This window comes from Manis javanica, chromosome 15, assembly GCF_040802235.1.
Source record: "Manis javanica isolate MJ-LG chromosome 15, MJ_LKY, whole genome shotgun sequence".
Taxonomy (NCBI): Eukaryota; Metazoa; Chordata; class Mammalia; order Pholidota; family Manidae; genus Manis; species Manis javanica.
Genome location: NC_133170.1, coordinates 16,461,740 through 16,605,918, shown reverse-complemented (window position 1 = coordinate 16,605,918; position 144,179 = coordinate 16,461,740). Strand labels below are relative to the sequence as shown.

At 34.6% G+C, this 144,179-nt stretch overlaps 1 long non-coding RNA gene across 1 annotated transcript; it reads right to left on the bottom strand.

Moving 5' to 3' along the window:
• Positions 1–36,986: 36,986 nt before the first annotated feature.
• On the bottom strand, positions 36,987–125,109 carry LOC140846497 (uncharacterized). The gene is made up of 4 exons (XR_012125634.1): positions 125,033–125,109; positions 116,146–116,185; positions 39,315–39,495; positions 36,987–37,202 (listed from the first exon to the last, which is right to left on the bottom strand). It is a non-coding gene; the product is annotated as an uncharacterized lncRNA (long non-coding RNA).
• Between the last annotated feature and the right edge of the window lie 19,070 nt (positions 125,110–144,179).

Genomic DNA, 144,179 nt, shown 5'->3' with positions numbered 1-144,179 from the left:
GTGATTCCTAGGAAACAAAAGAAGAAAACAATTCAAAGCTAACCATTCCTATAGAACAAAGTAAAAACTGGAGTTCAAAATGCAGTAAATAAATATTAAATTATTTCAGTTATATGGATAATATCATAGATGAAATAAAGAAAGTGGAAAAGGAGTAAACTGTAAAACACATGAATAGAAAAATAGGTATTTATAGAGAAAAATAGTCATTTTGATCACTAAATGGAACAATAGGCTGGAAACAAAATGTAGTATTTTTGTAATTCTTGGTGCAAATAATTTGCTTGATAAACTAGATGAAGTTCAATGAAATATTACCCCTGAATTTTTATTTCTCATGAAGTTATTATATGGCATTATTTTAATTCATATTTAGAATATTATGAACCTAAAGATTAAATTACATACTGTATTGAAACACTCTCTACATTGAACATTTCTACATAATTTTCAAAGGAATTTTACCAATATCTCATTTAATCTGCCGAACAATCTAAGGTAGGCAGAAATTTGAATTACCCATTTGAGATACCAAAATTGAACTTGAGCAAGCTGACTTTGATTACCATCCTGTTCATTTAACCTGTTGACAGTTTTCTTTCTTTTATATCACATCATGGTATTTATTACAAGAAAGTGTCTTAATACAAAAATTGGCATCCCCCCAATGGTAAAATCAACTCAGTCCAGTATACCTTAATCACAAGAAGGGTCCATCTTGTGATGACACTGTCATCCTTCCTGGCACCCAATTTCAAATCTGATTATAGATAGATAGATGACGTAGATGATCGATAGATAGATAGATAGATAGATACAGAAATATCTTAAAGCAGCTGAACTCATTGATTTTAAATGAACTGTCTGACAAAAAGACTTCGAGAAAAATCAGAAAGATGAAATAGTAATTTGGAATCACAATTAAATGTAACTGAATAACTAATACTATTAGTATCAGGATGTAAGACATTCTAATTAATAGCATAAAGGGATTCTTAAAGAAAGTTATAAAACAGGAATAAAGAGAAAAGATATCAAAAAGAGAAAATGTTCAACAGTGTAAGAAAATCCTCCCAAAAATTAAATAGGGGAGAAAACTGGACCACAATGTGTACATAATTTAAGATAATGCAAGGATGACAGGGAAGGGTCATACAGCCAAGGTCCATTTAGGGCATATAAAAGATTTTGGTTCATATCCATTTTATTTAAGCATAATTTATGTTCAGTTTATATGCATCTGTTTAAAATAAACTATTTCAAGTATTTTGACAAATGTGAGTAACACTTGCACATCAAAGATTTTGAAATTAATTCTACAAGAGCAATGGGAACACATTAGGTTTGCCAATTTAATGTTAGTGGAGGTCTCTAAGAAATAAATCAGTGAAGTTTGAGAATAAGTAGGCTATAACTCCCAGGAGTGTCTTCTAGAACCCTTTTTAGTTAGTGTGCTTAATTGTGACATATAGCCTGAAAAAACAAATCCTGGAAATGATAGCTGGCATATTTTTGCCAAAGTTTCCAAATTTCAACCCTGCATGCATTCAAAACTATGTGGTACATGTCAGTGATCAAATCCATATTTTTTGTCACTTCATTTTAGAATATCTTGAATATTGATCAGCTGGTCCACTAAAATTTTGGAGTATAATTCTCTCTTACATTCTAAAATGTAGCTTTAAAGTTAAGTGTGCATGACTCTCAGTTACGGACATAAGAAAGAACACTGAATTAAGTCAAAGAATCTATGTATTAGCCTCTAAAAGAAAAACACTCATGTTTCTTCTATCGACTGGAGGGGAGGAAAGATTCTCTTGACCCTCTTGGGACCAAGAGTCCCTGGTTGGGTCTGAAAATTAAACTGACAAAAACAGAGTAACAAGAGAAAAACAAACAAATTTTATTCAAGTTTAACATGTTCATGGTAGTCTTAATTAAAGAATAAAGACCTGAAAAAGTGACCAGAACAAGAATCTCTTATGCCTTTTAGGCAAAGAAATAATAAATATGTAAAGAATTGACAGGACAAAGGGGTTTGGGTTACAGAACATAAATAGTGAAGAACTAGGAAGATAAAGATTGGTTTAATAAGGTTTGTTGGAACTGACTTCTTGGTCACAAATTTCCCATCACTGGCGATAGGAATGTCTTCCTCTTCTTGGCACAGGGAGATTGGCTTCCATGTAGGAATTTTATGACCTGTTTCAGGGAAGAATACAAGGGCAGAATGGTTCGAGTGACCTTCTTGCTTCTGCCAGTTTTTTATAAAGTAAAAATTATTATATATGCAGAAAAGAGATTATGAAAGAAAATCTGGTTACATGATTGATGTTACGTATTTTAAAATAAGAAAATGATTTAGTCTTTCTTGAGTCATATTTTCATTCTGTATTCCTTCATTTTCATGAACATGTCAATATATTACATATTTTCTCTTTGAAAAACATATGTTTTACCTCATATCCCTATTGAGGTATCACTCCTTGTCTTTTCTCATTATCTGCAAATTTCTTTAGAGAGTTATGTCTATACACTGTTTCCACTTTGTCTGTTCTCAATTTCTCTTGAATCCAAGTAAATTGGGACTATTTCTCCAAAACTTAAGGACATCACTGATCTCTATGTTATGACATAATGACAATTGTCATGTTTGTTCTCTCAGTAGCATTTGAAGCAATGGATCACTTCTCCCTTTAAATAGTTTCTTTGTCTGGCTTCTGGATGCCATACATTTTTGTTTTTCTTCCTACTTCACTTTTTCTTCCTTATTTGACTGTGTTTTCCTTCATTTGCAAATTCCAGATATTGTAATGTCCTAAGTTCTTTCCTGAGATGCGTCATTCTTTTCTCTAACTATACTATTTTCTGATTGACCTGACATGATGTTTTTTTTTTTATTGCCATCCATATAATAATGACTTCTAAGGTATCTCTAACTCTGAACCATAACTTGTAAACCATCACACTATTTGACTTCTCCAATTGGATGTATAATAGCCAACTGAAACAGTGAGTCCAAAACTGAATTTATGACATCATCCTACATTTGTTTCAATAACCCCTATTCTATTAAATAGCATCATAGTTCACTCAGGCCAAAAAACTGAGCTATAATTGACTACTTAATTTTTATCTCACACCTTATACCTTATCTAATAACTTCTTAGCAGCACCTTATAGCGATGAAGGCAATGTGAAATGGTTCCACTACTGAGAAGTAGTTTGATAGTTCCTCAGAGTTAAATATAGGATTGCCATATAATACAGATATTCCACTGCTAAGGATATGTCGAAAGTGACTGAAAACAGACAAATACATTTGTGTATGTGCATGTTCATAGCAGTACTCTTCAACCAAAAGGTAGAAACAGCTCCAATGTATATCAATAGATGACCAGATAAACACACGGCAGTATGGAATATATAATAAATATATAATTAGTATATAATAAATATATAATAAAATATTACTCAGCCATTAGCTACTAATATATGCTACAACATAGACAAACTTCAAAATCATCGTGCTAAGTGAAAGTGGTCAGATACAAAGGTTACCTATTGTATTATTCCATTTATGTGAAGTAGCCATAGAAATGGATAGGGTATGCATAGTTAAATCCATAGAAACAGAATGAAGATCAGTGGATGCCAGGGTCCCCAGAATGGGGGGAGAATTGGGAGCTCCTGCTTAATGAGAACAGGGTTTCCTTTAGGGGTGATGGAAATGTTTTGGGATTAGATACAGGGGGTAGTTCCATAGCACTGTGAATGTACTAAATGCCACTGAATTGTTAACTTTAAAATGGTTAAGTTTACATTTTGTCAATTTCATTCAAAATTTAAAAATTGAAAGGTAGTAAAATATATCTTTAATTATCTACTTCACAACAACTCCAAAATTATCAATCTAGGTCAAGCCACTATGCTATTTTACTTAGAATACCACAATACCCCAATTGCTTCTTTCACTTTCACGCTTGTTTAACTACTGTGTGTGAGTTATCCTTTTCAAATGTAAACCTATTTATGACATCCCACCAACATTCTTCCACAAACAACTTTTCAATATGTGTAACATAAAATTTAAAGTCCTAGCCATGGTCTCTAAGATCAGATATCATCTGTTATTTGCCCATTTCACTTTCTCCCTTGACCTTGTTTGATCAGGTACACTGGTTTCCTTGGGATTCATACCAAGCCAACTCCTGCTCAGGACCTTAGTCCTCCTGTTTTCTCTCCCTGGTAGCCTCTTGTCACAGATATCTGCATCTACTTTCACTGTATTTAGATCTCTTTCAGTTGCTATCCCTCAGAAAGGAGTATTAATTAGCATCTTTCCTTGCTGTCTCTTTTTATTCTATTGTTTGTGTCATAGTAATTATCTCATCTGCTATTATATATTTGTTTATTCATTTATTTTAATCTCCTTTAAATTTTAAGGTCTTAAGTGTGCAGGTTCTGTCTGATAGTCATTGCTTTTTTTATATTTGTATCCTCAATGTATGAAAGAGTGCTTAGAGCATAGAAATTATTTCACCAATATTTGTAGAGTTGTTAAATCAATCTGTATATCTGTGAAAAAAATGTAAGCTATAAACATAACAAAATCTAGAAAGAAAAGCATTGTTTTTATTTAAAAAAGTCCCAAACTAGACCTGCACTACTTTGCTGTCTCAACCAATCTATCTGAACTTCAAACTCTTAAAATAAAAATAAAAATCGTATATTTTCCTTTTCAGCTCTTGAGTTAAATGTTTCCTAGGAAGTTTTAATAAGTTTCATCCTTTAGTAATGGTCAGTCCATTTTAGAGTAAGAAACTGATTCCATCACCTCTCTAGGTTTTTTGGATCTATGTATTACTGCCGTGTTAGTTTTTTTATTATGTTTCATTAATTTCTTTTTTTTAAAGAGCTTACATTTAGGAGGTCAAAAACAAGTCGATATAATTATGAAATAGTTAAACAGTAAATAGTAAAATTCTTGAAGAATTTTAGCAAAATTTCAAAATACATTATAAGGAGGAAAAAATAAAAATAAATGTGAGTTACTCTTTCCTCATTGTTCTTGTGGAGTCTCCTCCTGTGACAAATGTTAGGTCCACCTAATTTGATCATGGAGATACTCACTCAACTCCACGCTACTTTTTCTGGTAGAAGGAAATAACTAAGGAGGTTATCAGGGCCATGGAAACGCTTATGATCTACCAGTTCTTACATGTCCATGGAGACTCAGTTCAGCAGCTCCTCAACACTTGAAGGAAAAAGGGACTCATCTGAAAATCTTACAGAAGAAGAAATCTTTTGTGGAATTTGCTGCAGTTCCTCATTTCACTCCAGACCATAGTGCATGGGGCTGGGTGGGACTGTAATAAGGTACATTGCTCTCTGATGGAAACTTTCATAAAGAAAAAAAGTTACTGGAGAAAGCCAGTGGATTGTGTGCATCTGCTCTAGTTGGCAGTTGAGGTCTCATCTGGTTTTCAGTGACTGCAGAATGAAGGGCAGCAGGGGAGCAGGCCACAAACCTGAGGTCCCTCTGCTCCCTTCCAGAAAGTGAAGAAAGAGCATCAAAGGGAATGAGAGTGACTGATTATCCAAAAGATAAGCATGGTATATGCTTGCTTTGGGTCACAGCCATGGTTTGTATTTTAAAGTAAAAACTTCCTGATATAACATTTATGAACACCTTAGTCCTTGGCCATACATTGAGAAGTGAAAAATATGTGTGTGTGTGTTAGTAGCAATTGTCAACTATGGATTGACTTAAATTATCTTTTATGATCTGAGGTGTAATGACCACATCTTTATTTGCTACTTCCCAGCTCTGCTTATGTTTCCCCTTCACTACGTTTGCAAGTTTTTTCTTCTTAATTGTACATGGTAAATGCATAATAACTCTGTAATTTAAAGCAGCTATTTGCATTACCTGAAGAATAGAATGCCAGGGGATTTTTAATTTAAAGAACAGTATGTTATTATTGGTAAATTAGCAGTTCCAATCCTTTCTGGGTGTTTATTAGGTAAACATGTTACAAATAATAAATAGCATTAATTAAGTCATGGAGTTTGCATAAAATAGCTAAGAGTTTTAATTCCCTATATGGTCAAATATGATGAAATACTTTTCAAATTGCTCAAGGTACAGCTCCTTAGATTCACTAAGGTTATGTCTATTAAACCACAAGTTTGAGTTCTCATTCAAAATGATTTTTTCTAGCTTAAAATTTGCACAGTGTAAATAAAAAGCTTCCAAATGATTTTGGCTGTTTTAACACAGTAAATACTTCCTTTGCTCATGAAAAGGGAACTACAAGAAAAAATCTTCAATCTTACCAACCCAAATTCTCACCCTGTCTCCTTCTAATCACTGCCTCACTGCTTTTTCACTTCTAAAATATTTCGCAACTGTCATCTAAACATAGCTATCAGCTGCATAGTTCCACTACTTTGGGCTCAGTGTTCCAAATTCACGTTCTTATCTTTACATTTTTCTGGGGCAAATATCAGTATGTATTTCCAGACAGAGTCCCCTGTGACTTTGTTATAGGTAGAAGAGATTTATTTTATTTTATTTTCTTAGCATAATCACAAGTAAAACGACAGGATGTAGAAATTTGCCAAAATGCCAATTCTATGCCTTTGTTTCTGAACATGACTTTTTTATGTCACATGTGAGTTATGACTGATAAAATATTTAATAATCTACTTAATAAAGGCTTTAACATAGCCCTTCAATTACGTTAGCATATGTAAATGTTTCAGTCAAGAAATATTTATTTACATGGCAACAAAATTCTGGTTTAGTAAACAATAAGGACATTCAAAGAAAAATAGTATCTTTTAGATTTGATATAATGTTAAATCAGATTATTCTGGCAAGATTGGCATTTCAGATTTTATTGTGACCCAGTACAAGGACAACAGAAACGTTAAATTCCACATCCATGCTGCTCCTGACTAGCTAGTTGGAGCCAGAGTCATTTAACCTAGATGTATCATTTTCCCATAACTTGCAAACTGCACTGCATACATGGATACTTACTCCAGTTAAACCAGAGAATTGGAAGGGAGTGCAAATGAGCTTGCTTTTGTAATTGCATTCTCTCCTGTGATCATTAAATGTGTTTTATCTTTAACATGCTAAATTGCTACAATACCGCAAGGGAGTACTAACTCTAGAATTAACTGGTTATAGCTGAAAAATACTACAGATTTGTACCTTAAGGCTCCTTGCAAGATTCTGTCTTCACTGTTATTTTCCAAGAGATACTGCAAACTTTTGTCTGAAGAAATCCTGAGATGTCACTTCACCTCTTGCCTAGACTATGAGCCAATGTTCTGTACATGGAAATTTTGATTGTTATTATCAAACAATATGTAACCAAGGTTTCCTTACCTCTAATTTGAAGTTCCATAACCAAAGTAAGACATGGAAAACATTGAGATGATCCAGAAAAAAAAAAAGAAAAAAAAAGAAAAATTAAAAATAGAAGACATGCGTGATGATGAACACTAAAGGGAGAAATTTAAACACTCTCCTATATTTAATGAACATGATCTGGATGGTAATGATCAACAGGTTGATTTTCACAGAGTATAAAAGTTAATTAAACTAAACTATGATAAATAAGAGTTTAGGGCTATAAAAGTCACAATTTATGGGATGGTGAAGACTAACCCATATTCCCAAGTTCATTTCATGAGCACAGTAGCGATCTTTATATTTTCAGTGAGTAGCGCAAATGGCTGTAGCAACATAGTTGTTTGAATAATATCTGTTGACTACAGGTATGAAAGAAAACATTGAAATAGATTATTAGTAGTAGTCTGATTGCTTTCCAGATGAAGAGATTCCTCTTTCTGCAGTAAATAGCTGTGCTCACTTTATTCTGGAAACAACTGTACTGTGAATTCACTTGATCAACAGTAAGACCACTTTAAAGCAGGACAAGAAAGCAATCATTCTGGATGGGCTGATGACAGGAACCACTTGACTTCTTGGGATCCTGAAATGCTGTGCCTGGCTTTTGTTTCCTTAATGTTTAGGCACAGAATGAGACCTCTGGATCTGATGCAATCCCAGAATTCTCCAGCTACCTCTGCTGGTCTTCCTGAACCAATAGCTCCTAGCTTTTCATATCCCATTTTGGCCAGATTTGATTTTTATGATCATTTTGAGAGTTGGCCTTAAATTCTTGATGACAGTCATTCTAAAATGGAATAATGTAATATGTATGGATCATTCCACATAAATTATGAAAAAATTAAGTATCGATTTTTTTAATAAATTCAAATGTATTAATATGCCTTCATCTATAAGATGATATAATTGACTGAGTGGTAAAAAGGAGGCTGAGTCCACAAACATTTATATATAACCTAAAGATTATTCATTGAAAGACATGATACTTTCTCCATCATGTGGAAATGTTTTGAACTGCTACTTTAGGAATTAAGGGTATTAGATGTGGAGGTCAGTTTATTATTGCCTCTTATACCCATACTACACTTTTACATTGTTATGTGTGTTAGTTTCCTATTGCCCTATAACAAATTATTACACATTTAGTGGCTTAAAACAACACACATTTATTATCTTGCAATAACGGGTCTCAAGGAACTAAAATCAAGGTGTCTATAGAGCTATATTCCTTTTGAAGGCTTTAGAAGAGTATCTGTGGTTTTCCCTTTCAGATTCTAGAGGAATCTCTAGAATTCCTCAATTTATGGCCCCCTTCCATCTTCAAAACCAGCAATGTTGGATTGAATCTTCATATCACATCACATCACTCTAAGCTTGCGTGTTCCTATCATATCTGACTGCAACTCTTTTGCCTAACTCTCCTACTTTTAAAGGAAACTTGGGATTATTTTGGGACCCCCCCCCACATAATCCAGGATAATGCCCTTATTTTAAAGTCAGTTGATTAGCAGCCTTAATTCAATCTTCAATCTTAATCCCCTCTAGCCTTGGAACATAACATATGCACAGGTTGTGGGGATTTGGATGCGAACATCTTTGGGACAGGAGGACGGTACAAGGCTGTCTGGCATGCTCTGCTTTAAATTGCAATTAACCATGTTTCTAAGTTCCCCTTGCCTACTATTTCAATCTTTTTCAACTACAAGGTGGCAAAGAGAGAATGTTAGAGAAGGGGGAATCAGATATTCCTTTGCTTGGGCAATATATCCAGCAGCTGCTGTTCCTTCTCCCAGATGAGTATTCTTAGCAATTCTATTACCTTTGTTTAAAGATTATCTGCATCATAGGGTGGGGGGGACACGATAATATGGGTGAATGTAGTAACCACATTGTTTTTTCATGTGAAACCTTCATAAGAGAGTGTCTCAATAATACCTTAATTTAAAAAAACTTATCTGCATCAAATTTCACCTAATAAAAATTCTAAATTGTTTCTGTTTTCCTGACTGTCCCTTGATTTATGGAGTTCTTGGTACCTGTGTGGTCCTGGGAGACAGACCTCAAAGAAGGGAGAGTGGAAATGGGTTGCTTACCTGTTAGAGAATGAATGTGGTGATAACATTCTTACAAACAGAAAATAGGATAACAATTATCAATGGCCTGCAGTGTCATGATCACTACATATATCCATCACTGAAGGAAAAGCTTTGGAGAATTAAGCAGCTGGTATATTTTTTTCAAGTGTGTTGCTAATGATGACAAAAAGGTAACAGGATTCTTTGCCATCTTACTGGGATAGAGGTTTAGCAAAAGTACATGATAAGTTCAGGGCCTCGAACTTGACATTCAAGGAAAGAATAGTGAATCAGAGTGCTTATTCATGGATAGAGTGAGCAAGCTGCAAGTTGAATTATAACCTGACCAAGTCACTTATATTAAAATTAGGGCATTAATTGGATGGGAAGGGGCCCTAAGATTTGGGATGGCCAACTTTGGCCTTACTTAGATCAATAGGAGAACATTGAATTCCCAAGCCTCCAAAGTTTGGAAAGTAGCTCCAACACACTGAACAGAAATCAACTTCAATGATAGCCCACATTCAATCAGGTCAGAATTTCCCTGAATTATGTGGAGAAAGGATGTGAATGATTAAGAAGATAGGAAAGGTATTTTTATGTTTTACCCTTCTTTCCCTTGCACTACTACCTGCTGCTGACTCTGCACCCAGGGGGCCTAGAGGACGCTTTCTCACAAATGCCTTGAGAAATGCATTAATTTCACACCAGCAGTTTACAAAAGTATTTCTTATATGTTATGGGGAAAAAAATACAGAGTCTGGTTAACAGAAGCCTGACTTGGACAGCTTCAATGGGAAGTCATTACCTGTCACTTATTTTCTAGGGTTAAACCAATTCATACTTGTGTGGAGGGACAGTTCTCCATAGGTCTCTCATTTTTTTGTTGTGTCTCTTTGGTGAACAGAGGTATAGATTGCTTTTGTCTTGCACTATCTTTTATAAGGATGTTTATATAACAAAAAACTGTGGGAGACCTCCTTCTGTGGCAGAGGACAGATTTGTTTCCTGTTCAGGGTAATAAAAATGAAGTCTTATTTTGGGGCAAAGGCCAGGAAGGTTTGTTTGCAACCCATTATAGAAAGTTGGGGTTTCTTAGGTGTGGTTTTCTTTAGCTGAGATGCTAATCCACTGCCTGTGCAATATCTATCTGGGTCAATCTGCATGACTCAGTGGGAACTGTGGGCAAGAAGAGCCAGTGCAAACATAAAGCTCATTATCAGCTGGGCTTTGAGTAATAAAATCTTTTGTCTCTGACCCAGAAGTCTCTCATATTCTGCAAGCATTCCTGAAACTGTGGCAGGTTAGCTTGAACCTGAAGTTCTTTGGTTGAAATGGAGACTCAGTCCCCTTAATGAGAGGGGTATATATGTTATAGACTGCAAGCAGTTATTTAGAGACCAAGGGTTTATGGCCATGAAGTGATAAATGGAGTTTTGGCCCAAGTGGGTCTCACAGTGATTCCAGTGGGTTCTCAAACTAGCCTATATTTATTTTTGCTGCCCATGAATGTGTCACGGGAATAGGCATAGAAATGCAGAATCTCCCCATTGGATTGCTGATCTGGCAGTCAGGCTATGGATGACAAGAAAAATTAAGGGTAAGCTCCTAGCATAGAATCTCATTATCAAACTGCAAACTAAACACACCACAATCCTAAGAGAATTTCAGAAATTAGTACCACTAAAGACTTGAAAGACACAGGAGTGCTGACTCCTATCACATCATCGTTTAAGCTGTTTCAGAGGTACAAAAGCCAAGATCTTTGACAATGATTAAAGACAATGATAACATAAATGTAAATCAGAAGGTGATTGATTGGTTGATTAAAGGAAATGCAGTTCTCCATTTAACGAATACTTTTAAAAGCCAGTTATTAAGTAGGACCAGAAGAAGTTTGCATTCCAGTGATAGGGTCGACATTGCAACTTATTCAGTGTTTTACCAGAATTCCTGCTCTCTGACATAATGCTATTTGGATGTTTCCAACTGCGATTCCATTATTAGCTAAATTGTCTCTACAAAAAGATATGTTGAAGTCCTAACCCCACCCCCATCCTCCGACCCCCCACCCCCATGCCTCAGCATGTGACTGTTTGGAAATATGCTCTTAGTTGATGTAATCAGTTAAGATGAGGTCATACTGGAGTTGAGTGTGCCCCTCATTCAGTATGACTGGTGGGCTTGTAAGAGGATGGCCATGTGAAGACGCAGACCTATGTGAAGACAGAAGCTGAGACTGGAGTACCGACAAGCCAAGGAATGTCAAGGTTTGGGGCCATCCCCAGAAGCTGGGAGAGTGGCACAGAACAGATGCATCTTCAAAGCCTCCAGAATTGTGAAAGAACAGATTCCTGTTGTTTTAGGCCCCCCAGTTTGTGGTAGTCTGCTATGGCAGCCTAGAAATCTGAAACATCTCCCAGAACTTCACAATGATTTACTATTTTGATGAGATCGTGCTGGTCAGCCATGGTGAGCAGGAAAAAGCAAGTATACTAGTTGATTTAATAAGACATTTCTGTGAAATAATTTGTCAATAAAGTCTAAAAAATTCAGAGATGATCACACTGATGAGGTTTCTGGTCTTAGCTGGAATAAGGTAGGCTTTGAAAGTTGACTGATACTGAAAATGTTGCAAAGGAAAACAGAATTTACCCAGGAATTGGAGAATATGTGAATAATGGCAACAAAGAAGAGTTCGCCTTTTATTTATAAGGGTGTATTTTTTAAGATTAGAGTCATATTCTTATATTAGTAATATTTCTCCAACTACATAAATAGTCTGTACACCTCTACGATATTGATGCTGGGGTTCTTGTTTAAGGAGTCGAAGAATGAACTTAGCAAACACCCAACGTAAGAGAGCCTGGGCAGAGGGCTTTTATTTAGAAATAAAGTGAGAGGAAAGAGCTCCTGGCTCACGCCAGGAGGGGACAAGAGAGCCTGAGTGGTGCACTGTCTAGGGGATTTATAGGCAGTTGAGGACTTTTGGGAACTGAGGGCTTAGGGTGTGGATGTGTACCACCTGCCCTGCCCTCAAGGTGGGCTGGGTTGTTGTCTGTTTGCTAGGGCTGTTTACAGTGAAGTCGCGGGTTATGCTGAGATACCCTTGCAGAACACTCAAACATTCCAGGCCAAGTTGCTCCTGGCCTTTGATCTTTAACAGATCTCAGTGAAGATGTCTATATTCCTAGTCTAGTATCTTTACCCTAGAGAATTAGTGTGACCTTGACTTTGCATAATGCTGAACACAGAGTTTTGATAGGGACTTTACATTGTTACATTGATTTGACTGTAAATATCCTGCCTTGCTTTTTCCAGAGGCCCTCACCCTACTTTGACTACACCCATGGTCCCCTGTCTCAATATGAATCTACCTTCCTCTTGGGTAAAAAACAGTATTTAATACATGCTTGCTATTTATAGATTCAACAAGTATTTAAATATCTCCAGGTTTTATAATAGACATATAAGTAATTATTGATGGATTATTTTATACCATCAGAGTTTAAGGATATTGAGGTTGAAATCTTATAAAAGGATTGCAAAACATATGTAAGAGAGCATAGTATTTCTATGAAGGAACTGACTGAAGGCCTAAGGAAAACATTGAAAATTACTGTCAAGTCTAAACATTCTTTTGAGAAGAATTTGTAGGTAGAATGGTATAGTGTTGGGCTCAGAGCTAAACAGAGAGTATTTATCCTAGCAGTTTCCTGGCCTCTTTAGCCTGAAAGCAGCATTTTAAAATCCTCTGTAGGATAAAAGGTCACTGTTTCTCAGACTCTCCAGTAGGAAAAGAGAAAGCAAGCTCCAAAGAAAGGTTGACCTCTGACCCTGAAAGCAGAACCGTACTGATTAGGAACAGAAGTTGTTTGTTTCAAGGGAAGAAAGAAGTTGATGCTTCTTTTTTGTATCCTCGTTGTATCTTTCCTGGAGCAAACTGAGACTACATTTTAGGCAATCTGTAACTCTGTGATTCTATTATTTAAATTCCAATTATAAAGGTAGAATAGATTAGATAGGGGAATGTCATTCCCTGCCCTAGGCTGCCTTAGAAATCCCTGTTATAGGTAGAATTGGAACACAAGCCCCCCTCACAGTATTAAGAATCATACTCCTATCTGTCATGTTCTTTAACTTAACACAGCTCTTTTTTATTATAAATAATACATATATTTTAAAGGGTAAAAGCTATTAGTATATAACCTCATTTTCCATGTCTTATAAGCCAGACCTCTCCCCAGAGTCTCATAAGTGATGAGAATAGTTCTTCAAATCATGATACTATGAATTTAATATCACCTAAAAGAAGGATCCTTCATGCTACAAGCAGGTGCTCCAGTGTGAATATGTGGCTGTCCCATATTGAGGAGCCATATATTTCACAGTTAGGCTCTACACACAGAAATAAACAGCCATATGGCAAACAAACTTACTTTTTACTGCTTCATTTTATTTGTTTCAAAATAGTGCAATGCCACAAATCCAGAATATTAACAACGCTCCATCTGGAGAAATGCAAGTTTTGGAGTCCCAAATCAGCACGTTAGTATTCCCACAAACTTCAGAACTTCAATTGACAACAAACTTGGAACAGGCTTTATGTCAGCCCAGTATGTCTTCCTAATGTTAAGCTTGTGGCTCAGTTTAAAATGTGTATAAAATGGGAAAGTTCATAATTCTGGAAATATTTTAAAAAGGTGGTCTCCTTGCCTACAGTTCAAATAGACTGTGATGCAATGTTTATTAATAAATTGCTTTATAAATTCAGTTAGCTTTACTTACCACTATTTTTCAAATGAGGGAAAGGGATGTACAGAGATTTCTTGGGGTATATCTGATCTGCATTTTGAATCTTTAGCTGTTAAGATTAGAAATGAGTACCTGATGCTTCTTTGTTAGTTCAAAAAAATATTCATATTTATTTATATTTTTTAGGCAGAATATAACAGATAAAACACAAGCTGAGTTCTGATGTCAAGGAACTTTACTATATATCCATAAATATCTCTAATAGATTGCAAAGAACCTGAAGTTTCTTAGGTATATGATTTATTTGATGAGAAGTTAAAGGCCCTAATTGGAAGTGATGTCTTTTTGACCATTAGGTAGCTGTAGGATTTGGATACTGGAATCAGGAAAATCATTAACAACCACATGAAATTCAAGGTCTATGAAAAGCCTGAGCTGATTGTTGGTTTATTTTGTTTTTGGTTCCGATCTTTGTTTTAGTTTGCCTTATAAATAACCATATTCAAGATATTTAATTATAAGGTATTATTGTAACATGCATACAGTGTAATGGACATTTGTAAAGTGAATGTACGTAAAACAATCACTTAGCATACGTTAAAAAAAATAGAAAGTTGGCGTGGAACTGGAACCCTTTGGGTGCTACTTTGTGATCATGATCCCTTTCCCCCAACATCAGAAGGAAAAATTAAACTTACCATTATTTTCATGTTCCTTGTTTTTTTCTTAAGGTTTTAGCACTTACAGTCCCATCACTGAATGAGTTTAGTTCAAGGATCAGCAAATATTCTCTGTAAAGGCCACATCGCGGTCCTCAGGGGTCTCCATCTCAACCCCTCAACTCTGCCACTGTGGCACAAACAAAGCCATAGAGAACACGGAAAAGCATGAGCATATCTATGTTCCAATAAATCAATTTACAAAAACAGATAATGGGCCCAATTTGACCCATAGGCCATAGTTGCTGACTGCTGGCTTGGTTTTCCCTGCTTTTGAGTTTTATGTAAAAGAATCATAGCTTATGATTTTGGATTTTTACATTTTTGTTTTTCCTCACTCAACACTAAATTTGTAAAATACATATGCTAACGCTGTAGTTCTGTAGTTTGTTCATTTTCATTGTGGATCACTATTCTCTTAGATGAATACTCCATAGTGTTGGTTTTTTTGGTAGAATCATAAAAATGGATTCACATTTGGAGTCATTGAATTTCTGGTAAAAAAAAGCATTTGCTTTTTCATGCTGCTGTTGATGAACGTTTGAATTGTTTAAAGTTTTTGGATACAACAATACTCCTATAAATATTCTAGCATATGGATCCAGGTACACATGTGAATGACCTTTACCAGCATGTATAGCTGTTTATAATTATTGAGCCATAGGACAGGAATGACTTTACGTCAACTAGGTAAAGCCAATCTGTTTTCCAAAGTGGCAGGATTGACTGTCACTATCACCAAAATGGTGTGTCCGTCTCAGTTGTTCTCTAGCCTCATACATAAATTTTAATAGATTTTCCGCTTGAATTTCAAAACAAGCTTTCATGATATGTCTTTTTCTTTATCCCATGACTCTCAGCCATTTTGTGTTTTCCATTTTAGATTTATCCCTTGTCAGCAGTGTATAGTTGGTGTGGTTTTTCCCAAAATAACATTCCTTGTCAGTAACTGAAACATTTAGTCCTTTTGCAACTGAATGTAATCATTAGTGAAATTTTGGTTTAAACAACTGTCCTATGTTGGGCTATTTCCCAATGTTCTTTCTTTCATCCCTGTACCTCTTTTTTCTTTCTTTTCTTCTGAATAAATATTTCTTAATCACTGCCTATTTTTAATCCACTACCTATTTGGAATCCAACTATTTTCTCTTTTGCTTTCAATGATCTCATACTGTTGTTTTCCAGTGAAATGTTGTTAGAAATTCCCTGAGATCTAGTATGAAATGTGCTCTTTGCTACAGAAAATTTGCATTTACTTTTCTCAAGAGCGAAAGTCCCTACCAGATGCAGACTATCTCAAACCAAGGCTGTAGCTTTGAGTAGCTGTCTGACCCAAGCTATGCAAATCTATGGAAGGGCCATAGAGTCTCTGCTTGTTTGTTTGTTTTTATTTCAGTTGCTCCACTGAGCTTCTAGTAAAATTAGCTAGCGGTTCTGAAACTCAGAGAAGGTGGGGAGTGTTTAATTCTTGTTTATCTTTAACTGAGAGTGGTCATGTTATGTCTAACTTATTGTGAAGAGGGTTTTCTAAAATGCCGCATTACTGTCTCCATTTGAACCTGATGTCACATACTCAGATTTGAACTATGGAAAAATGCCAAGACAAAAGATACTTTATTTCTTGAATATTTTTCTCATCTTTCTAGGTTTAATTAACTTCAGATTTTGGCCTAGCATCTCTTTATTATCAGTTCAATCATTCAATGCTATTGAATTTTTAAAATTTTATCTAGAATTTTTCTTTTACCTTTTCCATTGGCACTTTGATCCAAATAATCCAGTCCACTATTACAGGGGAAAAAAAAGTCAACATATCTAAGTTTTAGTAGGTTTAGAATAACCATGAAAAACATTTTTGGAAAGAAAAGTATATATTTATGGTATGTATATAACATATAAATAAGCATATATTTATCATATATATACACACACATATGTACAGATATATACATTTATAAAAATGCACATATATACTACATATATGCTTTTTATTGAAAAGCATGTGTTTTACATATGCATTTTATTTTTTAATGAAATACATATATTTATTATATATGTGTGTGTGTATATATATATATATATATATAAAATATATAAAAATTTAAGAGTAGTACAATGGACTCTTCACTTACTAAAAAGAAAACAGTAAGGGAAAGCTCTATGGGTTTCCATGAGTCCAAGGACATAAATAAATAAATAAATAAATAAATAAATAAGGAAAACACACTTGCAAGTAATGGACTACAATGAAATAGCTACTTCTTTATTTATAAGGAAAAATGACATAAAATAAAGGCATGAAATTGTACTTGGAACTGCTCGGGCATGTTAGAAGGTAATACCCAGATGCAGTCTCAATGTTCCTCAGAATTTTCCCTTGTTGGAAACATGAAACTAAAAAAAAAAAATCCCCACTGAGAAGAGGTCTCAACTGATCTTTGGTAAGACTAGGACAAATACATAGAGAGCAAGTAATAGGTGATATTTGTAAAGCAGTGAGTCAAAATTTGGAATGTTGTCAGATACCAACACCAAGGTATGAAGAAATGAAATGGATTCACAGAAACATCACCAGCATTTTCAGCAAATAAGAAAGGATTGTGTGGTCTTCACAAAAACCACTCTAAAAGTTTAAAGTACAGAATACACCTATACATATTGTCACAAACCATCTCACAGCAGAACAGTATTAGAACATTTTGGAAATGATAAAAGTGTCATTAAGTTCAAGAGAAGAAGGTAAGCTATAATTAATACCCATTCTAACTTTAATAAATCATTTCCTCTTTTCACTAGTTATACATTTACTTTTCCTTGAAATTAAAAAGTGAGATATTTTCACTTAACTAGAATCAGAAAATGTGTAGATCTTGTCCAATAATGAATTTTTTTAAATGGGGAGAAGAACTTGTTAAATTACTATAATTTCATATTAAAATTCAGTGGTAAATCTCAGGTGGCAGATTGATAGGCCAGAGAAAAATAACAGAAGTTGTATCTTGGAGGCTGATTATAAATTAAATATGCACTGAGCTTAATACAATTAAAGTTAACATATATTTTTGATAGTCAGCTAAGGGGTAGGCACCTAGTGTTGCAAAAAAGTACCGCACATCAGTGACTATCACATGATCCCGAACATTAACTTTTTAGGTTGGGGTATTGGGGTTAACTTGATTTCTATAAAGAATGTAAGAAAGTGACTGACCCTACTTAAGATGGCAGGAAACTTCTTACATAAGAGATAGTTGCCTGAACAAGTTCTAAAGGAAAAGAGATCTGTTGCACTTAAGGGACAAAGCAGGGATGTTCCAGACTGAGTGCATGGCATTTTAAAAGAAAGATGTGCAGTAGTCTGCTGAATCCAGGGCCCCCAAGGACATTTAGTTTGAATGTTATATGACCTGTGAGGAAGGGAATGTTGCTAAATGAGCCTGGACAGTTAGATAAAGGCAGATACTGGAAATGAGTCTCCTATGCCAAAGGTATTTAGCACTTACTCTGCATTTAATAGGGATCCATTTTTGTATGTTAAGTGGGAAGTAATACAATTAAAACTTCATTGAGAACGTTACCTCAGGTAGTTAGAGGTCTTTGAAACTGCAGTCATAAAAGCCTCTTAAAGGTTGTCAAAGAAACTACAGAGGAGAAAAGAGAACATAGACAATCAACTTTCAAGGCTGAAATCGTGTAGAATCACAGATCTGTCCTTAAAACATCTACTAATTGTTCTCTCACTTAAATGGAGACGTTTACAAAAGAGGTTGGATAACTGGTCACCAGACCAGTGAAGGCAAACGCAACAGCAGCCTGGAACTATAAAATAATATCATGACTGATGAAACGCAGCGGGAAAACTGACAACTGACAATTTATTGGTTAAGATAAACCTAAGTTGAAGAATAATAGGATATCTTGTAGAATAACAAAGCTGGGAAAAGGAAAGGGATGTGCTAAACCTCAGGAACACACAGAACATGCACCCAAGCTTTACTAAGGCTCATGTTCTCTAGACCTCTTTTTTTTTCTGCACAGTGGTATCTCCCTACACATGGTTGAGAAAAAAAATTGCCATTAACATCTCCCATCATTATGTCTTGCAACTTTGATACCCGGGAGAAGAGCTGCCTCAACTCACTGAGCCCCACTCTTAAAATTTAGGGAGGCAACTGGCCAGGGTATAAGTATAGGAGCCCAGAAGAACATTTGCTACATTGATGAAGGGAGTCTAAGAAAAAAATGAGAACACTAAGACTTTGAGGGGTTACATAAATAGCTTATTCAGTATTACAAGATTGAACCGCAGATGTTAAACAAGATCTTAAACCACGTAATAGAAGGAATGAATTAAAGACCACGTAATAGAAGGAGTGAATTAAAGACATAGGCATTTTGTCAGTCTGAGGTTATTTTTACCAGATGATTTTTTATAATATTTGACTCTTGGTTCAATATTATACATACCCTAGGTAGATAATCTTACCGAAGTCTTAAAAAACTGAAAAGAGGGAACATTCAGTAATTAGCTCTGGGATTTGAAAGACTTTGGAATATAACACAAGAGTTTAATGAAACTGACATATTTTTAAAATAATAGATAAGAGACATAAATTTAATGGTTCCGATTTACTCAGTGGAAAAATAAGAATTTCCCTAACACAAAAATGAGTGAAGATTTCCTGAAATAAAAAGCCAAATGGAGATACTCATTTGCTCTCCTTTGCTCCACCCACTTGGCTCCTCCCACTACCATCACGTGCATACACGATTTTGAAAGACACAGAGACGTGTACAAGTACAGGGAATCTGCGTTCACCCTCTAGGTTAAGGAAAGGAACTATTAAACATGTCTTTGAAATGAATTTCAGACAAATGCACCACAGACAGGGCTAAAGAGGGAAATCCATTACAGGTTCACAAATCAATGTTCCTCTTTTTAGAAAGAGATCACATTTACCTAACCCTTGCTCATTCTCTGGGTTCAAAGAGCTGGTGAACTGTGTTAGGACTGGGTAGTATGTGTCAAAGTTTCTTTGTCAGAATGAAAGCAGAAAAAGTAAAAAGTAAGAAATTGGATATTCAAATGAATGAAGACAGCCATGAAAACATCCAAAACTATAAAAATCAGTGTTGAATAAAGAACAAAAAAAAAATGAATCAATTTTATTAATGGAAGAATGACTCAGCATTAGGATGTAAACTTCACCCTTTGAATATGTCACATAAGTAATTGCCACAATCACCTTCCTAGACAAGAAAAGTTATTTCAGTAAACATGTTCTTCCTAAGAAAATGTTAGTAGAGATAAAAATTATTTAAGTAAATACACATACACATAAAAACAGATGCACACAGGTACTCAGTGTGTACAGTAGGCGGTTTAGAGGCAATATATGGCTGTGTATATTATCTGCAGACAATTGGTAATTCTCAGTTGCAAGTATATATTGCAAAATAAGTAACAGAGAAACAAAACCATAATGTCTATAGAAGAACTGTCTATAAAGTAAGGTAAAATTTTCTCAATTTTGAAGATATAGAAGTTAAACTCCTCTTGAAAAATCATGTACTGAATGATGGAGACAAAAAATTTGGAAAAATTTATACTTATCCTTAGAAGAAAGCAAAATAGCATGCCCTATGGATAACAGGATCAGTAAACCAGGAAAGTAGAATTATTAGCTGAAAAGAAAGCAACAGTTTAAAATGTTAAAACTTAGTTAAGAAATAAATGAAAATTTGTTTGGCTCTTGCCACTGTTACATTTCTTCTGGCTTCTTATAGACAGGAATTACCACCTATAGTTACTATATTATCAGTGCCTTTACTCTGATTCTTTTCCTGGTCATTTTCATCTGCTGTCTTTGGATGGGATCTCAAATTTATCCTTATATTACCCATCCCATTAATACCACAAAGCTTTACATTTTCTTTTTACAACTCCTAATGTAGATTTCAGTTCTGCTATTTAATCTTTACTTTTTTTGCAATCTTGCTCTATCTTATCCAAATCTCCTCTTATCCTACACAATTGTCTAATTGGTTTTATAAATTATGTTGCTGTAGCAGAGTCTATGTCTTCCTACACACTTCTAGGTGTCAATTCTGTGAAATTTTCTCCCAGATCCTGTAGCAGATATTTTTCAAAGAAATATTCTTCTCATTCTTCTATATGCCGATAATAGCAGCAAAGCTTCACAAAGCCTGTGTTTTCATTTGTTGATGGGAAAATTCTTTTCTAGTCAACACACATGATACATGATTTGCCTTCTTGTCTGTTGATCTTCTGTGTGGATCTTACGTTCTTCTTAGATCATCCTCTGGCGGGTGGGTTGATGTGCAAAGATCCCAGACCACTTCTAGTCCTGTAGAAGACTCGCAAGTAGAACAACTCTACTCTAACAAGGGTCTTCTTTTTTCAATTCTCTATGTCTGTTTCTGCTCTAAAGTGGTAGGATTGAATATATGAAAAGCTAAAACTTACTCTAGGGGACATATCTTTCTCTTTGTTCCATTGAACCTATGTCTGTCTAGGATACATCATGTAATAGTACCACTTCTTTCAAAGACTGTTTTTACAATTTGCAGTCTCTGTCCGAAAACAGAAAAAAATGGTAGCATGTGGCAGTATTCTGATGCCTCTTACACTGACATGATAATGACATAGAATAGACATTTTAGATATTCATAGAAAACTTTGAATTGCAGTTAATTTATTTGATTTCCCCTCCAAATTATATGTATAAGGCAACTCCAGATATACTAAATCAGAACTGTTGGCAAGCGGAAGGAGAACTGAAAAGAATATATATTTTTTTCTTCTCTGAGCAGTATTGATCCAGCTTTGGATGAAGAGCTACATGACTGAGAGTTATTTAGTTTTCCAGTTGATAAAGGCCCTGACTCTCTGAAAAAAACAATGCAGAAACAATGAGATATACACTTTTCCCCCATTCTCTGAAAAAAAAAAATGGGAGGAAAGACAATGGGAGATGTACACTTTTTTTTACAAAGGATTTCTTGTTCCATGAAAAGACAAGAAATCATGGCCTGTCAGGGTCAACGAGGGGTGCCTAACTACATCTTGATGCTGTATTGTCTGTAAATCATAGTATGAAATATGATTGTGAGCTTCTCCCCTTTTCTTTTTTGATTCATAAAATGTTTTAATAAAAATGTGGAAGACTGTATCAGGGCTTCTAGATAGGCAACATTTCAAACCAGAATGCCTGAAAGTTATTTTTAATGGCACTTAGAACTATGTAGTAGTTGTTTGGAAAATTCACTTGAAACAATGTATATCTTGATTTATGTAACAAAAAGGAACTTACGTCCCTTTAAATATTATTTCACTTTCCCCAAATAGCACAGTTATATGAGCTCAAGCCTCTTTGAATTATTTTGGTAGTCATCTATGTTTTGTTGATATTTTTCACCTAAGTGGTGATGTGCCACTTGCTTTAATGTTACATTACAAGGTAATAATCTCAAGATTTGTTCTTTCTTTATTTCTAACTGAAACATTAAAAAGTATTGGCTGTGTTGCAAGCTATTTGATGATCCAACATACACCTGAGGGTGTCCCACTTTATATTTTGAAGTTGCAAAGCACAAATGCTAACCGGAATGGAAAATTCCTTTCATTTCCTGCCAAAGTGTAGGTTCTATTTTTGCCAGAGCAGAAGAAAAGCACATTATGCAGGGTATGCTCTCTGGTTGTTAGTTCTCCTGCCAGTTTCACTTCAGCGCCACAGAGCTGTGACAGCAGACGGACCCCCCCAAGTTAGTACTCGGCATCAAAAGGTGTTTAGAGGACTGTTTTAGGAAGTGCAATTCCTTAAGGAGAAATTATAAAGAAGGGAAAAAGGAAAGTAACCTATTAAATCGTGCAACTGAACAACTTTTTGAATCAATAAACACATTATTTTGTTTGTTTTTGTTCTTTAATGTGTGCGCTTCTGATAGTGGATTTGGGATAAAAAGATTACTTTGAGTCTGCTTCTCATATCCAACAGTCCATTCTCAGACCTCCTCTCTTCAGCGTTTGGCACGGTTGAATACTCTTCCTACCAAAAGACTTCCTTCACATTTATATTGACTACACATGAAGGATTTTTTCCTTCCTACCTCACTGGTTGCTGCTTGTCAGTATCCTTTCTGAAAAACTTTCTTACCTTCATAGGTTCTAAGTTTAGAATGACCTAGGGCTCAGTCTTTAGACCTCTTTGTTTCTCTAGGTGCTCTCATTTAGACCTATGATATTAAAGCCCATTTGTATGCTGAAGATTCCAAAATTTATGTTTTTAGTTCAAGCATCTTCTAAGAAACTACAGAGTTGAATTTTAAAAAAATCATGCTCACTTGAAGACCTATTCAATATTTCAAAAGTATGAGTCCAACATTTCTATTTTGTATAACCAGATTAACGTCTGTGTTCTCAATAAATGGCACCATAGATCCACGTCCACCCATGAAGAAATAAACCCTGTGAGACTTACTTTCTCTTCGTAAACAACTAGAAAACGTGACAAATTATATAGGTAACTGTTTTCAGATACTGATGCAGAGAATCCTTTCACAATGTAGATATGTATCTAATCATCACACGGTGCACTTTAATTTTATTTGTCAGTTATAAGTCAATGAGGCTGAAACAAGGAGCTCTAGTATAGCAGTGTGCAGAAGCCAGCACCAAAAACGGCCTTCAATAGTTCTTTCCTTTCTGTGCTCACACTCTTGAGTATTTGCCTCTCACACTGAATAGGACTGACCTAGGCAAGCAGTGTAGTTCTATAGAAATTACGGTGTGAGAATTCTAAGGGTAGGTCAAGGAGAAACTGTGACTGCTACCTTGCTTTCTTTTGGAAAACTTTTTTTGGGAGAGTCATAAAAGGGCATAAAGATATTGAAGGCTCCTATGTGGTGAGACTGAAATCTCCTGCTAACAGCCATATGGATGACCCAAGCTGGAATCAGATGCCCCAGGTGAGCTTCCAGATAATGTAGCCGTAAACAACATAGGACTATAACCTCATGAGATGCCCTGATGTAAAGCCATCCAGAAGGGCTATTTGTATATCACTTATCTCTCATCTGAGTCCTTTTGGCTTCAACCAATGTCCAATTGTTTGATTCCTGACCCACCAAAAATATGTGTGACATAATAAATGCTTCTTGTTTTAAGCTGCTACACTTGGGGGTGATATCTTTCTCAGAAGTAAATAATAATGTAAATATAGAGACCCAGATGTGGAGAGCTGCTGCAACAATAACTATGATGGAGAGGAGTTTAAAATCGGACACTGGTTGAAGCCAAAAGGACTCAGATGAGAGGTAAGTGATATATTAATGGACTTTGAAGGGGTTTCCGATGGGGACTTAAAAGAAAGTGACAAAAATGTTTTTAGAAACTAGAGGAGTGAGAAAGCTGATTATTTGGCTGAAGAAAGTTTAGCCACACTGTCATCTGCAATAATGTGTAAAATAGAAAATGTGCCTAATTACCTATATGATCAACCTAAGGAAACTTCCAGCAAAACTGTTGATGATGCCATCAGGTCTCTCATTGCTGCTTATGATGAAATATGAAGTTGGATGTATATCCTAAGCCATTTACCAGTACCTGCACAAGCTTGATCAGGTGCCATTCTGCTAATCTCTATTCTTAAATCCACTGTCTTGTTCTTTGCCACTTTTCAAACATATAACATGGAAAACTCCATAATCTCCAAGGGGCATTATGATTGGTACACATAATGTAGGGGGGTCACGGAGAAGACACTATAGCACAGAGAAGACACACAGTGACTCTAAAGCATCCCACTACACTGATGGACAGTGACTGTAACGGGGTGTGTAGTGGGGACTTGACAATATGGGTGAATATAGTAACCACAATATTGCTCATGTGAAACCTTCATAATATGTATATCAATGATACCTTAATAAATAAATAAATAAATGAATGAATGAATGAATAAATAAATAAATAAACTCCACAATCTCCATACCACATATATTGGTACCATTTTCCAAACAATTTTCTCTGCTTATTTGTCTTGTTTCTGAACTGTCCAGATCCTTGGTAGCTCAATCAGTTTTCACCTACTATATCAGAATTTGTCTTCAGAGTTTTCTCATAGTATGTGACTTCATGAGAAAGAGATGGATTGATAAGAAAATAAGAACGTTTTAGACTTGTTGCCTTGAAAATCTGCCAAAGTAGGACAGAAGTTGTTCTCTTTCTGAGTTGCCTGCAAACTGAAATTTCTGAGCCCATGGGCAAAGAGAAGGGGAGCTGTAGAAAGCCCCCCAGGCTTTCAAGAGGGCACAGCATGAGTGGGTATGGAGTCATGTTTTCCATCCTGTTGAGTTGACCTTGGATTGGCATTTCCTGAAATGTCGGAAAAAGTTTGGTTGATTATATTACAGGAGGATCTGTCAAAGAAATCAGAAGTGTTTAGCCTACAGACAAGAAGACCTAAGAAGAGGGAGAGCCATGACAATTATTCCAAACATTTTAAGGGAGATCATTTGCTAAGAGGGTACAATTTGGCCTATTTGTCTGTAAAACAAAACTAGAGTCAATCTTTAAAAAATACAAGGGGGACACCTTTCTACTCAATGCAGAACAGAACAGTGTAATAGAACGATTCATTTACGGAATGGCTAGCCTAATGAGGTCATGAGTTCTTCATCACTGTTAGAGAAGAGATTCATGGATTCAGGAGAAATCTGGACCAAATGATCTGTAATTTCTCTCTCATCCTGAGATGTTGTGCTTTGCTCTTCCTAATATGTTTTTCTTTGAGAAAGAAAAACAAAGATTTCAGTGTCGTAGGAACTAAAAAATCAAAATGGTGAATTTTCAAAATATTCTTAACACAGCTTATATTAAAGGCAATTGAATACCTGGAGTGTTATTTTTTTCTGTGTAAATTGAGAATATGCAAGTGAAATGATGTTGAATATTAATTCAGCTTAATTTCATTTTTCTTTTATATTTTGGAAAAAATAAAAATACTATCCACATAAGTTAGTTCATAAGAGTTTATATCCATTATTAGCCTAAGAAATATTTAACAATGGTTATGATACAGGCACCAAAATATCAGAAGAAAAACCATTGGTAATGATTGATTCAGCTGCCCAGTATCTACCTGAAAATCAAATGTGTTCATATTTATTTATTTATTCACTGGAAAAAATACTGTTACTTACTGATTATGAAAAAATAAGTTTAATCCTATCCTCAGGACCTCACAGGCTAGATGACAGAGCTAAACTTTTAAAAGAGTAAATTCAAAAGAGGTAAGGAAATAAAATCAAAATAAAGAACAATATGGTGCTTTAGGGTGAAAATACTTTTTCCCTGGCACTTGGCAGAGGGAACTCTATTAACTGCTTTCCTTACAGCCTCATTCAGTTCAATCTTGCAAAGTACCCTTCTTTCAGGATCTGTCTATATAACAGCATGTTTTCTGCTTTATTTCTTGAGAAATATATGGTGATCACACATAGGCTATAAAAGATTTCAGTATCAGGAAGTATATTTACTGGCAGAAAAATGCAAGTGTCTAATATTACCTAAAATTGCTATTTTTATCTTTTGTTGTTTTTTTCAACCTGCCTTCTCCATACACAGATTTCTTTTCTTTTTCAGCTTTATAAAAGTATAATTGCTATGTAACTGTTGGGGATTGTTCAAGCATCTAGATGCTCTAAGTCTTTGCCACATGGTCCCCTCCACAGGCACTTCACAACAAGCCTGCTTCTTCAAGGCTAGCAGGAGAATGTCTCGCACTTTGCTCAGATGGATTCTTATTAATGTAACAACTAAGGGAGCCGTGGTCCCATCACATTTACCATATAATTTAACCTAATCAAAGTAAAGACGTGCTCATCACATTCACAGGTATTACCTATACCCAAGGGGAGATGAAACAGGACATTTATAGCAGTGAGGGGGAGTCTTAGGGAATAGCTTATAATCCCACCTTCCATACCCCCTCATTTCCTACATGGGTTTCATATTAGAATTTTCAAAGAATATTTTTTTTCTATTAAATATCTAACTTACTTTGGCCAACAGTCATCATACTATAAGGGTACTTGATGCTTTCGATGCCTAAGAGAGAAAAAAAAGAAAATTTTAAAGATACTATGTCAGTGATTTTTGTGTCTGTGAGGAAATTTTTCCAATTAATATTGAAACCCTACATTATCTAAGAACTAAATATCAGAAACATTATGAACTGCTAAGATACTTGCCGATGATTTATACATACATGCTCATGTATACTATTTAGAAATGGAAGGGGAAAAGTCTTACAGGAATGTTCTGGAAAAGATCTTTCTATTGGAACTTAAAAAATTTGTATATATGTGACCCAACAGGGGGAGCCATAACCTTTCAGTTAATGAGTTCTTGTAATGCATGCATATCTGATACCATATATTGCATATCAATCAAAATAAAAACAATGGATACTTATATGCAATACTTGCTTTTACTAACAGTTCTGTTTACTGCATTGCATTTGCTAACCAAAATTTGTGTTGACTCAAATGTTCTAACTTGTATTTATTTTCCCTTCCTGTTCAGAAAAATTAGAAATGTAATCTTAGCTTTGTTTAGGACAAGTTTTCAAATTTAGTCATTAAATAAATTATATTTTCTTAAAAAGTTTGTTTGAATTTGCTTTCATTCTTGTGCTGATATAGTAAGCTTTCCACTAAATATATACATGCTCTGAATTTTTATCTCAGCAGATACTCAGAAATAATTTAAAATTAATGCTCTTTGAACTTCTGAAAAAATATCAAAATCATAGAAAGTTAAAATTAGACACAAACAACTACTGAAGTGTCTGTTTTAACACTTGGAACCTGTACACACCAGGCAAGGAATACAAGGACAAAAATTACTGCATTAAAAAAAAGGCAAAAGCTAATAAATCACCATCTTATCAAAGAAGGAAATGATAAACAACAAGTTCAGGTAGATGTATGTGAGTAATATATTAAGACGTATTTGTAATTATTGGAAAGTCATATAGCCCAGAATTCAGACCACTTGTTATCACTACATGATGCTAGATACAGGCTTCCTACTTCCTGTGTGCCTCCTATACTACCTCATAAATTATATTTATTGAGTATTAAAGATGATGGTGACTGCATAAAATCATTATATTTATTACTTCATTTAATCCTCACAACATTAGTACAAGTCTCCATTGCACTCATGAAGAAACAAGGGCACAGTATTTAAGATATGCTGAGAGGAAATGAGATCATATAAGATGCTCAATTAAATCAGAAACAGCAAAGCATGAGAAGAAACATAGAAAAAGAACAACAGAAAACAGTAGCATCAAAAAAATAAAGACTTAGGTTTAAACCTATCAAAATATGTACAGACCTATATAATGAAAACTACAAAATTCTGATGAAAGAAATCACAGCCTATCTAAATAGAGAGATAATCCCTGTACTTGTATTGGAAGACTCAATATTGTCAAAATGTCACCTCTCAAATCTATCTGTATACTCAGTAAAATTATAATCAAAATTCTAGCACATCATTTTATGCATATCCACAAATTGATTTCAAAGTTTGCCTGGAAAAATAAAAGACCCAGAATAGCCAACATAATCCCAAAGAAGAAAAATAATTTCAAAGAAATGATGCTTCCTGATACCAAGAATTACTAGAAAGTTAATCAAGATAACACTGGATGGCAAAAGAATAGAAAAGTACCTTAACAGAACAAAAGAGAAAACCCAGCAATAGACCTACACAAATACAAACCCCTGATCTTTGAAAAAGAAGCAACTGGAATTGAATACAGAAAAACTAGTCTTTCAACAAATTACGCTGGAACAACTGGACACCTAAAAAGAAATAAGAATGTATCTAGTCAGAGACTTAATACTTCTCACAAAAATTAAATGGATCATAGTCCAAAAAGTAAAATGTATGAGAAGATAACATAGGAGAAAATCTAGGTCACCTTGGGTTTAGACAGGAGCTTGATACATCTGAGACGAATTGATAATGTGGATTCAGTAAAAAACAAAAACAAACACAAAGCGCTTCAGCTCTGTGAAAGTCACTGCTAAGAGAATGAAAAAATAAGCCATAGACTGGAAGACAGTATTAGCAAGGCCTATATATGATAAAGGACTTGTATCTAAAATACACAAAGAACTCTTAAACTCAACAATCAGAAAACAAGCAACCCAATTGAAAAATGGGAAAAAGATCTGAATAGACCCCCTCATCAAAGAAGATACATAATTGCAAATAAACATGGAAAAAGATGCTGAACATACATTATTAGGGAATTTCAAACTAATACAATGAGATAACATCACACCTTTATTAGGATGGTGGAACTCCAAAACACTGACAAGACCAAATGCTGGTGAGGAAGTGGAACAACTGGGACTTTAATTCATTACTGATGGTAATGCAAAATATCACAACCTGTTTGGAAAACAATGTTCCAGTTCTTACAAAACTAAACACAGCTTATTCTATCATCCCAAAATCTTTTTCTGGATATTTATGCAAAAGGTTTGAAAACTTACACCCACAAAACTCTTACCCATAAATTTTTAGAAAACTTTATTACATACGTTAAGCCAGGTGGAAAAAGACAAGTACCAAATGATTTCGCTCATCTGTGGAGTATAAGAACAAAGCAAAAACTGAAGGAACAAAACAGTAGCAGACTCACAGAACCCAAGAATGGACTAGCGGTTACCAAAAGGAAAATGGGTGAGGAGGGTGGGTGGGAGGGGAGGGATAAGGGGGTTAAGGGTATTATGAGTAGCACACATAATAAACAGTGGCTGATGTTCAAGAAAATGAAGGGTGCAGGGAAAGAGTAGGTAAAATGCAGGAAAGTTACAGAGCTGAAATTATTCTGTGAGATACTGTGGTGATGGATACATAACATTATGCATTTGCCAAATCTGAAGAACTGTATAACACAAAAAATGAACCTTAATATAAACCACTGACTTTAGTTAATAATAATGTATCAATGTTAGCTCGCTACTTGTAACAATGTATCACTCTAATGCAAGATATTAATGATAAGGGAAACTATAGGGAGTGGGAACTCATTGCAGTAATTGCTCAATTTTTCTTTAATCCTAGAATAGCTCTGAAAGATCACCTTTCATGTTTTTTAGAAAAGATGTTATAGTTTATTCCCCATCCTCAAAAGGTTTTGTTTAAGAAAACATCTTAAAGATCAAGCTAACATAGGCAGAATAACTTATTTATGCACAGAGGTTCACTTGTAGCAATAAACTTTTTAATTTGCTTTACCTCAGTCATTTTCCTTCAAAAGGCAATTGTAATTTAAATATTTAAGGGGAAAATTTCATCTGTGAAAATCTTCCCAATTAGAGAAGAGGAAAAAGAAACTGTCAAGTAGCCAATATTATAAGAAGCCTAGCCAACCCATCTCTCTCTCCCTTCAAAGTGTTTGATCATTTAATCTTCTACATAGCATTGGAAAGTAAATGAAGTCAATAAAAATTCTAATTTTAAATTCAATGTAAAAGACCTAAAATATAAAAATCCTTATCAATTCATTAAAATATTTTTATTTTGGTGTAAGTAATGGTATCTGAACATGTTCATTTATGAAATGCCTTTATTATTTTCTCATTGTTATTGGTAGTCACAATATATTATTTTTATGACATTTTATTTTATTGAGATGAAAACACCGCTTAACTTTTTAAAATGCTTTTTCTTAGTTCCTTCAATAATCTGTATTATCTTTTGCACACTGTACTGTAAAAGTCTTCTGCGACAGTATGTTCATAATAGGGTAATTATTAGGCATGGCCCACAATATCATGATATGGATGTGTGAGAAATGAGAATGAATTAAAGCAAGAAAACAGTTACATATTCTGAATTTGATTGTGAATTCAGTTGTTTTCTAATGGGAATTTCTACAGAAGATATAATTCAACCTAGAAAAGATTGAGCTAATGAATGCCAGAGAAACAAATTAAACTTCTGCCAGACTTTGATGGTTTCTAAATTTGTTTAATTTCTGAGGAGAGAGATCCAGATGACATTGTGAACTGTTAAATAGAGATGTCAACTTAATATTCAACAGTAGTTAAACAAGATGTTTATATGAATTATGAAGAGTATAAAGTATATGAAACATATGAAAATAAAATTATATAAAGAGAACAACCAATAGTAATGTTTTAGCAATTGTGTTTGTTGTTAGGTATTTCACCGACTCTACATTCCTTAAATAAATATTGAGAACCTACTTATATAATTGGGGGAAATTATTAGGAATATTCCATAGAAAAGGCAATTTTTGCAGCTTCATTTGAATAGGGAGCAGCAGATGCCAGTGAATGGTATTAAAAACATTCAGGAAAAAGGAACAACCCCAGGAAAACCATGTAGATTTAAAACAACTTTGTATTTGGAAGACAGCATGTAGTGCAATAGAGTATCCCCAAAGCAGACATACTCAGATAACCGAATTCTCAAATGTCATGGAAGAGAGGATTTGGAATTATATAATGATTGTGGGTAAAATTGCAATATTTCCAGAATCTGGCTTTAGTGCATCTCCATACACTAGGTGTTTCCAAGGGGTGAAGAGAAGTAGTCAGTCCATCTCCAGTATCAATAGGTAGTCACTAGGGCCAGCAAGGGCTTCTCTGGACTGGAGAGGTTGGGTGGGGGTCTCTTCTTCTGCAGCCAGATCGCGAGAGACACAGGAGAGCAGAAGTGGAGAGCTTGTAAGAAATAAACAGATTTATTCCACTTTATTTCTCCCTTTGACTGATTTCGGTTTCAAAGGTATTTTGCCCCAGGATTTTCCCCCAGAGTTACAATGAGATGAATAAAAATAACACATTGTAAGAGCTTATTGTAGCCCAGGTGCTGGGCTAAGCATATCCCATAGCCTCATGAGAACTCTATGCAGTAGGTACTATTAGTTTCCTTACACAAGTGAGAAAACCAAAAAATAGAAATGGCTATTTGCCCAATGTCCAGAACAATTGAACATAACTAGTATGGCAGCATATTTAACTCTTAAGCATTATATATAAATGAAAATAGATATCAAAAGACAACTAGTCTCATGCACTGAGAAAACTCATTGTGCATCATCTATAAACAGAGCCCTGCTTTATTAGCCTGAAGGAAAAACACCTGTGATTGGTAGTAAATTCCTTGCCAAGGAAGCATACTTGCTCTTCACTACTGTATATTTGCTTTTATGTTAATTTTTCCTACATCTTTTCAGTAATGTGATGCATTTTATCTAAAAAATTACCATTAGGTTTTCAGCTATTCTTTCCTAATTTCTGTATTTAAGGCTGTATATTTCCCTCTAAGCTCACTTTAGCTACATCCCATGAGTTTTCCTACCATTCAGCTCAAATTGCTTTCCATTATTTATTGTATTTTTAAATCAATGACTTATATGGAAAAGTTTTTCACATCTGGCTATGATTTATAACATTTGTAAGTTTTTTCAAAACTGATTTCTGGTTGCATTTTTATTGTAACTGATCAAAAATGATACTTTGCATGGTATCAATTCTTTAAAATTTGTTCAGATTTCTGCTATGGTTAAGAAATGATCTTTTTTGAAAATGATCTATACACTCTATAATTATATACTCTATATTTTGGCTTCCAGTATTCTAAACTTAACAATTATGCCATGTTTGCTAGTCATGTTATTCAAATCTTCCATATGTTTACTGACTTTTCTATATAGATTGATTAATTACTGATACAGTAAACTTTTTCACTACAATTCTGGATTTCTTCAATTAAATTAAAACTGTATTATTATTATTATTATTGTTGTTGTTGTTATAAAATATCTTTGTTCGGTGCTAATAAATCCTTTAACTTAAATTTCCCTTTCTTTCAATTTCTTGATTTTTTTTTATTAGGACTGTATTTTAAGAGCAGTTATAGGTTCATAGAAAAATTTAAGAGCAGGTACAGGGTTTTTCCATATACTCCCTGTCCGCACACATCCGTACTCTTCCCCATTACCAACATTCCCCACCAGAGTGGCACATTTACTACAGTTGACGAACCTGTACATTAAAATCACTTAAAGTCCAAAACTACTTTAAGGTTCACTGCTGATGTTGCAAATTCTCTGGGTTTGAATATTTTCTTTCACTTTAACAGAGTTAATGCAATGATGTTTTGCACCATACAGTTCTTTGTTCTTTTACCTTATGTTTCTAAATATGTTTCTAAATCCTTATGTTTACCTGTGTCTATGTAAACAGCATATAGTACAATTTTGTTTATTGTTTTGAAAGCATTATCTTTTAAGTAGGGAATTTAATCAAGTTCCACATAATACAACTACTGATATATTTGTGTTTAAATACGATCTTATTGTAGTTTCCTATTAGTCTCATATTATTCTATTTCTCTCCATTTCTGTCTTCCTTGTAGTGATTATTTTTAATATTCCAGAGGGACATTAGTCTTCAAGTGTGATGGATACAGCAACAAAGTTGCGCCCAGAGATTGTAAATAGACACAATATGTTGGAAGAAATTAAATATATAATAAAGTCAATCAAAGCAATACGAAAGGCAATAGAAAAAGCAAGGTGAGAGAGAAACGGATATTCCTGACAAACGATAAAGTTAGAATACTTCTTCCCTTTGCAAAAACAAATCTGCTACTCGGAATGGTGTAAACACTGCTTAATGATTTCAGACTTACAGAATCGATCGAGGGAAAGTGCATATTTAATTTTGCTTACAGAACAGAGGTAAGTATTATCAACCTTAAAACCTTGACATTAATGAAAAACTAGAGGGGACAAGAGGTGAGAAGATGAAGTGGAAATTCAAAAGGCAATTTTTTTGATAAGGAATAATATTTAGAGCAGTTATTTTGAAACATCATACACCCAAAAAAGTAATTATACCATTAACCTGGGCTTAATGGATGAGGTCACCCATGGCTGGGGCTTTTCTGTGGATTTTCTGGCTACCCCAGGCCTGACCTGGAAGCCCAAGAGCTGATAGGGTTAATATCTCAGCAAACCTACAACTACTCTTGCGCACCCATTGGGAAGTTCTACTTAAAGGTACAGGTGTAACAAGAAGAGGCATTTGAAATGGTTATATATTTCACATGTGGGGCACAAGAGAATGGGAGGGTGATTTGATTGTAACCCTCATTATCATAATAGGAAATAAAAGCCTGGCATAAAAATAGTATAAGAATATTATTTAAATTCTAAATATGGATATAGATAAAGTGAAAATACCAAAGGACTAAAAACCAAAAACAAATGTTTTTACTTTGGAGTAGCATAATGAAGATGATAAAGGATAAGCAGAGACCTATAATTTCCATTAAAAATCCTTTTATGTCCTTCTAGATTTTATAGTCCTGTATGCAGCAAACATTATGTATGACTAAACAAGGATCTGTTAGATAAAAGAGCATTTACCAGGGATATGACTATACGATAAAGTAAAAAAGAATAACAAGAGCTGTAAAAAAGTATAAATAAAATGTGGAGAAAGAGAATACTTAGAAATTGCCCAAAATATAATCACTGAAGTAAAAACATAAGATGTTAAGGATAACTTTACATTCACATTTTCCTGGGAACTAGGAGAAAATACTGTAGAAAGGGTATAAAAATTACACACTGAAAATTGACTTGACTTCATTTCTTGGAGCAGAGCAAAACTCCTAAACTCTAGACGTTGGAAGAACACCAATCCCTGGCTGCCCTCGGTCCAAGTTCACAGCTTACTCGAGGCAGTACTGACAGCAAAGGAAGTCCCCAAGCCCTGATCTGACCATTCTTCCCAAGCAAAAGAGTCTCTCAAAAGGCAGGTAACCACAGCCCTCATCATGTTACAAACTCATTAACAATGACGTAAGAAAACCTTCCCTGTAGGGGAGATCTATGTTCGAAGGAATGTAGAAAATAACAGCGGCATAATAAAGAAGAAAGATATTGAATAGGTCATAAAAATAGAGGTGTTAACAGACAATAAAGTACAAGTTTTGATATTTGCCCCTGAATTCAGTTTCTTTCTTTATCCTTGCACATCACAGGCTTGAATTATTGCCAACACACTTACATCTCCTACAAGAAATACTGACAAAAAGGTCTATCTCATTCAACAGTTTGCTACGAAGGATAAATGCTGTTTCACTTCTTTACTTCTTTTATTTTTCATCTTAAATCATCCCCGTTCTATTAACCATTGTTAACATGAGGTTTTTAACAAATTTGGTTTGACTAGACTGACCTCTCCTGATAATTATTGATTAGGTTAAAAAATTAGTCCATGTTTCTGGTATAAAAGGTAATAATAAAAAGAAGGGGATTCATTAAATTTAATCTTTTCTCCCTAATTGTCGCTTTGAATTTATTTTCATTTCCCATGAGATAAACTGTAATAGGTTAGGATTAATCGTTCTAAAAAGTATTGTTACTAAATATGATTGATAACACATTCAACTTTCAACTAAAGTCATGATACTTGAGACTTGAGGAGCTTTATATTTCAGGCTGAAATTGTAACTAAAGATTGAGGGTTGACTTATATTTTACTATTGGTTAGGGGCCAAAAAAGTAAGATATGCACATATCTGAAAAAGAATACAAAACATCACTGTTCTCTCAACACTGATTTTAAAAGGAAGGCTTATATCTTGCTATCATTACTATGCACATGGATAAATGTATGTCCAAATGGTAAATACATATATAAATATGCTTTAAATATATTTTCTAAATTGTGATAATACTGAAAAGAGTTCACCTACTCTGTGTTTATAGTAACCCTATGATCAGCTCCAATTAGAGATGTTACACCTAATTTATTGCAAGCAACAAGTTTCACACATGATCAAAGTTTGGCAGTGTCTTTTCACTCTCATCTCATCAGGCATGTGTCCAGAGACTACAACTCCCATATGCACCTGTGCAGCCTAGATGAAAAGTATTGTGGGATGACAAGTCTTAAAGTCTCATTAACAGTACAGACAGAGGCAAAGGGTGAAAAACTTAGTGCCCGTGTAAGAGCTTGCAAGTAGTTGTGCACTTACAAATGTTGTACTTCTGTCTCTTGTCTTTATAGTGTTGTTGGTTTCTGGTATTTTAGGAAGTGTCCAGGGTATTTTAATTGAAGATTAAAGCAATATAAATAATGCCCTGCATGACAGCTGATATAATTTACAGAGTCTTCGGATTCAATTGCATCTGTTTAAAAATAACTTTTCTAATTTTAAAGATAATGTACTACTACAGACAATTTAGAAATTATAATAGTAAACACATAACACTTTTCACATGCCAGATATTGTAGTAATGTTGCCCAGAAGCTGTGTCTGGGGAGGTCTGTCCCTGTGCATTAGGTGAAATCTCAACCTGGATAGGGGAGGCTTCTTGACTCTGAAGGAGAAAGAATTCTTGAGCAGGTCAGAAAAGTGTAGATAAGGGAGGAATTTATTAAAGCAAGAGTAGCAGGGAATGGTAGCTGCCTTGCAGGTGGCTGAGAACAAGAAAAGTGCAGAAGGAAAGAGGGAAAGTTCACTGAACTTCTACTCAGCCAAGGGCAGATCCCTTGCCAACTCCTGAAGCCAGGGTCACCTGGTGTCCTGTGTCTGTTTGAATCTGCATGGAGTAGGGACTAGCCCTTACCACCCCAGGATATGGGGGAGCTAAGGAACATGGGATGAAGTGAGATTACGTTCTGAGTACTTCCCAAAGAAAGGAGATTTTCAGGCAGTCTACTGGAACAAGACTGTGCAGCTGCAGTCCCATCTGGGTCACCCAGGTGACAGAAACTTGCAGGCCCAATCAGAGCTCTCAGCAGCACCTCCCTACTTATCAGGAGTAAAGCGGAGATAGAGTGAAGACTTGGAAATAGAATGAAATAGCAAAGAGACAAAACACAATCATTTGAACAGTGAGAAAGCTTTATTTAAGAAAATGCACTTAAAGGATAGTGTGGGCCGTCTCAGAGAGGAGGTGTACTGAAAGGCTGGGGATTCTGTCTTTTAAGGTTTTCAAGAGTGAGGCAAAGGGCAGTGAGGTGACAGGGGCGGGGTGAGGATGTAGGCTTGACATGTGGTCTCATGATGTCCGTCTCTAGTGAAGGACACTATGGCCTCACCCACAGTCAGTCTTCCTGGTAATTCTGTAGGACAAACAACACAAGAAATTTACGGATCCTGTTCCTCTCCAAGATAGTGGTTACCTTCAAGCACTGATAACATATTAGTGAAGACTGCTTGCCCTGCCTTAAGACAGGGTGGGTAATTGTCTGATCACTAAAGAATATGTTGGGAGTCTTACCTCTTAACTCCATGATTTTTTAAATGGAAAGTTAGCCTTAAGATGGGGTCCCCCCTGTTCTTACTACACTGTTTATATCTTGGTATTTTTCATCATAAGCAGGAAAGTAAATTATGATGCTTGTCCCACGTCTCTGCTCTATGTTGGTTAGACCCTGAAATATATTACCTCACTTAATCTGCAAAAAGTATCTATTAGGTTTTATATTATTAACCAATTTTATGCCTATATGAATCTGGTTTGTATATTAAGAATTCTGCATTCCATTAATTATTTAACATATCCATGTTTACTAAGTTAGAACTTTTGTTCATTAGAAAGATAAACCAATCTTAAAACTCCTGAATCCAAAAAAATGTCATTTTCTTAAATAAAAACTAAAAAGCTTCCATGCTAGAAAAAAAATCGATGGATGAAAAATCATCATGAATTAATCAGCACTATATCTGAAAAAGTATAGAGGCGATGTGAGTTACTCCAGGCAAAGTTAGAAGTTTCCTAACCAAATAGATAAAAAAAGAAAAATTTCCCTGTTGCCTAATATAGGGATTTTGCTCATCTAATTATTTTTAAAAGCTTTATGTAGTTCTATTTTAAGAAGGTTTCCAGGTTTTTTAACAGTGATACCAGAAAAATAGAATACAATAAACTAACACATAACTATACTTTTATGTTTTAATCTGGGGCAGAGATAGAGGACATGATTTTATTCTTATTTAAATGCAGCCTATGATGAGCCATTTATTTAGTTTTTCTAAAATATTTTCTATAGGTTTCAATTCAGATTGAAAACAATTGATTATAATTCAAATGATAAATGTGGATGCAAGAGTATGGAAAAAAACAATGCCAACTTAAAAACAACTATTTATTAAAAATCAAAGTTTTTTCCCCCAATTTCTAAGGTTGCCAGGCAAAATTTTAGAAGTTGTTTTTTCTATAAAAGTTATGATAATCTAACCTTTTGGCCTTTCATTCTAATCACAGTCGGAATGGTTCTTGGACTAAGTCCTCCTTTTCTCCATAAAGCGTATGAATCTTCAGTATAATAGCCAGTGGCAGTATTGCCCTTCCTAATGGAACAATTTTCTCAAAGAAACCACCAACTGGGAAAGATGTAGCCATTAAAACTCCCACGTTTTCCAATTAGTATTCCATCTGAGAAAGTATTTTCCACCTTCTCCAGGTCTATAAATTAATATGGAGCAAAGAAACAAAAGTTGGTGCCCAGAGTATGAATGATCAGCTAAAACTGAGTACAGAAAAGAAAAAGGAGGTCAAAGGTTATATGTAAACAACGCTTAGGTACAAATTTACATGTGCTCACGGGTTAGAAGTAAACATAATTATGCATCGCAAGATGGAAAAAATACCTTGCTTTGAGAAACTATTTTCCAAAGTTGAGCTCAGTAGTCTTTACACCAAATTCATTAAATTTAACACTGCGCTAAAATATTTCTATTTCTCTTCCTCTATTATTTCCTGCCTTTTATTATTTTCTTGCTTCATTCTCATGTTGTTTCTTCCTCTTCTCCCTTTTTTCTCTCCTGCTTCTTTATTTTTTCTCTTCCATCAGTCTTTTCTTCCTCCTTTTACCTGCCTCTCTCTTAACCTGATACTGTATCTCCAAGCAGGGCAGCAATATGAATGCCCCTTCCAAGAAATAGAAGTGTGAGAATATGCTTTTCAGACACAAAGAATGTAAAACAAGTAATTTTTACACATACACATGAACATACATCTATTCGTTTACTCATGTCACTAAGCAATTACAGCAGACTATTTGTGAGAGAAAAAATTAAATACTAGGATATTGCTTTTACTGGCAAAATAAAATGTAATCATGAATAGTGTAGTCACAAGTGCTAATGGGAGGGTGTTATCTTCTCACTTTGACTTTCAGGCATAAGGTAGAATTCTTCCTTTAGAAGTCAGTCGTGTCCAAATGACTTACTTTGGTCTACAAAATGTGAGTGGAAGTGACATGTGTCACTTTTAAACAAAAGCCTGAAAACACAGGAATGATTCTCCCCATGCTCTTCCCCCTGCTGTGATGATAGAAGCATGTTTCCAGATGGAACAGCTGTCAGTCTGGAAGTGCAGTGTCTGCAATGAGCACAAACCTCCTTGTTAACCTGAAATGGACATAGAGTGAAGAGTGAGAACATTTATTTTGTTAAGCTTCTGATCTTTCTTTTTTTTGAGTCGTTTTCTGTTACACAAACCAGATCTACTTTTAAAATATTTCTAAAGCTAAAAATCCAAGTACGGTAGCAAAACCCAGAGGTGTTCTGGAAGGAATAATTCCAAACAACACATGACAGTTTTAGATATGACCAGCAATCATATTCCATTTGACTGTATTAACTATTCCTTATTCAAGTTTCGGTCAGTGTCATCTCCAGGAATCCTTGTTGGAACCAAGAGAATCTGTTATATGTGTTTAAGCTCAGTGCCCATATACTCATATTAAGGCCATTTATTTTACTTTATTTAAAAAGAAAACAAAAAGCAAGCAAAACAGTTCATCTACACTTGCCACCCTTTATCTCAGCCCCTGGCAACACTTAACCCTTAACGTATTCGGTTGACATCATCTCCTTTTGACTCTGTTGCTTTCATTTCACTTTAGGCCTACATCAAATCAAGGACTATGGTTTAATTATGTTTGTATTTCCACAAGAAAGTATATAGCCCTGACTTAGTAAACACTCATAAAATTCAATTGAAGGTCACTGTAACATTTGCAATAAATGAAAGTAGTTTCTTCGACTGAAACATAAATTGTGCTAAAATTTTTCAGCTGTATTTTTTTCACTCAAACTCAAGGAATTTCAATCAGATTTTCTCCAGAAATTTAATCAAATCTCTGTATGGTACTTAATTAACTTATGACAAGACTGATGGGTGTGTTGAAGGGAATAATGTATAAAGACCTTTATAGGATTAAATATAAATTAAAATAAAAAAGGAAATAGAGTTAATCTGCGGAAATAAGTTCAAGAGGTAATTTCAGTTTCCTGTTAGACATAAGAACCACTGTTATTTCCATGTTTATATAGACATGTTCTGTATAGTAAGTTTATTACACATCCATTTTATACAGAACATTTTCATAGTTGTATTTTCTATGACACAAATTCTTTTCAAACTACAGAATTAAATCATTGTTAATATGGCAAAAGTAAACTAGACAACACAGTAAACATTTCTAAAAGTCATATAGATATCACAGCTTCCTGGAATGTATGTACAGATTATGAACACTTTTCTCTATACAATTAACTTTATTCAGTTCTCAAGCACTTATATAGAGAAACTTGAGAGAGCTGAGTTGCTAGCAATTAAAAAATAAAAATTCAATTGTTAATTTTAATTGTTAATTTAATTGTTAATATTTCAATGCCAACATTTTCATAAACAGGTTCAAAATATATACATATGTACACATACATATGTATATATATATATACAAAATATATGTACACATAAATATATACATACATATAAAAATATTAAACTCCTGAAACTAATAAGCAATTACAGCTATATTTGCAGGACACAAGAGTAATGTATGAAAGTCAATTTCTTTTCTAAACACCAAATGTGAAAAGTTTTAAATTAAAAACACAATATCATTTATTTATGTTAGCACACCCCCAAAATGAAATACTTTGGTATAAATCTATTAAAAATAAAATGTGTACAAGGACTATATGAGGAAACTATAAAGCTCTGATTAATAAAATCAAAGAACTAGGTAAGTGGAGAGATATTCCATATTCAGGGATAGGAAGATTCAATACTGTCGAGATGTCAATTGTTCCAAATATGAGCTATAGATTTCAATGCAGTTCCGATCAGAATATCAGCAAGTTATTTGTGAACATTGACAAACAGGCATCATAATGTATGTGGAAAGACAAACGATTCAGAATTGATTATATAATAATGAAGGAGGACACCAAAGTTGTAAGACTGACATCACCCGGCTTTAAGACTTATTGTAAAACTACAGTAATCAAGACAGCATTGCAAAAGAATAGACAAATTGATCAATGGAACAAAACAGAGAGCCCAGAAATAGATCCACATAAGTATATACAGTCAGTTGATCTTTGACAAAAGAATAAAGTCAATACAATGCAGCAAAAAATGGTCTTTTCAACAAATGATGCTACAACTGGACATCCAAGTGCAAAAAATATTAATAATAATCTAGACAGAGACCTTAAACCGTTCATAAATAGCAACTCAAAATGTAAATACAAAGCTATAAACTCCTAACTAAAAACACAGGAAAAAAACCTAGATAGCCTTGTGTGTGGTGATTACTGTTAGATATAACACCAAAAGCATGATCTATGAAGGAACCAATTGATAAGCTGTATTTCATTAAGATTAAAAAACTCTGTTCTGCCAAATACAATGTCAAAGGAATGAGAAGTCAAAATGCAGACTGGAGAAGATATTTGCAAAGGACACATCTGATAAAGGATTATTATGCAAACTATGCAAAGAAATTTTAAAACAACAATAAAACACAAACAACCTGATTTAAAAATGAGCCCAAAATCTTAACACTTTACTGAAGAAGATTTACAGATGGCAAATAATCATATGAAAAGATGTTTCACATCATATGTCATCAGGAAAATTTAAATTAAAACAATGAGATATTACTACACACTCATTACAATGACGAGAACTCAGAACACAGACAACACTAACTGCTTACAGGATGTGGAGCAAAAGGAACTCTCATTCATTGTAGTGGGAATGAAAAACATTACAGATACTTTGGAAGTCAGCTTAGCAGTTTCTTACAAAACTAAATATACTCTTATCATATGATTCAGCAATTGTATCCCTTGGTATTTACCCAAAGGAGTTGAAAACTGTTGTACACACAGAAACCTGCATACAAATGTTTATAGCAGCTTTATTCATAATTGTCAAAATTTGGAAGCCACCAAGATGTCCTTCAGTAAGTGAATAAATAAATAAACTGTTACATTTAAACAATAAAATATTACTCAGCATCAAAAATAAATGAGCTATCAAGCTATGAAGCTGCATGGAGGAAAGTTAAATGCATATCAAGTGAAAGAAATTCAATCTGAAAATGCTACATACTGTATGATTCCAGGTATATGAAATTCCAGAAAAGGTAAAACTACAGAGACAATAAAAATGCCAGTGATTGCCAAGGATGGCATGAGGGGATGACTAAACAGATCACAGAGGATATTTAGGGTAATGAAAGTTCTCTGTATGATAAAAAAAAATGGTGGATTATATAATGCTATTCATTTGTCCAACCCATAGACTGGACAACACTAAGTTGAGCCCTAAGGCCTATGAACTTTGGGTGATTATGATATGTCAGTACAGGTTCATCCTTGGTAAAAAGAAATGTACCACTCTGGTGGGTGATGATGAGAATGGGGAAAGCTATAGATGTATAGGGACAGAGGATAAATGGGAAATCTCTGTACCTTCCTCTCAATTTTGTAAATCTAAAACTTCTCTTGAAAAAATAACATCTTAGAAAATATACATCAGAACTTATTGACCCTGTCTCAGTATTTAGAGTTATACCTAATTATAAAATATGTTGCCTATGGAATCTACATAGGAATTAGTGAAATTTTAATTTTCCTTTGTGTAGAAGTCCACAGAAATAAAAGGATACGTACCTTTTCCCAAGCAACTTAATAATGTTAAAGAAAATTAAGACAGTGGTTTGTAACACTAAGTAAAATCACTTTCCTTCTCCTACTACTAATAATTGCACTAAGTTGAGTTACACATTAGCTTACATAAAACATTAATTTTTACTATCACTATCACAGCTGCACTATTAGAACTAATAACTGAATTTAGCAAAGTTGCAGCAAAATTTCCTTTACAATTACATCAAAAAGAATAAAACACCTAGGAATAAACCTAACTAAGGAGGTGAAAGGCCTATATTATAAAAGCTACCAGACACTGATAAGAGAAATTAAAGAAGACAAAAATAAATGTAAATCAGTTCCATGGATAGGAAGAACTAATATTGTCAAATTGTCCATCCTGCTCAAAGAAATTTACAAATTCAATGCAATCCCATTAAAAAATACAAATGACATTTTTCAATGAACTAGAACAAATAATCCTGAAATTCATATGGGACCACAAAAGACACTGAATAGCCAAAGCAATCCTGAGAAGGAACAAAGCTGGAGGTATGCTCCCTGACTAAAGCTATACTACAAAGCTGCAGTAATCAAAACAGTATGGTACTGGAACAAGAACAGTCACATAGAAAAATCAAACAGAATAGAGAACCTAGATATAAACCTAGGTCAATAGTAAAGCAGCCATGAATATACAATGGGGAAAAGAAAGTCTCTTCAATAAATGGTGTTGGGAAACCGGAGAGCTGCATGTAGGAGAATGAAACTAGATTAATATCTAACCTCATACACAAAAGTAAACTTGAAATGGATTAAGGACCTACATATAAGACATGAAGTCATAAAACTCCTAGAAGAAAACACAGTCAAAATTCTCTTGAACATAAGGATGAGCAATTTTTTTCTGGACACATCTGCCCTGGCAGGAGAAACAAAATAAAAAATGAACAAGAAGAACTACATCAAACTAAAAGCTTCTGGACCACAAAGGACATCATCACCAGAACAAAAAGGCAGCCTACAGTATGGGGGGATATAGTCATAAGTGATTTACCTGATAAGGGGTTAAAATTCAAAATATATAAAGAACTCATATGAATTAACACCAAAAAGCAACTAACTGAATACTTGCTTTTTTTTTTTCCTCAGGGAAGAGAACCTGAAAAAACATTTTTCTGAAGAAGAAACACAGAAGGCCAAAAGGCATGTGAAAAGTGCTACACAATGCTAATCATCAGAGAAACACAAATCAAAACCACAATGAGCTATCACCTCCCAACAGTTAGAATGGCCACTCTCCAAAAGACAAGAAATAACAAATGTTGGCTACAATGTGGAGCAAACGGAACCCTCCTACACTGTTGGTGGGAATGTAAATTCGTGCAGCCACCATGGAAAATGGTATGGAGGTTCCCTCAAAACTAAAAACAGAAATACAATATAATCCAGTAATTCCACTTATAGGAATTTATCTAAAGAAAAAATATCCATGACTTGAAAAGGATACATCCACCCCTATTTTATTGCTGCATTATTTACAATAACCAAAATATGGAAGCAACCAATATGTCCATTAATAGATGAAAGAATAAAGAAGAAGTGGTACATATACACAGTGGAATATTATTCCATCATAAAAAAAAGAAATCCTGCCCTTTGCAACAACATAGATGAACCTAGAGAGTATTATTCTCAGTGAAATAAAACAGGTGGAAAAAGATAAATACCATATGACTTCACTTTTTGTGGAATCCAAAAACAAAACAAAACATATCAAAACAAAATGAACAAAAAGCAGTAGACTCACAATGAGAAATGACTGGAAGTTACCATGGGGGAAGGGCTGGATGGGTGAGTGGAGAGGGGAAGGGGAATAAAGGGTCACAAAAATATCAATCATAATGTAAGTCGGTCACAGGAATGGTAGTACAGTATGGAGAATATAGCCAATGGTTCTGTAACATCTTTCTATGTTGACAGATAGTAACTGCATTAGTCCGGGTGAGGATTTAATAATGTGTATAACTGTTGAACCACTGTGTTGTATACTTGAGGCCAATATACTATTGTTTAACTACATGTCAGTTAGAAATATGTGGTAATCAATATCATAAAATAATGAATTTTTCTTCACAAGAACCATAAGTAAAATTAAATGACTATTCCTCCACTGTGTTTTGGGGCTTATAGATTAAGCATAAAATTATAAACTGCTGAAGAAATATCCTAAGAAAATTACTGGCTTAATTTCCATTTATCTAGTTTAATATATGTCTTCACAAAAGAAACATAGTGTAATAAATTCTTAAATTCCCAGCCTGACGTGTAACTCTGGTTTGGTTTCTGTGATTCTACTTTACTGAATGGAATTATATTTTTTATTATTTTTTTTATTGATTTGTACACCTAACATGTAATATTATAATTCAGTATATAATCCAGTATTTGGCAATTATATACCTTATGAAATACTCACCATGTTAAGAGTAGTTACCATCTGTCACCATATGAAGTTATTAAAATGTTATTGGCTATTTTTCCTATACTGTACTTTTCATACCCATGACTTATTTTATAACTAGAAGTTTGTACCTTTTAATTTCCTTCACCTAGGAATTATACTTTTTAATGTCTTGTAGCTATTATGCAATTAAATCAATCAAATTAGCTTTTTACTCACAGTGCTTTTTCCCTACTTTTGTATTTCAACTGCTTTCACTTTTTTCTATTTGCCATAACATAACATAAAACATTCAGGTCCTGAAATAATTTGCACTTGAAAGATAACTCAACTTGATTTAAAATAATTCACAGAAAACATACTAAGATCATTTGTCTCTAGACCAAGTTTTAAATGATTTCATTTTCACAAAAAAATAATAAAATAAAGAACACAAAATCCTATAAAATGTGTGTTGGGGCTGACCACCAAAATGGAACAGACTGAGCAACAATTTTGATTCCATTAACAAGTAAATGCTCCATTTTTCATTAATGAAATATTTCATGTAATAGAGTAACACAAAAGAGTAATCTTTATCATTAAAATAGGTTTTACAGTGTCATTTAAATCTTTGGTGTCTTGCCTGGAAATGAGTATGTTTCATGATTATTTCAACTAAATGAGGTTGTCAGTTGTTGAATGTTGAATCACTTCCAGCCACTTAATATTAAACAAAAAAGAATAGTCTACTCAATATTACAGTCACCTTTCAATTACTAATTCAAATTCTTCACATCTTTGGGGAAAAAACTATGGATTTGTTCATAGGGTATTGCAATATATTGCTAAACTTACTGTGCTATTTTAACAATTTCTATTGAATTTGCTTGAATAGCAATAAATAAAGAATAGTGAATAACAATGCCCTTATGAATAGATTCAGTATGGGTATGCAATTCTTGGTGTTACTTTTCTGGAGCAAAAATGTTTCCTTTGCTACTTGTTTATGTTTAGTGGTTTACTGTCTATTTGACTGTATTTATATTCTGTTAGTTTTACATTTCTTCCAAAAAAAACTTATGCATGGTTTCGATTGAAAAAAGTCATCCTATTTTTCTAATATTTCCATCATCTATCATTTTATTGTCTATTGAATATTCTGCAATTATGAATTTTCTTGAAATAAAGGATTCAACTGTACATGGTATATGAAAGGCCATATTAGCTCTGTCAGTGAAGAGCTGTACAGGGAATCATTATCCCACTGAGACTGCAAGGAGAAGGTTGGAAACCAGGCAGATTTTGGCAAAAATAATTTTAGAATAAATCCTCACAGAACTTGTCAATGTCTACTTTTCAACTTTCCAAATATCCTCAAGAGCTCTTCTGCTACACTTCTGCCAGTCGTAGTGCTGTGTCATTTGAAGCAAATACAGTTCAGTAAGTTTTTTTTGTTGTGTTTTGTTTTGTTTTTTTGTTTTTGCTTAGTGCATTGGGAGGATGTCGTTAACATCTTGAAGGACAAGCATGGAAAAACTAGATGTGATATTATTTTGGTTTTAAGCTACATTTTCAGAATAAATCTTGAGGAGACAAAAGAGCATGCTTATGTTAACAGTCAAGTCACAATGATGAGGAGACACACTTCAAGATAAATAATCCTTAAAGGAAAGCAGGAAAACTAGGATATCAACAAAGTTTTAATAACTTTTAATCTCCATGTACAGACACCTACGTAGCTATGAAAAGTACTCAAAAATATCTAGTTCCCTATAGAAAACAAAAATTGATCTGTGTAGATACATTACAATTTGAGTCAAATTCAAATAGCTGTTTATGTAAATTGACAAGAAAACTCATGTTTTTATACTGAAGAGCAAACAATCAAAAGAAACGGAAACATTCCTGAAAAGAAATTAAGTGGATGAGCATTGGTCTTTCAATCAAAGCTTAATTAAGACAGCACATTATAAGGGTTGTAATAAAACAAATCAGATAACGGAAAAGAGACACAAAGCAGATCCATAAACATATAAAGTTTGATTTATGGCAGAGCTTTCCTAACATTTCAGTGTGGGATAGATAATGAGTAACACCAATATCTGGTGCTGAAACAATCATTGACACCATGGATTTTGTCTTCAATTTATACCAAATACTAAAAACAATCCACATAAGTTAAAAAAACAAACATGTGGCTTAAATTCAAAACCCTTTAGAAGATAATATAAAATAATGTTATTTCTGACTATCATTAAATTTTCAGGTAAATTTTAAAAATTTCAAATTTCACTGGTTTGAAATTAAGCTTTCTATTAATTGAAATATACTGTAAAGTAAAATAAAAATCACAGACTAAAAGGTTATTAATGTAATTTGTAAATTAAAAGGAATTAATATCCAGAATATAGACAGAACTCCCTCAAATGAATAAAAAAGGCAAACAACCCAATAGAAATAGAGAGTAAACCACAGGAATAGTTTCTTTATGATAGATACAACACAACTAATAGCCATTATTAAAATTAAAGTGTCAATGAAATATAATTTGCATCAGTTGGATTGATAAATATTTTTATTTAAATGTTTAATAACATCATGTTGGTGAAATCATGAAGCTTCAAACTTTCACCTGCTGCTGGCTGAAGTTTGAATTTGTAACTCATGTTGGTAAACAATTAGGTTTTTTTCCAGTACAAGCTAAGGATATATATATATCCTATTCTAGGATATATATTCTAAGATTGAATAGATTCTAGGATATATATATCCTAGAAAGTCTTCCATACTCTAAGAAAGTGTTTATATTTGTGTACAAGAAATAGCCCAGGAAAATTATTTGCTACAAAAAAAAAAATAGCAGCCTAATATCCCTTAACAGGAGAATGGATAAAAAAATGATAGGGAAATTATTTTATGGAACACTACAGCAGTAAAGTTGAATGAATTGCATTGTAGATGTATCTATTTCAGTCCAAACAGGAAAGAGAAATTATGCAGTGTGTTAACAGTGGGCATTAATAAAAATAATAATCAACTTACTAATAATGATAATAACAGGGGCTAGGAAGAAACAAAGGGGACTCTAAAGAATACAAGAATAGCAGCTACAAGCAGCAGACAGTAATTCTCAGGCTGAGACTGCGTGCCCAAGAAAAGAAAGATCCTCTACACACACACACCACCCTGAAGGAAGAACCAGTAAGTGGAGCCATGCTAAATGACAATCATAAAATTGGTGCAAAAATTATGGATACTAGGTGAGCTTTAAAAAAATCAAATTTATTTTATTGATATTAAAATTTTCTCATGTGAAAATAGAATCAAAATATACTATAGACTCATTTTATTAGAATACAGATAAGTAATTATGTAGCAAAAACCCAGAGAAAGTATAAGGTACATCTGTTTTCCTCTTGGGTAAGTGATGGTAAAAGGCTAAAACTGGAGAACAAAATAAGACCAACTAAAGCAGAAAACTAGATACTGTGAAAATACTAACTTTATTAAAAATTTTGAACAGGAAAAAAGGTTTCAATTGAATGGAAAATATATATTCTTAAATCTGTGACTATTAAGAAATTGTTCAATCTTTATTAGAATTAGCTCAGTGTATAAATATAAATAGTATCTTATACTGATCCCATGTGCTTATATCAGAAATTCATATTTAAATTATTAAAATAAGTCTTAGAATATTATAATGGATAGGAAAACAAAACCTTTTAACTTCTAATTTTACAATCTTTATCAATACATAGTACAAAAACATGTCTGTCCTTATATTGCATAGACTTGAACTAGATGTTAAAGAGAATCACTACTTCATTGATCAGTAAAGGAAATTAATTTAGCATATAACTTTTCCTTTGCATATAGACTGTGTCTCAAGAACAAAAAGTTGATGGAAAAAACTGTTCATGGAAAAAATTCAGCTACTAAATTAAAATTAAATAATCATTTTGCAATCCCAAAAATAACAGATCTAGCTAATATCTATCTATGCAAAAAATTTAAACCAGTGCTTGATTTTATTATTACAAAAGTGAAACAGATATTGTGCTTCCTGATGTAGTACAATTTGAAAGTACAGAATACCATTTTTCAAAAATTTGTACCAAAATATAGAACCTGAATTTAATCAGGAATCTAGATTCAACTTACAGGTTAAGAGAACTATAGGCCAGAGAAACACATTAGAAGACACCAGGAAGATGGAGAATCTGGGACAAATGGTTTGATTTTTTAAAAAGATGGATGAAATTATATACACGGTGGAATAAGGGTCTTCCATATTAAAAGAGTTTGAGAGATATATACACAAAATGCAATCTGGACCTTAACAGAATTTAAGTTCCAGCAAATCAAATGTAAAGAAAAAAATAGAGGTGAAAAATACAAGCATAGACTGCATTACTGATAAAAATGGGATAACTGATAATATACTTAAAGATTCAAAAGTTTGTTAGGATAATGTTTAGCATATTAAAGAAAAGGGTCTTCATCATTTAGAGATATGTTTGAAAGGATTTAAAGTGAAATTACTTGAAACTTGGGTTTCTAATTAAAGTCACAGAAAGAAAAGCTGCAGTATAGATGAGACTTGATGGGCCACATGCTAAGAATTATGGAGCTGAGTAGTGAGTGCATGGGTCTATATGAAATGATTCTACTTTGATTTATGTGTGGGTTTCTCCATAAAATTTAGTTATTAAGATCTTGCAACATTTTAGCCAGCAAGTGATGATAACTGGAAATAATTACTATAATATCAAGTATTAATCATTGGCAATGTGTAAAATACCAATAATATTCTGCTAAATATAAAAAAGAATTAAAAGTATCTGATTTATTGTTTTGATGATGCATATGTCCAGATCAATTCTTCACAGCATAGTCTGTGCATTGTTATAGCTGGGTCTTATAAATGCAGAAATAGAGAATTAGTATATCCTCAGAAGAAAACAGAATTACAGGGATTTTTCAACTAATTTTTAGTTGTTCCACACAGTATGAGGATCCTTCAGTTGTTACAAATAGAATATAAAGTGGCAATGAAGCCAGAATAATTTGTATAATGACCTTTCCTCAGAAAAGGTATTCTTTGATGACAATGGTGAGATCAAAGAATTTAAGTATATTTTAAAGTTTCCTGCAAAAACGAAAATCAGCAGCAATGAGTTTTTACCCTTTACTTACATATCCTGGTATTCACAGATACATGACATTTGTATGCAAAGTAGATACTATATACAACAATGTTCTATTAAAAATGAAATAATATACTCTATATTCACACAGTTGAACACATGCTCATGTGCACATGTAGGGGTATATATGTATGTGTTTGTGTATCTTTGCTTGTAAACATAGTTTGCCATGCAAATAGATCAAGGTCACTTCTTTTAATCTCAAATAAAGAAGAATATAAACTAAACATCATTTCTTTCTCATAAACTTTCAGAAATTCCAGCATTCTTCTAAATTGTTTCTCCTATGACTGATTGGCTATAATTTATTCCAAAAAGTAATAATAACTACTTTACAAAAGCATACCAGTAACTTCTCTGAGAACATCTCATAACACAATCTTCATGATCAGCCAGATACATGACTCATATACACTTTTGTTAAATAATAACAATAGTCAGACAATTTTTGTTGATCTTTATAGGCAAATGCTTGTAGATATTCTGGCAATCTGAAACAGTATAGCCGGTATTTTGTCCAGTTTCATAGCTGTTTACAATGGAAGGAAGATTATACTAGCAATTACTCTATTAAGAACAGAAGGCAACTCTGATTATTATTTTTGTGATAGGTAATATATTTGATAAAAAGTATTTTTCAAAAAATGTCTTCCCTAAACTTATTTAAGGTTGTTTTTTTTTTCACATTTCACCTCTCTACATTCTCCCCCCTTCACTTATAACGATTAAATCCACTGATTTTTTTTAACTTTTCTTTTTTGGCAGCATTTTCAGAAATGCATTGTATATTATAATGTGAGATCAATCTAAGTGTTTCGTGTGACTTGTTTCTGTTTTGGTTTTGTTTTGTTTTGTTTTTTGATTAAGATGAAAACTTCCAATTTAATATAGTGATAATGGCAATTCCATGAGTTTATTTTAACCCAAAGTATTTAATTTAAAAATCTACAATAATATTAGTAGAGCAAAATGTATAGGATCTTTAGATTAAAATCTGTATTTTAAAATCACTTTGATTAATTTTTCAGTTTGCACCTTAATAGGACTCAAACTGAAGGAACGAATTAATTTCACTTACTTGGATCTACTAATGGCGAAACATTATTTTACTCTTCATAGTGTAACTTCAAGACTGCCCATCCTTTTGATTCATAAAGTATAGAAAATAAATGATGGGGAATATTTATTGCATATTTTAAAGTAGTCACCGATGCCACCTATGCTATTTTCTCCTTTGAATACTGAGTCCCTTTTAATTACTTGTATTATATGCCAAAAGATTCTGGGTATGATTCTTGTACAGCCCAAACAAAATGAAGTTATTTCCTGAAACTACACTGCTTTGTTTACTTGGCCCTGATTGCCCTTAACAATTGCTTCCAACATTGGATAATGTACTTGAGTGGTTTATTTTTTTCTGCCAACACTTTAGTAACTATGCATTTGTACATTTTCATAACGCCTTTTTTTCAAATGACATTATGTGTTTGCACATAAATTCTTCTCTTTTCCCTTGTCATGTCTGTTAATCTTTTTGCCGTTGTTGCTGCATTTGGCACTGCAAGTTCAATTTAACTTATGAAAATCAAGCTGTCTATTCTGCTTCATTCATCATCATCAACCAAAATCATTCTGAAATCAAAATTTGTTTTCTATTATCTTGTTATTTTTTGGTGATGATATATGGAAGAGAAAGTAGACAGTGGCAGAGAATAGGATTGAACTGTAGTTTATAGCAAACATCTGCCTTTGCAAACATCTGCCTTACATACTTTGGGGGATTTGTGCAGACTCTTATCTATAAACATCAAAATTCAGAAAGAAGCTTTCTCTGTTACATGTTCTATAGACGCAGAACTCAGTATGTGGGTCATCGAAAGAAAATTCAATTGTCAAATCACATAGATTAGTCATATTACATGCAACTCCAAAAATAAAAAACTTAAACACCAAGTATGAACTAACTGAGTTATTTAAATTGAATTTAGAAATTTCTGTCTTTGTATTTTGAAGTAACAGATCATAGCATATTTTTGAAAATTTTAGAGCGACAATTGAAAAAAGAGTGGTTCAATTTTGTTAGTAACTGAGGAGAGGTGTTAACTTGACGCACTTTTCTCATACAAACAAGCAGGAGAGCATTCTTAAACATTAAGATCCAATAATGAATGCAAAGTAGATAATATATTCTCCTCTGTGACTATATAAATACATAGTTAATACTTGTCTTCCTTAGACTTATAAGGTTGTTAATGGAAATTACTCAGAATCATTATCCTTTGAGCATGCCTTTTCTCCTCCAGATTAGAATGTAATAATTTGAACTATTATACATTATGTCAGTCATATGAATGCCAGATTTTCAAGCAAGCATATCAAGCCTAAGTGTTATAATTAATTCATTAGCTGGGAAGGCTTATGAAGGTTATTTAATTTGACATTAATTTATTTAGTTCCTTCAGTCTTTAAAATTCTTTAAAATCACCTGACAAAAAATTGAAAATACCTATTTTTGGAAGTAATATATCAATTAAATGATAACAATTATAAGTAAAAAAAAATACATATGGATAACCTGAAATGAAGTAATAGCTGGAAAAGCTTCTTATAGTTTTAATTTTGATGACAGTTCATACTTGTTATCATTTTGACTGCTGAGTTTTTCTGAATATTATTGTTCTACCATATATGTACAGGGACAGTAAGTACCATGTACTATCCATGTAGATAGCCTCCAAGTTATGATTCACTAATTCTACTATTTGAATGACATCTCAATTGGGCAAGTTCTTTTATTCAAATGTAAAAGTCCAAACACTTTATATGGAGGTCTCCTTAGAGGTCCTAGAGTCCAACTTCTGACATTATACAGAAGAAGTCCTTAAAAAATCCCAGAGATAAGGTCAATCACGTGGAAGCTCTCACGAAGAAAGAAAGCCTTTTCCCTATAAGGAATGTATTCTGGTTTGGGGAGTTCTTACTCATACTACCTATGCATCTAGATTTTGGAGTGGACTCAGAAAAAAAATGTAATCCTGTAATCACAAGTCTTAACATATCTGGGAATATTCAACATGTCCTACAGAATATATCAAATGAAATACATCAAATGAAAAAATCCTATTTCCTTCAAGTGCTCTTTCGTAAACATGGTTTTCAGACCCCTATGTATCATGCTTTGTCATTTCCTATTATATGATATTTGTTTTTTAATATAGCTATTAGAATATACTACTTCCAGAAATATGTACACTTTTTAATATGTGAGTAGACCTATACCTAACTTAACTTTTTAAAAAATACATATTTTCTTTAACTCAATTTCAGAATGCATTTTTGCCAACTATATTATAAAAGGCACAAAATTATTTTATTCATTTATCCATTTGGTAAATACCTTAGAGTACATACTACCTCTACTTCTACTTCTGATTAAAGACTGTGTTAAATGCTAGGAAGATACAGACAAGATAGGGATTTTAATATAGCTGGTAAAAACTGATTAATTCATACAAAGTTCAAGAAAATACAAACAGTATGCAACTGGATCACAGAGGAAGATTATTTAATATATACTGAGAATCAAAGATTTCCTGGGAGGTAGGTGCCTTGTAAGCTACATCTTGAAGAATAAGTAGGAGGTAAGTGGAGCAAAAGGCACAAGGATACAAAATAACATGATTTTTTGGAAAAGTTAAAGTTTATAACGTATACTGAAGCATTAAGCTAAGCCAAATAAAAACCAATGCTTAGACAAAAAGCCCTCCACAGTTCTAAATTAAGCTAAGTTAATTGACTTACTTTGAACCCTCCACATACATATCAACACACAATCCCATGCCTAGTCGAACTACCAATCAACTGTATGAGATAGAAACCCACCTTAATTATAAAGACAGAGATTAAAAGTAAAGAGATGAAGAAAGATATACCATCCTAACACTACTCAAAAGAATACTAGAGTAACTATATTAATTTGATAGAAAGCTGAATTCAGGTCAAGGAAAATAATAGAGGATGGAGAGGGATCATTGCGTATTAATTAATGAGTCAATTCCTGAAGACGACACAGCAATCCTTAATTTATATTCATCTAACAAAAGGGTGTCAAATATATCTGACAAAAACTGGTAGACCGCAATGAGAAATAGATAAACCTAGTATTATAGTTGGAGACCTCAACACTTCCCTATTGGAAATGGACAACTCTACTAGGAAGAAATGAGCAAGGATATGGGTGAACTGAATAGCACATCAATCAACTGGATCCAACTGACATTTATAGAATACTTCATCTGAGCAAATGCCCATTCTTCTCAAGCTCACATCGAACATTCACCAAGAATGACCATATTCAGGACTATAAAATACACCATAATAAATTTTAAAAAATAGAAATCATGCAGTAAATGATCTCAGAATACAACAGAATTAAACTAGAAATTAGTAACAGGTAGCTAACTGGCTGATAAATCTCAAACTTCTTGAGATTAAACAACATATTTCTAAGTAACACATGGATCAAAGAAGAAATTTCAAAGGAAGTTCAGAAATATTTTAGACTAACTGAAAATGAAAATATAATTTATCAAATTTGTATGATGCAACAAAAGTTACACTTGGAGGGACATTTATAGCATTGAATATATCAGAAAAATAAGAAATTTGATATCAGTAAGATATCAACTCTGTAATCTAAGTCTTTACAAACTAGAAAAAGAAAAGCAAATTAATTTCAATGTAAGCAAAAGAAAATAAATTTTAATAATTAGAGCAGAGGCTAATAAAATTGATAACAGGAAATCATTAGCAAAAACAAGCAAAATCAAAAGGTGGTTCTTGGACAAAATCAATAAAATTGGTGAAGCTCTAACTACTCTCCCTGTAAAATAAGGTAGAATACAAATTGCTATTGTAAATAAAAGAGGGCTCTAACTACTGATCCCATTGACAAGAAAAGGATAATAAAGACATATTATGAGCAACCTTATGCTCACAAATTTGGTAATTTACATGAAATAGACCAATTCCTTGAAAATGCAATTGACTGAAGTTCAAACAAGGAGAAATAGTTATCTGAATAGGCCTATGTCTATTAAATAAATTAAACCAGTAACTAATAACCTTTCATAAAAAAATGCATGAGTCACAGATAATTTCACTGGTTAATTCTACCAAACATTTGACAAACAATGAATTATCTAAAATCTCTTCTGGATAAAAGAAGCAGAGAGAACACCTCTTAATTCATTTTATGTGGCCAGTATTACCAGAACCAAATAAAAACATTATAAGAGAGGATAAGGATAGATTAATTTCACCTATGAATATAGATGCAAAAACACTTAAGAGAATATTACTGAATTGAATCCACCAATGTATGAAAACAATTATATGCAACAAGTAAGTTGGATACATTCAAGGCATGTAAAGCTGGTTCAATATTTAAAAATCAATTAATGTAATCTATCCCATTAACCAGCTAACAAGAAAAAAATTATATGATTATATCAATAGATGCAAAAAGACATTTGACCAAAGCTAATAATACCATTTCATAGTAAAATCTCTCAGAAAATTAGGAATAAAGTGGGACTTTCACAAATTAACAAAACATCTGCAAAAACAAGTGAATATTACACTTAATGATAAGAAATTAGATGGTTTCTACCTGAATCCACTATTTACTGTAAATCTACAGTAATTAAGACAGTGTGGTGTTGGAAATAGAAGAGACAAGTTGATCAGTGAAACAGAATAGAGAACCTAGAAGCAGACCCACACAACATAGTCAATCAATCTTTGATAATTCAATTTTCAACAAATGGTGCTCAAACAGTTGGGCATCAATGTGCAAAAAAAAAAAAATGAATTTAGACATTAGATACTTTTTACAAAGAAAACCCTCAAAATTGATCATAGATCTAAATATATAACAAACTATAAAACTTCTGGAAGATAACATACTATTTAGCTGAGCTTGGGTTTAGTGATGGGTTTTTAGGATACACTTTAAAAAGTACAATGCATGAAAGAAAAAATTAATAAGTTGGACTCATGACAATTTAAAAAACCTGCTACTCTGGAAAAGTTACTGTAAAAAGGCTGGAAAGACAAGACATAGATTGGAAGACAGTATTAGCAAAATACATAATATGTGGTAAATCTAAAGCATACCAAAAACAACACAAAGAAAGTAAACCACCCAATTAAAAAATGGGCAAAAGATCTGAACAGACTCCTCATCAAAGGAGATAAACAGATAGCAAATAAGCATATGAAAAGATGCTTAACATCTGTCATTAACAAATTGAAAATTGAAACAAGAAGATCCCTCTACATACCTATTAGAATGCCCCAAATCCAAAACATTGAGGATATCAAACGCTGGCAAAGAACTGGAGCTACAAGAACTCATGCTTTGCTAGCAGGAATGCAAAACTGTACAGCCTTTATGAAAGACAGTTTGGCAGTTTCTTATAAAGCTAAACATTGGCTTATCATATGACTCGGCAATCCTGCTCCTTGGTATTTACCCAAATGATTGAAAATGTTTGTCGGCACAAAAACCTGCACACGAATGTTTGAAATAGCTTTATGCACAATTGTGCCAAATTGGAAGCAATCAAGATGTCCTTCAATAGGTGAATGGATAAACAAACTGTGAAACATCCATACAATGGAATATTATTCAGAAACAAAAAGAAATGAACAACAAGTCATTTAAAAACATGCAGAAACTTAAATGCATATTGCTAAATCAAAGAAGCTAGTCTGAAAAGACTGCACACTACAGACTCCAATTACATAACATTCCAGACCATGCAAAGTAAAGACAGAGTTAAAAGAGCAGTGGTTGCCAGTGGTTTGAAGAGAGGGAGAGAGAGAGATGAATAGGTGGAGCACAGATGTTTACTTAGGATGGTGAAATTTTTCTATGTGATACTGTAATGGTACATACCTGACATGCATTCTACAAAACTCACAGAACTGTACAATACAAAGAATGAACATTAATATAGACTTCAGTTAAAATGTATTGATATCAGTTTATTCATCATAACAAATATGCCACATTAATGCAGAATGTTAATTTTAGGAAAAGATAATGTCTGAGGAGGGATGTAGAGAGTATATAGGAACTTTCTGTACTTTTTGTTCAATTTTTTCTATGAAGCTGAAAAATGCTCTAAAGCAGTCTATTAAAATACATAAAGTTATGAAATGTCAAGTGCATAAGAGTATTTATAAATATGTAAACTTAAAAATGTATGTGTGTGCTTATGTGGACATGTACATACATTTAAGATTTTTTGCATGTCTCCGTGATTATAAGATAAATAAAGAAAAAATGTTTGCCTAACACAACTGCTGGCTAATCTTCTTCATATATTTGGATTTTACTTATTTTTGTGTCTGTAGCAATTGTACACACACACATACTTTATAGTTGTACCTAGACACATATGTTCTGTAACATTATGCTCTATATTAAATAAAATATGTCTATACTTAATATAATGTATATACACAAATATAAAGTGTTTGGAATATGCATGTGTACATGTACATATGTGTGTATGTCATTATATATGGGGCAATTTAAAAAATTTTCCCTAAGCATATGGGACCTGTACTGATTATTTGATCCTAATTGTCTATTTGTTTTAACTATATTAATACTGTACAAGGTTACAGTGGATGCACCTTCTCTTATTAGTAAGGCAAATGTATTCTCTTTTCCACTATTTCATTTTTTTTTCTACTGTTATTTTTGTCATTTTCTGTTGTTTGGATCTTCTCTGTTATCTTTCATGTAAAACTGATGGACTTTTAAAAATACAACTGTCAAATACTTTTTGGAATTCTATGTGAAATTAAATTTTATATTTATATATGGATTTTAATAAAATTGGCACTTTATGATAAATATACCTGTCCTATGGAATGTATGTTTTTCCATGAGGAAATGTATGTTTTTCCATTTTTCATCTTTTGTGTACTTTCTTCAATATGATGTTTTATTTTTTTAATGGGTCTTGCTTTCACTGTTCCATTTATTTCTGAGTAGTTCAGCTTTGTGTTAAAACCTTTGTGGATAGAATTTTTTTACACTTCAATATTTTTGTTAATACTGAAAAAGTTACTGGCTTTGAATATTTTCTTGTATTCAACAAGATTAAACAATTTCACTATTAATTAAATTCTAATGTCATATAAAGCTAGAGCTTTGTTCTTTTTGATGAATTATTATTTAATCGAAAAAGATTTTTCTATTCTAGTACTTGTGGTTTTTAAATGTTTTTTTTAATTTACTTGCTTGAGTTTCCAAAATAATGTTATATAATAATAGTGATAGCGAGTAACCTTATCTTGTACTAGATATTAATAGATAGGGCTTTAAAATGTTTACCATTTAAACAAAATTTGTTTTGTTTTCATCTGTATGGCTTTTCATGTTTAATTACTCCTCATCTCTGCCTTTGGGGTTTTTATTAGGAATGGGTGCTGAATTTTATCTTATTTCCCTTTGACATTCATTATTTTATGTCTCAAGTAGTAAATGTTGACAGATCTTGTGATTGTTAGTTTCAACATTAAATGGGGAACTTTTCATTTTTTTCTATGGTGTAACATAATGGTTAAGGATAATGATGAACTGTTAGTTAAAGGTGAAAGATAACTAAAATAAATGCTGTGCACTGGTGACTTTTAAAAAGGCAGATCTTTAGTCAGCTTTGAGTCACAGATGTGTCATAAGATAATGTGAATGAGAGAGTGAGTTTCACTTCACCGGGTCTCAAGGGGATGCTATCTTAGGGGGAGAACTAGTTTGCAATTGTGTTAAGAATGTACATAGGCCATTTAAAGAAAAGCTGGTGTTATGGTAAAGCCTCTTTGGTATGAGTAATTCTGAGGGCACAGTGGGAAAAACTGTGGTTTGAAGCTGTCCAAAGGAGCTTCTGTTTGAGATACGTTACAAATGAAGTTCTTTGCCTTTCCATTACGTTTAAGTACAAGAAACAGACACAAAAGCACACATTCATGGAAACGCAGCCCTGTGATTCACAACAACCATCCTGCCTTTACCACTAAGGCCAGGAAAGCTGGTGCAATTTAGGTAGAGAGGATCCTCACAATGTAATCTGCTCATCAGTGTTGAGCATTCAAGAAAGGGTGTACATACTTGGGGTTCCCTAAGACGCCTGGTGAGTGGAAAGACGGGGCTTCTGCAATATGGTCTCAGCAATGACAACATGAGCAGAGAGACTGCTTCTGGCTCACCTGACTGCCCAAGAGGAAGGGTAATGTTTCTACTCCCTGATGCTCACTGAATGCCGCTGCTATTTCAACTATTCAACACAAGGTATGTCACAGCCAATCCAACACACTTAAAATTCAAACCTAAACAAACTGGGTCTTACAAGCAGAGTACTGCTGACTATTTTAAAGTAGTTTTACTGCAAAACACTGGTGGTGAGTTACCGTGTAGATCCAAAGTTTTCTCTATTACGCCTTGAGTGGTGGAAAGAAGTTTAAGTTGGGTCAGGGAAAGGAATTTCAAAGAATTATGCAAATAACAGCCTAGGTAACGATAGATGAGGGAATGATCTTTTATACTGGATGGTGACATATGATGGGTTTTTAACTGGTCGTAAGATTAGAAAGATAGTTCACCCCAGAAGTTTCTTATGTGTAGGAGTTCCTTAATCTCTAGATGCAGAGGATAGCGAATGCAGAAGTCTGATCTGTTTTTGACCCAACTCTGAGAGATGGCATGAATTGGACCTAGAAATAAAGCTGACTCATGACAGTGGAAAGAGAAAACAAAGTGACAAAGGCATGAAACACTGAGGAAATTAACTAAACACAGTGACCATAAGTATATATATATACAACTGGCACCAGTATTTAAAACACCTGATTGTGTTCTCAAAATACCCCAATACTCATAATTAATGATTGGTCCCCCTCATTAAGTGCTTATATAACATTTGGTAAAAAAGTTTCTTTTCCCCGTACAAGGAAAAATTTGAAGCATTTCAAAAAATTTTCTTATCCGCAATTATAATTGCATTAAGTTCTATGCAGACCTTGACCTTTATTGTTCCCTTTTAATATAATATTGCATTTTCTACTCTGAAAAACACTAACCTGAGTCTGTAGCCAAGATGACAGCATGAGTAGAGCAGCGGAAATCTCCTCCCAAAACTATATATATCTATGAAAATATAACAGAGACAACTCTTCCTAGAATAGAGACCAGAGGACACAGGACAACATTCAGACCACATCCACACCTGTGAGAACCCAGGGCCTCGAGAAGGGGGTAAGATAAAAGCCCCGGCCCAGCAGGACCCGAGTGCCCCACCCCCCAGCTGCAAGTGGGAGGAGAGGAGTCAGCAGGGAGGGAGAAGGAGCCCAGGACTGCTGAACAACCAGCCCCAGCCATCCGGACTAGAGCACAGACAGAGTGCATGCGTGGGGTCCTGGATACTAGGAAAACAGGGCAGAAAGACCGGTGAGCGGGTTCCGGAGGCCGGCGCAGGAGAACAAAGACAAGCGAGTGGCCATTTTTTTTTCTTTTTTTGCAAGTGCTTTTTGGAAGTCTTAAAGGGACAGGGACCCCAAAACTAGGGAAACAGGGCAGCAAGACCAGTGAGTAGGTGCCTGAGGACGGTGCCTGAGGACAAAGAAAAGCAAGCGGTTTTTTTTAAATTAATTAATTAATTAATTAATTAATTAATTAATTATTTTGTTGTTGTTTTGTTTTGGCGAGAGCTTTTTGGAAGTCTTAAAGGGGCAGGGCGGGACACTTAGTCCAGAGGTAGGGAATCTGGGGATCTCTGGGCACTCTAACCCCCTGGGCAGCAGGGAGCACGGAGGCCCCTTACCGAGATAAATAGCCTCCTGGCCGCTCCCCCTCCAACATGGCTCCATGATTTTGGAGGACCAGCCCAAGCCAGGCCACACCCAAAGCTACAGCAGAGATAAACTCCATAGCACCCAGGCAGGAAGCAGAAGCCCTGTCTGTACGCAGCTGCCCAGCACAAGCCACTAGAGGTCACCCTCCTCCCAGGAGATGAAGGCCACAACCAACAAGAAGGGTAGTTCTTTCAGACGTCACTCGTTCCAGCTCTGCAAACTATTTCTATCACCATGAAAAGGCAAAATTACAGTCAAACCAAGATCAAAGAGGCCACACCAGAGAAGGAGACAGACCTAACCAGTCTTCCTGAAAAAGAATTCAAAATGAAAAATCATAAACATGCTGACGGAGATGCAGAGAAATATGCAAGAGCAATGGAATGAAGTCTGGAGGGAGATCACAGATGCCAGGAAGGAGATTACAGAAGTGAAACAAACTCTGGAAGGATTTATAAGCAGAATGGATAAGATGCAAGAGGCCATTGATGGAATAGAAAAGAACAGGAACGCATAGAAGCTGACATAGAGAGAGAGATAAAAGGATCTCCAGGAATGAACAATATTAAGAGAACTGTGTGACCAATCCAAAAGGAACAATATCCACATTATAGGGGTACCAGAAGAATAATAGAGAGGAAAAGGGATAGAAAGTGTCTTTGAAGAACTAATAGCTGAAAACTTCCCCAAATTGGGGGAGGAAATAATCGAACAGACCACGGAAATACACAGAACCACCAAGAAAAAGGATCCAAGGAGGACAACACCAAGACACATAATAATTAAAATGGCAAAGATAAAGGACAAGGAAAGAGTTCCAAAGGCAGCTGGAGAGAAAAAGGTCACCTATAAAGGAAAACCCATCAGGCTATCATCAGACTTCTCGACAGAAACCCTACAGGCCAGAAGAGAATGGCATGATATATTTAATGCAATGAAACAGAAGGGCCTTGAAACAAGGATACTGTATCCAGCACGACTATCATTTAAATATGATGGTGGGATTAAACAATTCACAGACAAGCAAAAGCTGAGGGAATTTGCTTCCCACAAACCACCTCTAAAGGGCATCTCACAGGGACTGCTCTAGATGGGAGCACTCCTAAAAAGAGCACAGAACAAAACACACAACATATGAAGAATGGAGGAGAAGGAATAAGAAGGGAGAGAAGAAAAGAATCTCCAGACAGTGTATATAACAGCTCAATAAGCGAGCTAAGTTAGGCAGTAAGATAGTAAAGAGGATAACCTTGAACCTTTGGTAACCACGAATTTAAAGCCTGCAATGGCAATAAGTACATATCTCTCAATAGTCACCCTATATGTAAATGGACTTAATGCACCAATCAAAAGACACAGAGTAATAGAATGGATAAAAATGCAAGACCCATCTATATGCTGCTTACAAGAAACTCACCTCAAACCCAAAGACATGCACAGACTAAAAGTCAAGGGATGGAAAAACATATTTCAGGCAAACAACAGTGAGAAGAAAGCAGGCATTGCAGTACTAATATCAGACAAAATAAACTTCAAAACAAAGAAATTAACAAGAGATAAAGAAGGACACTACATAATGATAAAGGGCTTAGTCCAACAAGAGGATATAACCATTCTAAATATATATGCACCTAACACAGGAGCACCAGCATATATGAAACAAAGACTAACAGAACTAAAGGGGGAAATAGACTGCAATGCATTCATTTTAGGAGACTTCAACACACTACACACCCCAAAGGATAGATCCACCGGGCAGAAAATAAGTAAGGACACGGAGGCACTGAACAACACAGTAGAACAGATGGACCTAATGGACATCTATAGAACTCTACATCCAAAAGCAACAGGATATACATTCTTCTCAAGTGCACATGGAACATTCTCCAGAATGGACCACATACTAGCCCACAAAAAGAGCCTCAGTATATTCCAAAATATTGAAATTCTACCAACCAATTCTTCAGACCACAAAGGTATAAAACTAGAAAAAAAATTCTACAAAGAAAACAAAAAGGCTCACAAACACATGGAGGCTTAACAACATGCTCCTAAATAATCAACGGATCAACGAACAAATTAAAATGGAGATCAAGGAATATATAGAAACAAATGACAACAACAACACTAAGCCCCAACTTCTGTGGGACGCAGCGAAAGCAGTCTTATGAGGAAAGTATATAGTGATCCAGGCACACTTGAAGAAGGAAGAACAATCCCAAATGAATAGTCTAACATCACAATTATCAAAACTGGAAAAAGAAGAACAAATGAGGCCTAAAGTCAGCAGAAGGAGGGACATAACAAAGATCAGAGAAGAAATAAACAAAATTGAGAAAAATAAAACAATAGCAAAAATCAATGAAACCAAGAGATGGTTCTTTGAGAAAATAAACAAAATAGATAAGCCTCTAGCAAAACTTATTAAGAGAAAAAGAGAATCAACACAAATAAAGAGAATCAGAAATGAGAACGGAAAAATCACGACAGACTCCACAGAAATACAAAGAATTATTAAAGACTACTATGAAGACCTATATGCCAACAAGCTGGAAAACCTAGAAGAAATGGACAACATCATAGAAAAATACAACCTTCCAAGACTGACCAAGGAAGAAACACAAAAGTTAAGCAAACCAATTACGAGCAAAGAAATTGAAACGGTAATCAAAAAAATGCCCAAGAACAAAACCCCCAGGTCAGACAGATTTACCTCAGAAATTTATCAGACACACAGAGGAGACATAATACCCATTCTCCTTAAAGTTTTCCAAAAAATAGAAGAGGAGGGAATACTCCCAAACTCATTCTATTAAGCCACAATCACCCTAATACCAAAACCAGGCAAAGACCCCACTAAAATAGAAAACTACAGACCAATATCCCTGATGAATGTAGATGCAAAAATACTCAATAAAATATTAGCAAACCGAATTCAAAGGTATATCAAAAGGATCATACACCATGACGAAATGGGATTCATCCCAGAGATGCAAGGATGGTACAACATTCGAAAATCCATCAACAACATCCACCACATCAACAAGAAGAGAGACAAAAACCACATGATCATCTCCATAGATGCTGAAAAAGCATTTGACAAAACTCAACATCCATTCATGATAAAAACTCTCAGCAAAATGGGAATAGAGGGCAAGTACCTCAACATAATAAAGGTCATACATGATAAACCCACAGCCAACATTATACTGAACAGCGAGAAGCTGAAAGCTTTTCCTCTGAGATTGGGAACTAGACAGGGATGTCCACTCTCCCCACTGTTATTTAATGTAGTACTGGAGGTCCTAGCCATGGAAATCAGACAAAACAAAGAAATACAAGGAATCCAGATTGGTAAAGAAGAAGTTAAACTGTCACTATTTGCAGATGACATGATATTGTACATAAAAAACCCTAAAGACGCCACTCCAAAACTACTAGAGCTGATATTGGAATACAGCAAAGTGGCAGGATAAAAAATTAACACAGAGAAATCTGTAGCTTTCCTATACACTAACAATAAACCAATAGAAAGAGAAATCAGGAAAACAATTCCATTCACAATTGCATCAAAAAGAATAAAATACCTAGGAATAACCCTAACCAAAGAAGTGAAAGACCTGTACCCTGAAAACTACAAGTCACTCTTAAGAGAAATTAAAGGGGACACTAACAAATGGAAACTCATCCCATGCTCGTATCTAGGAAGAATCAATATTGTCAAAATGGCCATCCTGCCCAAAGCAATATACAGATTTGATACAATCCCTATCAAACTACCAACAGCATTCTTCAACGAACTGGAACAAGTAGTTCAAAAATTCATATGGAAACACCAAAGACCCCGAATAGCCGAAGCAATCCGGAGAAAGAAGAATAAAGTAGGAGGGATCTCACTCCCCACCTTCAAGCTCTACTACAAAGCCATAGTAATCAAGACAATTTGGTACTGGCACAAGAACAGAGCCACAGACGAGTGGAACAGATTAGAGACTCCAGACATTAACCCAAACATATATGGTCAATTAATATTTGATAAAGGAGCCATGGACATACAATGGCGAAACGACAGTCTCTTCAACAGATGGTGCTGGCAAAACTGGACAGTTACATGTACGAGAATGAAACTGGACCATTGTCTAACCCCATACACAAAAGTAAATTCAAAATGGATCAAAGACCTGAATATAAGTCATGAAACCATAAAACTCTTAGAAAAAAACATAGGCAAAAACCTTTTAGACATAAACATGAGTGACCTCTTCTTGAACATATCTTCCCGGGCACAGAAAACAACAGCAAAAATGAACAAGTGGGACTATATTAAGTTGAAAAGCTTCTGTACAGCAAAATACACCATCAAGAGAACAAAAAGGAACCCTACAGTATGGGAGAATATATTTGTAAATGACAGATCCGATAAAGGCTTGACATCCAAAATATATAAAGAGCTCACATGCCTCAACAAACAAAAAACAAATAATCCAATTAAAAAATGGGCAGAGGAACTGAACAGTTCTCTAAAAAAGAAATACAGATGGCCAACACACACATGAAAAGATGCTCCGTATCACTAATTATCAGAGAAATGCAAATTAAAACTACAATGAGGTATCACCTCACACCAGTAATGATGGCTCCCATCCAAAAGACAAACAACAACAAATGTTGGCGAGGCTATGGAAAAAGGGGAACCCTCCTACACTGCTGGTGGGAATGTAAATTTATTCAACCACTGTGGAAAGCAGTATGAGGTTCCTCAAAATGCTCAAAATAAACTTACCATTTGACCCAAGAATTCCACTCCTAGGTATTTACCCTAAGAACGCAGCACTCAAGTTTGAAAAACACAGATGCACCCCTATGTTTATTGCAGCACTATTTAAAATAGCCAAGAATTGGAAGGATCCTAATGTCCATCAGTAGATGAGTGGATAAAGAAAAAGTGGTACATATACACAATGGAATATTACTCAGCCATAAGAAGAAAACAAATCCTACCATTTGCAGCAATATGGATGGAGCTAGAGGGTATTATGCTCAGTGAAATAAGCCAAACGGAGAAAGAGAAATACCAAATGATTTCACTCATCTGTGGAGTATAAGAAAGGAGGAAAAACTGAAGATACAAAACAGCAGCAGAATCACAGAACCCAAGAATGGACTAACAGGTACCAAAGGGAAAGGGTCAATTAATATTTGATAAAGGAGCCTTGAAGAAGGAAGAACAATCCCAAATGAATAGTCATTTGGGAGGATGGGTAGGTAGGGAGGGATAAGGGGGGGGGAGACAAAGGGGGGTATTAAGATTAGCATGCATAATGGGGGGATGGGAGAAAGGGGAGGGCTGTACAACACAGAGAAGACAAGTAGTGATTCTACAGCATTTTGCTATGCTGATGGACAGTGACTGTAAAGGGGTTTATAGGGGGGACCTAGTATAGGGGAGAGCCTAGTAAACATAATATTATTTATGTAATTGTAGATTAATGATAAAAAAAAAAAAGAAAGGAAAGGGGGATTTTTCCCTGATAGGATAAAACTAACTGTAAATCAATGATTAATACATGCTTTAAATATCCATAATTTGGATCATTAAAGGGTGTCAGATGATCAGCTATGGAAGTACATTTTTCTGATAATATTCCTTTCTCTTAAAAAAAAAAAAGCAGTTCCTGTGTGGTGACCTCCAGTAAGTCCTTCACAATGGTATAAAGGGCATATCAAAGTGTGGGCCAAAGGTCTGTTTGTGTTTATACAGAGGAAAGCCTAATTTGGCTACCCAGAAAATGAACTAAGATACGATATGAAGAAGAAGTTCCAACATCAACATACTCTGGAAGAGTCATTCCAGAAGATGATCATAAAAAAACTTCAATGAAGATCCTGGCACTGTTGCAGTTGTAGCTGCATCCATCCCACTGGTTCCTGGACTTGCCATTGGAATGAAGAAGGAGATATCTAAGCTGGCCTGTGCATACAGTAAAACAACAAATTTGACTGGATCTATACTGTTGGAACTCAACCAAGAATTAGGAGAAGTGCAAGTTGTATTGCTCCAAAATCTTATGACTACAGACTATCTACGGTTAAAAGAACATACGGGATGTGAACTCAACCAAGAATTAAGAGAAGTGCAAGTTGCAGTGCTCCAAGTCTTGAGACTACAGACTATCTACTGTTAAAAGAACACATGGGATGTGAACAGTTCCCAGGAATGGGTTGTTTTAATTTGCCTGATTTTTCTCAAACTATTCAAATTCAGTAAGACAATATCCATCATATCATAGATAAGTTTTCACAAATGCCCAGGGTGCCTAACTAGTTTTCTTGGTTTCACTGGAGATGGTTGGTAATTGTAGGTCTGCTTTGGTTATGTAACTGTATTCCTATTATGTTAATGTGTGTGCACAATTTAATTAGTAGTTTAAAACCTATACATGCTTAAGTTACTCTACAAGAAGATATGTCAAAGAAATAATCAATCTTCCCATGTTTTCTTCCATCTGCTACTTCTATAGCTTTTCTTCTTCCTTCCTAATTACAACCCTTAAATAGAATTCATGCCTCATATCAAATTTACCGAGTATCATAATTCTTCTAAGTGGTAAAGATACCTCAAGACAAATGTTGGGCATAAAAGCCACAGGGCATAAATCTTCAAACAAGTAAAAAGCTAACCTTTTCAAACAATATTGCTTCTCTCTCACTTACCAACTTTACATTTCCCTGTATGGCCCCGGAAGATCACTGGTTAGCCAGAGACGGGTAAGATTCCTCAAGGGAGGAACAACCTAAGACAGGCGCAGTCGCAGGGGGGCCATCAGGTGAGAAATTGGGGATCAACGGAGGTGAGGCTCAGAACCTCACCCCCCCCTGTTTTGAGAGAAATCTTCTGCATCCGTGGATGTTTTGTTGCCCTTGTCTAGCTCGGATTAATACTTAGTCTATAGGCACACACCTGATCATCTACATTTGCTCTTGTACAGCACTAAACTAAGTTTTCTACCTTTATTTTGCATCTACCTATCACTTCAACATTTTATTAAAAATAAAAATAGTAATAATAATAATAATAAGGGAGAAATGTGGGATTCATATATAAATCAAGTATAAAAATCAAACGAATATTCATATTTGACCTGATTGTTTATAGTTCATAATGAGTGATCAAAAGCGAAAGTTTCTGTGATGACTGCCCTTGTACTGTTCACCATGTAAGAACTTATTCACTATGTAAGAATTTGATCACCATGTAAGTACTTGTTTGTTATGCTTCAGAAGATTGGAGACTGATGAGAATTAGGCTTGGGGTTGATTAATGATTGTGCATTGAGTCACCTATACAGAATTTCATTGTTGTTAACAACCATTTGATCAATAAATATGAGAGATGCCCTCTCAAAAAAAAAATAATAAAAAAATAAAATAAATAAAATAAAATAAATAAATAAAAAGAAAAAAGAAAAAAAGAAAACACTAACCTCCAAAGCTTTCTGTATATAAACAGTCTTGAAATATTTCAAGAATGTTTTTATTTTGCTTTACATGTCCATTCTAAACTATGAAGGTAGACATTAAAAGTGTGATGTTATATTAAATATGTGAACCTGATTGTCAGAAAGAGTTAAGTTTTAATAACAATTATACAACTTACTAGTTTAATGACATTTACAAAGTTACCCCTTTGAATCTTGCTGTCCCTTTTGTCCCTTTATATAACTGTTCCACAAATCACTCACTTCGAGTATGTCATCTACTTCCCTCTGGAAACATGACTTTTTCCCTATATGATCATAATAAATTTTAAAAACCTATAAAATTTAATACTTGTCCCTGTGATTCCTAGAAAAGTACTAAATATTATTTTTCTATCCATTATACCTGTGAGTTAGATTTAGGAAAAGCATATCGTAGAAGCCACAGATTTACGTACTGTTGCACATTAACATTGCATGTAATGATTCCTGAGCCCAGGGATGTGATGTTGTTTGGAACGTATATCCTTGGTGGCTTTCATCAGAGATTCAAAAGTTGTTTGTTTCTTCCTGATTATGCTATGCATGTTGTATAGATTATTTACCCCAAGGGTGAACTGCAAGCATTAAAAAACCCATCTTGAAATTTCACTGAATTATTAAATTATAGTTGAATTATTGTGATAGCTGAACATGACTAAATTATTAACTAATAACTAAGAGATGAATGGCTATTTTATTGGCTTAGCCATTGACTGTGAGATCAAGTGATATTTTTAATGTAAAGTCTGTAATTTAAAAGAAAAGGCTTATTTCATGATAATTTAAAAACTTTTATGTTATTGCAGCTCTTTCTCCACTTCTTGGGTTATTTCACTATTCGAATGCTTTAAATTCTATGTCTAAGCTTATCACTCTAATGGACTCTAGATCAGTGTAGCCAACTGTCTGTTCAGTATTTCTACCTGATTGACAGGTAGGCACCTCAGACTTTGAATATCACAGTAAAACTCTTTATATTACCTCTAAAACATGCTCTTCCTATAAGAACTTCACCGTTACACACACACACACACACACACACACACACACACACACACACACACACACACACACACACACACACAGAGAGAGAGAGAGAGAGATCCACTTCCCTCTATTTTCAGAATCCCCAAAGAATAAAGCCTCTTCTCACTACCTTCCTTGCAACATAGACCTGGGTCATTCTTTCCTTCCTAGACTTTTCCCTGCAGCTTCCTAACTGGCCGCTCTGCTCCCACCGCAGCCGCCTTCTGTCGGCTCCAAGCACAGCGATCACAGCCATGGTCCTGATGTCTGAATCAGAGCAGGACACTTTTTGCTCCAGGCCCTCTAGGAGCTTCCCACTTGCCTCTGAGTAGATGCAGGTTTCAGATAATGTTCTCTCCTGTGAGCCTTCTGGCCTTGTCTCCTGTGATTCCACTCCTTGCTCGCTCACCTCCACCTCACGTCTTTTTTTGATGTTGCTGAACCTACCAGGCACGCTTCCGCACAGACCCTTTTCACATCCTCGTCCTGTGGTCGGGCTCTTCTCCGCACGTCGTCAGGGCCTCACGGCTGATCGCTGCCCCCCTTCAGACCGTTGTTCATCATTTCAATGCGCCCTTTATTGACCAACCTTTTAAAAAATTGCACATGCCATCCTATTACTGTACTTATTCCTTTTTATGTTCATTTTTCATAATCTTTATCACATCATCTTCCATACTGTATACTTGGCTAACACTACTTTTTAAAAAGCTGTCTGTTTCTCCCTGTAAGATACCTTCAGACTATAAGATCCATGCAGGAATTATTGTTATATTACTATGACATTCCCAATATCTAGAAGAATGCTTGGCACTTTCCACAACTCAATAAATAACACTCACTTTATTGAGTGAATAAAGAATATGGAACAACAGCTGCAAAAATCTTAAATACAAACACTGACCTCAGATTCTCATGCTTAATTCCAAGCCATTTGATTTCTGCTTCCCAGTCTACTCTCTGTAAACTAACTTAATCCCACTATATGCAATAACATCTCTTTAATGTTTTGCTAACAATCTTTTTATTTTTAGGCTGATAAGATTATCATACCTACAAGTTCATTGCCACTAATTAGTAGAAAAATGCTTGACCCACTTATTGGGAAAAGTTAGATCTACCACTAATTCTGATAATAAAATATACATATTTGGTTCCTGTTTTCATCAGGGGGGTGTTACATCTGTCTACAAGAATGAGGATATGCCTATACTTGATGGTTTTTACTACTTCAAAACCACAATCAGATAACTTGGAATAGTAAGGTAAAACTCATCTAGAAAATAGCTTTTCCAGCTCTCCAATAAAGATTGAAATTACAAAATCACATTAAGTTGTTTTTAGTTTTCATAGAGGTTCAGAAAATTATCTTATTCAACATTTATACAGTGTGTGAATTATGTATCTTAAGTTTTTCTTTTCACCTGTCATTATTTTAAAGAAAATATGTAGAATAATAACCAAATATGGCTTATCACCAGTTGTTGGTATGTTGACTTATTTACAGGATTAAGTTCTTTACCATTGTTAGTTTGTTGAATTTCATTAGTTTTTACAATTTGTGTCTGGGATCCCAATGTCCCTATAATTTTAAACATTTGTTTTAAAATGCATACCAAGACATTTCAAGTACATATAAATTAAGGACATACTTCACGATGAAAAAATAGCATCTAGGCACATAACATTAGCACACAGTGGACATCATAAGGTCAAGATCAATGAATATGCATGTTCTCCATAGAAAAAAATATCGAAATAATGCAGAAATAGCTTGCTGCACATCTGGGTAAGGAAGAGAATTAAATGAGTACTGGTAAAATTCTTATAAATCACCCAAGTCAATCTTCTTTTGTCATGTGGGAGGAAAATAAAGCTTAGATAGAAAAAGTGATTTAGTTTATTGAAAGCAAGACTCCAATGTTAATATTACTAAACCAAGATAATTTACACATAAAGTAACTCAGAAAGCATTTAGGTAGTTAACTATACAAAGGCACAAATTGGCAATCTAACAGAATTCTGAAAAGGGCTTGTTTCAGCTTGAGTGTGACATGATGCTGTACTTCAAGATACAGTATATATACATATACATACTTTAAAGTGCCTGTTATATGGTCCTGTGTCCCTGATAACCAGGCTATCTAGGTCTAGAAGCCAAGCATCGGAGGGAGGAATGACCACCTTCACAATCCTTCCTTGTGTTTCATGTAGAGAATATGTGCTTCCCACTCCATACATATTCAAGATCTATGTGATTAAAATGTTTTGGCTCTTGGGGAATAAGGACACTTCTATGACACTAGAAGGTTATGAAGTTGGGCTGCTGTTTGGGTTCTCCGCAGAGGCTAATGGGAAAGGAAAGGAGGCAGGTATATGGGCAGAGGTAACTGATCTTTATTGTCATGAGACTATCAGGTTGTTGCTGCCTCACGTTCAGGGAGCAGGTTGTCTTGCACTCAGGGAACTGCCTGGGATGCCTCTTGGAGCTCCTGCCTGGGTGATGGCCTTGAAAGAGCAATGGAAGCAACTAAATCCAGACCACAATGTGGTACCAGGAGCTCAGTGCCTTCAGGAATGAAGGCCTAACTTAACCCTTTTATCCAACAACAAAATTACAGCTGGGGAACTAACTGCAATAGAAGAGATCTTAAACATTTTCCAGTAACACTCCAATTTAGTATTTTATTTCTTTATTTAGAAATTATAACTAATCATTTCCCTAAAGAGCCAGCGTTAGGAGGGAATGCAGTTAATGTGGGCCATGAGCACATCTGAACTGTACAAAGGGTGCACTGTAGCAGACAATATCAACAGCAAGTGCGTTTTTCCTGTGTGCTCAGATTTAATGGTTTCTTATAGCAAAACCTTCAACAAATTGCCTGAGGGCGATCTATGACTGCCTGAACATATTCTGCATATGCCTGCAGAGAGAAGGAGCTGCCATAAATGAGTTGACAAACTTCCAGTCTTCTCACAGCTAATGTGAAACAATTCAGGAATTTTTTCATAGCTGCCCAGATGATCTCATGGCCGTTGAGCCCTAGGTTAACTGCACTAGTAACCTGCTCTTAGTGCATCCTGCATTGACTCCCCTTCCATGTTCTGTTTCTCAATTTCTTTTCTGGTGCCGTCTGGGATCACTTACCTCTTAAACTACTACTTTCAATCAAATCCTTGTCTTAGTGTCTGCAATTGAAAAATTCATCCTAAGATCTATCTATTTTATGTCAGATCAATAAGATCCAAAGATTGTGAGGGAAACTGACAATATCTGAAGGAAGAATATGGTGAGCAGAAGATACAGAAAAAAATATGAGGACATTTCTTGCATGTTTTTGAAATAATGTGGTGGCCATGGACTCTGAGGTACAGTAAGACAGAGAATAGTCAGACATGAAATAAAAGGGGAGGAGGACAGTGATAGGGCTGGGGGAGGCTGTGTAGAATAAGTCTCATAGTCACTGTAACACCTTTGCTTTTTACTCAGAAAGGGAAGGGATTCCACAGGAGGGTTTTGGATGATTGGTTTTTAAAGTTTTTTTTTTTCTTTTTTCAGTGTTTGTGTGAAGAATGGGCTCTACTGGGTCAAAGGCAAAACAGGAAGAAAATTACTAAGCAAATTCAGGAGAGAAATCATGGTAGTTTCACCAAAGCGGTAACAGTGATGGTGTTGATAAGTGTTTAGGTTTTGGACATATTCTGAAGGTAGAGTCAATTGAATTTGATTGAGGATTACACATAATGTAGGATAGAGAGGAATCAAGGATAACTGATATTTTAAATCAAGATGGAGGATATAGGGAGAGGACCAGGTTTTGTAAAAAGAGGATTTGGAGTTCTATCTTGGATGTTAAATTAGAGATCCTCATTAGACATCCAAGAGGAGACATCCAGTGGACAGCTGTAGGCAAGTCTGGAGTTTCAGAGAAAGGTCTGGGCTGGAAATATTAATTTGAAGGTATTAGTAAAACAGTCATCAGAACACATTATCTGTGTTATTTCTGAGTGTCACATTTAAATAATACAATGTTTATAAAGGTTAGGATTTGAGTTTAAATATTCCTTGATCCATTTTATAGCCTCCCCTCACTCAACACTGATTTTTTATTGGGGTGCCAAGGAGATAAATAAAGGATAAAGTCAATCGCTTCTGAATTGATACAAATCACTCATATCATCAAAATAAGCAAAAGATGTCAAAGTTTATCAGAAGGCTCATCATTTGTAGTTAAAAAGAATAAACAGTAAAGTATGGGACAACTGGACATGGCATGATGTATAGTTCCAAAGTATATGTTATCTGAATTAATGAGAACATTGCCAAAGAAAAGCCCAAACAATACTAGTAACACCTTCTGCATACCAACAAATAAACTGATTATGTTATTCTGCCAAATGCAAGTGCACAGTCATGTTGTATTTGGACAAGCACCATGGTTTCAAGTGTTTATGAAGGGAGGCTCTCACAGTGTAAATAAATTACATGGAGAGACAGTGCATCATGAGGGAGTGGAGAGTTTGTTATATAAGAACCAGTTATGAATCTCAGTAATTTAATCATCTAAGAAATTCTTCTCCATCTCCTCATTGGACATGTTTCATCTAGTGTTAAGTAAAGCTGATCTAAACGCATGAAAAGTGACCCGAGCTGTAGGTCATCCCAACATGCAAGAAACAGCTTTTCCAGGGGCATGCGGCTTTGCTGGCTGCTGCCCACCCCAGCACAGGACTCTGACGCCTGACCTGGGTGACGGAGGCTACTCCTGACCACTTGGCAGCTCTGAAGTCCAAGGACTGAATCATGGGAGACTCCTAACTTTGGAATAACTTTATGTTCTATTTACATCATTGCAGAAGAAACATAATGAGAGGCTAAGAGAATGGCGTCAAGCCTCAGTCCAAAGAGTTGTTCCACAGACACCTTACATGGGCACATAGTGGGCCTACTGTGTGACTCTGATACTGATTCTGGCTCCTTAAGGGTCTGGAAGCAGGATACACATCCTGCAAGGGGAGAGGGGTTATCTGGGAATGATTATTCAGATACTGCTTTTTCTTTCTCTGCATATACCATTTTCATGAAGAGAATTGCAGAATCAGGATGGAAGATTTTGTTAATGATCATTAGCAAAATGATCATTTTCAGGCTCCCAGGCTTTTAGGCATATTCTCAATGTTATCTTCTAGCTCCATTTCTTTTCTATTTTTGCATCACAGTGAATCCATGGTGGCTATGTTCTCTGTGTCCTACTAATAACCAGGTTTTCTCCTAAATCTTTCTGTGGTTTACCACCTAGCAAGACAAGGTTATTCTAATACATAAGTTTGGGGAGTAATTGTTAATGTAAAGTAATACATGCATCTCATGCAACTCCGAATGTCTCACTGGGCAGCGATTTTCCCAATTTTCAGTAGGAGGGATACCATGAGACCTGCCATCAACCCTGGGACAGGCAAAGTGAAAAATGGTAACGAATATGTCAGTACAAACTATCCCCCCTATCAAGTAAACAGCATAGGCATTGATTCAGAAGTGTCAAGAAAAATCATGTTTTTCATTTCATTAGAATTTTATTTGTGATGCCAAACCTAAACAAATTAATAAAAAATTACTTTTATATTATATAGAGAGCTTAACTGAGGTTTTAGCACTCACTGAGAAAAAGGTGCCCACTTATCATTTTCATTGATTCTTCTTGACATTTAGGAAAAAGGTCTTAATATTTTAATATGAGGAGGTAAGTAATCTCTAACACAGATTTATAGCCACAAACTTTAAGAAACCACCAGAAAATCCAATTTATAAAAATCTTAACCTTAAATACAGTGAATGGCCATGTTTCAAGGCCACTCTGATACATTCCCAGATCTGAAAAATAAAGTTGTCATAAACTCTGCTGAATTCCCTACTCCTTGAAGTATAATATCCTGCATTTGGTTATTCAGGTTCAAAGATGAATTCCTATAACCACTTTTTTGGAAACAGGATAATGCTCAAAGCTGCTACCTCAGGTCACTTGAACAGTAATGTTTATTTATGTGTCATCCTATTTTATTTTAATTATATTTCTCCCCCAGAAAAGAATTTATACCATATTGCTTAGCAAGCAATACATTCTTTCTGCAAGAATAGACCAATATATTTTGTGTTCTGTTAGATGTATGTTGTACATATCTGCCTACCTTCACATCTGGCTGCATCATTAAATTAATTGGTCAAAAAGCTTGTATTGCTATTTAGTTGTTTATGTATTGCCATGTCTAGAAATTCCCATCTACCACTAAGCAATTCATAATTTAGTACTCAACCTATTTTGCCATTTGTAGATGCACTGGTGTTTTTTATTATTACATATTTATTGTAAGTGCCCCCTGCCAATATTCTGTGGAACACTTATGGAAAACTTCAAAAAGAATAATAACAAATGTATTTTCATTGTAGAAATATGGAAAACAGCCTGTAAGAGGATTTGTTTGTTTGTCTGATTTGTATGTATATTTTAAAAGCCACAATCCTACCACCATAAAAACTTTGGTATGTTTTTTTCATTTTTTTTCTTATTTACATTCTTTACATTATGTTAACTGTATTCCAGGAGGTACATACAGAAGTGGCACCTCTGATACTATGATTACCTCACTGGATATGTATCTTCTCCCTTTTACTTTGAGGAAGACAGGTGTTAGCATTGCTCCACTCATAGGTCCATGACACAAATTGAGCTAATTTAGGTACTTTCCCTGGGAAGCGCCCTTTCCTCGGTGGATACAGACATATTTTTCTATGAATCCCCTCTGTGTGTAAAATTGGATCCATAGAATGACAGAGTGAAACCAATATTCAAAGAGAAGGCAAGGTAAAAGATGGAAAAAATTGGAAGCTCTGGGGTTCTTGGTCATAATCTTTGAGTTCCCTCATGCTGCTTTGGATCTGCCCTTCTTAGAGGTTTGGTTGGTTGTTTTGTGTGTGTTTTCTTTAGTTCTGTGAACAGTTCTAAAGTTTACCGATCATATCATCAGCTAGTTGATTTGAATCTCTACTTCTATCCAAATGAGCTTTGACCAATAAACATACCACATACACAAATAACATTCTGCTTTTGATCCAAGTACCAACTATGCCCAATCATTCTTAGTTTCTAAGTTTAATTGATACCAGGTATGTTCAGGACTGAACTATTGGTGTAAACATTATAAGTACTTCTTTTCTTATTAAAATAATGACTGTATAATATTACATAAACAGGTTGCATCACAGTTTAATTAATCCTTTACATGTTGTGGGACAATTGTTACCAATCAGAAATGATGATGAAATAGACATTTGTTTATATTTTAATTTCTGTATTTTAGATTAGTATAGTAAGAGAGATTTCCCAAAGCTGGGATTAATGTGTCAAACGTGGATAAACATTTTAATGATTTTGAGTTCCTACTGACAAATTGCTTTCCAAAATGGATAAACTGACTTATTTTCTAACCAGAGCTATTTTCACCATTAAGTAGTATCATTTTTTCAATATTTCTAACTTAGAAAGTAAAAATAATAACTCATTGATGTTCTAATTTATGTTTATTTGATTGTAGTGAGGTTAAACATCTTTATATATGTTACTGTTTAATACACTTGTATAAGATTATTTGTATAAAATCAAATACATCGTTAACGAGATAAACTACTCATGTCTCAATTTGTGTGAATAATACAAATAAATAGTTACCTAGAGCTTTAAGGCTTGGATGTTAAAAATGCCAAACTTATTTCTTTTGTTAACTGTACTAAAATTTTGGACCTATGTTTAAACATTGGTGACAGAAAACGATCATGCATGTTTTCTAAGCCTACTACCTATAGGGGAGTTTCTTGAGTGAAAAATGCACTGTTAAAATATTCTCTGATAAAGGTAGATGAACCATAGTGATTATTTAGTCAAGAGTGAACAGAACACACATATTTCAGAGCTCTCTCCATTATCATTGGTATCTTAGTACTAAGAAAAGTGTCACTTACAGTAGCAGGTTTTAAAAAAATAGCTCTCCAAACAGCAACGTGACTTTTGACACTTTCAGGCTGATTAAGAACTGAAGTCACAGTGGGCAGCCATAAGAGTCTAAACACACTGAGCAATGGGTCTCTCCATTGGTGGGAGGAAATTAGCGGCTAAAGCCCTTAAAACCATGGATCAATGGTGGTGATGTGCTACAGGGAATCTATGAACAAACGTCTTTCTTTTCTATCTCACAGGGGGCATCCGTGGAGAGTGATTCTTGAAGTCAATAGAGACCATTGTGAAAGTAATGTGGATGTGTGGATTTAAGCTGACCTGAGATATAGCTAAAGGGAAAATAAAATATGTGGCTAAGTCTGCCATAATTGCTTCCTACATCTTTGCTCAAAAAAAAGTCTTCTCAAACAAAAAGAAAACATCAAAAGGAAATCCACAAATATGCAAAATCATATTTTTTATTTTTGAAATGATCAGTTGCAAAATAATTTCATTTCAGGGATAATAGAGAAGACATATGCTTTCTCTTTTGACTTGAAGGAAAATGACAGACTCCACTGTGGTGTAATTGCCAGAGTCTGCATGACAATATATTAGAATGCCAAAAGCCTGGATGCAAATATGCAGCTGAATTCAAGTTCAAATTGGCTACATTAACATTTTTTTCCAGGTTGGAACTTACATTTTGCTTTGCAGGTTGGCCTTGGAATTTTCCTATCTACCCTTCTCTTGAGTTCTTCCCCTGTACCCACTACATTTTTCAGGACAAGAGGAATAACACAGAATTAGTATTGAGTTGAAAACAATTTAGGAGGTAGTGCTGAAAACACTAAGATGAAAGATGAAACCTTCACTGAATTGTTCCTGACCACTCTGCCTAGCTCCTGTAAGCCTATATATCTATGAGTCAACTATGACGTTTTAAAAATATATGCTCTCTGAATGATAAATACTCATCTGTCAGTTTTGAATCTTATCTTCTGACTTCCAGTAATTGTATTCCCTCCTACCACCCTTTCTTTCCCTCCTAATTCTTCATAAACACTGATATACTGCTTTTAGTTAAATCACTAACCAGTGATGACTTGATTGTGATGGTGTAAATTTTGTCCCCAGAGAAGCCAAAGGGCATAATTGACTTACATTTCTTTATGGTGCAACTTTATGTTTCTCCTTGAAACCATCATTATCTTTCTGTCTCTCCTGAATTAATTGCCCAATTATTCATCATCAACCTTTTGAAAAGGTCTAAACTATTTATTCTATTTTTGCACTCCAAGATTTTCCCTTTAAAAATTCAATGTTCTCTTGCTTCAAACTAAACTGATTTTTCTCTAGGTCTACTTAATGCTCTCATTCCAGGCTTATTTTTGTTCCTATACTAGGTTTGATCAACAATGTGTCCCTCATTATTAGTTTACCCTCTTATTTCACAAGAGTGTACCCTTAAATTATTTGCTAAGAAAAGATGGGTAGGAGTTCAATTTTCTGAGTTCTTTCATTACTGGCAATATCTCTGTAATTAGATCTAGTTTTTTAATCTACTCGACAGTCTCCATCTTTTAGTTGATGTATTTAAGCCAGGCATATTTAATGTGATTATTGATATATTTGGATTGATATATACCATATTTGTCAATGTTTTCTACTTATTGCATGTGTTTTCATTTTCCTTTTGTACTGAGGTAAAATTCATATAAGAAATTAACCATTAACTATTTTAAAGTATGCAGAAAGTAAATTCTACAAAGACAAATTTATTTATCTATTTATTTTTTATTTACAACAGATATAATCACAAGACTAGAAAACTACTTGGTATGCACTAAATGCATAGTATTTTGTTAAATGAATGGAGATGAGTGTCCCTGATCTGGGCAAGTAAAGGGAAAGCTGTAAATGATAAGAACAGAAAGACAGATGGGGCTATTGATATTTATACCTTGAAGTCGGGTAACGAATGTGAAGTTTATTCCAAGTACAAGAAACCCCGAGAGGCTTAACACAAGTAAGTGACATGACCTAATTTCTGGTGTTTTTGAAAAATACTCATCAGGCTTTTATATAAGAGGGTAAAAAACAGAAAGCACAAAAATGCATTAGGAGGTTACATGGTAGCTTAGCTGAGAGACGAAAGTGACTTGAATTGATATGACAGAAATTTGTGAATTCAGGAAATATTTCAGAAATGGGCTCAATAAACTTCAATGTTGATGGGGCAGGAAAGAGACAATACTAAGACAGTAAATATTAAATATAAATGGGATAATTTCATTACTAAAACTCCTTAAGAAATCATATTAACATCAAAATGATAGCAGCAAATCCGTAAAGTAACCAAAACAAAACTAAAACAATGAAGACAAACACACAAAAGCTATCAATGAATCAACAAAGACTAAAATATGGGTAAATAAATCCAAGAACTGATTCTCAAGTAAAAAAAACTTAAACAACTCAATAAAGAAAAAAGTTAAGTCACAGAAAGACAAATTTGGGAATGAAATAACAAGAAGGGAAATTAAAACAATTAGGAGAAAACAATTTATAAAATGTAAATTCAAATCCATTTGAACACTTTAACTAAATTGATTAAATATTTAACTCAGAAGTGAGAAAAATATCTGAATAGTTTAATTGTCAAAAGTAGGTAAAAACTCACATTCATTGTAAACTTTTAGTTAGTATTATAATACAATCCACATTAAACATCCAGATCACTTTTAACTTAAGAAATATTGAAGAATATCACAAAAGCAATACTTATAGCTATTGTCAGCAACAAATGACAAATAATTAAATTCATGGAGAACACATTTACTACCAACAGTGCAGAAGCTCAGTGTTTCTTTTTCTGTGTAAGGATCTGTATGCCTGACAGAAATGTCTATAAACGACACTTTGGAATGAAAAACTTAGAAAATGTTATTATAGTAGTGGAAATCAAAGATGTCGAAAATACTTGAATATGGTGTTGACATTTGTTTAGAAATCTTTTCTCTTATAGCTTTTTTAATTAAAGATTACAATAGTCTCCATGCCTACATAGTCTAAATTATTCTATTCATTCAAAAAATTATGACAGTGTTATCTCCAGAAGGGTCACACAGGTACACGGCAACACACAACAAAATATTTTTTATTAATTAAGTAACTTGGTTAAAACATTTTTATAGTTTCTCACTGGATATCATACTATTACTTGAAAAGTAGTTGTATTTTCTTGGGGAATCTAAGAAGGTATACAAACTGTCCTATATTTTAATTTTGTATTTGTCTTTGAACTTCTATTTAAATGATTATCAATTTTGTCTTGGAAATGCCAGCAATTTCCTCACTTTAATAAATGTTTTTCACTTTTTTTTAGGATTAGCATTTATCTCTGCCTGTCTGTCTGTCTGTATCTGCTTAACCCACATATAAAGAGACTTCATCTTCATATACTCCTGAACCATTTTTAGAGGTTTCAGTACAATTGGTAGGGGGGATACTTACATTTTACTGCTCCATGATTTCTTAGAATGCTTTTATGCTTTGGGAGTATGTAAATAACACATGATGCCAAACACAAATTTTAAGAAATGTGTTCTTTTTGTAGTAGTTAGGCAATCATTTTCATAACCCTGTGCTTCAGTCTCCTCTGCGATGTGGGGTAATTGTACCCACTTTTTAAGTTTGCTATGAGAATCAATACATTCATATATGTCAAGTATTCTTGACCTCTGATAAATAAGCTAAGTGTTAACCAAATATTTTTCCTCAGGTAACCAATGTCTTAGTGTCTATCAGAAAAATATGAAAAAGATATTCTTCAAGAAAAATTTAAAACTAATTGATTGCTGAACTGAACTGAACATTTAAGTGAAATTTAGATCATCACCTTTATACTCTACCAATATCTCATGAATTTGCTTAATGTTTCATTACATCCTTCAGTCATGTGAATTGCTACTATCTCTTGTTTTCATCATAAATAGTCCTTAGTTACTCAGATATCATATTTAAACATTTATCTGACACTTACAGCAACTTCAAAGGCTCACAATAGTTAGTCTCAACCAAGATACAGACTCTGAAATTCAAGGTATTTCATAAAGCTCTGACCCACTTGTCTTTCCATTCAGTTTCCTCACAAGGCAAACTGAGCTACTTGCTCCTGTCCATTCATATATCAATTTATGGGTTTCCTGTGCCTCAAATAAACAGTCTTTACTCTTAAATTGGTAGGCTGGACATTCTCATGAAAATTCTAACTCCAAACTCCATGCAGTTAAGTCCTGATCTCAAGTATATCCAGTATTTTGCCACCAATAAACTGCATGCACATGGGAGATAAATAGGTTCTTTTCAACCATGCACCAGACTTGCCGTCTGTAGAAAGGCTTCACTAAAAATGCCCCAACTAGCACATGATATGGCTGAAAGTTTATGATTGTAAAGTTTTCACACAAGCCCTGTTCCCATGTCACCTTGGAAAAAAATCTCATCTTGGGTGAAATAATGAGATGGTAATGAAGAAAGCTCCTGTATAATAAGCCAAAAACAAAGCAAATATAGGGCTACCCACAGCCAGAATATGAGTGACAGAAGAATGAGTAAATAGCCACACCATCATTAGATGTCATGGGAAAGGATTTTACTTACAGTTATATAAACATTTAGTATCAAGTCTGGAATTTGAATCCTAGAAACTTTTTCAAACCAAATTTTAATATTATCATTTGGTGGTTCAAGTTCCAGAAAAGATGGAATAAACAGATGCTTTCCTTTCTTCCTTAATGAAAACAACTATAAAACTCATACAGAATGCTTAGCTCGGCTGTTTGAGGACTCTGCAAACAAAACAGCAACAGGCTATTTGGAGAAGTACACCAGAACCCGAGGTACCACCAAATACGTGCTGAATTTACCATTATTTTTCTTCCCCTGGCATCTCGCAGCCTGAAGTCAATCAAGCTAAAAACCCAAAATTAAGTGATATGGAGCAAAGAGATACAGAAGGATTCTAGGAGGAAAAAAATGTCATTGTTGCTTGATCCTTTCTGTCCTTTCATCTGTACCCTGGCTCCCCAGAAATCCCACACTGGCAACAGGAGTTTATAGAAACCAGTTAAAAAGGATGGAAACTTCCTTTCCAGCCACTGAAACTAGTGTTTTTAATTACAGTACAGAACCCTTTTGCTTTCCTTTTCTCTCTCTCTACCTCTCTTGCTCTGTTTCAAAGAAGTGGGCAGTGTCTTGTGATACACCAAAAAGGGAAACCTTTGCAAAGAAAAAAAATACTTGTAAATAGTAGAGAAAGAAGAGCTTGGGAAAGCAACCCCATGAAGTTAATTATGAATTCTTAGGCTCACTACCAATTTGGGAACCTATGACTCTGACAGAAATTAGCATATCGACAGCTTTGAGAACTGAACTAATAAGCATATTTCTATCTCCACCCAGGTCTGGGTTGATCCACAAATGAGCAGCTACAAATAGCACTTCAAAACTTGGAAAGCTGGACTGACCTTACAGTATCATCTCAAAGAATGTGGGGTGGAATTTTTAGCCAAAATCTAATAAGGTCAACTCCTTGCTACAATAAAAATATCAGTATTATCTGCAGGATCTAAACAAGTCTCAGCTTCTCATAATGCAATATGGAAAATGTCCAGTATACAATTTTAAGTTAGTTCAAAGTATCAAGCATGTGACAAATAGTCAAAGGAGGCCAGTGACAAAATGACATAGATATTGGAGTTACGTGACAAAGATGTAACAGTGGCTATTATAAAATTCCTTGAAAGAATAATTGCAAGCATTTTTGAGACATTAAAAGTAGAAAGTATCAGCAATTAAGATAACTAGATCTTTCATCAAAACAGTGGAGCCCAAAAAGGAAGCCCCATTTTTAAGGAATTACAAATCGAGAATTCTGTATCCAGTGGAAATACCCTTCAGGAATGAAAGGGAACTCAAGATATTCTCAGAGAAAAGAAAACTAAGAAAATCCATAGCCAGGATACTTGCTTTAAATGAAAAAACAAAAAAATGCTAAAGGAAGCTCTTCAAAAAGAAGGGAAATAATACCAGAGAAACATGAAACATCAGGAGTAAAGGAGTAACAGAAATGATAAATGTGTAGAAGAAAAGACTTTTCTTCTCATGTTGAGTTCTTTAAATTTTATGTGATGACTGAAAACAAAAACTACATTGTCACATGGACTTTTCAGTGCATGTAGGTGTACTATATGACAAACAGCATTAACAGGAGAATAAAGGGACTATATGGTAGTAAGATTTCTACATTCAAATTGAAGTAGGGAAATATTGTTTCTAAATAGCTTTTCATAAGGAAACTATGTATTTTACAATCTCTTGAGTAACCATTAAATCATATATCAAGAGTTTGTTAAAACCAAAGTGATAAATTAACAATGAAATATTAGAATAATCAGTAACCCAAAAGGAGCAGAAAATGGAGAGAAGATGGAAAGTAAAAGCAAATCAAATAATAAAATGATGGACCTAATTTGAAAGGTATCAGTAATATTAAGTATATGCATGCTATGAACACAACTATTAAAAAACAGAGATTTAAAAAATTGGATTGAGAAGAAAATGGAATAGCCTAAATATATGTTGTCCACAAGCATATCACTCCATGTGTAAAGATATTAGTAGGTTGAAAGTAAAATACTGGAAAAGGATATTCCAAGTAAACACTAAGCAAAGGAAAGCTGGAAAGGCTATATCATTATCAAACAAAGCCAACTTCAGAGCACATAATTTTACCAGAGAGAAAGAAATAGGGAGATTGTATAGCAAATGAATGTCACTTTGATGAAAAGACAGAACAATATTAATCATCTATGCAACTAACAACAGAGTTTCAAAATTAATGAACCCAAAACTGACAAAGCTGAAGGAAGAAATAGATAAATCTAAAATTATATTGGATAATTCAAAACTCTTCTCTCAGTAATATATAGAATGGGTAGAAAGAAGATTCAACAAGTTTACAGAAGAACTGAACAACCTACCAAATAATGGGATCTCCTGTTGATCCAGCTCTCAACAGCCCCAGATTGTACATTCTTTTCAAATGCACACAGAAAATTCTACCTGATAGATTATATTCTTAGTCATAACACAAGCCTTAACACAGTTAAAAACTTAAAATCATACAAAATATGTTCTCTGAGCATATTAAAGTGGAAATCAGTAAGAAAAAAATAAGAAAATCTCCAATCACTTGGAAATTCAGTAACACAGTCCAAAATATCCATTGGTAAAAGAAGACGTCTCCAAGAAAATTAGAAAATATTTTTAACTGAATGAAAATGAAAATTCACTGTATCAAAATTTGTGTGATGCAACTAGAGCAGTAATCAGAAAAAAGTTATAGAATTAAATGCTTATACTATAAAAATAATTCCAAATTAATGATCTAAAATTACACCTTGAGAAACCCGAAAATAAAGGATAATTTCAAATCAATCAAGAAGGAAGAACATAATAAAGAAAAAGAATCAATAAAATTAAAAACAGAAAAACAAAAGAAAATCAATAAAATTTATGTCAATTTCTTTGAAAGGAGCATAAAACCGATAACCTTCTAGCAATATTTAAAAAGAAAAAAGAGAGGTAGTAAACTATTAGTATCAAGAATGAAAGAGTAACACCATAGATACTGACATGAAATTACTAAAAAAATACAAGAATATTGCTACAGACCCCACAAAAATTGAAAAGATACGAGATATAAATAACTCTGAACATTAATTTGACTAATTATATAAAATGGACTAATTAATTCCTCAACAATCATAAACTACTAAAATCCACCCAAATGAAACATAGTATCTGAATACCCTTATAAGTTTTAAATAAGTTGAATTTGTAGTCAAAATCTTCTGATAAGAAATATCCATGCAAACATGGTTTTACTGATGAATTTTACTAAATATTTAAAGAATAAATAACACCAACTCTTACAGAATCTCTTCCAGAAAGAAATGAAGATGAAACATTTCCCACCCATTTTATACGGTTAGGATCACCCTGATACCTAAACCATAAAAAGGCAGTCAAAAAACAAAGACAAAAAGAAAGAAAAATGCTATTGGCCAATTTTCCTCATAAACAGAAAAGCAAAAAATCCTCAATGAAACCTTGTCAATTTAAATCCACTAATATAGAAGAAGAATATTACAGCATGACCAAATGGAGTTTACCCCAGGAATGCAAATCCATACAATCCTATATAAAAATCCAATCATTTCTAGAGAAAGAAAAACATGATTTTTCTGAAGAGATGCAGAAAAGCATTTGATAAAATACAATTTCAGTTCTTAGGACTTTGTTAAAGTCACATTTGTTAAATAGAGCATAGGGTGCCAGGTGATGAGCCAACATTCAAAAAATGACCTCAAGAGAAACTGAAATAGATTATTACTCACTCACAAGTCCTGGAGGAAGCACACATTACACAGATTGGCAAGGGCACAGTGCAGGTGAGGAGACTGGATTCTCCACGGTGGCCCTTACTAAGGGGAGTATAGGGGAAGGTCCTGGTAGGCAGGCAACACTGTTAGGCACATAAGTATTTGGGAAGTTGTATCAAGAATTTACATTTGCTTGCGACTCTGTGGGGTTGTGCTTTATGAGGCGGTTGGTGACAGTTTAAGGCCAAGGCAGCAATACCATGGAATAGTTGAACAGTTCTTGATAAAAATTCTCAGCAAATTAGCAAGAGACGGGCACTACACTCTCTCAACCTAATAAAATGTATGTAAACCAATAGATAACAACATATTAAATGGTGAAAGACTGAATGTCTTCCCTCTGATACCTGGAACAAGGCAAGTATATCTGTTCTCACCACATTTTTTCAACGTTCATCACTTTTCTGATACAATGTTTAATGATTTTCTTTTAATTCCTTTTCCTCAATATTAAGTAAGTGCCTTTCTTCACTCTTGTATTGAGGACTGAGGAATTAACAATAGTGATTGGGACTCTCAGGTCAGTGAGAAATGTGGGACTCACATGTCACCACCTGGTCCTGCTATATGTAAATTTTACCTGTCCATCCAGGTTGTCTCATGTTAGTCCCATCATAATCTCCTAGGTCAAAGGTGCTTCCACCACCTTGAGGAACATGCTGCATTTGTTTTTGTATTATTCTTCTTTCTTAAAATCAATTTTTCTCATAAATATGGTGGTGAACAGTTACATTCCCTATGTCTTAACTATTTGAGTGTTTCAAAGGTTAAGGCTGGGCCAATCATCTTTACTGCCTGCAGTCAACATAGGGACTAAAATGAGCAGGTCTTCAATGTTTATTTAATGATCTGTAAGTGAATACTTCTCAGAACTTTCTCTAACTCACCCTCAAAAGGACATTTCACTTACGGATTTGACCTCTTGTATTTCTCACTGTATACTTTTTATGACCTTTCACTTGGAATTCTTATCCAAAAATGCATTCCAACCAATTAAAATCACTGACCTACCCTTCAAGAGGCGTCTCTTCTTGATGATGCTACATTTTGTGTAATATTACTTGGACTTCATTTGTCAATAAAATAAGGTTTTTTTCTCCCTCCATATATCTTGCTCCCCAACTTGAACAAACAGGGACCATGTACGTGATATGTGTGTGTGTGTGTGGGTGTGGGTGGGTGGGTGTGTATCTTTACAGGGAAGTTGACAGCAAACAGGTTGGATATTTGTATGATTTCCTTAAAATTCTCTCTCTTTAATTTGGGTTATTCAACCTTCTACCCCCTGTTGTTCTATTTAGATTTAACCCTTGAATGTAAAAGACTCAAATGAAATATTTGAAGATTTCAAAAGATTGAATATTGTGATAGCATACATTATTCTTCAAAGATATTGTTTTTATTCTTTGTTTCTTAAATATGATTTTTGCTCTAAGCATATTCTATAACAACAGCAAAAAAGAAAATAAGCCTTTCACACTTAATAAAATTACTCATACTAATATGAGAACATCTGTGCCAAGAACATGAATCAGTAAAACATTCTTTCATCTGTTGCAAAAAAAAACGTATCTGATAGAATAATTACTTTGTTTTTCTAACCTTCCCTTCTGCTGCCTCATGGTGGAGACAAATTCCTATCAATAAGGAATATAATTGTTAGCATTTTTGTTCTTTTCTTCTGACTTAAGCCAAGTTGAGTTATGCTTACATTTAAAACAAATGCATTGATAGCGTGTTGTGTGGTTATTTACTATGCACAAAATAATTACTTTTTCTGCATAAATGGTAATTTCAGGGATATTATTTTTAATACTTTCTTAAAATTTCTATCGACTTTACTGAAATTCTGATACTCCTTCCCATACTATATAATCTGAATTTTTAAAAAATCATGCTAGCTTTATTAAAAGATATTCTTTCTTTTACAAATAAAAACTGAAATCAAATCCCATAGGCTTAAACTCTAAACTGGAGTCTATAAGACTATTCAAAATTCAAAGTTGTTCCTGAACAGATTGTACCAGATAGTTGATGAAACTTGAGCTAATTACACTAATGTTGACAAATGCATTGGCACCAAAACAAATGTCACATTTTTCAAAAAATTACACCTCTTCAAAAGATGCTAAATAGATTCAGTGATTTGTGGGTGTAACTGAGCTATCTGTGCAAAAACAGTTTTGAAAATTCTAATTTAAAATATAAAAAGGATAAGTACAGTAAAAGTGCTTATACACTATTTTCAAATGTATTTTTATGGAATATTTGAATTTTTGGAACAACTAAAGGAATTGCTACATTTAGCACTGGAATATTATCCCTCAGGAGTTTAATTTAAATTTTGTATCATATACAAAAATAAAATCTTTCTATCTTAAGGAATGCTTTTATATATTTTAAATTGAGTTGTTATAAATATCTGAACTGAAAATGCAATTTTTAGAGATTTGAGTCTGTAATCTCTCTCAGGAATAGTGTTTCTTTAAATTCAGCCACAAACATACCTATATTTTTTGCTACTTGGCACAATAGCTACTGTATGCTAAGAGTTTTATGCTAAGCATTGTGCTAAATGTAAGCAAATGATCTGATTTGATCTGTCCAGTAGTCCTGCAAGGGAGAAATTATCAAAATGAGATATCTGAGAATCAGAGAGATTAGGTAATTCACTGTAGAAAACCAGGCTGGAATTGGATCCAAGGTCTCCCTGACCCTCTATCTTTTACCCTGCCTACGGAACCATCAAGGTTCTCAAGCAGAAACTCTGTACTTTTTATACATTCAAAAGTACCAGCCTCCTTCTATTACACATTTGAAAGAATGTTCCAATAATGTTTCCAGAATATGTCTTTGATTCTTTTAGAGTTGAAATTTGTCTGTCATTTGTTTTTTTGAACTGTCCCCAATGGTCACTGTGCCATCTGGGAAGAGACCTATCTGTGCTGGAGCACTTTCACTATGGCTCAGGAAATCGACCTTGTCTGATTTTTTAATAATTTTTTATTAAAAATTAAAATAAATTAGAAACATTGATGACAGAAATCAGGCTTGTCATTAAGAACTAACATGTGAGTTTAAATTACAGAAGTGCTGTCCATCATCTACTAAAATTCTGGGGAGATGAAGAATCATATTGACAAAGATTGTTCTTACCCAACAACAGAAGATTCAACCAATCACGATATCATTAGCCCGTGTGAGTAAGGCTTCAAAAGTGGTCATTTTGGCAGGCTCAGTTAAAAACAGCTCGAATCAGCATGCCATATTCACTGATGCATTGCCTGACATTCGAATACCATCTACAAACCAATACTAAAATAAAAACCTATTTTTAAGATTGACATAAAGGAAGCAGTAATATTTAAATTTTTCTATCACCTATTAAAATTTATTCCATATTTATTAAAATTGCTCTTCACTAGATATTGCTCTTATCTCTGGTTTACTTGGATAGTTTAGGTTGCTGATGCTTTATCTTTTACTACCAGATTCTCTGACCCCTAATTTGATGTAAATCTCTATTTATTCTTTCCAACCTACATAAGTCCTTGTCCTCCAGACTTTTATCCCCCTGGGACATTCTGGCTTGTACTAGTCTGGGCAGCTGTGAGGCTTGTAAAATACTACTTAGCATGCTTAACTTCTGGGAGCTCCTCCAGACTTCAGTCCTTTACCAACTAATTGAATTAAGCTGAAGCACGTCTCTGGTTGGCAAGCATACAGGCCATCACTCATATCTGAAGTCATATAGTTGCCACTAGAGAGTACCAATATGAATCCTTAAAATAAGTGAAAAAATATTTTGATTTATTTAAGTTCAGGATTAATAGTTTCAAAAAATGTATAGATTCTTCTGTGAAATCTTCACTTGGGTCTTTTAAACGAATTAAGTAAAAATAATGTTCAAAGAGGTCTTAAGTTCAGTAAACTAGAGAGATTGTTTCTACCTTTCCTTCATGACATAAACTTTGCCCAAAGATCAGTAATTTACCATTATCATACTTATGTGGTATCTACACTTTAGTCATTGGTTTTACAAGAGGACAATCGTCTACAATTAGGGAGACAGTTGCGATGGCACCCATTTTCTCTATCGTTTTTTTCTATTCACATTCAGTAATAATAAAAAATATTATCTTTGTTCATTGGAGACATGCTTTCCATTCTGAACTGTATTATTTTAAGTAACAGAATCTGACATTCCTTTGTAATATTAATATTCTCTTTTAAATGGTCTAATATTCAGCTACTTTGTATGGCAACTTAATGTAGTGCAAAAAGTAAAGACCTGGGAAAAAGAAAAACCGGGTTCAAAATTTAGGAAAGTGACCTGTTAGGTACTAGATTGCAGATTAATTATTTGACCTTCTTTGTGTTCTAGTTAACTTGTCTAAAAATAGAAAAGTATTCCCTGCCTCAATACATAATATCTTCTCAAACTAAAACATGCAGCATCTCAAGAACTAATGTTCTTAATTAACAGTATTTAAGTTTAATGTGATGCTAATGGAAAAACTACTGAAGTAAGGAATTTTGTTTTCCCATAGCCAAAATGTAGAAGGAAAAGCTATGATTGATATGAATTCAGATGTATCTCTATGGGATTTCTTACATTTCACAGCTGTTTCATCTACTTAGCATCAATCACATTCTTTGTCTTTGTTCTTTATTATTTCTCTGAGTTTGGTGTAGGTTTCTTGAGATAAACTGAATTCTCACATTTACTTTGTGGGGAGATAGATATGGAGATATAGGGAAATAATTTTTCAATTGATTATTTTTAAAGTGGAGGAAATTTCAAAAGCTTACCAAACAAATCACTTTGGATCAAAGACAATAACTTTCTGTAAAAATAAATAATGACTTTCAATATCACTTAGGATGTTTCACTATCTAGTGTGTATTCCAGAATTAATTCAATTATAGACAGATTAACATGTTTAATTATAGCTTTGGTTTCACATTGATATGGAAAGTGAAAGACATAGTTATCCAGATGTTTTCAAATATTTGTTATCATGTAGGGAAAACATCTGGATGAGTACGTTTTTATTCTAGTTCTTGTTATTGTTGCTTCTAGTTTTCCTCCAAATATTTCATTTTCATCATTTTATAGAGATAATCTAGATATCAATCAAAGTAGCCATAGAACATGAAAGTTATTGTGATCTTTACTGGATATTAAAAATCTTTAGCCTATTGAGTTATACAAATGAAGATGCAAAATGAATGTTTAGCTTAAGTAAGTAGATGGATAAGAGCATCATAATTACTGCTATTATCATATGAAATTTTTATTATATAAAACATGGCAGTTATAAAAATACAGTAAAATTTTATTACCAGAGGCTTAGGACAATGGGATCTATTCTGCTTTTAATATATAATTTTATGATCATATGTAGGCTATACCTATCATTGAGTGGAAGATTGTTTCTGTCCTTGAATTTGAATTTGAGTGACCTACATGGCTAAAAATGTGTATGTTATTTTTTAAAAATAATATTAGAAATCCCACCTTTGCATATTTCTTCAACAGCCCAGATAGAATAGATCCAAACGGTCTCTAGCTCTGCAGATGCCCTTGCTAAATTTGATTTTATAATAGAGAATAGTAAAGAAGATGGCTTGCTTTTAGCTTTTAGTGTTTCTTTTTTAATTTCAAAGACAAAGCTGTCATTTTTGTTTCTCCATCTCCTGCTCTTCTAATAGTTTAAATTCAGAATAAAAGTGAACTATAATAAAGTATCTTAGACTTCCTTTGGACATTTATTAATCAAACTAGTGTTTAGTGAGCCCGTACACTGCCTGAAAGAAAAAACAACACTGTTTATCTCAATTGACCTTGTTAACATTATATTGGAAATGTGAAACCAGATCTTGCTCAAGAAGTATCCTTACAGGTTTGAGAATATGGGAATATTTTGTTTGTTTTCTTTTTTTTTTTTTAGTAATTTACAAAAGGCTAATTGGGGTAGATTTCTCAAGTTGGAAATAACATATTCAAATTGTTCATCTTAAAGGCAGTATTACTAAGCAGACCACCTCCAAAGTCTACCCATTGTTTGGAGTGTGACTGTAGTGACAGCCACAATAATAACGTCAACCTTGAAACTAAAGCTTTAGATAACATCTGGTCATGCATAGAAGTGAGTCATTTACCATTTCTGTAACTGTTTATTTTATACATTTGAAAATTAACAAATACTACCTCAATTTTAAACTAACCACAATTTTGGGGAAAACACGTAAGGAACTCAAACTTCAAGACAGATATATTGAAATAGGCCAATCACACAGGAATAAGCTGAAGAAAAGTGACAGACTGGACCTACTCTTTCTGTCCCTGAAATCTAAAGTAAAATGTAGATTCAGAGAAAGTTCAGTCAAGACCCTGATCATTAAGGATGGTCATATTGGTCTACATTTTTGAGCTTCCCATCATTAATTAGCAGAGCTGTCCAGACTGTTTTGATATATATCTCTAGAGAAAAATAGAATATAAACTCTTTTCCCTATTGCTAATGCTTGTTTTATAGATGATGAAGTATGAAATGATGGATCATATAGTATAATGATGGATAAGGACAATTTCTGGAAAGGTCAAACCTATTAAATAAATCTTAGAATATATTTAAAAACATCATATCTGCCTCACTGGAGCATGGTAACTCTTTCCAGTGACAGGTGGCCTTCACATCAGAGGAGTAACAGCAGTGGAAAACAATAAACATTCATACTTCACTGAAAGAGTGCTGGAGAAACGAGTAAGGTCTGCAGAATTATCGCTGCTAAAGTAAGAGGTTATCCTGAATAGAACAAAATAAATAAAGACCTTGACTACAGCTTCATCATCCTGAAACATTCTAATGAAAAGCAATGCAAAATGAACATAACAAAACAGATAAACAACAAATAAACCTTTTAAACACAGAGATATTTGTATACATGTTGACATACGAATATTTGAAAAAAAAATGTTTCCATATCAAGCAAAAAATAAAAACAAAAACACTAATGATAAGTCCTTTGCAAATGAAAAAAACACAACCTTCCAATTAAACACACATTTTTTTCTAAGATGTATTATTCAAAAGCTTTATTTCAATCAGCTTAGGAATTTAGAATAAATTTCACTTAGACTTAACTGTATTGTATAAGCATGTATTAGACACATTGTTCTTATAAACACAATACATATTTTAAAAATCTTGAGTTCATGCTATCATTCAAACATTAGCCATTCTACCCAGCTTTATTTGTACCTTCATAGACATGATTTCCTTATCTTTATATTAGTTGTGAAAGGTGATAGATAGGTAATGTTAAAAACAAGATAATGGACTCAAAATGGAGTTGCTTAGGCTAAATCCCACATCACTAAAGAGTGACTTTCTGTGAGTCCCAGAAATGAAATCTTAAACCAGTTGATCACACATCATCTGGTCGGTACATGTGAGGTCATCTGCCTGACAGACCCCTGCTGTCATCTAAAGGACAGTGACCTTCCCACAATCTGGCCACTTGGTAGTATAACTTCCTTATTCCTGTTCCTTTCTTCATATAAGCCTTTCATCTTGCACATCTCTTTAGAATTCCTTTGTATCTGCTAGATGGGAAGCGGCCCGATTCAGGGATCACTGAGTAAAACTAAGGATATCTTCAGAATTTACTGAGTTGAATTTTGCTTTTCAACTGTTGTATATTCTATTGCAAGCATTCATCAGCCTAATATTAATGTATTTGTTTAGCAGTCCTCTTTGGGATCATTCTCTATTCGCTAAATTCCAGTTTTTTTGTGGGTCACTTGAATAGGCTGAATGTTTTCATGTTCTCAAATTTTGTATTTGCTCTCTTTCTGCCCAGAATTTCCTATTCTAACTTACATCCTTGATTCTTTAGAACTCTACCCAAGCATCATCTCTTCTGTGAAGCTTTTCTAGCCTTTCCCAGAAAGGGTTAGGTTCTCCTTTAGATTTTTATGATGCTCCTTTATGCATCATTGCTTTATAGGATTATGTTGGAAAACCCTAAATCTTTCTCCTTCTATGTTTCTATGTGTTTCTTCTTTACTCTCACACTATTAACGCACTCACAACACTTCAAACACCAGTATATGTTATTTTTTCCCACACCAAGAAATTCTCTGCTACACCAGCTGGGTGTCCTACAACTGAACTCAGTTTGGACACCATCTGCCTGGAGGTAGCATCGCATCCCACAGTTTAACTGCTCAGTCCCATGAGACTTCTCCCACTCCACTCTGATGACAGTCTTAAGTACAGGTTGTCACTTGTGCTTCTGAATGATCCTATAAATCTGAGGTTCCCATGATCCCTTCCTCAGGTTTGATTGCGTTTGCTAGAGTGGCTCACAGAGCTTAGAGAGACACTTACATTAACCAGTTTATTAAAGGATATAAAAGATACAGGTGACCAGTCAGATAATGAGACACATAGGGTGAGATCTTGAGAGGGTCCTGTGATATCCGTGTACAGTTATAGTGTGTCACCCTCCCAGTACCTGCACATGTTTGCTGACCCGGAAGTTCTCCAAACCCCTACTATTTAGACTTTAATACTGGCTCCATCACATAGGCATGATCTGTCATTAACTCTATTTTTAGCCCTTCTCCCTTCTCAAGAAAAACGGGAAGACCTGCAAATTCCAAGCATCTAATCATGGCTTGGTCTTACCAGTGGTCAGCCCTCACCCAGGAGCCATCCTGGAACCTTCTGTAAGTTCATCCAGAATTGCATCATCACAGCAGAAGATGTTCCTACTGTTCTTATTACTTAGGCATTTACAAGAGTCTCAGGAACCCAGTCAGAGCTGGGGATGACTCCATGAGTTTAAGTATTATTTAAACATGCCCAACTTCCCAGTTAGTAATTCCAGAAAAGATTCCTATTAATAGTAGTATTTCCATTAAAACATGCAGTTTCCTTGTGTTTACATGTGTCTGAGGTTTTTGAAGTTACAGATATGGGATCGCTGTATAATGTATTTGTATTTTTAAATCATCTACATTCTTAAATCTCTTTTGGACCTCAAAACAATCTGTCAAGTATGTAGGGCAAGTGCTATTATCCCCATTTACAGATATAAAAATCTCATTTCCAGGAAGTCAGATGTTTTCTCACTAAGCAATTATAGTTAATTCCTTCATGTTTATAATAATGTTATCTTAAAGAAGCTATTACTGTTAAGAAGCACTGAGAAAAATTCTGTCTGGAGAAGCAATACAGAATCAATCTTTTAAAGTAGTTTTACCAATTTAACTAACTGTAAGGTCCAGATGGCTTAATATACATGCTCTTATGATAGAGAAATATTGGTGTCAAAACATATTATTTAGAAAGTCAATATTTCTGACTATAGGTCATTGTTTCATACTCACAACTGATTAAACAGTTTTAAAATAAAGGACTGGACATAGCAAGTGAATAATGACAAAAATGTTTTACATCAGTTAAAAAACAAATGTCATGATTTTAAAGAGAATTTTTAACAAATATGAATGAAAAAGAAGAGAACGAAAATGTAATGGGTGGAAAGATAACAAATCTGGATTTAAACCAGTTAATAAATAGTGATTTTGATAATTTTATATCAGGAGAATGACATAGCCCATATCGTGTATTGGGACATTGATTTTACATAATGTATTGGAATGAAAATCTAATCGGACCAGTTAGTAGGACACTGCAACTGTCTGTTTGAGAAGAAATGATGGTCTAAATTATATTAAAGACAGTCAAGATGCGTAGAGAAAAGAAGGGACAGATGCAACAGTTAAAAAAAGTTAGATTGGTCAAGATTTGTCTTGCATTTGATTGCATATAATGATGAATGAAGAAAAAGGCGGAAATAAAAGATGAGTCCAAGATTTCAAGGATGAGAAATCTGGAGCACGCTGGTACCATTAAAATAATATAGGAAATGAGGAAAATGGGTGGAAGCAGAATTAATGAGCTCAATTAGAACATGCTGAGTTTCAGAAATCAGGGTGATATCTAGGTAGAAATCTCTTGCAACTGCTCATGTGTGGGTACATTTCAAGATTTTTAAAAATATTTTAATTGGGGGTATAGGCTGGAAATCAGCTACGGTGGCATAATTCTCTCTCTTCCTTCTCTCTTGTGTGTATCTATTTCCAAGTCCTACTGTTTACACTTTCTAAATATCTCTCTGTGTCTCAACTCCATTCCAATAGCTACTCTGACTCTGGATCTGATTTTTTATCACCTAATACACTATAATTATTGCGTTATTCATCTTACATTTATTTTTCCAATCTATTTTCTCCAGTGTAGGTAAAATATCCTTTATTAAAAGAAAGTGACCTTGTCATACCCATGCTTAAAACCATGGAGTATCTTTCTATTGCTCTTGGATAAAAAGTCTAAATTTTTGAAGTTGGTTTAGAAGATGGTCCATCACCTAAGGTGCTGCTATCCTTGTTCTGTCTCTTGCCTCCTCCTCCTTCACACCTCAGCCATACCAATTTTCTTTCAGTTTCACAAGTGTACAATGTCTTAATGCCCAGCTTTTAGACATGATACTTTTTGTCCAAGGAACATTTTTTCATCAACAATTTACTGGATATCACATTCTTGTTCTTGCATTGTAAGCATTTGGTTTAACTATTAAGTGGATTATTCTCTATTGTTTCCATATCTCCCTACAATCCATCTGTAACAGTTTCTGCTCTTCACTACGCCAGGAGACTGACCTTATTACTGGATCATTGGAATCTTTCGTAATCTGGCTTCTAGTTGTACCCATCCAATGAAAACCACACACTGATCAACGAACAGAAGCAAAGATATCAAGGTAATTCTTTCCACTCCCTTTCTTCGACACCATACTCTGATAATAGTTGTATCTTTCTGTAACAATCTCTATCAGATGGCCCAATTCTATGGCTCCAATAAGACTATACCTTCCCTTTGCCCTTTAACTTCTGGAAAGATAACCATTCCTTAAAGTTGCTAGTGCCTGAGAATTTCAAACTCCTATGCTTGTTTAGTTAAATATGCACACAGTATGTGGAATACATTCATTAATGTCTCTTTATCTGAGTGGATTCTGTACATTAGCAATACCTAGAGATATTGCAGTTGATACCAGGAGTGATCCTAGAAAACCCCCAACATGGAGTTATGGATCTGGACTGCCCATATTTGATGAAACTGTGACCTCCTAGTCAGGGGAAAATGAGACCCTCACAATCCATAGCGTGCACTACATCACGATTATCTGGGTTATCATTGGTAGCAGTTTAGGACAGATTACCAATGTAGTGCAAGTTCTTGGGTGACCTTGTGGCTCTTATAATTATTGCTATGACAACTGTGATGCATTTAAAAAATATAGGATAAGCTAGCAGCACCAGAAAGTGCTAGAAAGTGTGAAAAATAATCTTAGAAATTTGTACAGCCAACTTAACACTAGAGAAGAGAACCTGAATGTTTAAAAAAAATTTTTTCTTTTCTATCATAGTTATAAGGCTCACAGCACTAAGCATCAGAGGAGAAACTGTTTGGATTGTAATTGGCACAGTTATGCCAATTAGATGCATAAACACTTCAAATCTCTTCTTATGCTACAGTAAGGGAAGTAACTGGGAAAAAGCAAGTCCTGAGAATCGAGCTGGGGACATTTGGGCATACACTGGTAATTTGAACCCACAAAAGTATCTTACTTTGCTTAAATGCCTTTTAATGACTTCCACCAGAGCAGGTATCTCCCAAGATAATGTCTCTTTTCCAAACGATGCAACCTCATCACCCCTCATCCCCTCCAGAGTTAAATCCAGCATGTCACAAAGGGAAAATTGCAATATGTTTTCTAAGGGCAAATAGAATACATACCAACATATATGCAAGATCTTACCAAAAGAAGTATGGGTTAAAATTGACTCTATAGTTATTAGATCAAAGAAAACAAAATCTGATATTATATGGTAACCAATTTTTCACTGTTGGTATATATACTTGGAATTTGGAACTTGATGTGATAGCCTACATATTTATAATGGTCTAAGAGTTTGGTTGATTCCTTGACGTCTAGATTCAAGAGTGGCCTCATGTCAGTGCAGTTAAGATTATAGAACCTGTCTTTCACCCTGTGAAGGATATGAGAATACTGGAGTGGATCTACTGTATGCAATTTTCTCTGCCATCTCTTAAGTGTACACACCTGAAGGGGCCTGAATATATTTCATTTACAAAGGCATTAAAGAAAACTTTTATGGTAGAGTACCAGCAATTTTAAAAAGCTCTTCAGTAGCTTCCCAGTGTAACCTGGATATGGCCAAGAGAGATTATACTTATTTGGGTTCCCAAAATGCAGTGCAAATAATGGATAACAAAGTTATAGAAGCTGGAGGGTGGGGGTGATGTTACCAATGATCAGAGACAGGATGGATATGTTACAATAGGCTGAAGGGCAAAAGTGGCATTGGAAGTATGTTAACCATAGGACCTATACCTGTAGTTAATGGATCATGAAATACCATACATGAAAGAGATTGGTGGTCATTCTGGTGTTGATTGATTTACATATTTAAAAAATAAATTCTGTGTCTGAAAATTGCAGATTCTCACTACATTCCAGACTTAAGCCAGTTCATGCACCTAGAGCCTTTTACTTGTAAGGAAGAGCTAGTTCACTTTGAGTAAACAACCTGCCACAGAGGTCCACATCATTACCAAAGAAACATGTGGCTATACACAAGGGTGTTTGTACACTGCTGAAATGGAAATACCTAGAACTTTGTGAGGTTGTTAAGTGCTCAATCTGAAATAACATAAATTTTGTGCAATGCAAACATCACCATGATTCAATCATCAGTATTTCTGCTTCGGAAGTTAGGTGACAGATGAAATTATACTGCAAGTCTAATTCACAGTGGATCTGATGGCTATTTGTCTAGTACCTAAGAGTATAGCTAAAGTAAAAATATTTGGCAACTAGCAGAAACCTTCCATTTGTTCTCTAACCTATGTGAGAAGCTAAATTTGTAGGAAGAATCAAAACAAATGAAGAGTAATCCCTTGAAAGTTAACTCTTTCCCACCACTATACTAATAACCCAAACACACGTCAAGCTGACACAGCTCCTGACATTTAATATACACCTGTTGCCTCTGAAAATTCTTTCCTTTTTAATCTAAATAGACACAAGAATCAGAAGTAGTTTCTCTTTACCTAGCAGGGACAGCCGTATGCCTTTATTTCTTAAGGTTGTGTCATTTCTACTGAATTCTATCATAATACAACCTGCAATACCTGCTGTTGCCCCACGTAACACCATTCTTAAACATTACATTGATGACACTATATTATTTTATGAGCCAGAAGCCCTAAGTATCCTAGATGCCATAATCATGTGACACACATTCATTTAGAGGGCAAGAAAAAAAATTCACATACATTTGAGGTCTGCCACACTGGTAAAGTTTTAGGTGTCCAGTGATTTTGGAATCTCGAGATGTTTCTCTAAAGTGAGTGACAATTTGTAGCATCTTGCCCTATTCACCATGAAGAATGAGGCATAACCATTTAGGTTGGAAATCTGTTATTCTGATCTACTTATTTAGTAATCAATAAGTCTGTTTTAACTGGGCCTGGTACAAAATGTGCCTCTACTGCGTTTATGTGTCTTATGTCAACCACTGTGAGAAGTGCATGCTGTGGTTACCCGCTATTTACAGGGAAGACATATGAAACAGACCTAAGTATAATACACAGGATAAAGAATCATCAGTGTAAAAAAATGCATGTTTGTTTTAATCTAAAGAAAGTCAGGGGTTCTCCATTATGCATGGTTATCGGAGCAATAGCAGAATAATACAACAGGTTTTGAGGATCTAGTTAGAAGGGAGAAATTCTTTTACCAGGAAGCACATTCATGAAAAGTGAGATTGCTTATGGGCATTTTGGGTTTTACATCGTCTGGAATCAGCAGGCATGAAGAAGGTTAGTGTACTGACTGGAATAGTGTTTCCATTACTAAAGAAGAGTGGGGTCCTGGTTACACAGTGGGAAGGAAGAATGCTGTATCTGACACTTAGGGAATTCCCTGGGGTACCTCTTAGAACTCTCAAGTTTATCAATAACAGAAAATGAAAAGCAGGACAACCTAATAAAGACAGAATAGTTTAAGACTCACATCCTGTTGGAGTAGTCAATTACCCAGGTGGTAGGGGATAAGGAGAATATGAAATAGATGATGGTAAAAGAAAATTATGGTTTTTAATATTGACCTCTTGGCCAGAGAGACTCAGGGACTACAGAAATTATACTTATCCTTTTAAATTATTTGTTTGCCTCCTTTTGCATGCCAACTAGTATGAAAAATGATGATGATAGGTATTAACATTTAGGTTCTGAATAAGAATAAAATGATCTGACATCATCCCATAATAATGAGTCTGATGGAAGTTTAGGGCTCTTCTGCATTATAAATGAGAATTTATTCATTTGAGTGAATGGCAAGAATGAATGTTACTGCAAGAGAAATAGTCTATACTGGTTACATGTCATCCTCCCCTACTCTATGTATTTGTAGCCTAGGCTCACCTATGTATAACCAACTGGCTAGTAACCTGGGGATTGGCTGGTCCCATCCTGAGATAATTCATCTCTGGTCCTTGGGGTCTATATCCTTTGCTGCATTTATTTTAATGGCAGAAGTAGAGTTCTGAGAAAAGGTCTCTTGAGCCTAGGTTAGAAATGGACACACTGTCATATCCCCCACAGCCTATTGGCCAAAGCAAGTCACAAATGCACTACAAATATAAGAGAAAAGTAGACTTTGCTCTTTATGGAAGGAGCATCAAAGTCACATAGCAAAGAATATTTGAATAAAGGCCATTAATTGAAGTTAATGCAAACAATCTATCACAAGACCTTTTAGGTAAATATCATAGCCAGAAATTAACCCTAATGCCAATGTGCATTTTCCTCACTACCAATGATAAATAAGTACAGACAAAAACTGTGAGCCAGCATTTGATTACATATGACAGTAACCTAAATATTGATGAACCGCAGTTTTGGGTATTGGGAAAGGGCAGTATAACCAAATGACGTGGACTTCAGTAGACAAGAGAAAGAGGCTGATTTCTCTCTCTACTAGAGCAGGAATATATGAAGAAAGAGCCACAGTCACTATGCATGCTTGCTTGGGAAGTGAACAAGGTCAAGGGAAAGACGGTTTTCTGTGAAAGAAAGAAAATGTAAGATAAATACCAAAGATTTGGTAATGGATTTTGGTTCTCAGTCTAAAAAACAGTAGAGTTTGTAGAGAGTCTGGCAATGGAAATGCACTGAGAGTAAGGAAGAATACTTAAGTGTAAGCATCATATCAAACCAATATATGGGGCATAAAATTGTTCTACAAGGCAGTATGTCTGAACAAAAACATAATATATCATTACAATGAAATGGGGGCTTTTGTTGATTAAACAGATACATGTAACATTTCCCTTCCCAAAGCCCCATTACAATACTGGTCAGAAATATGGAAAGGGGCAAAATAACTAAAGAACAAAATGAACGGTATGGGAAGTATGAGTGACAAAATCTTAGACAAATAAATTCCAAAGTAGTCCAAAGCAACTGACTTAGCAGTCAAAGGAGGCCAAGAACCAATCTGATCTCTGAATTGAGCACCAGAAATGTGATCACATAAGGTCAGGAGCAGTTCGACTGAAAAAAGGCACTCAGAGGAGAATTGGAAGAATACTTATATAAGGTCTTTGCACTTTACCAGAAGTGGTATGGTATTATTGAAGATAGATTGTGATATGTTAAAGATGTATACTATACTCCCCAAAGCAATCAATAATACAACAAAAATCATGGGAAATAAGTGAACAAAGGAAATAAAATGGAATCTTAAAAAATGTTCCATTAATACAAAAGATAGAAAAGGAGAAAAGAGAATCAAATAAGAGATGAGATAAATTAAAAACTAATGGCAAAAGGGTAGATACATATCCAACTATATATATAATAGCATTAAGTGTAAACAGAATGAATGCAGGAATTAAAAATCAAAGACTGTCTGATTGGATTAAAAATTTTAAAAAGCAAGACTGGACTATATATTCCTCATAAGAAATATATTTTAAATATAAAAATCTGAGTAAATTAAAAATAAAGAAAGAGAAAAGATATATTATGCTAGCCCTAATCAGAGGATGGGTGGAAAGAGCACAGACCAGTGTATTTGAGAGAACAAAATATTACCGGTGTTAAATAGTGCCATTTTATAACGAGTGAGTGATAGTCAACCAAACCACTCTGAGTTCGGCCCACTGGCTATTGCAGTTCCTTTCTGTTTCCATTCAGATGGTATCAATGTTGGGCTGAATAGCAACTGCACTCCCCGTAGATGAATTGCCATGACTAGATCTACCTGCATACCGGGAATCAGAGGGGACTTCCCCCACTTCCTTTTTACAGGCCACAGGGATCATGACAGGCACAGAGGTGGGGGCATTTGGAGGATCTAGATATTCTACAGGGCCTGGTGGGACCCACATTTCTAGAGACAGTGAGCTAGTGAGCTGGTGGTCAGGGTGCTTCTCTGCTGCAAACAGGCATGCCGCTTAGTCAAAGTGGGAGCTTGAGCATGGCAGAGAGGGGTCAATGGAGTATCTCAACATTGAAAGGAAGGGAAGGTCTTATTTCTGTGAGAGGCTGGAGGTGTGCTAAGTATACTGCTAGGAGCTGTTTCTCTGTGGAGGTATGTTGGGTTTCTGTCTCCTTCCAGACTTGGGACAAAAATCCTAAGGGCACTATCCCCTTCTCTTGAGTCTGTCATAGTGCCCAAGCCATACCTTCTGGAGTCACAGATGCCTCTAACTCAAACTATAGCCCTGTCTGACAGATGCCTGGAGCTTTAATATGCTTCACTAATATTTTTACCTTGTCTAAAGCAGCTTGCTGCTCTGATCCCCAGTCCTACATGTGCTCCTTCTTTACTAGGCAGTATAAAGGATAGAGGCACTGGGCCAGGTGGGGAACAAAAGTCTGCCAAACCCCCAAATCCCTACAAAGGCTTGCACCTCTTACACATATTTACCTTAGGATAGGCTTGTACCTTATCAATCACAGCTTCTGGGACACCTGTCTTAACCAACCAAACAGCTCCCAAAACCTTACGGCAGTGCCTGAGCTTTGAATTTGCTGTGGGTTCACCATCCATCCTGTTGCTCACAAATGTTTCAGCAAAGGCTGAGGGTGTCCAGCACAAGTCTTCATATATTAACAATTCATTGTCAAGATAATGGGCCCCTTTCCCTGAGGTGGGAAGGAGAACAAGGACAGGTCCTGGGCTGCCATCCCGTGACGTACGGTGGGGTGTAGAGGTGGCCCTGGGGAAGGCCTTGGAAGGTCCACTGCTGTCCCTTCCATGTGAAGGCAAAGTGATGTTGTGACTCAATACCCAGGAGTATACTGACCAAGGCATTTGCTACATCCAGTCCAGCATGGTGCCCTCCTAGGACCTTGGCCAAGGGATCTAAGATGGTGGCCATGCTGGGAGCAGCCGCTGAATGGGGGTACTACCTTGTTCAACTCTCAGGACTCCACTGCCATCTTCCTGAGCCATCTGGCTTTTGAACTGGCCAAGCTAGGCTATTGCAAGCACTGTGGGTAGGGAGTATGATACCCACTCAGTGCAGTTCTTGGATAGTTTCTGTTGTCTCTTTATGCCTCTCAGGCAATTTATATTGTTTCATAGTATCACTCTTCATGAGGACAGCAGACTTATGGTTCCCAATGGGCATTTCTCCTCAGCACTGGGTTGATTACTCTAGACTGGAGGCAGAACTCATGAATAGAACTTAGCAGAGTTTGGCCTTATTAGATATCAATGCCCAGTATGTAATCTGGTATGAAAGGGAGAAAATCCTCATGTTCTCCAGGGGAGAACACCCAATTTGCAACATCAAAGGGACAATCTGTAACCAAAACCATTTATCCTCTGCAACTATGGATGGTGTTGAGGGGGTCAAAAACTTCTGAGGGTTACCATGTCATAGAGCTCATTCAGCTCCAGTGCCAACCAGAGCCTTCACCTTTTGTTTATTTCTGGGGGACCAGAATATAGTAAGCTCAGCATGAGACCGCCAATCGCCTCTAATGGACCTCACGGGGAGACAGTCTTGGCCTGCATCCTGTACCTGAGGCATAAGAGGCAGTGTTACCCGTAAGGCTCTGCTGGAGCAAGGTGTGCAGGAGGAATGCAAAGGGCAGATGGCGCAGGTCTGAAAAATTGCTCAGGTTTTAAGGTTTTCCACAGGCCAACCAGGAGAGCATTGGGTTGTTGGCCTATGTGTCCAAGCAGCAATGAAGTCAAACCATTTACTTTCAGTTTACTTTCACTGGACTCTGATAGCCATAGTCTGGTTGTGATCACCTTTTGGCTTTTCCAGCTCTCTCTCTCTCTCAGGTCTTTCTCGTTGCTGGTACCCATTCCCAGGATTTTTCAGTCTCCCCAGGATCAGCAATGAATCACCCAACATCATCAATATATTGTCCCACAACTGGGCTCAGCATGGATATCAGTGTCCCATACCAGGGCCTGGGAGCATAGAGGAAAATCTCTCATTCTTGCTCTGAATGTGGCCGATCAGGACCTTCAGTGACAGGGCCCTGTTTCTTACCAAACTCCCAAAGGATTTATTATACCTCCTCTATAGATTTCCAGGGTCAAGTATAGATTGTACTGGAGGCAGGTGGGACAGGGCACTTGGCACATCTTACTGTCCATCATAACAGCCTTCTAGGACCCTCTTCACTTTGCCAGGGATTCTACCTCTTAACATCACAAAAAGGTTTTGTCACAAATGCTCAGAACTTCATTAGTAGCAGTTTGCACCCTCCTTTTGCAAAGTGACACACTAAGGTCTCCAACTAGTGGCCCTGTTCTCTCACCTCACCTGCCAACCCTGAAGCTAGCAGAAGAGTGGACACCAACCACACAGCTTTTCATAACTTTATCTCTTCTTACAACTGTCTGACTTAAGCTTCGACCTCTAACTGGGCAGTGGCCAGTGGAACTGCTCACAGAGGAGGCCAGCCCACCACAGCAGCCACAGGTGTCCCTCCATGAGAAGTTCCTCAAGAAATACGTTAAAGCAGCTGGCATTCGTGGGAGAAGCTCCTAATCATGTGGTGGTTCACCAGCATCTGCAAATGGGCCACCCTTCCTCAGAGATCACTGGCCACTTTGGGATTCCCCCTGCGGATGCCTTTTCCCCAAGGCAAATGTGTTCAGTCTTCCGGCTGCCTCATCAGTCGTTGGTTCCCATACTGATCTCCCTACAGAAAGGGCAAGGGAGGACCAAAGAAGGAGGCAGGCCAATCTAGATTGGTGGGTGGCAAGTTTAATCAGCAAGGGAACTTATATACGGGCTTGCCTGGGGCAGCCACAAGACTAGTAGATGTCCAGACCACCTGCCAGAATCTTAACAGTTTATACAGAGGTCTTAACTCAAGTGTTTCCTGAAGCTCCTAGTGGGTGGAAGGCAAGCAGAATGCACAGGGGAATACATAAGGAGACTTCCATTGCCTGGCGGCTCCCAGGTCACTGGTGGTCACATTCTCTAGATTTGCTGGAAGACTGTATGCTGAGAAGAAATTCATGCTAGTGGGGTTTGGGAATAAAGGAAAATAACATACCAGCAGGGTTTGGGGATAAATTAAAAATATCTATAGTGATAAGTACTCAGTAGTAATGCATGTTTGCATAAACTCAAGAAGTGATAGAATATTTATGTTATTTGGAGTATAAGATACTAAAGGAGCAGAGATTTGATGTGCATATATAGATGTGATAAACTACAAATTTAAAATTAGAAAACTAAATGAGAAAAGTCTACCTCTGTATAATGGTCACAATGAACAGCATTACAGTCTAATGATAATGATAACAAAAGTTTAATTGCTGTAAATAATAAAACACATTCTATGTCTCAGAATATCATTTTATTTTGTCATTACTAATTTAGTTATAGAGATTGAATATATGAAATAAACAGAATCCAGCATTAGAAAATGTAACTTTTATTCTGATCCTAAAAAAGACTATTTATAGGAGAGATGCTTCAATATCTATTATATGTACATATTAGAAATATATTCTAATACTGATCTAAAAAACTGCCTTTCTAAGTCACATAGATGTGCCTGATGTATTTTTTTATATTGTTAAGTTTTTCACTGTGATTCCTTCAATTTCACCAAACAAAATATTGTGACATTTAAAATTTTTTATGATTATGTTTTCCCACTATAATCTTTCACTTTTTTATAGTTCTCTTGTACCTACATGGGTAAAGCTTTAAAAAAATTCTTATTTCCACATTCCTAAAAATATATACTTTTTAACAAAGAGTCTTTCTCATTAAAATAAATCTTATGTATAAGCTTAAAATATTTATTCATAATTCTTTCTCCCTCCAAGCTCAGTGAATCATTTAAACCACTGAGTTGGATAATATTAAGAAATAAAAACATGCAACAAGGGAATTTTCCAAGTTATCTAGATTTAGATATACATCAGCGCTGGTTAATATAATAGCCATTAACCATATGTGACTGTTTAAATTAAGATTAAAACTTCAAATTCATTTCGTAAGTATAGTGGCTTCATTTTAACTGCTCAATAGCTTCAGGAGGCAAGAAGCTTGGACACTGAAGATAAAGAATATTTCTATCACCACAGAAGTACTATTAGACAGAACTGATGATTATTTACACATAAAATAATATCATCTAGGAACTTGGTAGAAATCCAATGGCACACCCAATTTTCAATAGCATGTTGAAGTAATTAAGACCTCTAAACTTTTAAATGGCTATTTTTGAAATAATGGGAAGCACTTGATAAACAATTGGGCATTACAGTTTTAGCAATTAAAGATTTTACGACAACTCTTATGCTACTTTGCTTTATTATAATTTCCAAAGTTTTTTTTTTAATGAAACAAACATGGATATTTCTGGAAAAAAAAATGTACATTTCACTTTATTAAGTGACAAATGCTCAACTTAAAACTTTGTGTTGAAAGTTAGTTATAAGAATTTTAATTATAAAAGGTAGTCCCTCAAAGAAGTTTGTTAGGGTCTGAAGAATGAAACAAAAAATCTCATGTAAAAAAATCTCTTCGTATTTATCTCCACAAATTACTTACTTAAACCATAGTCAGAAGGGGGGAATATTAAACAGTGAAATATTGTTGATTGTATTAGTTGGTGGGGAGTAAAATTTAAAAATGAAAAAAATGATTAAAACCAAAAATCTTAATTTTCTTCTGTGTTTGCTTCTCAGTTAGTAACTTGATCATGTTAGCCATCCAGTTAGCATTCTTGATTCATTCTCATTCATACACTACTTCTAATCACCAGATAATATTAATTATGCCTTTATGTGTCTCTGAAATCTACCCTTTCACTGCTATCACCACTGTAATCTCCCTATATCGAGCCACATTTTCCTATGTGTTACTAAAACCTCACTATAATCTCAAACCTCTAACACCAAGTTGGCTGTCAACCACATTTCCCATGTCTCTTCTTACCCTCACTCTCACAGATGTCTATTCCGTACCCTTTCCTTGCTTCAATATCTCCAAACTGGTGACCTTGATTCCTAATTACTTTAAAAAAATTATTAGAAGACAACTTCCAAAAGCTTCCTCCCTCTGATCCTCTCACAAACTCTAGCCCATGTATGTTACTGTCTCTCCTATTTCATGTATATATTAGTTTCTTAGGGCTGCTGTAACAAAATACCACAAACTATGTGTCTTAAACAACAAAAATGTATATTCTCTATGGTTCCTTCAGAGAGCTGATGGAGACCCTCTTCCATGCCTGTCTCCTGACTTCTGAAGCTTTGCTGACAATCTTTTGTGCTTGTTGGTGGACAAACTAAAAATCAATGACTTAACACTTAATGGAACACTTACATGGCAATTTTGATAAATTGCTTGAGACTTAGTGTGGGTAAAATTGCAATATTTCCAGAATATCTTGCCTGGCTTTAGTGTATCTGCATATCAATAGGTGCCTGAAGGGGTGGAGAGAATGGTTCATCTACATATCAATAGGTTATTACAAGGGTGTGGGAGGTTTTATGTGGACTGGAGAGCTTGAATGGAGCTTTCTTCTGCTGCAGCCTGGTCAAGAGAGAGATGGGACAACTGCTTGTAAATAAACAGGTTTCTTAACTTTATTTCTCCCTTTGACAGATTTCAGTTTTAGAGGTATTTTGCCCTGGAATTCCCCACCCCCCTCCTCCCGGAGTTACACTAAGCATAGACAAATGTAAGAATGAGAAATAACTGGGGATTTTAATCTTAGGGGGCCCCAAGACTTTCATGAACTTCATGTAAAGGAAACTCATCAGTCTCTTATGGTGAAGATTGTGAGAATTTTTCCTCATGGATTTGCAGGGAGAGAAGATTAGTCATTGTTAAATTTGCCTACGAGTTTCTCCATAACAGAGGCCTGTTCTCTACGGGACAAGTTTGCTAGAACTTTACTCCAATTGGGGAGAAGCTCCTTCATCCCACTCCAGGTCCCTTTGGTGTGCCTGCCTCAACTGCAAGGAAAAAACAAAAACAAAACATAGTCAGAATGGACGAGGGTGTCACAGAAATAGACCGGAAACTCTGCAGCCAGATAAGGGTATAGAGGACAAGGGGTGAACAATCTTTACCATTGCAGAAACATGAGGAAAGTCACAGCCCAGATCCACAGATCCACGCAAAGAGAGACCTGATAGGAGAACTGTAGGATAATAATCCTTCCCCACACATTGCCACCATACCAACAGAGCTCAAATATCAAGAGTGGATTACAGCTGAAAGAGCTACATGACAGTTTCTCTGAAGAAGAGTGCAAGAAGCCCGAAGACAAGAGAGAAAGCAAAAAGTAAGCACACAGAGGAATTCAAAGCCTCTGATAACTATAGCAAACATTAAATGCAACCTAACTCTTAGGTCAGTATAAAGCCTTATTTATCTCTTTTATCATTACACAATACAGCAAGTCTTCTTAAAATAATTTTTTTTAAACATGCAAAAATGAAAAAATAAAATAAACCAGTCTGAAAGATGAAGTCACATCAGAACCACAGTCAGATATGACACAGGTGTGGAAATTAATAGTCCATTTAGCATAACTGTGATTAATATGTTAAGGGTTCTAAGGAGAAAAACAGACAACATGCAAGACAGATAAGTAATGTAAACAAGGAGATGCAAGCTGCAACAAAGAATTAAAAATTAAATGTTCAAAATCAAAAGCACTGTAACAAAAATGAAGAATACCTTTGACCACATCAATAGATCGGACACAGCTGAGGAAACTATCAACGCTAGAAAATCTAACGCTATTCTAAATTCAAAAGTGTAGTTTTTAAAAGTGTTCTTTAGATACACTTCCTCCTCTTATACATACCTTTTTATTGACTTGAATATAGTTAGGTAAAAAACATGCAAAATTGAAATACACAGACAAAAAAGAATGAAATGAACAAAATCAGAAGCATAATAGAACATTCAATAAGTATGGGACAATTTCAATCTATAGCATATGTGTACCTGGAAAGCAAAAGGAGAAGAAAGAATGGAGCAGAAAAAATATTAGAAATAATAATATTGGAGAAATTTCCAAAATTTATGACTTACACTGAAGCACAGACCTAGCTCTGAGAATGACAAGTAAAATGGAGTAAAACAAAAACAAAAACAAAAAACTGAACTTAGACATATTATATTTAAACAGGAGAAATGCAAAGTCAGAGGAAAATATTAGCTTAAAAGATCCAGAAAAAAGACCCTTACTTTGTAAAGGAACCAAGATAAAGTAATAATGGGATTCTTGTCAGAAACCATAAAAAGAGAGTAGAATAAGATATTTAAAGTGTTAAAAGAAAAAAATCTAGAATTCTATATCCAGCAAAAGTACCCTTCAAAAGTAAAGGAGAAATACTTTCTCAGATAGACATAAACTGAGGGAATTCATGACAGCAGACTTGCCCTACATAAAATTGTTAAAAGGAGTTCTTCAGACAGAGGAAACACGTAAGAAACACAGATTTGTATACAGAAAGGAAGAGCTAAAGAGCAGGAACAAATGAAGATAAAATAAATTTGTTTCTCACTCTTAATTTGTCTAAAAAATAAGATCAGTATTACCCTAATACTAGCCTAATATTAAAACCAGATATATACATTATAAAATAGGAAAACTGTAGACCAAGTTTATCCTAAATAAAAAAAGTCTGAGAAACAGTTACAGCCAAGAGAAGCCCAAGGATATAAGGTAACTAAATATAATATTCCCTCTTAGCTAGGATTCTGGAACTGAAAAAAGAACTTAGGTAAAAATTAAGGGGTCTAACTAGCATATAGATGCTAATTAGTAATAATGTTAGTTCACTGATTGTGACAAATGTATCACATTACTGTGAAGTATTAATAATATGAGAAACTTGGTGTGGGATACAGAGGTACCATCTGTATTATAAATCTAAAGCTATTCTAAATTAAAAAGTGTAGTTTTAAAAAGTGTTCTTGAGCTCCACTTCCTCCTCTTATACACACCTTTTTATTGACAAAATTCTTCAAGAGCAGTCTAGGCTTACTGTTTCCCATTATTTTATTCTTTTCTTTCCTAAATCCACTCCAATCAAGTTTTCACACTCTCCCTCTGATAAAAGTATCTCTATGGACATTGATGAGTCTTATTGCAAAACCCAATGGTTAAGTTTCCTAATTCACAATTGGCAGATTATCAGCATTTGACACTAGCTATAACTATGTTTCCTGAAAGATTTTCTTTACCCAGTTTTTGGGACTGCACACTCATCTAATTTTCATCCTACCCTACTGATTGTTGTTTCTTAATCTCCTTTGCTGATTGCTCTCCTCATTTCGGCTTGTTTTGAAATGACTTAGGCTCTGTCTTTGGACCTCATGCTTATGAAGATGCACCCCCTTAATGATTTTACCAGGTGTGACGACACATTTCAAATTTAACACTCACAAAAAAGGATTCATTTCCCTTTTCCTTTGCTATTTCTTCTGTAGATTTTCTTTGTTTAATAAGTCTGCAACATCTTCAATCATCTCTTTCATATTCTACATTCATCCATAGGGAATCCTGTGGATTCTACTTCCAAATTATATCAATTAAACAACCATGATGTGGAAACAACTTAAGTAACCTTCAATGATGAGTGGATGAAGAAGTGGTCCACAGGTATACAACGGAATATTAAAACCTCCATCACACATAGGTTTTAGCTAATGTTAAATCGGTAATCATTTTGCAATGTATAAATGTATCAATACATTGTGCACCTTAAACTTACACAATGCTATATATTAATTATATCTCACTAAAGCCTGGGTAGGGGAAGAAATACAGCAAATATTAATTTTACCCGGAAAGCAGCCATCAGAATTTGACAATGAATGAATTTATCAGACTAGTAACAGCACTAAAAACACTCAACTAGCTGTGGAAGAATGTTGGCTGCCAGTAAACTATCATGTTAGTGGACATGCTAAATAAGACAGCAAATTCAAGATAACTGACAACATATGTCCAACACAAAACTTGTATGTGAATGTTCACAGCAGATAATTCATGGTAGCCAAAAAGTGGAAACAACCAAAATGGCTATTAACTAACCAATGGATAAACAAAATATGGTTTACTGATACAATGGAATGCTATTCATCAAAAAGAGTAAAAGATAAACCTTCAAAAAATTATACTAAGTAAAAGAAGCACTCGAAAGGCTTGCATGATAGTGTTCCATTTATGTGACAGAAAGACAGAAGGTAAATTAGTGGTTTTCCATAGCTGGGAGGATTGGGAAGAAACAGGAAACAACTTTAATAACAAATGGAATGATGAAAATGTGTTGAAATTAAATAGGGCTGATTGGGTGCACAAGTCTGTTAATATACTGAAAACCACTGAATTGTCCAACTGAATAGGGTGAATATTTTGGCATGTGAATACATCTCAATAAAGCTATTATAAAATTTTTAAAAGAAAAAAAGAAGTGAATGATTGAATTAGGCATTTAAAGGTCGCTGAGTTCTCTTTTGTTACTTTATAATTTTTTTGAATTACATTTTATTGTATACATACACATATCACCAATGCTGCCAATAGATGTTTAATAAATACTTGTCGAACAAATCCACCATTATATATAGATAAGGTCTGTGTGTAAACTTTCTTCAGTGTAGATTATTAAACATGGAATTCCTTATTTTTGCTGTAATTGTAAATGACATTGAACTCCACTTTGATGCTAAATTATTTAATCAATGGATTCAATTGATTCAATCTAATCAATGATAGAATACATTACTCCTCAGTTCTATCACTTACTTCCTTGTTGGTTTGGAGAAGTATCCCTTTTATAGATTAGTTTCCTTGCCAAAGTTTTATTTCAGTGATGCTACTCTTGACACTGCTTTAAGTGAGATTGTTACTATGCTACTTCATAGATATTCAGTACCTTTCAGGTTGTGGATGAAGAGGTCTGATTGAAAATCAGATACAGACACATATGGAGAATTCTAAGTTCCCAGTTACCTTGAAGTTAACTGGAGTGGGCACTTGATTATTATGAAGGCTAGAATTGGATTGAAGAATCATACTTAAAGGTGTAATGGAGCTCAAAAAGTGCCAGACCTTAGAAGTACCTGGTCCTTGATTGTAGCAGCTGGAAGTGATTTAACAAGCACTTGAAGTGACAGAATCAAACTCTTTGTATGATGAATGGGCTGTTTCAATACAGTAAATTATTTTCCTTTTTTAAAAATCAGAATTAAATAGTTTATGTTTTGTGAAAAAAAATTAAAAGGAGCACCAGTAGAAGGGCACATAGTCCTTCTACATAACATACATATGTACATAGTCATCTACATAACAAATGGGAGCTCAAATCTCAGACACATTAACATGTTTTTCTTTGGCCCACTTCCCACAGTTTAATGCTCTGTATTAACTATATGCTCCTTTATTAACTAAAGGATTATCTCTCAGTGAGTATCTCTTGCAGTATTTGTTAAAGCTATTTTTTAAATTCAATAATATTGAATGGCTGGCATTTGCCCTTTGATTCATGATGCTTTACTTATCACATATTAAGTTGATAATATTAGGTCTAATTTAACAGCAACTTATGATAGTTATAGATTTTACCAACCTACACTCTTATATAGTACATTATAAAAGAGTATTAAACCCTAGGTGGCTACAGTCATTTCTCTAACTCTTTTCAAAATTATCATAGCTGTTCTTATGCTCATACTTAATAGATACACTTTCAGATAAATACTTAACAAGTGAGTTTTCAAATTGGAGTATGTTAAAGTTACATTAAATATCTGATAGAATTCTGGAAGCATCAACATTTTGTAAAAATCCAGTCTTTTAGTCTTCCAGCTTAGGAACAACAAAATATCTTGCTCCATTTTCCAAGACTTCTCATTTATCTATAAACTTAAGTGTATGCATTTGTTAAGTTCCCATTAATTTTTGTTAAGATTATTTCTCATTTTCTACTTATTTTACATTTTTATTACAAAGGCCTTTCTCCATTATACTTTCTCTCTGATTATTTTAGTATATGGAAAAAACATCAAAATTTTGTACCTTAATCTAGCCGTATTATTCTATAAGCATATTTCAGTTGACTATCTTAAGTATTCTAGAAAAGCAATCACAAACATGCTAATAGAAACTCTGTCCAGTAGCCATAGCTCTTATTTATCTTTTGTGTGTTTGATTGGCTAGAATGGTAAACCATTATAATCATTAAGGTAGTTCTTCTATAATCCAGTTTTAACTGTCTTAAAAAGTAAAACTATAAGATTGATTTACAGACACCAGAACTTTATTATATATTTTGGATAATACCATGGTCTGAACTATGAGGTATAGTCTTTTACCCCAGAGATTTAATCATGCTCTTTATTCAGGCCCCATTGTTTATTTTTGCTAAATACATTATTCATTACAACAACTTGATTAGCAACATTAGACAACCAAAATTTCTAAAGACAAATTAGGAGATGGTGCCAATTGCTCATCTAATACCTACCTTCTCTTTCTTCCTAACTAGCAGAATTCCAGTGCTGGGGGGAGAACAATACTTATGACTGTAGACACTTGCCTTCCCAGACACCCTTCCAACTATGAAAATTCACCACTTTCTGTCCTGATCAAAAGTGAGAGATTCAACTGACATGTGTTTACCCTTTGCTCAGGCCCTCATTATTTTTTTTACATAAAGCATGAGTGTAGCCCAGAATTTCAGTTGACATCTTGCTATGAACATAAAAAAGGTAGCCCCATATTAAAGTCAGCAGACCAGGTGAGGGGAGGAGAACTGGAGGAAGGTGGCCAATGGGTGTGAACTTCCTTTATAAGCTACAAGAATAAGATAAATGACTTATAAGATAAATAAGCACTAAGGATATCACATACACTGTAACTATAGAGAATACTGCCATAGGATCCATATGAAAATTAAGAGAGTAAATCCTGAGTTCTTTTCATAAGAATATTTTTTCCTTTTTTTTTTACTGTAATATATATATGAAAATGGATTTTCATTGAACCTATCATGGTAATCATTTCACAATATATGTATATCAAATCATCATGCCGCACACCTTAAACTTACACAGTGATACAAGTCAATTACTTCTCAATAAAACTGGAAAGATTTAGCTTTAAAAGATTTTTCTTTTATTATTTTATTTTAGCAGACCAGAAAGGTGAAATACCTCTAGATCTTTCAGTACAGGAAGCACAGTATTGGCTGATGTCAGGAACTTCTTGTTACCATTGATTGGTTATTTATTTAAGTGACTCTAGTCAGGGTCCTGTCGCATAGATTTAAATGCAATTCTGAATATGTTTAAATAACTTCTAAAATGCCTGATTCAAATTGGCATATTCTAGTTATTAGAAAATTGGAGTGGTAGCATCGTGTAGTTTCACTTTTTGATCATCTGAAACCAGGTGCTTCAAAACATTTCAAGTACACTAAACTATGTAATAGTTACCACAGACTTAGAAAAAACCTGAATTTAGTATTATTTGTACTTTTAAGAATAGATGTTACTTAAAGATGAAATCAGTGTTTAGAAGAATTGAAACAAAGTTGACATACAATAAAATTAGACGGCCTTCCAAATATCCTTTATAAGTTTGCTCTTTATATTAGTTAGTAGTTTAGAGGACTCTTTTGGTTTGTTTGGTTTTTTTTAAGCAGTTAGGTGATCGTTCCTCAAATCTAAGGCTTTTGGCAAGAAGGAATTGATTACTTATTATTCAGATCAACCATATTCCTCAGTCTCAGCTACAGGCACTATTGATGTTACTGAAAAAAAAAGAAGATTAAATTTACCTTATAACCATCCTCCATCCCGTGTTCAGTCCTTCCGCTTCTGTAGAAAAGAGAAGAGATAGCTCTATTTTTGTGAAGAACACAAACATCTTCATATTTCTTTTTTTTCCTATTTTTAAAAAATAACCTATTCAGAAGTAAGTAATTATCTGCCCTCTGATTAAAAGAGTAAGAGGAAAAGATTTCTCCTTGTTCTTCATAAAGTTTATTAATCTAACACCAAAATATATTGTCACATCAGCTCAGCGTATTCAAAATCCATAGTAACTCCAGCCACACTTCGAGCTTGTAACTTCAAAGAAAACCACCTTAGCCAAGAAGGTCCATGTGCCCCTTACACGGAATCTAGTGTTTGGGAGCAGAGTATTTCTGATTTTCTCAGATCACATCTCTTGGGCTTTTTTGCTCTCCAACTGAAATGGAAATAATTGTCTTTTGCATGATTTGCTTTCTGTCTCCAATATTAGTGTCCAGATGTGAATAAAAGCTGGAAAGTCTTATGAGCTATAAGAAATAAATTCTTTTGAACTTGAAGTGATGCTTTTTTCTTTTATTTAAGTGAAGAAATGAGCTTTAAAAACATTTTAAGTACTCAGTCCAAATGGATAAAATTTAGACAAACACCCATTTTTATAAAAACCTAAAATGAAAGAATGTTTTTAAAAGTATCAATTAAAACGTTTAAAATACTCTAATCAGTGAAATAAAAAGTAGAGTTCATTAATTTATATTGCTGAGCATTTGTTCTAATTATAAGAAAATCGGAGTGGTAGCATAGTGTAGTTTCACTTTTTGATCATCTGAAACAAGGTGCTTCAAAAGATTTCAAGTATACTCAATTATGTAATAGTTACCACAGACTTAGAAAAAAACTAAATTTAGTATTATTTGTACTTTTAAGAATAGATGTTACTTAAAGATGAAATCAGTGTTTAGAAGAATTGAAATAAAGTTGACATATACTGAGATATGACAGTAGAGTCTATGACATGTCATGCAATATTACATTTACTTGTATATAAGCTTTCACATTATTCACATTCTATTTCCTATGTGCCAGACATTAGCAGAGTTTGGCGTGCTGAACTCTTCAGAGTCCTCCAAGGTACTGAGGAATGCAAATCTAAATGTATTTTTTAAATCTGTTAAATTACATGTAAAATACTTCTATATTTAAATAAAATTTTCAAAACCCACTAAAGAAGAAAGGCATTACTTTTAGAAAATAGGGTTATCAGATGCCAGCAAGGGAATAGCACTGTTCTAGGTGCTGGGGATGCGGGAGCGAATAAAGCATTTCTCATACTAGTGTACATTCTAATAAGCCAATCGAATCTAACACAAAGGAGCCAAGCACAAATGTGATTTTACCATATTATGTCCAACTGTACACATCTCCTGCTTTCGCTCACACTATTCTACTTAGATTTAACTGGTTTTCTCTCATCCTTTACATCACAGTTCATTTGTCCCTTCTTTGAAGGTTTCTTTTATACCACTTGCATCTCTTCACCCCTTAATCAATGATTTTTTCTGAGTTCTAATAACATCTGCTCTTATATATATATTGACTATGTTGCTGTATGATGAATCCTTTGCTCGAATGTGAGCTTTTTAACAAGGACCATACCTTATTTGTTTTCATAGTTTCTATACCTATCCTAATGATGGAAAGTTAGATAAAGTTATATAAAGATAATAAGCAAAATTGCTGGCAGAGTAAATAGAAGCTTTAAAGTCATCAAAGACAATACCAAGTTTTTTTTGTAGAAAATTAGTTTCTTATTTATAAGTCTCTTTCAGTTGAGAAGCAGCCAATATGAAGGAGATTTCACAAGTCTGATTTCACCACTCCACTTCAGTTGCCAGATAAAAGTTTTGAATGTACAGAACAAAATCTTCTGCAATTTCCCCGAAGAGGTTGGAGCACTGTTATGGTGTTAGTCCTGATATCCAGGCTGTGATTGTCAGTGGCTTGGTTTCATCCCATCACATCTACTTACATTCCCATGAGCCAACCACAATAATCCCTCACCATCTTGATAAATGCATCTGTCAAATGCTACTACTTGTCAATGACATCAATTTAATTTTATTGGAGATAGGGTCAAAAGCAAATATCCAACAGACTGCCGTCCTCTAAACCAGATCTAAAAATATCCACATTTTTGTTGTCACCACCATTTATTTGAAGGAGAGAGAGGGGGAAAAAAAATTACCCTGTCAGTGTCAGGAAGGAACAAAAGAATGGATGAAAGGAGAGTGGTGAATGTTCAGTGAGTGATTTGTTAAAAAGTACTGAGCAACTTCGAATTTCTAGTCTTACTTCAGTTGAAAGATGTTCTTGAGATTCTGGTTTTGAGAACATTCATTTGGCTTCTCAACATCTTTTTGAAATTGCCATTCAGACAATATGCTTATATTCATTAAGCACATATGGTATTCTTAACTCCGTAGATCATATCGAGTTTACAGAGTTAAGAATACCATATGTGCTTAATGAATATAAGCATATTGTCTGAATGGCAATTTCAAAAAGATGTTGAGAATGATCAGTTCACTTGGGTAAAACAGTTACAAACCTGTGTTTCCTTATAAGAGCAAAGTTATGCTATTCTCTTGAAGTTATTTTAAAATATAATCAGAAAATTTCAAGGTAATATTGTATTTTAGAAATTAACTCATTTAAGTACAAACTTAATAATAAGCAAACTGGAGGGAGTTAGTGATTTTTCCAGGGTCACATAGCTAGTTGGTGGCCAAAGAGGAAGTTAAACTCAGTTTTAATGTCAATACTCTTCTCACAACCAAGGTTACCTTTAGAATTTCTCCTTTTTTCTACCAACATTAACATTTGCATTCACAGTGTTCTACAATATATACATGATTCTCCAACCTAAATATAGACCCGAATGCTATTGTCAGATAACATCTGCCATGATGATATTTGCACTTCTTAAAGATCATTCTGATTTTGGAGGTGAGGTCAGAGATTACAAAAGTCAAACATAGTACACACAGGATGAACTGTTAAAAACAGATCGCAGTAGTATATAGTGTGATGGTATTTTTGTCTGGAGGAGTGTCAACAGAGTAGCAGAGAAGATGGTTCTAACTTAATCAACATTAATAGGAATAGGATGGGGTGATGGAATAGATATGGAGGAAGGGAAAGAAGGAGGTAGAAAAAGATAATTTGTAGGTTACTAGATTATGCAATTAAAAATATAATAATGTTATTCACTGAGATAGAAAATATTAGCAGAAGACTGAAGTGTGAATCAGATTTTGGTAGATGATGATACAGTAACAAACGATTCCCCATTTTAGTAGCTTCCATAAGGACGAACTTTAGTTTTTCCTTCATGATTAGACATGCAGATTCTGGAGTCAGACTATCTGATCAGGAATCTCAGCGACTACACTTATTGAATGAATACCCACGAGAAGGTCACATCACCTGCTTCTAGCTCAGTTTTCTGTGTTGTAATAATTAGAAGACTTACAACATATTATTTCAAACATATGTGGCATATAAAGAGATGTCAATAAATGTTAGTGAATATATTACTCTTACTATCCTTAGTTCAATGAGGAGAAATTGAAATGTAAGAAGCTTAAGTAGCTTGTCCAAGAGCTCATAAGTAGCTGTAGATTGAGGCAGAATTTGAGGCCAATCAAACTGACTTCAGAGCCAATGTTCCTCATCATTATATTAAATTTCCTCTGCTTTTCTTCCACCTAATCAGTGCATGTGGACCTTGGGGCCCTCAAATACCAGCGTTGTATAACCAGTCTGTTGTTGGAGGGAAGCATGGATGACCTGCTTATAACATTCCTTCTGAAATAACCCAGGAATATACAGACATTTAATATGCCACAGAGTAAAATAGTTTATCAGTGGAGAAGGATAAAATATTTCAATGAGCAGCCTGACCAGTTAACTTTGCACTGGAAATAAAAAATAAATTTGGAGCCACTATTACCAAGCAAATACAAAAACTATTTCAGATGATTCAATAAGTTTATGAACCCAGGTTAGGGAAGAACTCTTTTTTTACTTATTTATATATTCACCTACTTACTTATTTAATTAATCCAGCTGTATTGACATATAAATGACACATAACAGTCTGTAAGTTTAAGGTACAATGTGATGGTTTGATACACATATACATTGTGAAATGTTAACCACAATTGAATTAGTTAACATAGTCCTCCTCTCACATAATTCCCATATTATTGTTGTTGTTATGGTGTGAACATCTAAGATTCCATAGCAACTTTCAAATATATAATACAGTATGGTTAAGTGTTAGCAATAATGTGGAGGAACTGGAAATTGTTTATATTCTGATAGTGTTAAACTTAATATGATTAGGTGTTTAGTAATACTACAACTTTGTAAAGTGACATTATCAGTTGATATTGAAACACACCTATCCTGTGACCCAGCAGTCCCACTACTACTGGTATATACTGGATAAAATTTCTCAGGTATGCATCAGAATGAATATACAAGAATGTCTATAACAGCATTGTTTGTAAAAGACCAAAATGGGCCAAAGTTTACAAACAGAATAAATTAATTAATATACTATGATACACTCTTACAATGGGATATACATAACATGTACAGGCTTTAAACAAAATGTAATATTTAACTCAAAAACTTTGAGATAAATTAAATGGAACTATGTATAATAACCATGATGAAAAATGTCCATGTCTTATACATGAATATAAAAAGTTAGTATTTCTGATTGTACTTTAAAAATCTTTATGGTTAAAATAAACTCTAATCATATTATCTTAAAAAAAATGCATATTTTTAGCCTGGTTCTTGTATTTTCAAGATTTCCTACTAAAACTGAAGGATATTATTTCTAAATGCCCTTTTAACTAATCCCATGATTCTCTTACTGATCATGTGAAACACTGTCAAAAAAGATAAATAATGATTCTTGCTGAAGCAAATGGGATTTTATGACATCACACTTTGGAGAACCAACAAATATGTCATCTTATCTAGTTTGACAGTTATAAAGGGCAATTGAAAAACTGATTGTGTCTGCTATGATTTTAAGAGGATTAGCATTCAACTAGACAAAAAATCTTAAAACCTCTTCTCAAGGGAAGGTACTCTAAAAGATGTTATTCTGAATTCACAAATACTGTCACCCTTTCCTTTAGAGACAGAAGAGATTATTATGAAGTATGCCACTCTTCTACCACTCGAAAAATGAAATATGTTGTATGTATAGATTTAGCTATTTTCACTATAGTATAGGAAATAAACTTTGCTTCTAATTTCTGAAATTTCAGTATCTTTATCTTTCTATTCTGCTGTACAAATTTAAACACTGCTGATTTGCATGCTTTTTGTAGTAAGTAATAAATAACATTCCAGTATAGGATTTCAATGAGACTTCATTTTTATTGCTATTTCTTGGTTAAGTAAATTGACTGCTATTTATGTAGAAAGTATATTTATGTCGGCCACATATTTCTTTGTTTGGCTTACTCTCAGCCTATTTATTACAGTCCATCTCTCAAAAAATGGTATGTATGTAATAAGAAAAATATTTTGGAAGCTGAAAACAAATTTTTTACTATCGACAACTCTTTTAATAAGCATACTGAACTTTTGCAAATGAAATCAAGGCATTGCTGACTTTAGAATCCAGTGGAAAAGAAGTAACACTTTCAGTTTAGCTCAGTGTCAGATTTGCAAGTGGACTAAAATCTTCTGATTGTATTTTGAAAAAAAAGAAACCTTTGTATTCTGGTATTGAAGATTCATGGAATATCAATTAGCTTTTGGTAATGTCCTCTTTTTTTTCGTGCATTTCCCTCATAAATATTTTTATTTAGTGTGGTTAATCTCAGAGATGGGAAATGGTGACTTTAATTTTTTTAAAGCTTAGTTTCATAAATTAGTATACAGACTTCATGACGGACAAACTGCTTTACCCATGAAGCAAAACAAGGACATAACCTCATTGAAGAAGCCTTAGGACTGGGGAATAACATCACTTAAATGAATAAAACAATTATATTTTACACATATACATCATAGAAATAACTGGAGTTTGGTCTTAATTTTAATGGTTTGTACTTTTTTTCTTGTACCTGTTTGAAATATTGAAACATCTGTAATGATTAGGCTGGCTCATTGCCATTCCTTTAGGTTTAAAACCCAAATATATACAGATTCTTAGATGTGTAAAGTAGTTATCTTTTCCCCTTAAAGGATGAAGGTTATCGTACCATTTCATTCTGTTGATAATAATTTTGGATTTGCCTGTATTCCTGTCCTTATTGCTTTCAATCTTCTGGTCTCATAATAAACTCAATACTAAATTTAACTATCAAGGGAAAAAACTCGGCCTCACTCATGACCCTAATTTGCTGTGAATTTGTAAACCTAATGACAAACTTAGCAGAGATGTTTCTACTTGGCAGGATTCTACTATGACCAAAGTTTCTGAATTTTAGTATAAAGCTCTTTTTTCTGCACACACAATCAAATGGAAAACATAACAGGACAAGGTATGAGTAAAGAGTGGGGCTTCCATGACCTCATCTAACACTTCACTTTTCCCAAATCTCCAGAGGTTCACCAACCCAGCTCTACAGACTCCATCCATTTGGGGTTTTACAAAGGTTTCCTAACATAGGCACTATTGGTTAAATCATTGGCCACTGGTGATTGATTCAACCTCCAACATCTCTTCCCTCCCCAAAGGTGAGTTCCAACTCTCTAATCACGTTTTTAGTTCTCCTGGCAACAATCACCCATCCTTAGATTTCCTAAGTGCTTTTCAAAAGTCACCTCATTCACACAACAAACCTTTATCATTCTCGTAGCTTGAGAAATTCCAAGAGTTTTAGGAACACTGTGCCGGAAAAGGGGCCAAACACCAAATATATATTTCTTACTGTGGATCACAGTATCACAATTGGCATGCTGTTTTATGGAGATACCAGTTTTCAGCTAAACTGAGCAAATACCTAAGAGTGCAATTGTTGGACCACATGCCAAACTTTCTTCTCAAGTTTCTGAACTTTCCTGTGTTCCCACCAGCAATGATTGTGAGTTCCTCTCACTCTGTATCCTCACCATTAATTTGCAGTGCTTATTTTCTGATTTTTTTGTTTTCCAACAGATGTAGGATGTCTCAATGCTGTTTTAAGAATATAAGTATTTCCACAACAAAAAATGATATTTAGTATCTTTTCAGATGACTATTTCATAAACTTACACTAATTGAATCCAACCATCCCCATCGACACTACCGTTCAAATTGCTCTATCTGCCTGGAAAGACCTCTTTTGAACCCCTACTTTTCAAAAAGCCATCCTAAGCACCTATCCTTCTAGACCTATATTAAATTTACTTCTTTGTCATGAAGATTTCTCAGATTCCCCAGTCAGAATTAGACACTCTTATGCTTTTTTCATTTTTAGTTTGATCATCACATCTTCTCAGGGTCTATATTAGAGGCAATTGTGTATTTCATTACAGTACAGGATCCTTGAGTAAGAAACTGTCCAGTTTATCATCAGTCTGCTGAAGCACTTTTCTTAATAGTCCTTCTTCCTTTTTGAAATAGTTGATGTTATCTGAATAAAATTAATGGATGACTGGAGAAAATATAAAGTGTATGGTGCAAAGAGTCTGGCCGTTTATATATTTCAATAATTAATATTTGTTTAATTTGTAACTGCCAGAAATTGAGCAATAGGGCAATTCAGACCTGTGATTCTCTAGATCTCTGTAAGGCAGGTGCTAAGGTATAGTCTATAAAAGTGTATTTATTGTATAAGAGAATCTCATGTTAAGGAATGGCAGGTAAAATGGAAATTTATTCATTTTAATGGAGCAATTGATATATATAACATGAAAATCATCCTTCTACAGCTAGTACATTTTCCAGTGACTAATTTAAATAAAATAACATGGATAAAGTATTTGTAATGATCCATTTACATCTATCTATATCTTGAAATGATTAGAAGATATAACAGTAGTGATTATGTTCGTAATTCTGTACTAGTTTACTTTATCTAAAGATCTCCAAGGTTTTACAAACATTAACATCTCCCTCTTATCCAGAGAGATAAGTACCATTATCCAAGTTTTCAGTGAAGTGCAGGAGGCACAAGGAGTTTAAGTGGTTTCTTCAAGGTCACTGTCAGTTGTGACAAAGAAAAGGATAGCTGTTAGATTTATGAATCTCAGTCTTACACTTTAACTATCCTTGAGCTCTGTGTATTTGTCACCCAAAGCATCCCAATGAAAAATTAAGAATACAGTAAACAAAGACCATAACAGCAAAAAACAAATTATTTAGATATTTAACCTCATACTGATTAAATAGGTAAAAGCCTTAAACACAAATCTGAAAAGCTAGTTTTACTGAAAAGGATGTGGTTTGTAGTTTGTAATGAAATAAGAATGGAAGAGATGGTGTTACCTTATATGCCAATCAATTTGTATAAAAAAATATATGATTGTGCTTTAAGAAAATTCTTAAAATATCTATCAAGGAAAACACATTCACATATTGTATCATGTGCAGCTTATTAACATCGCCTACAGCAATATATAGACCTAAAAATTACATTTGGGTAACATATTTTCTTTGCTCTTTGTTTTAACAATCCACCCTGTCAGATTATAAAGGTTAAAATCACTTTTCTAAGTGACCTCTACATAAAGCAAGAATTCTACTGTGAAAGCAGAACAGAATTTATTCTTTTATTCTGGCAAATCAAGCAAAGGAACTTTTTTTTTGTACAGATTGCCTAAATAATTGTAAATCTTCAACTGCAAAACATATTTGTTTATCTAATGATTGTTTATAAGAAATACAATTAATACCTGTTACAAAGTTACGGACATTCTTTTTGTTGAAACACTTCACTTCTGAGTCTTCTGAAGACAATCCAGTGTTGGCGGAAAATAGGAGGCAAGTCATCTGAAGGTTCCTCACTGTCAGTCACGTTTCCACCCTTGCAAATAGAAGATGTCTTTGGATCCCTTAATATTTACAGTAGGAGTTCTATCATGTCACTAAATTTGTTATTACCCCATTAATATACCAATACCCTCATCTGTTCATAGTCAAATGTGAAAGGACAATAAAAGAGAGAAAGGTCATGTGGATTGCCCAGTCTCTGATGAGGGCTGTTTTCTTTTAATTCCTTTGATCCATGTCTCTCTGCAAGTGACAATAATAAACTGGGTCTATTTAAGGTGTATATTTGGATGAGTTTTGACATATGAATACACCCTTGCAACTACTACCACTGTCAAGATAATAAAACCGCCCACCATGCCTAAAGTTGCCCCATTGTAATTCTCCCATCTTACTTCCCATTCCTTCCTACACCCCTCCATCTACAAAACCCACAGATCTGCTTTCCCTCACTACAGCCTAGTTTTAATTTTCTAAAATTTTGCATAAATGGAATCATGCAATATATATTCATATTCATGGCTTACTTTATTCAGTTATTTTGCTATTCAGTATATATGAATAGTTCTTTGTTTAAATTATTACTGGATAAGTAGTGCATTATGTGGTGTACCACATTTTTAAAAAATTCACTCACCTGGTATAATGACCATTTGAGTTGTTTTCGGTTTATGGCTATGACAAATAAAGCACCTATGAGCCTTTGTGTATAAGTGTTTGTATATACCTGCATTTTCATTTCTTTAGGTAAATACCTAGCAGTGAAAAATCCACATTTTACTGCAGGTGTATGTTTAATGCTTTAAGAAATCATCAAACTGTTTTCCAAAGCGGTTGTACAAATTTATATTCTATCAACCATGTGAAAGAGTTGCAGTTTCTCTACATAGTTGCAAGCTCTTGGGATGCAAGCTCTTTTAGACATTACAATAGGTATGTAGCGATATCTCATATAAAGTATCTTTAATTTGCTCTCTCCTAATGACTAATGATGCTCAGCATCTTTTATGTGCTTATTGCCATCCATATATCTTTGATGAAATGTCTGGTTAAATCTTTTGCCCAGTAAACTGTTTTTTAATTAACATCCATGCTCAGCAAATCTGGAAGATACTATATCTGAAATCTGAATTGTGTGAGTCCAGATCTATGAAACATGATGTGCTTACATAATACTTACACTATTCAATCACTTTGCAATCGTAACACCAACCAGTTGTTAAGTAATAGCATAAGCAAACAGATGACTATTTTTATTGAAGCCACCGTCTTAGCTGGTTAACTTGGTCTTACAAAAAGATACAAAATTTCTACAATTTTATTTGTTTCTTCGATGCAATAACCAGCAGCCTTGCATAGGTATTCTTTCAGCAACTAACAGAAGAGCTGGGATAATTTTTGAAAATAAGAAACAGCTTATTTTCATGTAATTAAAAAGGTAATTGATAAATAAATTTTTAAAAATCTTTTGTGACCATCTATTCCCCAAATTCTGATTTTTTGCTATGATAAAAAATAAATAGAAATACGTGCATCTTATTTGGATGCAGACCAATTTTCAAAAGCTAGATTACCAAAATATTTATGCATCAGAAGTATTTCTACTGACTTTTCCATAATGTTTATAAAATGTCATGTTTATGCCAGTTCATATCAAAAGTTCAGGGCATTATTTTTGGATAGACATTTTTGTGTGTATTTTCTATTTCAAGAGTTGTACATGTCATGAATGTCAAGGGTTTTATAGATGGTGGTGAATTTCTTTCTTTTAGCACATTTAAAACCCAGTCTGTCTTTTCTATTGTGTAATTCTGTAAATTTCTAAAATTTACAGAAAAAGTTCTGTAAATTGATAAAATTTTTGCTCTCATTTTATTTATAATATATAAATCCTACAGTGTGAAAAGAAATAACAATTAGGATCTGTTTTTTAAAGTGCCAGAGGTGTATGATTTGAACTGATCCATAAAAATGTATAACACGGAGAAAAACAAAAACATGTTCCATATATCAGATACCTGAACACATGCTTAATATTCTATTTGTAGCATTCAATTTTAAGTTGTTTTAGACATGTGAATAATTATGCACAGACCAGACTTTCATCTGGTATACTGACAAGCTAAGTTTGGTTTTAATCTGCAAGAACTTGAGTATGTATGTGTTTCTCTGTGACGGATAGAGAAAGACATATGGGGAAAAAATTGTTCCCACACCCTACAACTCCTCTCTTTTCCCTATCTCTTGGAAGAGGAAATGGAGTACATCTGAAATTCACAAGTTCCAACAAATATTTTATGAAGCAATAATTCCTCCCATTGAAATGTTTGACAATTACCTTTTTTTTAAAACAAATTGTTCTTGGGGGAGAAGAGGGCCTTCTTATTCAGTAATCTTCAGAAACTTGACCTAGAATAAAAGCTAAATGGTATAACCTTACTGATAACCAGGGTTGATTCAGTTGATTCCGTTGCGTAATTAGAGGTCCTCTTCTTCCCTTGAGTATAGGACACACAGACCGATACTTTCTTTGTGTATTCCACCTATAAAACTCTTACTCAACCTCAAGGTAAACCTCAGATTCCACTTATTTTCTTAAACCTTCCTTGATTTCTTTAGAATGTGTTCTCTTTAATACATACATTATTATCTATCTATCTCTCTGATAAACTATAAATTCCTGACTTTAAGTGTGGTATCCTTTTCACGTCTATATAATTATTATGCATATGTATTTATGTGTGAAAAAATATACACATACATATGTATGTGTATATATTTTCACATCCATCCATAAATACTATTACTACTACTACTAAGTTGTTATTCTAAGCTTTCAGAAATGAAAAATGAAGTCTCTTCCCTAGGAGATGGTAAGCTCAAAGTTAAGTAGAAAAGAAAAATAATTGCATAGTAATATAATAAGTATCCTGGAAGACATACATATAAGATATTATTTGACACCATACCCTGAGAGGTCAAGAAAAACTTTCTAGAGGAGATGACACCTAAATTGAGTGTTAAGAAGCCATCATTAAGCATTAACTGGGTGAAGGATGGGCAATGGGGCATAGTCCAGACCCATGAGACAGCATGAAGGACTTTGAGACGTGAAACACAGAGGTAAATACAGAACTTCAACGTAAAATGTTGGGATTGGGATCAGAAACATTGGGACTGGGAACAAAAGTCAGATACCTTGTAACCTGGGCAACCATCCATATATTTCCATTTGACCAGGTTTTTGCTTGATTAGAAATAGCATTCCCTTTCACTCATATGTGTCCTAATGTGGAAAAAAAAATTGTAAGATCACTGTCATTTAAGACTATTTCCTGATTTTTTTTTTCTGCAAATAACAGCCTTCGAAAGATGTTAAAGAAGATATTGATAAGATCAGATAAAGCATTTAGAAACACTGATCTGACACCTAGTTGGAAGATGACATTCAAAGGAGTAAGGCTGAGGCCAGGCGAACTAGTAAGGAGGCCCTGACATAACCCAGTGAGAAATAAGGACCTAACTGGCGGCAGTGGTAAACGGGCTGTAGAGAAGAAATTATTTCAGGAAGTATTTAGGAGATGAAATAACCATCGATTGAGAATGGTGGAGAAAATCAAGGAGGTCACAACCAGACATGGATGCAATGCAGAAGAATAAATGCGAGTAAGTAAAGGTATAGAAATGGAGAAAACTGTAGGATTTGTTCTCTGATAAAAGAATAACATGAAATAGAAAAAGCATGAAATGTGTGTGGAAGTTATTGTAAGATAACTGTGGTGGTTTCTCGGACACAAATACGGACAACTTCGATGTCTGTGCTGTGAAGGGTGAGCCTAGAGAGAGGCAAAGGGTAATCAGGAGCGTGTTTGCACTGGACACATGTGGGCGGTGGGGGTGCTGTCCAGTTCTGCAGTGATGTCCACGTATGAGCTGGCCAGCCAGTCAGTGTCAGAGCCCACAGATGAGGGCTGGAATCCAGACAACACTTCACCATTGAGGCTAAAGGTTGAGTACAAAATAAATGAACTGAGGTTACAATAGGTAATTAGATTAAAACACAGGTAAAAACAAAATCAAAGACTACCTATGGGGCAGGGAACCATTGCTGGGAAAGTTGAAAAGAAGAGATCATTTGTGGATGGCACTGACAAGTGAGGGGTTGGTAAGCTGCTCCTGACCACAGAGCCAGGCTAGAGCAAGTCAAGAAGCAAACAGAGGTAAGACAAAATAACTGAGTGTCCACTCAGTGAGGTTACATTTTACTCAAATGCTACTACTTAGCAGATTAGTTTGTGTATTGACAAGGAATTACATCTAAGCGCAACCTATACAAGGACACATGTTTTTCTGGGGATAAGAAATTTAATATTTTTTTACATGCAATGAAAGCAATTGACAAAATAACAACAAAAAAATGAGGTGATAAAATAAGTGTTGGTAAGTATCTGATAAGGTCTATGTGCTTTTCAAGATATCTGGAATGTTCTAACTCTTGTAATTAGTTTTTATTTTATATAGGCATATATAAAAAGTTAAACAGCTCTACTTGTATGAGCCTAATTTTCTTTAGTGAAATGTCAGTAAAAATTTCTCTTCTGAAAGATTATCCTATCTTGCAGCTATCTTACTGATTTTTCTCATCCATAACCCTCATATTTTTCAAAAAATTAGTATTTTGCTCCTACTCTAAAAATGGTCTCTTTAAAATGATGTATTCTGTTGAGTTACAACAGTGACAGTTAGGAATCAACAGAACACAAATCGGGTATGAAAAGCTATCATGACACCAAAGTTTGGGAATTTACTGAATAGCAGTTTGGGAAGTTAAAATAAGAACAATTTTCAAAACAGTATCTACCAGTTTCAACATATGTCTCATATTGGGTATGTACTTAAAACTAGGATGTCCTATCACTATTTCTTCACTTATTTATTCACATTGAGAACTTTTTGTATAGTTTATGTCATATGTACATAAATGTTGGCAAAATTATACCTCCTTATTAAACAGACACTATGTTAAAACAAAATGCAAAATCAGCCTTTCTACCACGTTTCGAGTAATCTGGAGATCATGTTTCAGAAATAACTGTAAATCTATGGTCAAGGAAGATTATACACAATGAATTGATATATTAAAGAGAAATAAAGACAAGAACTATGAATAAAATCTGTAAGGAGTCAATGTAATCAGTACTTACCAAAGAAAGGACTTATTTTAAAATTTGGTCAATAGGATTTCAGCAAATAAAGTTACCATAGATTTCTGAGTTTTTATAAATAAGGTAATTAATATGTCATTAAGGCCCACTGTTAGGTTCACTGGGAAATCATCTTTTCACTGTATCTATCCAGGTTGAATACAACACATTTTATCATTTACTATAACTCACTTTTTATGGTTTTATAAAAGTATATGTAGCAGTTTCACCTCTGGCTCTGCCCTGTATTATACTGCATCACAAACTCATTTAAATAGTGATATTAATGATTTTAGAAATCACTACAAACGGTTGGCAGCAACATTGTCGTTAACGTCTTCGGGGAGCCATACAAGCTAGTTTTATCAGCTTGAGGCTGAGGTGTTTGATGAAGTAATAACACACTAGCTCTGAACTGTCTTTCATTACCCTTTATCTCTCCTAGAGAGAATATAACTTATTCAAATTATAATGGCCTTTGTTATCAACGAGCTTTACTATTTATTTACTTGCATCCAGACAAGCAAATGCACATGCATCCTGCTTCTGAAACCCACTTGCAATGAAATTTCTTCTCTATCAGAATCATGCACAATCACAAATTACAAACGAGGTACTAGTATAATTTGCGTAGCATAAAAAAAACCCCTAGTCATTCTTTTAATACGCTATCTTGATTAAAGGAGTAAAATCCAATCATTAGCGTTGAAATACAGTATATGCTAAACAACTTTTAAAATAAGATCACTCGTTCAGTTAGGAAGTGGTGGTGTTTTGTTTTTTTCTTAAGCAACAGATGAGGTTAACTTGTACTGAGGCTGACTTACGTTAAGTAGAGAACTGTTAAAGAATGTGATGCTCCTCTCAGTGTGGAACACTTGATATTTAGGTATATATATTTCTTTAGCTTAGTTATCTTTATGTATGGCAGCATTCTTTATATTTGTATAAGCTGGGTAATTTCAAAGAGCTTTGATTCTCCTTATCAATTTTATCCCCTGCACCAATCAGTACAGTAAGAAGGCATAAGTATGTGTAGCTGACAGAGAAGACCCACAATTCAGAGAAGTGCTTTGATGTTACATAAAGAGAATCAGGAGAGTGTCTCCTGGGCCTTTTCTCTTTCTTCTCTGCCTCATCTGCTTTTGACCTTGAGAACAACTGTCTTCCTTGTCTCTTTTAACATTTGTGAACTAACAATGCAAAACAGAATTCTTACAATGAAGTTAATTCTAACAAAGAAGTCTGTAAACAAAATCCTTTTTTCTCATTGATTTCATTCATACAATAAATATTTCTGGACTACTTACTTCATGCAAGGTACTGCTCTTGATAGAGAGAACCATGCAGTGATCAAATGAATAAGAATTTTCGCTTTCACTCTTATGTGGGAGGTGATATGTGTGTGAACACTATGGAAAAAATATAAAATCATGTAAGCTGGAGGAAAATGGCTAGGTTTCTTTTTAATTTTTAAAAGTATAATGGGGTAGGCCTCAATGAGATAGTAATAGACTAGAAGATGTGGTAGTAAACTACCTTATAGAAAAAAAATCAGGTATGTGTGACAATAACTTCCAATGGCTTACCAGTTTCTATTTTGTCAAATGTTGTTGATATAGCAGCAGATTTGATCCTCCCAATAACCTTAGGCAGCCAGCAGAACAACTGTTACTATCCCCATCTTAAAGATGAGAAACCACATTTGAAGAAGTTGAGTGTTACAATAACACCTGTACTAATATTCCCCTGCCAGCCATATTTTAACCCTTTAATATTCTGCACGCCAGTGCAATAACTTAGTTTGGGATTCTTTCAAATCAATGAACCTTCCAAAATAAATTGATAATGTTGTGTTGGTCAATGACATCCACACGTGTAGGACCATGTCTGTGTTTTTTCACTAACAAGTTCATTTCATTAGTGCCCAGCTACCCTGGAGTTCCTCCTGATTCTCAAATACGCCCCTAATCCTTTTTCCCTGTGCTTTCACTGGCCCACATACTCTCCCTTTTCATCTTTCCATTTTGACATCAGGCATTTCTTTACAGTTGCTGTTTTCCCAGATTTCAGATCGTGGATACCCTTTTACCATCTGGGTCTTAATTCTATTATCATGGTCAGATTATTTATTGTCTACCTACTTCTAACTAGAGTATGAACTACCTGAGAGCAGAGACAATGGCACTAGGATCACAGAGCACTTTCAACACTCAGAACTTTACAAAGCATATCATAAGCACCATGTATTTGTTGTGCTAATGAATGAGTAATAGCTATCAGGTCATCTCACAACTCCAGATATGTTCAAAGCCCCAGTAACCAGAGGAAGCATTTGAAATTAATAAAATATTCATCACATGAGGTTCTTTTCTCCACAATAAATGATTTAAATACCATTACAATTATCATTTCTCAGGTCAAAGAATGAGGCACAGGATACGTGCCTCTAACAGCCAGTAACTTTCAGAAAGTACCAGGATTTGGGTAAATAATCTTAACCATTTCATTCTGTGAAATTCCTCTTTGACACTATCCCAAAATATTATGAATATCTCCTTTGAATTATTGATTGTTATAGTTCTCATAGTATTTCCTTTGAAAGACTGTTAATATTTCCAATAGATTGCACAAATCTAGGGAGTGCCATTTGCATTATTGTTACATGAATATAAAAAATAATGGAATAAACTCCCTTCTATTGGGCAGCATGAAGGTCATTGTTTTATTCAGAATGCCTTAAACTACTTATATTTTCCTTCTAATCCCACTCTCTTTAGCACTTCCTGACTGGCAAATAAACACTTGCCCACATACTCTATCATTTTTCCATTCACAACTAGGAAAAATGTTAGTAAAAGTATAAACATAGGAAAAAATGAATACATTAATTCTATAATGTTTGTATTTAAATATGTGTTAGAAAGCTTGAATTTATCCCTGGAGGAAGGAAGTCCCATCAGAATTATAATGCAAACATCAGTGACAGTTGCTAAAAAAAACTAGAAAATTATCTAAGGTATACATTTTTCTATGTTGTAAAATTTGTAATTAAAATTTCCTATTTCAACATCATCAATATTAGTTATCAGAGAAATTGGACATTATGGTGGGAGTGGTGAAGACATACAAGATTATTCCACATCTTTTAAAAGGTGGGTTCTTTCCTCTTTGCCTTTAGGTGAGAGAAGAGATGCAACATAGAGGGCATCATGAGGTTACAGGCAGTGTCATGAAACTCCGTACCCTGCACCCTGTATACAGTGTGTCTGAAATAGCAGAAGTAAACAATAATTCTTCAGTGATCTATATTAGAGTTACTCAAAATGTATTCTGAAGAGCATATAACTAGGATCTCAAGAAATGTTACATGAAACAAGCTTTCTGTGGCAGACATATTTGAAAACTGCTTAAAGTTATTCAAGTGTTATTTTCGAAAAACTTCTTGGAACTTTTAGTGGAGCAATGTGAGTTGTAGGTATTCAAGAATCAGTTATAGGTTGTAGCGTTTACCAAGTTAACTTGAATCCAAAATTAGGTTTTCATAAAGAGGAATGATGTGTCTTGGGATTTCATTGGAATTGTTGATGAATTCTGATAAGTAATGACAGGAAAAGCAAATTAGCTCATCTCATTCACTAGTTAATAATGTAAAAATATTATGTAGATATGTAATATAATGTAACTAGTAAAATAATGTAACTAGTGTGATTATGATGGATAGAAAATAAATGGTGAGAACTGACTTGTTGATATGATTGTATTGACAGTTCCAAAAGGTAAGATTCTCTATATTCAAGTAAGTTTTAATTAAATTGCTATCATCTTAGAAAAAAAGTTAGGGTAGATTTAAACTGTAGTTGAGGATTTTTCAGATTCTTCCTAAAAAGCTATTTTAAAAGAGTCTTATTATACCTAAATATATGTATTTCTTTCAATCCTGTTTTGAATTAACGATTGTTTATGTATATCATTAGATCTAAAAGACATGTAAAGAAATCATTATTGATTGTAAAAAGGATATTTTCTTATAAGTTGTATTTCTCACCTAAATGACAAATACAGCATTTTAGACCAACATGGTTGTAAGAAGAGATACCATTTTATCAAGTAGCAGTTTTTCTCAAAATGTAGATGACACCTAGGAAGAAGGAGCATCTGAAATTCTGATTTTAATACTCAACCTATAAAGTAGTAGGACATGTCAGACTAAAATTCACTAGATAGATCTCTTTCTGTCTCCGGGATATATGACAAATAAAACATTAAGGAGATGAGTATGAAATCTATTTTATAGAATTTTTTGAGTCTTGAAAATGAAGAGAATGATGCTGAATCAATGAAAGATCAAATGACAAATAAATAAAAGATCAAATAAATGAAAGATCAAAGGAGAACACTGTTACTTCCCACCTGGCCCATAAACAAGTCCAAAGGCTTCCTTAAACTAATGCCTGGAGCAAATATTTTAAGGGATCTCTTCCCTTGGAATGCTGGGTGTGACCTCAAAGGTGATTAAAGATAAGGGTTGATGCCTGACAGAATTATTAGAGTGGTTTAAGCCAGGAAGGAAAACATGAAGGAAAGAAAGGGGAATCCATAACATTTGACCAAGCAGTTAATACAGATGTAGTGTTTGGGGGAAATTTTTGGAACGTTGGAATAAGAAATGAATTTCTTACTTAGGAATTTGTAGAGCATATGCTATTGAAGTATAACACAAACAGTGGATAAATTACTAGTGTGTGGTGAAAGAAATCATTATAAAGAAAACACAGACATATAACCAACAACCAGTTAAAGATACAGAGCATTCCTGATGCCAAGGGAACTCTTTGAGCCCTTGCCAAACATGACCAGCTTTCTTCATTCCAAAAGAAACACCATAGATTTTTTTTTGCTTCGTTTTGAACCTTATATAAATGAAATCACATACTCCATCCTCTTTCAGTCAACATTATGAAATTCATCCATGTTTTGCCATCATGCAATAATGATACTGATTTCAACTCTTAAAAAACAATGAGAATTAAAAACATAGGCAAAAATCTCTTGGACATAAACATTAGCGACTTCTTCATGAACATATCTCCCTGGGCAAAGAAAACAAAAGCAAAAATGAACAAGTGGGACTATATCAAGCTGAAAAGCTTCTGCACAGCAAAGGACTGTAGGATACTATCCTACAGTATGGGAGAATATATTGGTAAGTGACAGATCCGATAAAGGCTTGACATCCAAAATATATAAAGAGCTCATGCTCCTCAACAAACAAAAAGCAAATAATCCAATTAAAAAAATGGGCAGAGGAGCTGAACAGACACTTCTCCAAAGAAGAAATTCAGATGGCCAACAGACACATGAAAAGATGCTCCACATCACTAGTTATCAAAGAAATGCAAATTAAAACCACAATGAGATATCACCTCACACCAGTAAGGATGGCTACCATCCAAAAGACAAACAACAACAAATGTTGGCGAGGTTGTGGAGAAAGGGGAACCCTCCTACAGTGCTGGTGGGAATGTAAATTAGTTCAACCACTGTGGAAAGCAGTATGGAGGTTCCTCAAAATGCTCAAAATAGACTTACCATTTGACCCAGGAATTCCACTTCTGGGAATTTACCCTAAGGATGCAGCACTCCAGTTTGAAAAAGACAGATGCACCCCTATGTTTATTGCAGCACTATTTACAGTAGCCAAGAAATGGAAGCAACCTAAATGTCCATCAGTAGATGAATGGATAAAGAAGATGTGGTACATATACAGAATGGAATATTATTCGGCCATAAGAAGAAAACAAATCCTACCATTTGCAACAACATGGATGGAGCTAGAGGGTATTATGCTCAGTGAAATAAGCCAAGCAGAGAAAGAGAAATACCAAATGATTTCACTCATCTGTGGAGTATAAGAACAAAGGAAAAACTGAAGGAACAAAACAGCAGCAGAATCACAGAACCCAAGAATGGACTAACAGTTACCAAAGGGAAGGAGACTGGGGAGAATGGGAGGGTAGGGAGGGATAAGGGTGGGGAAGAAGAAAGGGGGTATTATGATTAGCATGTATAATGTGGGGGTTGGGGGAAAGGGGAGGGCTGTGCAACACAGAGAAGACAAGTAGTGATTCTACAACATCTTACTGCGTTGATGGACAGTGACTGTAATGGGGTTTGTGGGGGGACTTGGGGTAGGGGAGAGCCTAGTAAACATAATGTTCTTCGTGTAGTTGTAGATTAATGATAAAATAAAAATAATAATAATGAGAATTAGTTACTGTAAATCATAGAAAATAATCTTATGAGTTGCCCAAATTTTAAGACAAATTTCATTTGAGTAAATCAATGACTTTTTTTCTTTATTTCAAGTATGGTGCTCATGATTAACAGCTAAATGCAAGCCTTTGGCCTCCCATGTTAAACTGCACATAGAAGGTAAATTAAATATATGTATATTTAGGCTATTATCAAGAGCCAAAGAATTATCTGGAATGCTGAATGCAAAATTATGATAAAAATTAAATACAATATCGCATGAACATAGGAATTTTCTCATGCTTCTAGGAAGCGTAACTATAATGCAGAAAGAGTGGATTTTCATGCATGGTCTATAGAATCCCCTTTGTTTCTTGGTCTTTGGACTCATGGGACCTTTGGAGATCTGGAGATCACCTCTATCATGAGGCCACTCACTTTAAACATTTCCACATTTACACACACAACATTTTGCATTGAATTTCCAAGTGGCAGAGATTACTTGAGGGGAATTCACACAACTATGATGCTGAGATGAAGGAAACTAACTTTACAGTTATACTTTTGCAAATGTTTCTTTACAAAACAAAGACTGTTTAGAACAATATTCTCAATCATTTATAGAAAGTCAGAAGCTTTTTCGTCTTTTAAAATATGTTAAGTAGGTAGAGTTTGCTTTTCTATGTAACTGAAGTTAGATTATGAAGCCTATATCAGTCTTGCCTGTGAGTATCTCAGATTTATCTCCTAAATCATTTCAAATTCTCATGCTCTGCTCTAGTGCCAGATACAGCACATTGGGATTCTCTTTCTCTCTCTCTGATACTCTGTTGTAACATGTTAAATTTTGCAAAGGTCTCCAGTCTTCTTAGGTTTTTCTCATTTTATCCCTCAAGAATTTTGTGAAAACACTAATACCAGTCAGGGTCTAGTTCCAGCTGACAGAAATTGCTTTAGCAAGTTCATGAAGAAAGGTACTTAAAAGGGAATTCAGTGCTAATAAAATCAATGTTTGGGCTCCTTGAATAACTCCAAAATCACACCCTAAAACTCACCTTACAGTGCCCGTGACGAAATCAGAAGATGCTGCTATGCAAATCCTAACTTAATGCTCACAAAATCTTAGCTGAATTGGGATATCAGACAGCCACCAATGCCACTGTTGGCGTGGGGAACATACTGCCTGCTGCGATCCAGAAGCAAAGCTCCTTCAGAAGCTGACTGCAGGCTTGGCTACACCAGCCAAACTGATGCCAGGACCCTCTCTTCACTCAGGTTACCTCTGAATGCCAGTGTTACACGAGCGCATGTAAGTCCTATGTGATCAGTAGAACCTAAATTAATCCACAGCCCTTGCTACAGGGTAGTCCTGGAAATGTAGTCTAGCTTTTTGCATCTGCAAGGACGACCTCAAGGAAGTAGAACAGATGCTGAACAAGGTTATCTGCCTCCTATGCCACAGGTTATCCAGCAGTATTCAATCAGGGCTTCACGACTATTAGGACACAAAATAAACTTGATGCAAAGGCTACTCCATTTTGTTTTTTTAAAAAAGGTTGCACTGTATTTAAGCATCTGGGCCATTACATAACATCAAATAAAGAAAGGATATAATGAAGCTCTGCCTATCGAATTTTAAACAGGGAATAATACTGATTGCTCACAATATCTTGCACTAAAATTCATTTTGCATTAAATATTGTTGAAATAACAGAGCTTGAAATCTAATAGTGCTTAGCTTTTCTTTCTTTTGAAAATTTCTGTATGTGTGTTCTGCGTGCAGAGGAATTTTTTATTTTATCAGCAATTTTTGTAATACAATTACACATGTGCATTCCAGATGTCTAGAAAGACAAGAGAAGAGCAAAATATTTATTTTTTCTGGGTTTAATTAAACTTTTCCCTTCCACAAGTTAAGAAGAGTATGTATTACAAATGCCAGAAATACTTATTTAAACATTTGTCTCCATAATACTCTATAATATGTCACATATACAGTCTCTGAAAGCAGATGTTCTGTTTTAAATACATAAAAACAAGAGATCAGAATTTTTTTAAATCCTTCTTTGAACATCCAGGTAGTTGATAGAAGTGTCAGGCCATTTTTTGAACTAGAAAAAAATAGCACTCAAATTAGTTCTTTCTCTGTGTGTAAAATATGTATAATAAAAATAATTTCAGTTATAATCAATAGCTAGAAAAGTCTTTGTAGTCCAGCATGGTACAATAGAGGGGATAGTGAGTAGGCTATTGAGACAGATTGTATGTCAAATATAAGGTGTCAGATATATCCTTATATTGTTCATTCATAAAGATTAAAAGAAAAAAATCTTTGGTACACTAATAAAGGAATTTTGAGGACATTTCCCTGTTAAGTTGACCCTACCCATTTAAGCCTTATTTGTAGGTAATAATATTATTTGATATACAACCTCACTTAAAATTGAATCCTGTCCAGAAAAACTAGTAAAAATGCCGGTTTGGATAGCCCAAAATTACTCATGTCTAGGAATTCAACAAACATAAAAAAATATGGAGGTGTAACAGAAGTGAAATGTGTCCACAGCTTCAGTTATAAAACTATCTCTGCATTTCTCACATTTGTTGACAGGAAAGTGTGTCTTGGTCACCACCCCCGCAACTCCCCAAATCTGACTTTCAGTGTCACTCCATTTCTGGCAGGAGATACTCGCAGTACAAGACCTCTGGCCAGTGAGTGCTGCAGGTCAGGGTTCCTGATCCCACCTCTGGCAGTTTGATAGGTGTGTGTGTGTGTGTGTGTGTGTGTGTGTGTGTGTGTGTGTGTGTGTGTCTCACACTGAGAATATTTGATAGGGGTGTGTGTGTGTGTGTTGTTGCGCGCTGTGGGAAAGAGTGTCACAAAGCAGAGAGGACAAAAAGCTCTCTTTCCAGTGTTGTCAACATTCTCAATCGCTCCCTCCTACTATCAGTAAATTGCACTTCCTACTGGGCAATAAGAATATAAGCCTCTTGAAATTTAGACTCCACTACTAACTCCATCGCCTAGAGCCAATCACAGCATTTCTGAGTGTCAGAAAGGCTATTTATCATTAAATAAGAAAAACCTACCTTCAAAGCTGTTGTGAGAATCACATAATTGCATATCACATGGGTAAAAATGCCAAGCCTCAAGGTCCAAGAAAATACAGTCAGTACAGGGTAGTTCACAGCCCTTCCTTCCCAGCTCTCCCAAAACTGGACTTGCTCGCCCCCTAGTGGCAGAGCCCCCACACTCATTATTTGCATAAATGACTCAACGCCAAACTGTTGTCACTTGCAACAATCCACGGAAAGTCAAAAGATAAGACAATATTATGTCGAAATCAAACACTGTGGAAAACAAGCAAAATGCAGACCTTAGAGAAATAAAATTAAGCACATGGTAAGTGGAATATTTCCTTTAGCCAGAAGAGAATTAAGAAAGAGAAAATAAACAGCATAATTACAGAAAAGGAAAAACACATGCCTCTTGCCCAGACTGGATATAATTTTTGGTTCTGGTTGTCACAATTACAAGTTAAGGAGCATTATGTTGTTCATGCTCAATTTATTTCTGAGCTGCCGAGAAGGACCAGCTCTTAGTGTGTTTGTTTTGTGTACACACCCATCTGTTGACGCTGCCTTCATTTTAGAGTCAAACTACAGAAGCTGATTAGTTTCAATCCTCTGCTTGGAAATAAGACCTCTTTCTATGAAATATTGGTCTCTGTATTGCAAAACTCTCTTCTGAAATTTCAAACAACGTGAGCTATTTTGTTTTTATAGCCAGATTTTTGTATTTTAGTGTGCTTTTTTCAGTCAGGTTTTAAATGTTAGCCACAGGGTGACTTCTTTGTCCTTATTCCACTAAAGTTAATGAGGTTATGTTTCCATCAGAGAAACACAATAAGAACAAAATTAAAACAATTTCTAGTGGGTACAAATGGATTTAAACTTCCATTTACTTGTGACTTAAAAGTTGGATTCTATTAAGGAGAATAAATTTCTACCTGAATATATTTTTGAGAGATGAAAGAGACTTGTGTTGCATTTTTCATATCTACATTCAAATATCTCTTAAACATCCTGAAAAATTCATGCTGACTAACTGAACTATTGTTTATTAAATTAAGATTTCTTGAAAAAATGTCTTGGTGATAATTAATATGGGAGTTACAGAATTAGCTATTTGGTGGTGTCCTTATTCCTGTTTTTCTCCTTGTTAACTTTGCTTATCTTTGAATGTTGTCTTATATAGATAAGAAACATTCAGATCAGCAACATCAATAGGTTTTATTACCAAAAAAAGGTGTTATCATTACCTACTCTGTCAGTTTAATTAGAAATATTGAAAGGTGCTATATCCTACTTAAGCTTAAGATGTGGAAAAATAACTTATTTTCCGAATTCTTCAAATTCTTAAATACCTACTACTTCAAAAAATGAATCACTTTTCACATTTTAATGGGATCAGAAAAAAAATAAAAACTTTGGTGTTTTTATTTTGAAAAAATAATCTAGAGTGTTTTAGTAAGGTCTGATCACATTTAACATTGATTTTAATCCTATGTACCTAATCTAATATAGTACCTAATCATGGTACTATATTAGAGGCATAAGCCCCATTTTTTTCACCAACAAAATAGGAAAATAAGCTCTCAGTATATTATAGCATCAAACCAACTGTAAAATTACAGGTGGTAAAGACCAAGTGGTTTCTTTTCTCTCTTAAGTAATACTTCAGGGTCTCTGCATGGTTATGGCCATTCAGGAACCCAAGTTAATGCCCTATTTCATCTGTAATAAGTGACTTCCATGATTCCCTGGGCATCACCATTTAAGTCAGCCAGAAAGGGGGAGAGAGGATTAGGCCTGAAAGTGGTACAGCATCCCACTAAAAATGAGGCCAACCCAGTCCCATGGCCACAGGTGCCCACGGAAGGGCTATTGGAAAATAGTGACTAGTTATAGGCCCATGAAGGAAAAAAGAAATACAGTAAACAGCTAACATTGTCTGCCATGGCCTGACCACTAGTAATCAAATATCCATTTTCATATTTCTTCCCACATAAGGAACATACTGACTGTCCTTTTAAAGGAGAAATTCTAAAGTCCTCTCCAGCTCAAAGTCCAGAATCACTTGGTGATGTGTAGATTTCTCCAGCATGTTCAGAAACAAGTCCTATGATCAATACCTTAAAAAGACATGTGATCTCCCTCCAACATACTCTAATTGGTTCTCCTATCCTTGAAGAAGGTTGCTTGATTAGACCTGAGTTCACTCTGTGGTAGAAATTTCGAGGGCCCCCAGCTCTTCTGGCTAAAGGGCTCTCTGCAGTCGTTTTGATTCTGAGCCACTTCTGAAAAGGGTGTTCAGGAGTGTGCCTGCTTTTGTGGTTGCTCAGATGTTGCAGCCTGATTCTAACTTACAGAAATTTGAAAGCCTGAGTTGGCTTAAGGCTTGAACCATCTAAAGCTGTTTTAGAAAAACAGTGGTTTCCTTGGCGTGACTAGTGGTTTTCTCTGAAACTGATTATACTTCCAATCTATTTATGTCTGGTAACTATCATGAACACAAATAACAGAAAAATATCCTTCCTAGACAGTTTCTAACTCTGGTTATTGTTTTGTTCTCCCCTCAATGTTCCTGCCTTTCAAATGAACTGCAGCAACACTGAGGTCATCTAAAGACTAGGCTTCAGTGGGAAGGTGCACTGTTCTGTTCATGAATTTGTGACTTTTTAAAAATGTATTTGAAACAGTTCTTCATTGTACTTCTGATGCTCAGCTTTATTTTCACTTAGTGAAATTTTACATATAAAATTTTTAAGTAATTTAAGTGCTATATACAAAGTAAAGTTCAACTAGGCAAAGAGTAGTGTACATACACACATATACAGAATAACTGTATTATAGGTATTTATTTGTAAGTGCATATACACAATGACTTTAGAACACCTCATTAAGATTCTTCCTACCCAAAATTAAATCTTGCTCTGTGGGCATATGTATTTTACATTAGGCTACATCCAGGTTGGAGGAGACCAGCATATTCCATTCCAAATATTTTCTAATTCTCTATTGCTGTCTTAAATTGGAAAACAAGTTATTTAATGAAGCTACATGAGTGATGGAGAATCAATCACTAAATAAGAAATTGACCACCAAATAAAGGCAGAATATCTTTCATAGGCTTGGTTTCCTAGGTATAATAAATGTAAATTAAGCTTTGAGATCATCATAAATATAATATTGATAAAACAACAAAATGCTGGCATAGGCACAGAATAGAGGCTCACACACACATGTGTATATGTACCACACACAAATATGCACAAAATCATTATATACAAAATTGGCATAAACAAAAGCACATAAAATCTATTTCTATCCCATAGAAACTATTTTAAAGATGTCTCCTAATTTGCCAACAAGAAAATAAGCTGTTCTTGTGGACTGTGAGAATGAAACCATGCCCAAGGAGAGTGATTCATGTTCAAAAAATGCCACATCCATATTATGTCCCCTCATGAATGTAAGCCTCGCATTAAAATGCCAGAATTGGGAACTGAGACTAGAAACCAGGAATTCATTTTTCCAGCTTTCAAATGCTAGTTAAGAAAATTAACTTCAAATTCTTCTTAGCAAAACATGGCAATTAATTTTCTAGTGATTGATGATTACCGTATTATTTAACCTACTGAAGGATGTCAAAAGCTAGTTAAGACATGTTATCTACAATGATATCTCAAAAACTAGTGTCTGATTTTTTCTATTAGCATACTAAAAGCAGCCTTATAGAATAAATGATAGTAAGAGTGTGTCCATGGCCCACAATGTGGAGGTTTTCAGCATCCAAAATAAAAAATACCTTCCCAGTTGGTAATCTACAGGCTGGAGAAGACAACATATAACTATAAACAAAATTACACTATAGAACATGATAAAAGGAGTCAGTGAAATTCCTCTGGAAGAGACAACAAGAGGATTGAGAAATCAGAAGGACTCACGTTCTAATTGCTGCTTCATTTTTTGCAATCCAATTGAAGTGATTTTTTTTTTTTACAGCAAGAGTACTAACTCTGAGCTTCACCTTCTTGATCTATAAAATGAGAATAATAACACTAAAACATATTTAATATTTATTATGTACTACAAAGTAGTATGAGTACAGATGTGAATATAATTTAGAGTTTGAGACTTTAATTTTCATACCAGGGTACCATTCAGTTTTCTGAAGTGCATATGCAAACCTCATGTGTTCCCTTCCTAGATAAGTGAGCAGAAATTATGTACCCAAGTTTGGATGCCAGGAAAGAAGGAAAATCCTCACTATCCTACAAAGTTGCTCTTGGGAAGTGGCAGAAATGCCCAAAGTCAAGGCAACATTATTGAGTCTATGAATGGCACAGTGCTTGGTTACAATAACTGATATCAAGATGGGAGTATGATAATTTGGAGTTACACAGAGGCATTTCCTATATAACATCAGAGCTTTCTGAATATAGCCCTGAATACCCCTGTGACCTGAAATAAAAGCATGATGTTCTGAGGACTCAGATAAGGTAATTGCACTGATATAACAAAATGG